We start from the raw sequence: 133,676 nt of genomic DNA, 5'->3' as shown, positions 1-133,676 counted from the left end.
TGCACCCAACGTCCCAAATCAATATCTCCCAACTGAGCACAAGCGGCTAAAACACATACACAGGTTGTTGAATCTGGATTTACACCCAAATCTCTCATCAACTTAAACAACCCAATTGCTTCCTTAGCAAACCCATTTTGCTCGTACCCTGAGATCATCGAATTCCAAGCAACAACAGATTTCTCAGGCATTCTATCGAACACTTTCCTTGCAACATCCACATTATTAGATTTTCCATAAAAATTAACAAGCGCAGCCTGAACATGCAAATCCGAATCATAACCAGACACAAAAACATGACAATGAACCGCCCTGCCGAGATTCAAAATCGATAAATGAGCACAAGATTTTATCACGGCCGAAAAAGTATAGTTTGATGGCGAAATATTTGATACAATCATACGGCGATAAAATAAAAGAGAATCAGTGGAGAAGTTTGATTTGGAATTTCGTATGATGAGGGTATTGAAGAGGAAGGAGTCCGGACTGGGAATGCAAAAGAAGATACGCTGCGCGTAGGTAATGAAGCCGGCATCGCAAACCAGAGAGAGGAGCTTTGTGAGTATGGAACGGCTGCGACCGTAGCCTGAGACGATGAGGTGGGCATGGACTTTTTGCAAGGGTTTGAGGCGTGGGCCTGCTTTGAGAATTGCTTCGTAAGCTGGCGAGTGGGGTTGTTTGTTTTTCATGAAGATATCAATTGGTGTTCAAATTAGTTGCATTTTACGGTGTTCATACTTTGTAGTCAAAATGCAAATTGCAACAAGTACTCCACACTATAGTCGCGCAGCTAGCGCCTGACCGGTGAAAATTTTTTTAAATCAATTGTGAATGATGAAGAAATGTTTGAATTGAGACAAGAAATCATATATGGAAAGTCAGCAACAAACTATCAACTAATGGGTTCCTCTTATCATACTGTTTGAAGTTACCAATGTTCTGTATTAGTATCAAGCAAGTTTACAGTGCAGCTTTCCGGAAAGAGCATACATAAGCTTAATGATTCAACCAGATCTGCTCATGATCAACATAAGACCAGCTTTTCGGAACAAATTCATGTTTGCAGCAATACATGGAAGTGTTACTATATATTACAAAATAAATTTGGACCAAAATTACACAGCAGAAGTTAAACCCTATGAGAGAAAGAAAAAGGTTGCAGAGTCTTCGCTCCGTCTCATTCTGCTCCACAAATGTTGAAAGCTGTCTCTGGAATTTGGGTGGAGACTGTAGGCTACAATCTCACCATTCAGCGAAATGTATCAAGAAGTTTCAGTAGACATACATGTAATCACTGTACATATGTGCTGTCATATTCAAAGATTGGAGCATTGCTTCTCCATTTTGGTTGAAAATAAATACAGTTATGCCACCGTTATTGACATCTATTGCACGGAACCTGAAGCATCAAGAATGTCGTTAGTGCTGACTGCCAAAAGAACATCAGGAATGTGTTCTTGTCATTCTAAGATGATATTTCATGGGAATTTGCTTTTGAGCCAGAGGTGACAATTATCTTAGCAAGCAAATGCCAATTATGAGCTAAAACCATTTCAGATAATTATAACCATAAACCGAGAAGGTGATTCACCATATACAAATAAGCGACAATAGCTCAGCACACAGAGAAGGGCCATAGTACAAACTTCCTCTTTATGTTAGATTACACATATCACGTGAAATATCACATAGCTTACAATCATAAATCTTATGAACTTTCTAGATGCAACAAGAATTCAAGAAATCTTTCTTCAACCAGAAAATTTTTCAAAGGAAATCAGAGTAAGAATCAAAATTAAGTATTATGCAAGAATCACCCAGGATCGCTTGTTGATTAATGAAGAAAATTTTGATGGGCAATTACGTACCTTTCTGGGCCTAGCCCTAAAGCAGTACAGATCAGTGCCCTTAAAATTGATTTGTGAGTAACAACCAAAAAATTCTCTCCCTGATGAATTAGACAGAACATATCAAACAAATATATTTGAAAACAAGAGATGTAAATATAGCAAGGAACAGATCATACAGGTGTCAACAGGATCTCCTTCCAAGCCTCCCTAGCTGTTCCCCATAGATTTCTAACAGGGTAAACACCATTTACATTAAAATTAGCTGGATCTTCTCTCCATGTTGTATACTCCTTTGGATATTTCTGCCTAGCATCCACTGCCTCCAAATTCTGAATGCGATTTAGTCAAATGGATACAGAGCTAAATGCAATGTATATATCAAAAGAATGATTTGAAGTTCAACTAATTAACGCAACCAAGTTCCAAGCCAGCTACTAAATATACAATATATAGAATGAAAACATGATAAACTTCATGAGAAATAGGCACATCATCCATAGTCATACTAAAACTTTAATATGCATATCATTGTATATGTGATGCAACACTGTATCAAGTAAATTTAATTAAAGAGTTTGAATTAACTTTTTTAACAAATAAAAATAAACAGAGACAGACCATTTTTCATGCCCTCAAGGAAAAACAGATGGGCCTCCTTCAGTGAATCAATGAAAACCAGTGGCTCATCCCTTCCTTGCCATAAAATTTCAGCAGTAGACTGCATTAAACACCGATTAATAAAACAATAATTGAGCCATTGCAGGCTGAACAGTGGTATCTATATTCTATAGAATCTATACCTTAGCACGACATATTGGACTTGAGAAGCACTGATCAAAGTATATATTTCTTAAGGCTTCACGACACCTTTCCGCTTGCCTCACTCCAGCTTCTGTTAGCACAGACAAGTTTGAGCTTCCCTGCAGATATAACAGATCAAGTTAGCAGATATAACAGATCAAGTCAGCATATGAAAACTTGTATAATTCTACAAAACATAGAGAAGAAATAGATATGAATCCCGTGTTCATAAATAGTAAACAAATGCACTGAACACTGAGAGAAAAGCTTGATATTAAATTCACACATGACACATCCCATGTCACAAAATTGTAATTGCCTCTGCCAAGCAGAGACATAATAAAAAATTTGGGTTATAATAAAAAGAAGGTGACAAACCTGGACTCTACCCTCGTCATTCCAAGAGCTAAGACCATGCCTTACGAGAGTGACTTTCTTTGGATATGATATCAACTTCTGAGTAAGAGATTTTGTTGCTCTTCCAAAATCATATGCACCACCAGTCACAGAAGCATCATTCTGAAGTTTCTCTGTCACTAACAAATTATTAGAAGTAACTTCATGTAGGGATAACAATGCGCAAGAACTTGTTGAACTTCACAAAATTATGTTGACTCTATTGATAAGCATTCACATATGCACACACACATCCACACAGAGGGGTTAAGAGAGATTCTTGAGTACAGGTTTCAAGGCGGATATGGCAACTTCTCATTAATACTCCCTATCAACAGATCTCTAAAAACTCATTACTCCCCTCCCCCAAAAAAAAAAAAAAAATTGCATTCCATCCGAAACATTTCTTTCTCCAAATGTTATTATTTATAGATAAAGAAAAGGACTATAAAGTGAAGAATCTATGCATCTGTTTCTCAAAATGGAAAGGCAATTCACCTTAGGCAGGGTGTAGCCAGCCAATGGATATTCCTTGGAATGTACCATCAGTGATGGGTTAGAAGTTAGTTTACCTCAACAGCAACCTTAAGACCTCTAGTCCACATTTCTAACTGAGAATGTAAAATCACCCATTGTAGCACAAGCCAACTATAACTACCCATATAAAGGTTTCAGGACATAAAATTGTATCTGAAGATAGCAAATGACATACATTAATAGGTTTGTAAATGTCAGACACTGATAAATGATCATTTGGTTTAACAACACATTCCATTTTAGAGTAAGCAAACAAGCAAAGATAGCTAGAATTATTTCAAAAGTTTGGCAGGCCATTAATTATCAGAAGAAAAAGTAGAATAGTCAAAAGGAAGAGTATTAACTGGCTTAAACCAAAATAATCTGTATTGTATATAATTCACCACAAAATACAAAATAATGACAGCCAATTATGTCATAAAGGCCCATAAAGTTCACAAACAGACCCTCACATTCACGGTTCACCCCTTTGCTGCAATTTCTAATACATAATCCAAGTCAAATCCTCCCAAATGAAAATTTTCAGATGGGTTCTTGTAATTTTTCCCAAAAAAAACATCTTATCTAATCACACATAACAGATATACTCACAAATCTAAACCCATCGTGGGCTTAATTCCACTTCGAAATTCAAATTTTGTACACACAAAAATAAACTTTCCGTTTGTAACCAATTCATCACCCACATCCAAGAAGGTTTCATTCTACATAATTCCAGAAAATTAAAAAAAATGAAATAAGAAGCAGTTACCAGTTGTAGCAGGCAAGTCCGGACTAGAATTTGAACATGCAATTCCGAGTGTCGCATGTTGATGTTTAAAGGCTCGTTCTCTTTTAGAATCAAATTTGGAGGTTAAATGTGACCACAAAGGAATGGTCAATGACAGAGCTCCACAAGCCATCTTATCATGAACTGGGTTTCAAAAGCTATGTGTTTGTGTTCATCGTAGTTAAAGAGTAAAGAAGCTTACAGTTAAATATTATTTAGAAGTTGGTGATTTTTGCATGCAAAGCATTTAGAATTTTAGAGGGAAGATTCTACATTCTGGTGTGTGGTTAATAATACGTGTCTTAAGACGTGGAGAGGAACTTGTTTGAGCGATCTGCGACCCTGCTGGTGGTGGGGACCCCTGTAATCTCATTGGACGATATTTTCATTTTTATTTTTATTTTATTTTGGGAGGTGAACCTTGTCCTCGTGGATATGCTGGTACTGGACCTGGAATAGTGGATTCGTTGATGGGCTTAATGGCCCTTTTTTATTATTATTCGTTAAGGTTGAGAGACAAAATTGATCTTTTTATTTGCTTAAAAGGTTGGGAAATTTTATAATATATCGGAGATATTATGATAATTATATAATAAGTAAATGATATTTATAATATATGTATATTTATTTTAAAATATCATTATGTAAATAATGGTTATATTAAATTTCATTATATATGTCATACCTACATTAATTAATTGTAATACATCAGAAATATTTTAAAATTTCTCCAAAAGATCAATCTCTCTCTCAATATACAGCTGCTAGTTACTACTTGCATGATGTACTAATATAATAACTATGTAATTGATCATTAGCAGATGTATATACAATATATAAGTACACTGATTAGCTTATACAGAGGGAACAAGGGTGGGTAGAAATATTATAGGAGCAAAATCAAAGCATTTAAAACATGAACAAAATCTGCATATGCTAAGGTAAGGAACCGTCTTAAGGTTTTACACCAAATACAGGACCGAGGGCAGAATAGAGAGAAAAAACAAGAAGCAATGCGTAGACAATTGCGGCGACAAAACCACAAACAAGAGCTCCAGTGACATGGTCACAAAACTTTGGAACTTGTCCACAGATAGGTAGCCAACCAGCATGACTGTTGCCTTTCTTCCCTACACGAGCTATTGCCAATGCGGCCGATATGCTTGAAGTTAGCACCGCTGTCATAACCTGATAAACCAATACATCATGACACAATAAGTAAACCCAGAAAATTAAAATCAAATTGTTGAAATTTCTCTATTACCGCATCCAGTATGACTATTAATCGCCAAAGCAGGCTTCTGGAAGACAGAATGAGAACTACGAGGGTGTAGCCACAAGCAATTGCTTCTGCGACAACAAAGTACCTGTATATGTATATAGACACCAAACATTAGTCTAGTAACAAAAAAAAAAAAATGAAGATTGTGTAAATAAGAATGCCTAGCTAAGAAATTTTGATAAGAAGATGAGGCGATGGTGAAGACTGAATGCTTACTTGAATACGGGTTCAATGCTGAATTTAGCTGTGAATGTTAAGTTAAAAACTTCAGCTGACTGATGGCTTGTAACCATAACAACAATGGCAGCAACTGTCGCTCCCAAGGCTATAAGCCTCAGAAGATTGGTGATGATCCTCTTGGTCATGGTCATTTTAGTTGAGCTTGGGCTTGCTTTCTAGAGAGCCGAGTTAATTAAAAGGGAAATGGGGCTCTTGGAAGAAATTTAAATGCCAAAAACCGATGAGTATAGTGAGAAATATGTGTGTAGTGTGTTAGGAAGACAGATAGGAGGTGGTGCACTTGTTTTCTTTGTGTTCCTCGAACGAGAATCAAATTTGGTAACCTGTCTGTGAGTGCTTGAAATTTTCGTCCTTGCAACGACAAATTCTTGCATGTAGAACACCCATTAAGCAGCTAATCTGAAATTACCCAGTTTGATTAAGTCTCTCTTCGTACACATTGGTTGCACCAATAATGCGTGGATTCAAGCCTTAAAAATGCAATAATTTTGCTGAAAATTATTTTCTGTGTTTCTGTTCACCTAACAAGGTATATGAACCTGTACGGCGATTCCAATTTTTGGGCACGTGGACACCGAGTTGCTTCTTATTCCTTTCTAAACAATTGTTTTACATGGCAGATACACTTGGTTTGCAGTGGAAAGAGAGAGAGACAAGCGGATGGGTGGGTAGTTAAATGTCGCTAACTCAATTTCCACGATAAATTGTATAAACTTTGGTAAAATCTAATTAATTAGGCACAAAATTAACTTCTTTTTTAATGATCTTTGGCAGGTTACAAGATTGGAAAAATATAGTCTATGCCATACAAAGAAGAAAAAATGGAAAAATATCGAAGTAAAAGCTATGTGATATTATTATGGTTTGCGCACAAATCATTTGCAACTAATGACTTGTGCTTTTGGATAGTAACTTCCACATGAGTTATTTGCTAATATCTTTTATGTTTCTTCTAATTTAGTGTCATATAGGTATCATGCCATCATTTCTCTCGCATGAGATCAGATGGGACATATAAAATAACTAGTTTTAATTTTGCCGATAATGCTATTTTTTATGATACAAGTCAACGATGAATTAGGAATGTAAATTTTTTAAACAATTTTATTATCTACGCATAGAATTTAGGAGCATAAACTAATCAAACTATAATGACAAAGCCTTTTACTATAACCATCTTGCGATTATATAATTGATTTTAGTCGTATAATTAACCGTGAATAATCTTCCATTTCCAAGATGAATTCATAAGTCTAAACAGTACACACTCAAGACCTCTTGTGTATGTACAACATATAAACACAACATGGCAGCTTAACAAATAAAAAGGAAAAAAAGGAAACTTAAGCGAAAGGAATTTTGAGTTGTAACAATGGAGCCTTTGGGAGACTCTTGGATAACTTGAAACCAATTGATTTTTCGATTCGCTATAATCCCAAAATTTCTTGTCTATCCCGTAAGGTTGACACCTGTCGTTGACCGTATTCTTCGATTTGTACATGAGACATAATCTTTTCTAGCACTTGTTGCATTAGCAGAAACTCCACCGGTAAGCAAAAGAAGAGCCGAACTTGAACGTCACCTTCTAAAGAGGGCATCAAGTTTATTGTTAACTTCTCCAGATGAGGCGAACTTCGTAGCAAATATTTGCGATGCCAGTACCAGTAACATCCAATTCTTTATCAATAATCTGTGCGTTTAGTACTAAACTTTTACGATTGGACATTACAGAACAAATGAGAATGCACCTCAAAATTCTCTGTTCCCCATTCTTCTGAAAATTCCAAAATTGGATATGCTGCTGATCCAATTGTTATGTACACCATCAATGCGAGATTCTTTACCAAACCACAAGCCTGAACTGACAAGAAAAATGCACACATAAACACCATTTTAAAACAAAGGGGTTATGGAAACAACATACACACAGACGCAGAAGTTCAATGATTTTGCAAACTACTCACTTGCCCTTCAGGTGTTTCAGCTGGGCACATCATTCCCCACTGTGAATTGTGCAACTGCCTAGGTTTGGCCAATTTCCCTGGTACAGGCACACTCCATGAGTGAAAATAGGACAAGACAAATAATAAGTGCTAAAAAATAAAATAAAATAAAAAAAGAAGATGCCAAGGAGGGAAAATTCATCCCCAAACTGAAACAAAGATCATGTCAACAAATTCATACACAAGTGATTTCACCTTCGCGGCCTATGGGGGAATTTAAACTTCGTAAATGTGACAAAGTGGAGGCGCATGTTAGATGATTTAACACCCATAGAAGAAAGAATGTAATATAATTATTCTACCGGAAAAGAAAATGTTTCAGTCAGGGAACAAAGAAACTATTCTAGTATTCACACGGAAAAACTAATATTGTCTCAAACCTGTGAAACTCCAGCTCTTGTACCACCTGCATTTGCTTGACCCCAGTTTCCAGTAGCAAGCGAGTACTTGAGACCACTGGTAATGGTTTTGGCTTTGATAGCAAATTGCAAGTTAACATCCTTCCCATTATCAACACACTATAAAATGATTGAGCAATTTAAGCAAAAACCATTTAAAAGAAAAGGAGAGAGAGACATAAACTAAAACTAATTTATGGCAAATAACCTTTTGCACGTAACTTCTTACATCCCCGGTTAACTTTCTAAAGAGCTGCATTAATACAAGCACCATGAACGATTAAGAAAACTGAAAGATTAATTCATATTCATATTATAGTGTGTGTGTGCATATATATTTATATCAACAAACAAACCATTCTAAACAAGCCTCCAAGCAAAGGACCAGTAAGGTGCAGACTCTTGTTGCCATAATGATCCCTATCATCTTCAGCCCTCCGGCCAAGTGCACATAGAAGAAGCCGATGAATGATATATCTGGTGGAGATAGGAACAATGAAAGCTTTAGCCATGAAAACAACTCAGAAGTGATCCCAATGCTAAAGCATATAGAAGCATCAAACTTACCCAAAATAATAAGCTTACTTTGTTTCACAGAAGTCTCCTGTACCAACATGAGGAGGCATTTCCTTTTGAAGGATCTCTTTGGCGCATCTGAAAGGAGAATCACCTAAACATGATAGAACTTCACATATAGAATTTGAAACCCAAATAATATTGCTGAGCTAGCACATACTTGATCCTCTTTTCCCTAGTCACACCAACAGTTGCTCCTCTTTTTCCAATGTAGTCTAGTGCAACCTGCAGTACACAAGAGAGGAACAATACAGTTTCAAAGAGGTTCAAGCGCTGAAACCACACACTAGAGAATATTTTCCATATATAGTGGGGTTTAAGGTGAGAAGAGGGTGGAGGAGGAATAAAGGAAGGAGGAAGGTTGACTGAGAAAGGCATATACATAGGATAGAATATCAGATGGTTATCCATGTCACTAGAAAGTAAGCATATAACTTCTCTCGCACAAATTAGCATCTCAAAAATATGTAACAGCAGCCAAATCATTCTAAAGAAATAATTCATGGCAGTAGATACCTATTGATTTTGAATGACAAATGCTTCCTCCAGGGAAGGCCGAAGCAATTCCATCATTTGAGTATCTTGGAAGTCATAGAAAATGTGCTCTAATATATCTTTGTCAGCTGTAAACCCCAAAGCCCGAAACACAATGATAATAGGAATTTCAGTTCGAATGTATGGAAGGGTAGCACAAATTTACTGCCCCGAAGAGCCCTGCAACAAATTAAATAGAATGGAAACAAAGTCAAGTCTTAGATGCAGTAAATGAGAGGGACTAATAGCTGCTTTGATAGCTGGAAAATAGAATAAAGATAACTGGTAAAAGAAAATTAAAAGCCATCTTCGAACACTAAAAGGGTTATCATTACCCCTTTGGCACTAGTCCGAGAAAGCATCCGCACAAACATTGTGTTGGGTGGCCTGTTTTGGGACTCTGCCATAGAACGAACTACTGCCACATAGGCATACTTGTTTGGCTCCCTCTTCTTGAAGACATAGACATGATTGGTGCTCATCTTCTCCTGAGCAATCAGAACTTTTTCACTTCCATTGATAATAAAATATCCACCTTGATCATATGGGCATTCCCCAAGCTCCGTTAAATCCTTCTCTGAGTTTTAATATAGTGTGCAATAACTTGATCGAAGCATTATAGGAACCTAAAAATGCATTAACCGGTGAGTTTTCAGAGATAAAACCAATCCCTTCATTAAATAATAATAATAAATAAATAAACTACATACTTTTCCAATAAGAACTTTAGTGGAATCTTGGGTTTGGTGACTTCTTCACCATCGTCCCCTTTCTTTACAGCTCTCTTCGTAACATCCACGTACAAAGGAGCAGAGTATGTTAAATTCCTCAATCTTGCAGCCTTTGGGAATAATGTGGCAATCTCTGCATCTGCAGATGGTCTGCACATAATCCAATGTCAGTAAGTTTCAATTTCCATCTGTAATTCATTAAAATAATCATTGGCCGCAGTTATATTTTTCTGTAATAATTAACTTTTTAATTTTATAGCTTCTTCAGGTGGAAACTCGAGTAATTTTTATCACTTGTAATATGTAGAGAATGCTTTGTACAAAATGTTTGTACATATTATAGCTTCTTCAGGTAGACGCTCAAGTCATTTATCAACTTCTTCATAATGTATGATTGTAAAACCTCAGCAAAATCAGATTGTTGACCGGGATTGTGTTGGGATTAGGGGCGAATCTCGATATCTGCGGATTCACCAACGATTTCTTGCATAGTGTTCTGTATGAATTCATCAAAGGAATCTAATTGCTGCCTAACCAAACTCTTTTCTTCAAAATAAGCTGAAATAACCGCCCACGCATCCTCCTGTGTAATCTCCTCCTCTTCATCCTCCTCCTCAAGCTGTTGCTGTTCGGAATCACTTTCTTCTTCCATCATCATCGTGTAATATTCAAAAACCTAGGAGAAGAGCTCCATAAGAGAGTTTTGATGTAGCGAGAAGAGCTCTTGAAAGGATTCTGGGACTGCTCGCCGGGAGAGGGCGGTGCAAGTGAAGCCCCTTCTATTTTAAAATTTTGGTTGCTAATTTACAATCAAGTCCTTACTGTTGCCTAAAACTCAAGCTAATTATAAGTTCGTCAAATCAATCAACTAAATCCTTTATTACTAATTTGTTAATTTCATAATTATCGATCTATTTATAAAATTGGGATACAAATTAAGTTTGTAACCTAAATTATTATTACGTGTTAAGTAATAGGTGGCCAAACTATTAATAATAACATAATTTCGCAATACTAATAAATTAATGACATGTTAAATGCTACATTATTTAAAAAATTTTATACGAGTAATGCTACACATTGCAAATAATATGTCATTCACCAATTAAATAGTAACATATTACAATTAATTTACTTAAAGTTATTAAAAATTATCAATCACTAAATAAATAACATATCAGATGTCACATAAGTTAGGATGAAATTTTAAAATATCTTTCATCACTCAATAGTTCATTTAAATCATAGTTTCATTTACTTTATAAAATCTAATATGGGGCACCAATCGCATCTTCAAAATTAAGTAGACATTTATCTTTGGGGTGATGATTTATGAGTCCATTGTACCGTACTATTGTAGACTTAAAATCCATGAACTTTAATTGTTTTTTTTTTCATATTTGCTGTATATGAATTGAAATAGATGAATAGCATAAGTTAGACAATCATATAAAGATGTTTGGTCTTGATAAAGATGAAGATAGTGAATGAAAATAAGGAGCGTAATAATATGATGGAGAAGATGATGAAGATAGAGAATATAAAGAACCTTCAAAAATGGAGAAATGGGTGATAATCTAAAAGATGGAGAGAAAGAGAGAGAGTGTATATGTGAGAGAGAAGAGAAAAATAGGCAAGGAGATGAAAGAAAAAAAGAGCACACCTTTGTATGGGTGAATGAGACATGTATATGATAAGGGGAGTGCATAAAAATTAGGATTAGATATCATTCTTAGGTTAAAAAGAGAAAATATTTTTAGGTTTATGTGTTATATTTTTTTTAAAAATAAGCATATTCTATTTGTACTAATTTTATTATCTCTCATAAATATTTTGAAGCATACAACCTTAACTATTGATTTCTATATTAATTCAATGTAGTTAAATCTTTCAAATGATATTTTTATATTACTCCAAGTATTGTATTTATTTTACCCTTATAATTATTCACGTGTCATTTATTTATTAGTTGAAAAATATCATTCCAAATTTAGCCCAAACACATACATATGGTGATTAATTCGGTTTCACATGAAATAATTGAGATATTTTAATTGATTTATATATGATTGTTTGCATGTTAACATTCCTTGTGCCTGGGAGCTGACTTTTCAAGAGTTCATATTCAATGGTCATTGCCCAAGAATGCCGACTGAGTAGGAACCCCCGGCAGAAACAGGGGGAAAAACAAAAAAAGAAAAATGGCCATGGCTGTTTATTTGGTCAACCCGGTTAAGGATTAAATCTAACGGTTGGGTGGTAGTAGATGACTTTTTGGAGTTGTGGGGATTATGCAATAAATGTCAGTACATTTGGGTGTCCGATAAAATTAACGCTTATAAGAGAGCCTTATAACGGTGCGGTCTATTTAGTTGTTATTTTTATTTCATCATCATTCAGAGTTACTATCGAAGTCAGATTCAAATGGAAAACAGAGAAAAGGAATCTATGGAAAATCAAGAAGAAAATGAAGAAGCTGGGCCACCGCCAGGGTGGCAACCCATTCCTCCGCCGTTACCGGTGCCTTCACCTTCCGGTCAGTTACCATACCCATTATGTAGTTCTGTTTATGTCCGTATTTATGTGAACTGGTGAGATTTATATATATCATTTGTATTTTATTTTTAAATACCCCGAAGAAAAATGTTTTTATTGAATCATCAGTCGGAAGCCGTTAACATTTAGGTATAGTGTTGTTTAGTTTCATTTGAGATTCTGGCGTGTTTAAAGGTTTTTGGCTTTTGTTTCTGAGTAATTATCAAATTAATTATTTCATATATTATTATCAAATTGTCAACTGAAGAAAAGGAAAAAATGAACTTATGGTTAAATATTGCAAAACATATTCTCATGGAAATGTTAATCAACTAATTTATGCAATGATACATAGGTTGTCAATACAGGTGTGAATAAGATATGTGTTTTAAGTCGAACTTTGATTTGCTTTTCTATTGCAAGAATTCAAGGTATTTGGTGCATATTTTCATGTTTGCCCTGTGTGGTACAACTTGAGGGTTCAATTGGCATGCCAACATTCCTTTGTCTGTGACTTCAATTATATCTCCTATCACATTGACTATGATCACCAGTGAAAGTTTTAATCCTTACATGCATTTTAAGTGCCGATTTGTGTCACATTGGTGTAGTAGTTGCCAAATGATGACAACATGGATTGGTGTAGCTAGAGTGAATTCTCTGTCTCAAGAGTCATTTTGGCTGACCTTAACCTGTTACCATCAAGGTTTTACTGGATCTATAGGATTTGTTATTGATTTATCTTCCATTCAGTTATGATTTTTCCTATTATTTGTCGTGCTTGCAAGCATAATCTCACAGCATTAATTGGTTTGCTAAACTTCCGACAACTTTGCATGTTCCGTAATTTTGGACAGAAATGGCTCAAATGGTTTGTGGTTCCTGCCGCCAACTGCTTGCGTATCCACGAGGTGCCAGACATGTTAAATGTTCATGTTGTCAGACTGTCAACTTTGTGCTAGAAGGTTCTTTCCTCTTTTCCTCATTTGATTGAACTGAAAATGGTTTCCATCATAAGTACTATTATTCTCTTACTATTATACGTTGTTTTGCTAACCATACCTAACAGCCCCAAAACCTCCACTTTTACTCTCTTTTGTATGAATAAATAAATAAATAGAGTAGAAAGATTTCATTGTTTGGAATCATCCCTGTATCTCTTTCCTCTTGCTACTCTACCACGCCCTTCAATCTTTTGATCTTTCTAACTATGTAGCATATGAAGGGGGATTGCAATACATTTATTTCGAAGGCAAAGGTTACATACCTCTGAAATTCTGGGTTATAGCTATGACTTTGTTAAAACTAATTCAATGCCTATTTTGGCTTAACCCATTAACATCATTGCAGATACACCTTAGTGGAGTAAAAGATCCTTGCGATTCTTTTCCCTCTATTTATTTTATTGAAAGAGGCACTGAAGTCATCTAGTGTATTCAAATGATTTTATGTCACGTTGTTGATTATTACTCGTACCTCCCCTCGACCACCCCTCTTCTTCTTGTTCTTTTGCAATTTCAATTTTGTACCAGTACCTTTTGAAGATGAAACAATTTGTTTTGACACATCAGTGTTGAAGGACCTCTACCTCAGGTGAAATACCCTTGTGTTAGCAAATTCTATGACCTCGCATATAAGGGCACAGCGTAAACACCAGTGATCATTCTTGCACGCATAGATGCAGCAATGTTTCAACCATACATAATGATAACTAAATATTTGATTTTTAAATGTGAAGAGAAATCCTCCCGCCTTCACAAATTATATACTTTCTTTGGTTTATTTATTATTTTTTTTAATGGTGAAAATATTGTCAATTTAGCAAAATTTGTTTTACAATCTTCAATGTGATAGTGTGGTTAAATTTTTTTAACTGTGTCCTTTATTTCAGCTCATCAGGTGGGCCAAGTTAAGTGTGCCAGTTGTGCGGTGTTGCTGATGTATCCATATGGAGCTTCATCAGTCAGGTGTTCCTCTTGTCGTTTTGTGACAGAAATTGGGGTATGTGAACTATCTCTCTTTCTCTGTGTGTGTGATCTAGCAAACCTGATTTGAGTATTAGACCAACTAGGGTTGGATGTCTTAAGTAGGAAGGCAGAGCTGGTGGCATTTAAGTGGAAAACCATTACCCACCAGCTAAGTCACGAGTGCCACAATAAATTGTATCCGAGATGGGCCCTGGGTCCATATCATAAATTTGTTCAATGAGAACTCAAGGGTGAGTAAACTTATGATGAATAGTTGTTCAGAGCTTGGGGGAATGATCCTTTCAATAATTTTTCAAGAAACTATAATTCTGCATTTAATATCCACATAAATACTTGGGACAGTAGTGAACTCAGTACCTAAAAGTTGTTTTCGAGGTATAACTATAGAGGCAAAAACTCTAGTTATTATCAACTTCGTGTTAAATAGTTCTCAAGAGCTATTATTATGGTAAAGCATGCTCTAGAGGTTTTAAATTTGATCTGCTGATGTGCATAGACAAATTACTTATCCGGAACGCTCTTTTATCAGTACACATGGGCTTGATTATTATTCTTAGTGTTCGTGGTGAATTACTGACTCCTTGTAATTGCATTATATTCAGGACCACAACAGGCGCGCCCCATGGTCTGTTCAACAGGGCCAATCCGCCCCTCCCTCCAATACAGTCCGCTGAGCTTGCAAATTTTTCTTTTTTCTTTTTAAATTCATTTGGGTCTATCCTTGATGATATGATTGACTCCATTTTCATCCCTGCATGTTGAGTTGCTAGTCAATTGTACATAAATAGTGAATCATTTTCCCATATTTAATATTCCAAGTTTTGGGATGTTTCCAGAGTTTCATTTTGTTTTTAATCCTCTTTCGAATTTTCCTTGTTGCTGAGACTTCTGTATCGGAGAATTTCTTGGGAAAGATCTTTCTGGTGTGTATGATTTAGACAGTCGTGACCTAATTAAAGTACAAAAATAAACAGGAAAATTATTAGAGCCGAACAGAACATGAAATTAGTTTTTAGCACAACAAGTAGTTCAACACATTTGCTACAAGACTGATTAGAATGTAATGCACAGACTGATTAGAGAAACCGATACCGAAACCGAAACCAAAAAAAGTCGGCCAACAATAAGCATCCAAACGGCTTGGGCGGACAACTAGAAACAGGACCTCACTGAATAACATTGTGATAGATGATCTATTTTAAATTACAAATGATTCTTTTAGTTGCGGTTTACATGTACTTGGAATACATATAATCACCGCTAGGTTCATCTATGAAAATGAATTTTTTTTGCCCCCCACTTGATACCACAAACAATATAATCACTACTAGCTTCATCGATTTCAGTATTTCACTTGAAACTTTTGGGAGGTGGTTCAGGTGTGGCCAAGGATGTATCTTCCGGGCCAGTTCAAAGGGCATTCGTATGATTTAATTTACTATTATTTAGATATTTTCGTGAAAAATAGACATGGAATGATTTGCATACAATCCCTCTCTCTCTCTCTCTCTCTCTCTCTATATATATATATATATGAATACTAATTTAGTTCAAAATTTTAAACTTTATTAAAATTTGAGAAAATTATTAAGTAAATATTACCCGTACAAATTTACACTGTAGGTGATATGGAATAAAATCATTAGCTACCGAGTGGAAGCGCGTGAATGATTTTAACTATTAGCTTCAAAGAAAATGCGGGCGTTTGTTTACAGAATATTCTAGATGTGCTTTCAGAAATTAAGCAGGAGAACAACAGTTACAAGCATTCCCTGAAGCTATTTTTTGCTTCTTAAGCTTTGAAAGTCGTGGTCGACATTCCCGTTTGTTAACAGGTTGTTTGGCACACTTGTGAAATGGCATTCATCAATCATCACCACTTGCATTTTCATATCAAGAAATTCTTCCGATGCAGAGTATATTTATGATAATGAAGAGTTTTTTCTTTTTTCTTTTTCTTTTTTTCTTTTTAAATTAAACCCGCAGCATCTGTTCGCCCAGGGATTGTGTACAAATTGGACAAAGGCACCAGTGGATTGCTTGTTCCGCCCTGATAACCACTTTTAAGGAGCAAAACTTAGTAAACTTCCTAAGGTGACTTCTTTGTTTTTCCTGATGGCTGAATTAGCAATTAGGCTAACATGCATTTTCTTTTATCTTGATAATATTTTGTACATGTCAATGGCAGAACTAGCATTCTCATGTTTATTTATCAGAACATTTCACGCTGCATGCTATCCACAGAGTGTACATCCATCACTCTTACTTCTGGAGCGCCCTCTCAATCTTCTGGCTGTATTGAAGTTCCAATTGGCCGTGATCAAAACAACAGGATTCGTGTGGCTGCCATACCTGGGTACTGGGACGTCGTGCCACTATAGCTGGTGACTCATGGTCCTTCTCCTTCTCTGTTTGGCATTAAGTAGCATAGTCTTAACAGTTGAATCTATCTATAGCTAGTTAGGGAGGTATAGACAACTTCAATATATGAGCATGAGGTTTTCTTTCTTCCTGTTCCAGTTGATTTTGCCTTAATGGCGATTATGGATTTCAGCCCCTTGGAATTATATGTTTGTAATTACTATCTTATGCTAGAGTTGATGAAAATTTCAGATGGTCCCCCAATTATGATGCACGTTTGTCGAAGTTGGTCGAACCATTATCAGGTCACTCCTCCATTAGGTTCTGAGATGTATGGAGGGACAAAGAACATGGCCACGTCGCTGCTTCAGCCCGGAACCTCACCTAGCTGAGCTCTCACGGAAAACTTTGTGTATGCCTCATCTGTTTTCTCCTTTGTGTATGCCTATATCTAGCTGCTAGCATTGTATACAAAAGTTTTGTTACCTAGGTTCGCACATCCACACACGGGTGGAAAAAGATACCATGATTATGTTCGCTACCTTCAGATTTCTGCTGAGATTTTAAGCCAGCAACAGGGAAATTGGCACAGAGACTCTATTCCAGCCGAAACGATATTAATGGCCTGATGATTATTTTGAGTATATCCACATTGAATGCAAGATTGTCTTAGCAACAAGGACTCCGTGGACAATGCTTCTCATGGAAAGTGTGCGCTCGAAAAATGAGTTATTTTTGTTACCTCCCCAACGAGGGTAAGTTATTTATATTTTTGAATTGTAATCAATACAATAACTAAAAAACCGGGTAAAAAATAGTAATTAAAAGAAGTATTTAACAATAAAAAAAATTAAAAAAAATCTTGACAGCACACGCACTTTCACACGTAGCACGAGCAAAGTATCTGTATATATCTTGAATTTCAGAATTTACCGTTAGTTTACATATGTATATCAAGACACCACCCCAAATCCCCACCTTCCTATTTATTAGTGAAAGTACAAATACCAGATCACTTATCTGAACCTCACTCTATTTATCAAATGGCGGCCAAACAAAAAACTTTCTACCCAAGGCTCCGTTTGTTTCAAACTGCCCTGTCCTGCAGCTGGGCTGCCGGCTATTTTTCTTTTTTTTTTCTTTTTTCTTTTTTAAATATAATGATCGCGTTCTACTCCATCATTAATTTGGCCTAGCTATAATTTACTTGACGGTGTTTCCCAAACACCCATCAACTTTTTTCTTGACAGCTATAGCCTTTATCCTACAAACTTGAGTTTAAAAACCAAATCAACTCACTACAAAACAGACCATAAATGGCTGTGAAAAGGATTCAAGATATCGACATCTTAAGGTCCTGCAAGGAAGAAATAGAATGTCAGAAAGTTGAATCAATGAAAACTCAACACATGTCTAAACTCTGTAAGCCTCCAAAGCTATCTTATTCTAAAAACAGGACAAGCTTTTGTATTCTTAATTTTCAGTGCCTACAAGCACATCTAATTTATCATTGTCATTGATTTCAAAAACACCTAGCTGGGTCTTTTTGGCTATCCATAAAATGGTGATTTGGCCATAGCAATTCCATTTTGGCAAAGCACCGGCCAAGAACATGAAGTCCTTGCCTGCATTAGGAACTTATTTAGGAAGAGAAGCAGGCCACAAACTCATGAATCCGAAATTTTAACAGGTAAATGTGCCGTATACCATTGTATCAAGATGCATACCAACACATATTAAATTTCATAAGCATAATACATTATGCATGTTTCACAAAGTTCTCAAAAAAGATGCATGCCAACGCATATTAAATTTCATAAGCATAATGCCTTATGCATGTTTCACAAAGTTCAACTATTTTTTTCACCAATTACCTCTTTATGTTATTGCTTAGGCTTTGTACTCGTGAACATGCATCCATTTTGTAGCTGACCATTTGTTCCCTCTAATCACAGGGCAACCGCCTAGCATCAAACATAAATTGAATTTATCTAATTTAGTACACCATGCTAAAAGACTGAAACCCGTTTGTTAAAACTTTCAGTAAAAAATAAATAAATAAATATATAAATAACAAATAAAGGCCAATTTTTTCATTCTAAAATGGAAGACAAATTGCTGCATCACTTTTGAATTACAGTTAAAGCTATGGACAAACAGAAAAAATGCACAATTACCGACCATGCAAACTTGAAGGATCTAGTGTGGCATCAGGTCTCATGCTCCAAAATAGTAATGCATCACCCCTTTTTGGTTTTACGGAGAGACCTTGTTTGCCGCATTCAGACAACTCGTTCCACCACCGCACGGAAGTAAAATTTGCATTGGCAGCAGGAAACACTGTCTCGCCCCCTTCTTCAACATCAGACCTGAAACAACCATAGGAAAAAAAAAAGTGCCAGAAAGGCAAACATCATATATCCATGGAAAATGCAGCTAAACAAAAGTTTAGGTGCATGTTGAGCATATCCTGAGATGTTGGCGGAGGCAATTAGTTCTTACAAATACATAAGAAGAGTAGCCATTCGTTGGCCTCCATTCTTTGTGTTGAACTCATCAAGGAAGTAATCATAGTGAGCATCATATTTCTGTCCAACTTCATAATGGAGGACTTGAATTCCTTCTCCATGCTCTGTAGATTGTAAGGTTAGATTGAATAGATCTCGATTTCTTGAATTGATAAGCAACTAATTACAGTAAAAAAGAAATTTACACATTTTTCTCTCATAATGATGAGCAACGAAAATAATAAAGAGGCAGGCAGCAGCAACAAAGAAACCTAAAATAAAATAGAATAAGTTATACTTAAGCAAGTGAGCACACTTTAGCAAAAAGTATTGTGTTAGAAGTAAGTAAAACAATGTATTATTGCATTTAGATGAGCATGCAAGATTTCTGGAAAAGGCTTTTTTGAGATGAGACGTGCATTGTACAAACAAACTGATTGAAAGGAAAGCCAGAAAAATCATGAACATAAATAGGAACTCTGTTAAATCTATGCAAACAGAATACAAGGCAAAAAGTTCAAAATAAGCACATGCAAGCAGGCATCTGAGTTTCATATTTATTAAGAAATAAACAAGAGAATATGTTTTGAAAAGAATGAGCATAAGGTACATCAATTTTTCTTGAGAAAGATTAAGCACCTTTCACTATCAAACAAAGAAAAGCTAGTCAGGACATAATTCAGAAACCCTTCATCTAAGAAATTCAACTGGAGCTTTTAGAGCTTCAGATACTCACCCATGGGAATAAAAGTGAAGTCTGCTATCCTCTTCTCAATTCCCCTAATAATTCTATCTTGTCCTCTTTTCAGAAATGTGCCAGAGCTTGTACGCACCCTATAGACAAGACATAGCAAGTTCCTCAATAAATATGTTAAACCAAAACGTAAGTTTAATTCTCTTTTTTTCTTTTCCTCCCAACTTAATCCAATGTGCCAAAAACAAAAAAATGGAGATAGCAACAAGGAAATGCAAACCTGCTATCTTTGCTTTGACCAGTTTTGCTATCAACAACTGTTGACTTTACCATATAAGGTTTAGCAAGATCTATTAAGTATTCACATTCTGCCTTGGACTGTATAAAATCAAATTCTCAAGTCAGTATTATTTCTGAAAAATTACCAATCTAGGTTTCTTGTTTAATTAAATAAACAGAGCAGCAACAATTAAAATTAAAAAATAAAAGAAACTAACCAGAAAATTATGGTAAACGAAAGCTCTAGGCTCCCAAGCAACAATTTCCGTCCACTGCTCTCCTTTCTCCTCCGCAATACTACTACGTCTGCGACAGAATTTGCAAAGATATTAAAATTAATAAAAAAATTAAGAAAACGTAGCAAAAACAAAATGTTCGAGATCATCCACAAGCGCTGTGTTTACTTTAATCAATAATTTAAGAAAAAAAGGAGTCGCAATGTTCGATCACATACTTTTCAAATGCGCGGCGGCGAAAGGAGGTGAGATCATTTGGCGGAGAATCATCGTCGCCGATTGGAATATAGAAAATTCCCATAGCAAGAAGCATCAACAAAACAATCGTTAGCATGAATAGCATTGACAGAACCAGCGTTAATGTGGACCATTTCTTCGCTTGTAATCGAGAATGCCTCAATTTCACCATTATTCTCCAACCAACTCACTCAAAACCCTAAATTGAAATCGATACCTATTTCTTGAATACTGTAACTCTACCTCAAAGGATCAGTTTTTTTTTTCTTTTCTTTTTATCTTGAATTTGCTGTTTTACTGTTTCACTTTCTTTGACTCTCTGTTCATTGTTTGTTGAGATGCGAAGCTATTACCGTCTTTTCAACTCCGATTTGCACTCTGGTTTTACCATCTGAACCCCCCTTCATAAACAACTATATAAGCATAAATTTTCGAACGGTAACGTGCCAGGAATGGAATTTGAATGACGAAGTTACCCTCGATTGTTGGAGACTACTCTTCGTATCCTTTAAAATTGCAGGAAAAATAACAATTGGATCCGTATTGTTTCATGAACTCTCGAAGCAAACATAAACTCTCCGATTTGCGCAAAATAAGTCCCTAACTAAACTTGAATTCCCAAAATACCCTTATAGAACTAAATTTTGGTCATTGCGAGCTCGCAATATAGGGAGATGTTAGGTACAGTCATTTCGGTGTTAGGGTGGTACTTGATACAAACGAATAATTATGTCTTTTTTTTAGAATTGGTAAATAACTAGGGAAGCAGATGTTATTAACCAAAATACCAGGAGAACGGAGGTAGTTCTGTCATTATGTCTGCCGAGTTAGGTTTATACATTTTCATTTCAGCATTTTGGCGCTGTGGGCGGCACAAGGTATTGGAACGGAGCTGGACTGGAAACGGGAAATTAAGAAACTTTTTTTTCATCCTAAAAATCTTGACCTTAAATCATAATTGTCTTAATAATGACGCGTGTGTGTGTGTGTGTATATATTGAAAATAACACAAAATTTAAGTTAAAAAATTACAGAAAATAAAAAAAAAATCTTTATTTTATAATGAAATTTTTTTGTATAATTTTTTATGCACATATATTAATATTTCTTTTTATTGAATAGTTACTGTAGACACAGCAGTGAAGATTTATTTATTTAAAGTTACGGGAATCAAGATGCCTCCCGTTCCGTGGCCTATGTGCAAACCGTATGCCAACTCTAATCCGATTTTTCTCAGTGGCTAATGTAACTGCTGCTTCTGCATGTGATTATATATTTAAAGATGGCTAAATAATCCATCTCGCCCACTGCAAACTCTCTCTCTCTCGCCAACAATTGATTTTAGGAATATGATCTTCTCCTTATATGATCTTATTGCTGCTTCTGCATGTGATTATATATTTAAAGATGGCTAAATAATCCATCTCGCCCACTCTAAACTCTCTCTCTCGCCGACAATTGATTTTAGGATCATGATCCTCTCTCGATCTGATCTTCATCTGAGTAAATTCTGTTAATATGATTAATGATTAATAAATTAAAAATACAGGTGGCACAAAATCTGTAAAAGATCATAAGTGCTCAGATCAAGAAAGAATTATGATCATTGATTTTAATGTCGATTTGAAATTCTATGCTGGCATTTGATATCTATAGTGAATGGATGCATTTATACATATTATTCATTATCCAATTATCAAGTGCAATTGTGCAAATTTCATCTGCATTCCATTTTAAAATACAATGCTAAATTGCAATCAGCATCATTTTCCCATGAGCCGAGAACACAATCACAAATCTTATCAATGGAACCTAAAGGGCCTCTAATATCAATTGGGCGGATTTTAGTTATAACCAGATAAAAAATAAGAAATAAAAATTGCAATATAATAAAACTCCTCTATCCCCAGTGATGATACTCTATATAGAAAAAAATTTCATATAGTTCTAAAAAAAATTTAGTCACAATTTGAACCAACTACAAATAAAAATAAATTCTACATTCTAATAAGTTATAATTTTTTATATCCCATCTTAACAAAATTACCTCCCTCTACATGATAATAATTATATGTATATTACAAAAATATATGCTATGTTCCATCACAAGTTTAAGATAGAATAAAATGTTTTTTTTTCTAAAATTATTTGGGACAATGGTTCATTTTGTAGAATTTTAAGATAACTTTGCATATTCCTAACACTATATAGATATAATATCTCATTTTTTGAAACTATGTCTATCTTTTTTTATCAAAGTCCATACATTAGATTTGACATGCTTCATTAATTAATTATCAACGTAACTTATAAATATACTTTACCTCTATATCACTAGAATTAAAAATAACTAAGTCAAGACAATAAATATAATCTTTGCAACTACATCTCGAATAAATTATAATGAACTACGTTGTACTATATATGATCTATCAGTCATAATGATAATGCAGTTGCACAGCTGCTGCATTCACCAAATTTCGGTAAGCCACAGATTTGTCCAAGCAGCCTATTGAACCGCCGTCTGATTGATTTAACAATATAAGTATCAACTAACTCAAATAATCCTACATATGGGATTAGTAAATCTTTTTCTTCTTCTTCTTCTTCTTCTTATGCGTCTCTGAACAACGGCTCCTTCAACTTATTGCTTTGACTGCTGCATTTGATGCTATTATAGCTATTGGCAAATAGCATGATCGCAACGGCATCAAATCGTTCAATGGCGTTAAGAGGTGTTGGGGTCACAGATCATGCTCTTTTAGCTCGCCAGAGATGATTTAATTAATTTATTTACGAGGAAGCTTAAGTTTGCAATAACCCTATCACATGTATAGAAATTCTTATGTGCTGCTTAAATGCAAATTTCGTGTGGATTCAAGTTAATAGATATGGTGTTAATATGAATCCGCATGAAATCTGCATTTAGTGTCCACACACACACACACACACACACACACACACACACACATGCCTGAATGCTATATTTAAAGATAAAGTAAATCTATACCAATCTCAACATTAGAAAATAGAATTCGAGTTTTACTTAACTCTATATATTCTTTTGTTATACATGCATTTATAGTAGTTTAATATTGAAAAACATATTATTTCTTATTCATCCATAACATTCTTATTCATCAATAACATTCAATCACAATATTATTAAAAACTTAGCTCAACATTGAATACAAATCATAAAATATTATTATTAAACTAAAAACTAATAGTTTAATTACTGCCACTGAATTTTTATTTTTTTGTGTTATAGCTATATATACGTGTGTAAGAACAATCAATACATTTTCTTTGTAGATCCTTGCTGAGGCGTCAAGCATCTTCATCGCAAACCAAAATTTCTTGCCAATAAACCCTAATTCCGTCTTTAAACAATGGCTTCTTAACCTTCACGTATCGCGTCTTCATGTTGCCCGGATACGGTGGAGTTGCACTTTTCTGCGGAGGAAGTGATGCCAGATCCTTTAATGAGATGTATTTTGAACGTTTAGCCTCATCCATGCTTACTTGTAGTGTTGTACATGCGAAGTAAAACTTACGTATTCAATGCAATCAACAGTGTCACGCGGGCTAGGGCTACTCTTTGAAACAAAGGAATTGGCTTGATTGATGGACAAAGTTGGTGGTATTAAATTAAAACCCAGAAAAGGAAAACTTATGGGAATTGACTTTCTATTGAGATCAGGGAAAGAAAGATGAATGAGGAAAAAGAAAAGGGTTTAAAAGAAGCCATTGACGATGAACATGAACCAAACACACTCCATTATCACCTGATGAGTCTCAAACAGCGATAAATTTCACAGCTTTAATAAACCAACCATTCACGTGTACTTGCTCAGAAAAAATGAAAACTTGTAAATCAGATTAGGAGATATGATGGCCCTATAACGTGTTCTACAGATTCCACTTTAAATTAACAGCAGTCTTCAATGAAAGCAAAATTACCGGAAATGCCACGTTTAAATGACGTCGATAATTTGATTTCAAAATCGAACTTAAAAGGAAACAAATATATTTTGCATTATTATAAACAACCTAAATTCAAGTGTATCACGAACATAAAGAATATCCAGTATAAAAAACTTTATTGCGTTTTTTTTTTTTCCACAAAGATAATACCAGCTCTCTTCAGTATTAATTTGTTTCATATGTGTTATGGTTTAATATGGAATTTATTGGAAACGAGCATTCAGTGATTTGGAATGCCAAATTTTATCATTCATTCCCTAACTTCGGGTTGCTCAAAATTTGTAAATATACTGTCTATACATAGCCAGTGTGTTGCAGCAAAACAATGGTTAGTTGCTCAAAATTAATTATATTGCTCAAAAGTCAAATCAGTTTTTCATATTATATAAATCATGCAAGTAATTTTACGCTAGTGTTAAATGGTTCCTTTCAATTTATAGGAAAATTAAATCTAATTTATTTGAAGACTTATAAGTACATAATAAGGTAGATATGTGTGTGTGCACGCGCGCGTGTGTGCGTGTTGGGATGGGAGGGAGGAGCATGAGATCTTCGCAAATTTTATGGTAGTTCAAAAGTATCTATGGATTGTTTTTTCCCAAATAGCCATTCTCATTTATCTGTTGATTCAAAACTTAAAAGTAATGAGATAAATATTGTAGAAAATTCTTCATCCGAAAAAGAAAATCAGTACAATAGAGGGTAAATTTATCTGGAACATCTACTGCCTCGTTATATTCTCTTAAGATATGACAAATCCAAAAATCTTACTTTAGTTGAATAATTCGTTGAATCTCAAAAACAATACAAATATGACAAAACCAGAAATATTGCTTTGGTTGAATAAGTCACTGAATCTCAGGAATAATACAAAATACGCTAACCTGAAGCCAATTGAGTTATGCACAACGAATCCGACTCAACTAACAATGGAGATAAACCACTCTTATTAATGAATTATAAACCAAACCCTAAGGCTTTCGCCTCAGCAACATCAACATCATCGGAATAAAACCATTAAAAAAATTAAAATCCATCCCACAGACACCGAAGAAAAATCTTCACTCCAGCAGGAACTCGTAACTCCCAAATACATCGCCTTGAGACCCCTGTAGAAGCTTCAGCACAAGACATATTCTTTATCTGCATGGCCAAATAATACCCAGATTTAACAGCTAGAATACTCGCCGCTACGGTCAAGATGCTAACAAACTCGAGCCCGGCAAGCCTGAGATGGCAATATTCTTCTAATGCTTTGAATATTTTCTTGTGTCATTGTCTTCTTCACGAATTCGAACTTCTTGCCAATATATTTTATTTCCATCTTTAAAGAAAGGCTCTTTAATCTTGACATATCGAGTCTTAAAGTTGCCTGGATATGGTGGAGTTAGTGTTCCCACTTTATGTAGTGGTATCAGATCCTTCAGTGAGACATACTTTGAAGGCTTATTGACGTCAGCCATTGACACACAATACAAGTGATTAATTAATTATGAATAGAAATATTCACGGATAGAATATGGAGGAAACTCGTTCCTTTTATATATGATTATTAATAAGATTCTGTGAAGGATTAGAATATTAAATTTTAGCAGTAATACGAATTGTATTATGAGAAGTACTATGTATTAGTTGTTGTTGTAAAGGAAAGGTATATATTTGTAGCGATCAAGATGGAGTAGTTTATCTTTTATCATAAGGATTGAATTAGATTGGCCGATCAATTAAAGGATAAGTCATATCATAATTAAGTGCATTTGATGGACTATCTTTAAAAATAAACTAACATATACAACTTTTAGAGTTTTTATGAATTATCCTTTACTGAAGCATTACGGCAAATTAATCCACACAAATATTTTCGTCCTTTGACACATTGGCACCTTATTTTATTTTATTTATTTTATAATATATTTATCCTTATTGACTTGTATTTCTATACTACACAGAACACGGATTCCATTTATACTGTTACAAAGTTTACCAGTTGCTTTTGTATTTGACAGTCATGGCCCTCGTACAATAATTTTTGCTCACTATAAAAGAACAATGCAACTCCATAGATGATGGCACTAAGGTGATGTTTGGTTGGGAGGAGAGAGTGGGAGAGAGGAAAGTAATTCAAATTTTACTTTTATTTTTATTGTTTGGTTACACAAAATATATAAGAATTTAATTTCCATTAGAATTTAATATCCCTTATAATGTAGAATTTAAATTCCACACCAAAAAGTAAAAAATTCAAATTCCTCTTATGTTGAAAACCTAAGCTTCCAAAATTGCCCTGCAACATTTTTACTTGTTTAATGTTATTAATAATTATTATTTATAATTTTATTTTATCAATTTAATATTATAAATAATTTATATTAATTATATTTAATGAATGATTTAAGCAATTTAATAAAATAAATAAACTTATTTGTTTATTTAATATGAAAATTTATAAATATAAATTAACAATCGCCGAACCTCCACCGAAACTTCGCTAGACCGTCGCCAAAGCTCCACTTGATCATCGATGGAGCCTTAGACATCGCTGAAAGCTACCGAAATTCACTGGGAAGTCACCGGCCACTGTTGACCGATGTTGACTTTTGTTAACCGGCGTTGACTTGTGTTGACCGCTACTATTGACCGGCTTGTAATTATATTAAATTATATTAATGAGTTTAGTATATTAAATTATTTTATATTTTATATTAAATATAAATCATGAATTGTTTTAGAACTTTTTGAATAAAAAGTTTGGTATTAATATTAAATTATATTTTATTATTAATATAGATAATTTAGTATTTAAAGTAAAGGATAAATTTGTCCAAAGAAAAAAATTATAATTCCTTTCCTTATCAAATTTTATGTCAAACCAAACAATGAAATTTAATTTCATTATTTTCTTCCACTCTTTTCCTCTTCTCCCTTTTCTTAAAACCAAACACCACCTAAAGGGATACACTTCAAAGTTGGATCAACTGATCAAGGGAGAGGGCAATTACAACTAACGGACCACCTATAGAACTAGCATTAATTCCTAAATGTTACTTGATATCTATCAATTACAGAAGACAGAAACAGGCACTGATGTTTTAAAAGCTTAGGAAGGGGCCAAAAGCAGAAACAACATGCTAAATGAATAAATTGAAATTTTGATGAATATTAAGAGCACGGTCAGTATTAGCTCATAAAACCTAAAGCAGCATTTCATAATTCGCAATGTTGAACCATATTAGAACAGAAGGGAAATGCGTGCGTTGGAATAAACCAGTGTGGGTTCACCAGTGCAGACATACGAAAGCAAAGAATTTCTCTGCCTACTAATTACCATTTAGACAACAAATGTTGATATTATTTTCTTGAGTTCCTGCATCCAAGATGAAATACTAGCATATATGCTAGTATATATTGGTTTCTCAGAGATGGTATATCATAAGCTTCTTTCTTAAGGAAGAAAACATTACTAGTTATACGTCTGCAGAACTCCTTTGAAGCAAATCTTTAATCATCAGGCAAGAAGTCCTCATCCGAGGCATTGCCAAGAAATGAACCGATAGTTTTCCTCAAAATGCTGAAAGTTTTGTCATCCTGTTTTCCAAAAAGTAAAGTCTAATTTATGGCTATTAACATGAGTGCAAACAAACCAGCAATCTAGCAACTTGATGCATATAATTTGTTTACCTGCTTCTTCTTTTTCAAGGACGACTCCAAGTCAGCAATTTTATCAGCACAGTATTTCTCTTGTTCAGATATCAAACTCTTTTCTTTCTTCCCTGATTTCAAAGAGCCACCAGATTAGTGGAATTAAGTTTCTAACAAGGGGGCAATAGAATATTGTTGCTTACTTAGTTGTTCATAGCGCATGAACAGTCTTTCCTTGTCCTCTTCAAACTTGGAAATAGTATCTGTCAGTGCAAAAGATAAAGTTATTTACCTGTATCACTTCAAACAGAATCATGTCGCTAAGCAAGAATTATTTCTGAGTTGGCAACTCTAGTGTTGACTGGTTGCAGGACATTGACCAATGGTTTAGGCCCTATTTTTTTCACTTTCCATATTGCTTCAGGAAAAATGCAGCCAACAACTCAATTTGGTATGTATTTCAGGGTAACATAATAACATTACAACAATGCTACCAGCCTAGACACAATGGGATGGTGCTTTGTTGCATGTACAGGGTACTTAGAGAGAAGCAATCCTTAAAGCTGACAAACCAAATTACTTTTAAAAACAATGAATCTAGTTTGAAAGACGCAGTTTAAATATGATAATGAAAAATAAATAAATTAGTTGATGACGAATCCACACATAACTGTACAACATTGTTCTGAATTTAAATCCTTCTGGACCACAAGCCAAAAGACCGAAAGACCAAAAGAAACAAACAGCAGCAGGGCATACCTTTTAAGACTTGAAGATGAGCGGCTCTCTCCTTGCAGAATTTCTCATAAACATCTTGGAACTTGGCAGTCTCATTCTTCAAGCAACTTTCACACTGAAAATATTTAACCACATATCTTATCCAAACAATCTATTGGATAACTCTAAAAACAAAAAGCATAGCTAAACCTAAAATTCATCTCCAGCAATCTTAAGGCAAGTTCCTTTGTTCACGTCAAACCTCTTTTGAGCTCTTCGATAGTGCCTTAGCAAAACTCTGTCTGCAAAGAAAATGCAAAAAGGTATAAAATAGTATAGTTTGTGCACAAATTAAAGTTAGATGTTCGATCTGGTTACTGAAGTGTACTAAGAGATTTAAATTTTACCTATCCTTCTCGATTTTGGACCTCAGCTCATCAATCTTAGACCGGATTTCAGTAGCAACACTGTATCGAAACATAAATTATTCACTATAATTGCAGAATTGGTACATAAAGAGCAAATTAAGGAAGCACAAACATAACAATATAACTTGAGCACATTTAACAAAACACCATACTGTTTCTCAAAGCTGAAAAATGGAGCTTAGGTATCTTATATTTATAGCAGCACTTACAAGCAAATATGCTTTTGCAGGAATATTTATCATTATTTTTATGCGATCCATGGTTATAAATTTTAGCTAGGAGTATCAAATGTTTCTCAACATAAACACTTCGAGTACATTTCAGATCTAAAAGATACTCTCAAGAAAACACTCATCAAATTCTTTTCTAAAAATCATTTCAGTATTTTTCTAGCTTTCAGTAACAAAAAGGCTTCGATCGTTCTTAGCTGATGTAAGTGTGAAACTAATTGTTTGCATTGTTGATATATGGTAAATGAAAAGGAATATAAAAAAATGAAGTGACTCAAGCTGAAGGTACTATCGAAATTACAGAAGTTTAAATGAAAAAGCAAATAGAAAAAATTCAAATGAATCAGATACATCATCATTTCATTTGGTAGCTATGACAAATTCTTTACGCATCATGCACAAGCAATTAAGAATCATGAATCATAAAAAATTGAATTAAAAAAACAGAAGCTAATAAGTCACCAAAAATACGAAATAAATCATCTAACCAAACAATAACTACATTTGATATTTTTTAAAGAAATTATTATAAGCAAATTATAGGCAAATAAATCTTCAATGTCCAAGCTAAAATCAATTAGCGAGAAAAATTTACCTAGAGATCGTCTCTTCGTTCTTCTTTTGACCGTCCCTCTGTGCTTTCTCTCTGATCTGTTGCAGCGCCGACATAATACCTGTCAAGTCACTGCAATTTCATCTCAAAAATCAGAACAACAAATCTTCATCAACAAACGCAAAATCAAATGTTGTTTTGGAAGCGGACCTTGAGAAATGGGGATCAAAATCGTCCACGACTCGGTGTTTCGAGTCCGATACGGTGTCGGAGCCTCGTTTTCTGGAGATCGATTTTACGGCGGACATTTTGAAATTCAAATGAGATGTGAGAGATAGAAAGGATTTTTTCGGATTTGAAAAAATATACAAGAATGAAGGTGGTTTCAGGTTTTATATGCGTGGCTGAGGCTCAACAAAGGCATTTTGTTTATGGCGCGAACTCTAATATGTTTTCAGTTCAAATTTTCAAACTTCATATTCTATTTATTTCGTTAATTCGTTCTTTTCTTTAAATAAATTTAAAATATTTTCTATATCAAAAAAATAATAGTTTGAAGTATATACTTTCTTTTAATTATTTTGTTATTTATTATTATTATTTTTAAAATGAATTTGACTACTTTATTTGAACTTGGTTTTTGGTAATGTCAAAATTAAAAACTTATATAAAATTCACTTTTGCTATTTATAGTTATTTTGAATCTTTCCCAACAACTTAAAAAAAATTGAAAAGTTAAAAGTAATTAGATCTTCTAACTAAGCTATTAGTAAAAAATAAATAATTATTTTATACTTTATACTATTTAAAATTTTTAGGAAGACAGAGCAAATTCAAACTTTACTTAAAACAAAATTTTAATAGTAATTTTTTCAATATGATATTAAAATATATTAATTTCATTTTACAGAAACAATTGTCAATATTTTATTTTTTATTTTATGTTGATGAAAAATAAATAAAAATCATATTCTTTTAAAAAAATCCACAAAAGACCACCAGTTAAGATATTTGGCCTCAAGATTTAAAACAATATTATTATTTAAACAGTTTAAAGTGGATGTTTGCGCATTTTAAATTTTATACACGTCGTGGAAGTTCTTTTTTTTTTAAATATTACGAAAATTAAAATTCCAAATATAATTTGCAGGCAGCCATGTTTGAAATAAATGAGAAGAGATATTTGACCAAAAAAGTAGAAAAAAAACAGAAGATGCAGGAGAGAAAACAAAGTTTGAAATAAAAAGGGAGCTTGAAACACGGGCGTTACCCTATTAAGTCAAAGAATTTGAAGTTGAACACATAAATAATTTATTGAAAGTTCATATTATTTTTTTATGTTGATTTTTCAGAAATTTTGGTAACGTAAGACAAAGTCAATGTAACTCTATCGTAATGGATGGGTGGGATCATTTCCAGTATAAATTTAAGATGTGTTCACTTTGTCGCTTGAAAGCCCTAGCATAAAGTATACGAAACAAATTGCCCTGTTCTGTCACTGCCTTATTTAATTGGAAAAAACTAATTTATGAAGCTTTTACAAATTGAGGGCGAAACTCATAAGTGGCACATGAGTTGTGCTTAGTGTCGCTGCCTTATGTCGTTGTTCTATCGAAATTCTGTTTTGTCGCTGCCTTATTTTCGTGGTGAGTTGTGCTTAGTGTAGAGAAAGATGAAAGAAATTTAGGGTGTGGATATTTCCACCTCACTATTTTTATAAACCCACCCCACTTTCATAAAATAATTACAATAAGTTCACATTATTTTATAGAATTACAAATTAATAATAAGTTTGAATAATTAATTAATTAAATCATTCTTATAATATCTTTTTTCTTACTTTGTCTTTTAACAATCTTTGATAATTTAAGGTTGCTTTAAGATAAGTTTAATTTAACTAATTTATCCTTATAATATAAAATAACCAAATTACCCTAAGAAATATATTATTGTAACTAATTGTTTAGGCATTTAGTTTTATGTTTTATAATCTAGTGTGTTTTATATAAAATTTAATAATTTTCAATACTCCAGGTGTCCTAATTACATCTCGTTAATTTAGTAGAATATTAATAATCATACTAAAAAAGTACTACCTATACATCATTAAAATATTTAAAAAATTTTGTATATAAATTTATTAAAATTAAAGTAAATTTTTAGATATTTTTGGGACTTTTACCTTATGAGGTTAGAATAATTATATTAATTTATGTTAAAACAACCTTATTGATCAAATATAATAAAAAATAGTCTCATAAAAAATAATTAATGAATATGGATTTAATTGGTTAAATTTTTAAATTTCTTCTTAATTTAAATTTTTTAAAAATAATGTACACGTGTTGTAACAATTTTTTTTAAAATTAGGGTGGGTTAATAAAATTTATGGGGTGGAAATATCACCACCCGAAATTTATTCACTTTTTTTTTTCCTTTTCTTCTTTTTTTCTTTTATCTTTCTCTATACCAAGTATCTTTCGTGGCATATTAATGCAGTGAGTTCGTTTCTCAATTTAAATACCAACATCAATAATGGCATTAACACAGTTAACACTAACCTGCCCATGATTCAACTCCTTGCATGCAAACTTAGCGGTGTGTTGCACGCAACATTGATAACTTGTGTGTTTAATTTTCAGAATCCAAACAAAATAAAGATTCTAATTTAAATTCAACTCAAATTTGTTGAAATTTTAAACTAAAAAATTAAAGGAAAACAAATCAAAGAAAGAAGTAATAAAAATTTTATTTTCGGAATTAATAAAGATGGCTGACAATATAATATTACATTTTACTGGTATAATAATAATAATAATAATAATAATAACAACGACAGCGGCGGCGGCGGCGGCGGCGGCACCAACAACAATTGTGCTTGGGGATGGCAAAATAACTCGGACCCGGCCTAGACCCGGACGAACCCGGATAATCCGGGCCGGGTTGAACCCGTACCGGAATGTAAAAAAATCCGGGTCCGGAATAAATTTTAATAACCCGGATATATTCGGGTTCGGATTTAGGTTAACCCGGATATCTGGAACCCGGACCCGGATATCTAATTTTAATATTGTTTTTTAATTAATTTTATTGATTAATCTAGATGTGTTATCGCTTGGAAATATATTAATTTTTTATTTTTAGAATTTTAGAAATTGATATTTGATTCATTGATCCAGGTTCAAAACCCGGAATCCGAAAACCCAGATTTTTTCGGGTTGAACTAGGACCCGGACCCGGGTGAAAAAATTCAAATTAAAATCCGGGTCCGAAAAAAGAAAATAATATCTAAGTCCAAATCCAAAAAGACTAAACTCAAATTCAGACCCGGACCTAAATTTTGCCATCCCTAATTGTGCTAGTAGTATTAGTGGGCGCATAAATAAATAGACGGAGGAGTTTCTCATAATTGATATTTACGACAGTGTCTGATTTATTTATATTTTTTTTTTTTGAGTGCCTTGTCGTTACTCGTTAGCACTGAAAGGCTTAATTAATAATCAACAATAGCAAAGTTAGGCACACATCTTATCTTGTCGATTGTGGTCACCGCCTCACCGGCCTTGTATTTGGCGTTATTCTTTTATATGTAATCTGTCTTTTATTTGGCGTTCTTCTTTTATATTAGCACTGCAGTATTTTTTTTCCCAGCGGAGACAACAGGGCATGAATAGTAAGGCCAATTATTTGTGGTACAATCTTGTTAACGGATTAAAATTGTTTAAAATGACGTATTATTGATCAAATCAAATTTATATTATTTATTTTTTACTAATTATATCAAGTTGTTTTAGAATTTCTGACATGTAAATCAATTTATAATATAGTACTGTAATATTTTCAAAAAAATAATTAAATTTTGTTTTTAGGGAAAAAAATTATATTAAACAAACCAGCACTGAAATTTGTTACTATAGAAGGGCATGATGTGCCCTAGAGAAACTTGTGTAGTTCAAATTGAGAACACAACTCTACCACTTATGACTTAACTTCTGTTATATCAAAATGGCGGACGCCCCAGTATCACTTTTTTCTCCTGGGACTCTTTTTGGTGGCCAACGCTTGATGGAGAAAAAGAAATCAAGAAATGGGACATAAAAACGGCAGCAGCAGAATTTTCGTTCCCATGGTACAAACTCGTATGTGCTATTCATGGGCAAACATAATTTTCTTCAACAAATAACTAAATGAATTAGCGTTTAAAACTCTTGACGGGGGTTATATTATATTATATATAACATAACATATAATAAAACTTACGAGTTGCCACGTAAAACAATTTAACTTTTTTATATACTGTATTTTTTAAATTTTTGACTGATAGCTTAAAAATTATCAGATATTATATATGATGTAATATAGCATATTATTTTATGTGATTATCAAAAGGATCAAATTCATATCTGTCTTAACTTTCTCATAACACAACCAGTCAAACACGATCCGCCAACCTAAAAAATATTAAAAAAATGATAAATGAATTTAGAAATGAAATTAAAAAAAAAAGAATAACGTAATGTGATTGCTAAATTATATATTTTACACACGCACATGGGCTGCATAAATAGTTGAATACTGAATCGTTGACCAAACATCTGCCCGTATTCCATGGGACTGCACTTTTTATAATCGGGTTAGTTGTTCCTCTGCATCCGTGGTTCGCGGTAGAGAGTTGATTGGTGCAAGGAGTAAATTAATAAAATAATAGACGTATGTATTTGAGTTAGAGACGGTAGAAAACTAGAAATCCGCGCGGGATGAGTTTATGACATTTTTACTATTCCAAAAAGCATGAGAATAATTTTATATCTAATTTTTTATTTAAAAAAAATAAAAATATTTTTTATTCAATTTTTTATTTGACGAAGAGAAGATGATGAGATAGAATTATAATCTTTTTTTAATTTTTTAATTTTTAAAATTATGAGTGAATAATAATAAATTTGTAAAATATTAATATTAGTGTAAATAATAAATATCAAAATATTTATACAAATAATATAAATATTAATTAATATAAAAATATTAATGTAATTTAAATTTAACCACTGCCCAAACCCCATAACCCCTCAAATGCATAATCTATAAATTAAATCTTAAGCCACTCTCTCACAATTTTACTTATCATTTCCAAATTATTTGCACCGCAGCCAGCACCAACTTGTCATCATCTCATCATAGCCTAATATTACGCCGCGTCCTCATTTCATTAGTTTAAGTATCTATATTTATTTCATCTATTTAATTATTCATATAAAAGTAGTTTATTTTTCTTTTTATTGTAAGATTATGAAGATTAATGGAAATAATTATTCTGATGATTCGTATTTTGTAGTGAGACTCTTATAATGAATTACTATTAATGTAAGATATATTATCAAAAAATAATTTAAATTTTATCATGTTAATATAATTAAATTAAATTTTGAAATTAAAAATATATTAATTATTATAGAATCGGAGCTTTCGAGATCTCTTGTTATTATTCGAGAACCACCGTCTTCTCTGACGGAGAGAAAGAGAGTGGATGGTGATATATGCAACACATTGGGAATAAATACAGTAATCTCTCTCCTCCCGTCGCCGTCCCTACCAATTGCAGCAAAATTGGTATATTAACATTTAGCACAATTATGGGACATAAAATAAAAATCAGATATTATTGGCGGATACAATTAATATATTAATTTTTCGATCAATATATTCATTTTTGGAGGCCAATAACGTATGAGGGGGAGAAAGCAAAAAATATTTTTTTCATTGTTGCTAATTAGGAGAAAATTATGGTGCAACGGTGGTACCGTACTACCGTTGCACTCAGTCATTGAATCTCAATAAATTGATCCATTTAAATGGATCCAACGACTAAATGTAACAATGACACGATATTACTGTTACACCGTAGCCGGACTCAATTACTACTAATTAACTGGTTTGACATGACAACACTCACGTGGCAAGTGCACGTATGACGATACAGAACGCGGTCGAATAAGGAGAGAGCACGCGCGTGGAGCACGGAGTGGATGAAGCCATGTCAGCAACAGGGCTGATCCACGCAGTTCGATTTATTTTGCAAATTCGCACTAGTCATTAAAATATCTCTCCTCGACCATTCGCTTTTCATCGACATCCTAACCTCACTCCCTTCTGTCTTCTCTTTACTCTCTCTCTCCTCTCTCTCTCTCTCTCTCTTCAAATCGCTGAAACTCTTCTCAGAGCAGAAGCCTCGGGACGCGCCGTTTTTGTCTGCCTTCGGTATGTTATGCATCTATTCTTGTTCGTCTGGTTACGATTCTCTCATGTTTTATTTTGGTTTCTGTTTTTTTCAATTGTTTGTTTTTGAAATGCAGGCCTTGTTTTGATTGCCTTGAAATATTACAAACTTTTTAGCGGTTGCTTTCCTTATGAAAGGCTTCCTGTTTAGGCTTGACTAATAACTTTCATATTATTTTTTTTTTGCGAAATTTTTCTGGAGAAATATATCTATTTGTAGTTTATAGTCAATTTTGGGACGTTGCTAAGAGAATTAGACGATATATATGGTAAAAATTTGCGCCAAAATCAGTCGATAGATCTCGTTTTTGAAATGGTATCATAATTCCAATTGGAATGATGTTTCGTGTTTGAGGGATAAAGCATTAGATCTGCATCATTATATTCCTTTTCTTTTTGTCAGCAATGTATATTATCTAATGATGTAAATTGGGTACTTTCCAAAGAGATTGAACAGGTTTACGAGAAAGCAGAATCCTTTTGCTTTATTCCTGTTTTATTTTTTATTTGGCACCCAGTGGATAGACTATATTGGCCTATTTGTTGCTGAATATATAAATTTTAAACTTGAGGTTTTTTATTCTTTGATTAATAGCTTTAATCAAACTTGAGCTTAGGCTCTTTTTGGTATTGTAGCTTAAAAGCCACTGTTAATGTGGAAAAAAAAAACTGTAATTATAGAATAAAAGCTAATAGTGTATAGAAAATATAACTTTTAAATAATAATTTTATAGGTTTTTTATCGTGCAGTTAGTGGATCAAACCACCTTAGCTTTCAAATCATAGTAGCTAAAGTTTACCAAATACTTTAGTGGAAGCTATAGCTGCTCAACCTCAATAATAAATAGAACCTTAATTTTAGAAAAGTTTTTGCCGTGTATTGAGCTCCTTCATAAAATCATGTGTATTTTGCGTATTGGTTGAGTTGTTGTAATATGTTTATTGCAAATGTGTGGAACTTTGAAACATGTGGTTGGTTGTTCAATTCTTAGGTTTTGGAAGCCTTTTTCTTTGAAGTCCTGATGGCAGAGTTCATTTTGTTTTCTTTGAGCTGAATTGACATTAGAAGTTAGGTGTTATGTAGGTCTAGATTCTAGAAGTACGTGCAAATGAGATGCTGAATATTCAGGATTTTTGTTTTTTATTTATTTTGGTCTTTGTTCCTATTCCTATTCAATAAAAGCTGGAGGACTTTGCAGCTGGTTATTGCTTGGAAATTTTTTATCTTGTTTGGTATTAAAATTATATGATATTCTAGGTACCAAATCTCAAGCTTCCCCTACTTCTTCTTCTTTTTTTTATTTTATCTTTTTATTCATTATTTACTTCTAATGAAATTAACTTGGTACTGTTTTATCATGCTTTGTCTTAGGTGATTTGACTATCACATTCTGAGCTTATTTATGCTTATGTTACTCAACCTAAATAAATCAACTTGGCCTAAATAAATCAAAGTGGAAACTGATGTTGGGTTGAGGAGAATTTGTGAGAAACATCATTTTACTGGTGTAGAGAAAGTCAGTAGTTATCTTCAGAAAAAATAACTGCTTAAATTTGTAATTGTGTGTCTGAAAATTATTTATCCTTATTGGACTTCTCTCATGAATTTTTGGATTTCTTTCTTTATATGATTTTACATATACCTAGTATGTGATTCAATAATGTCCTCAACTTGCAAGAAAACTTAATTTTTGAAAAGAAAAAAAAAATTGGTGCTCGTTATTGTATGCCTTTCAAACTTCTCTTTTGCAAAGCACATCATAAAGCTGTTCCTCTGATTTTTCAGACGCTGTATGTAGGAAAATGAAAATTTCCAAACAGAACTTAGAATAGAAATTATAGAGGAAGGTAGAAAAAGAGAAGGGGGAAAATGTTGACAGGGCATGTATCATATGGTGTTTGTACATGATATATTCTTAAGTCGTGGGTCCTCTCAGTTTCCTGTGTTGCTTATCCATTTCATAGCTAAGCTGCCTCAGCTCTTAGCGTTTGAGCGCACATTAAGTCATCCTCTCAGTGGGCCCATTCTTGTTTATTGTTTTCTTAATCTGCGTTCCACCAAGACTGATTTTGATATTAGTACTGTTATATATATATATCTTCTGCACATTTAGTTGCTTGAGATGCTCTTTTGCACATTTTGTCCACCAGTGTCTTGTTGTAATGCAACCTTTTTGTTTTTACTTTCATCTCCTGCCTATTTGTTTGGTTGCAAGGTGAGTGTACAGTTTTTGAGATAAGGATATTAGTCAATCTTGGAACCAAGTGCTAATAGAGTTTCACTTTTTTTGAGGTCTTTCAGAGTCAAAAGGCATACTGGTAGCAGTTGCAAACTTGTGCAAATAAATTGATGGCCTTTGAGCAATACTTTGCCCGCGAATGGAAGTCCATTGCTAGTGCAGCCACGGGCTCAGAAAATTACAATGGTTGCTTCGATTGTAACATCTGCTTGGACTTTGCCTACGAACCAGTGGTCACCTTGTGTGGCCATCTCTACTGCTGGCCCTGCATCTACAAGTGGCTCCATGTTCAAAGTGCCTCTCTTGCCTCTGATGAGCATCCACAATGTCCGGTATGCAAGGCTGATATTTCACATACAACAATGGTACCCCTCTATGGTCGGGGTCAAACTCCAACTGAATCTGAGCCAGAAGGCAAGGTTTCTCACCGAGGTACGGTCATACCTCCAAGGCCTCCAGCCTTTGGCAACCAAGCTCTTCTATATCCTACATCCAATACCGGCCAACAGCGTCCTTATCGTAATCCTTATCAGAGTCAAAACTATGATCCTCATGGACAACATTCATATGGCGGTTTTGAAGGGAATTCTCCATCTCCACTGCTCAATCTTGGAGGCACTGCATTGTCTGGATTTCAGCATCCGGTAGTTGGTATGTTCGGAGAGATGGTCTATGCGAGTGTGTTTGGAAATTCGGAAAGCTTGTACACATACCCCAACTCATATCATAGTAACCCCAGGTTAAGAAGGCATGAAATGCAAGCAGTCAAATCACTGAACAGAATTTCAATTTTCCTTTTCTGTTGCTTTCTTCTGTGCCTTATTGTATTTTAAATATAGGTAATCCGCCTTCTATTCCTTTTTGTATAATTTGTAAAGAAAACAAACGTAAGCTTATCAACATTGTAGATTAGAATATATTATATATATAGAGGATATATATATATGAGATAATGGTAGAGAATTTGCTACAGCTTGTGTACCACCTTCTTCCTGTGAAATTAATGTTACGGATCATTTGAACAATTTTGACGTTGAAGACCCAAAGTTTAGAAGCAAGAGATGTGGGTGCCAACGCCAATGCCGTATGAAGTTAGGCTCTTACAAAAAAATATCTCCACTTTCAGTAGTGGTTCCTGTGCTTTTTGGAAGCACTGAAAAAAGAAAAAAGCAAGGTATATGATTCTATGGAATTTATCTTAACTTTGGTAGGGCAAGATTTGTTGGCATGAGAACAAAAGGTCAATGCCGCTAATTAAGAGAAATAAATTAAAAAATAAATAAATAACAGAGGTGGGTTCCAACTGCCACGTTGAGGCTAAGGCTTTTGTCATTAACGAAGACGAAAATTAGCGCACTTGTTCGTTCCTCCATCATCATCGATTCCTAATTCCTAATTAATTGGTGTGAGTGGTTTAATATTTTTATTTTTTAACAAAAGTTAGGGGTTTAAGTCTCGTTCTCATATGAAGTCACTATTTTGGTTAGTATTTTGTCTTTTACGCACCGACTCAGTGTGAGCGGAGATTAGTCTGAATTGTACTACGAGTTTAAAGGTGCCTCCCACAGTTGGGACATACTCAGGACCACCTCGTGGTTCATACCAAAATAAAAAAATCATCATCGATTCCTAAATTGGTAAGCATTGAAGGATTGAGAGGGTGCTTTTTCTTTTTATTACATGATATTATAATTAATATTTATAAATCGAATTATTATTGGAACTAATTTATATCAATTTTTATTAAGTACTGTCAGATTTTTACCCTCTTTAATATTCTAGGAACATGTACTCCACTCACATTTCGAAATATTAAACTATTACTGAGATTAATTTACATAAATTCTTATGAAATACCGTTTAGATTTTTATCCTCTTTAATATTTGAGGGACGTCTACTATACTTATATTTCGAAAGAAAAAATAATATCTTCATTCAAATTAAAAAAAAAAATTAAACCCACATAATATATTATAGGGACTCAAATTTATAACCTTACAATTATGAGGTTTGCGTTCTAAGCACCCGTTGATTGGGAGAGTACTTTTAATTTAATAAAGAAGAAACCAATTTGATCCTTGACAGATTTTGTTTGGGCATGCCATGCAATAATAGGACTTACTGCCATGACAAAGAACTGCGAGATGTGAGCAGGGTCGGTAGTGGGGCTCATTATTAAATTAAGGAATGGGGAACATTAATTATTGCTATAGGCGCTAATCCAATCAACTTCATTACCTAACTTTAATCTAACAGATGATTGATTCAGCCAAGCTAATCTTAATTGCCACTTCGTCACGCTTCTTATCTTTACTCAATTGGAAATTGCCATCACCCCCTCACTCTGTCTCATACTCATCCCCCACACAATGCCCCAGTTGCCAAGCAACGTGTCCAAATCCTCTTCAGACTCTCCCTCTCTCTCATGCCCTGGTGCCCAAGGAACTGAGTTTAATTTCAATCCAATTTATATTTTATACACACACACAAACACACGACTACACGTTAAATGATTAATAACAATGTTCTCTCTCCTATTTTTGCATCAATTAGTTTATTGTTTTATATTCTATTCTCTCTTCCTTTTGAAACTTCTCTCTCGTCTAGCACCACCTCTCTCTTATTAGCAACTTGTAAACTTCAACCTAGTTGCTGGAGAGATTTATCTCTCTTTTCGGTGAAGATTTTGGACTTATTTATCTTTTTTTTTTCCTTGATCATTTTTTATTTCACCCAGGTCTGAATTTGTAATGAATTGACAATTTTTAATTGTATTTGGTGAGGTATAACATCACTTTCTTTTAGTTCCAAGGACTTCCAACTTCATATCTAAAAGATTTCAAACTTTTTTTTTTTTTTGTGTATAAAATTTATCACTATATTAGTCAGAACGATTGAATCCAAATAATGACGAATGATGATTTAAAAGGGCTTATACAACATACTAGAAAGATAAATTTATACAAAGTAAATAAACACCAAGCATGTGTTATAGCGAATGTCTAATTGGTAAAAAAATTTGTCTGATTGAATGAAAGTCCTACTTGATAAACTAACCATTTCTTTCTTTGTTTTCTTTTTATACAAGTGGGCAGTTTTTAATTTGAAAGACCCTAAATATGTTTAATGGAATATTTAGTTTGGAGAAAAAAGAAGAAAAGAGAAGAAGAGAAAGGAGGAGATAAAAAAAGTGAATAAATAAAAAAAGTGAATAAAAATAAATTTTATGTTGAATCAAATACTGTAATAAAATTGAGATTAACGCTTAATTTCTCTCATCTTCTCTCTCTAATTCTTCATTTCCTTCCCTCTTATCTCTGAACTTGAATAAACAGATTAATGTTAATAAAGTTGGTTGCTTTCAATTTGTATAAGTAAAATCTAAACACAGGATGATTGAAAAATAAAAACTCTCATGGGCCATGTAAAGCAGACTTGCATTACTTTTAAGCCCTCTTTTCAATCATCTATTTTAAATTAATCAAATTATAATTTAATGTAACGGTGGACCGACGCTCGCACATAACTCGATAACTCAGAAGAAGACAATTTGGTGGCCAAAAAATAAATAATACTAAAGTAAAAAAATTACGGAACATTGAATCGCGGATGTTGCGGTGGGGAGAAAAAGAAAAGTGCTTCTAATCCATTATGGTGTCCAATTAGACAGAGATGACAAGAGCCGAAAATTTATTTAATCAATCATTTCATTATCTAGAGACTAGAGGTAGGCCTGTAAATATTTGATTCACTGGTGTCCATTATTTGTGGTAAAATTGTTTACTAAATGTGGTTGGAATTCAATTTTCTTGTTTTGGTGATGTGATTGTGATTTGTCTACTTTTGTGGTTGGGTTAATTTTGTCCTGCCCCCAATTGTTTCAACATTTTTCGCCACGCACCCATATGTTTCGAAAATACTCATTCCACATCTAATTCCGTTAATTTGACCGTTATGTTTAACGGAGCTACTTGAAATTTAAGTAAATGTCCGAAATACCTCTTATCTTGAATTAGAGAAAAATAAAATGAGATAAAATGTTAATTTAATAATTAATGTTTACATTACAAAATTTTATTTAAAGGTAATTAATAATAATTTCATCAATTAAATTATCAAATAAATTTAATTTATCATAATCAAATAATATTTAGGATATGAATTTCTAAATTTGCCCTTTGCCCGTTATAATAAACGGTCAAATTAACGGAATTGGGTGTGGAGTGAGTATTTTCGAAACATATAGGTGTGTGGCGAAAAATGTTGAAATAGTTGGGTGCAGGACAAAATTAACCCTTTGTGGTTTGAAATAGCCTATCAAGTGGGGTCCAACTATTAATTAATTTAATATATAACTAAACTGAACATTGTCTATTATTTATTAATTATAATTGACGATAAATAAATAAATATATATATACACACACATATTTTTTTAAATTTAATATAATGGCAATCAATTTTCTCTCATTTACGTGAGCAGAATCAGACATTATATATTTTTTTTTAATACAAGCGATTTTACTATATTAAATAGATGAAATGTACAAAATATGAAAATTAATTTAATTTCATATTCTATCTAATTAATGTTTTATTATTTTCTTGTAACATAATATTTATTTAACATACTATCAATTATTCGATTATGTAAAAAATATATATTAATTTACTAATAATAATAAAGTGTTAGTTTATCAATTCGTGAAATCATTTCTGTTCATTTGAACAAGGATTTTGTATTTTTGGTTTAGTTTTTGTCTTTAAATAAAAAGAATAAATTTAATTACACACTTAAATAAATCGACTTTTGTTATTCCACCCCAACATTTTAAATAGTCATTAGCACACATCCATACGGTTAAGATATTTCATTAACTTAATTAAAGAAGGGTAAAAAAACAAATCTAAACAATTACTCTATTTGAAAATAATTTAAATATCTCTTTATTATTTTTTTGTAATTAAAAATAAGAGTAATAATTTTGTTTCTATATTGAAAATAATTTTAATTACATTTTAATATTAATCATTTTAGAAAATAAATAAAAACTAAGAATTTTTTTTAATGTAAAACACATTAATTAGTTTTTTTATCATAAAATGCATAGTGATTTATAATTAAAAAATAAATATTCATGTTTACCCTTGGATATCCATATTCATATTGGATAATTATGTATTTACACATGGATGGCTAATAATTATAGCTACCTATATTTTGCCATCCGTAATTGACAATGATATGCTAATTAAATAATTGTGTCAAACTTACCACTCAAATATATATATATAATGGCTAAGTGCTGGAAAACAACATTATGGTCATGATTTTTTATTTTTTAGTTTGGTAGTGAAATGGATTTCTTTTTTTTTCCCCCTTCAATTCTAACAAATTATGCATTTTCTTCTCTTCGTATATTGCAATAAAAAAAACTAATATTGTCCAAATTGATAAGTTTGCGATGTCGGAGTATTGTGTTCATGTCGTCATCTTCGAACGGTACTTCTAAAATAGATTGTGGCTTTCAGAAGTATCACTGCAACTGAAAATTTTTAAGTACAGGACTAATGTGTGAAAATATAAAAAAAAATTGCCTTTTTTTTATTTTTTTGACATATAAATTGACTCTATTATAATTGACCTAGAAAAAAACAAAAAAAAGGGTGCGAAACCCATGTGCCAACATAGTTTTACCCTATCAAGTATTCAGGTTTACTAGAAAAGAAAAGTAAAATGGGGAGCTGGCTAAGTTACAGTGTTACAGATGCTGCCTAGTACCTATGCCTGCACTTGACTGCCATTAACCAATTAATCATTGAAATTACTGTTTTCATTTCTTAAAGGAAAATTATCATTCGTATAACCTATAGATATTCTGTTATAAAAAATACTACAATATTTTAAGGGTGTATCAATCATCCACCTTAAGTTGATAAAATATTTCTACCGTCCACCAAACCGTCACTTGCCGTTTAAATAGAATGACGCTAGAGGGGTAATTTGGTCTTTTCATATGATACAAGTGATAATTTAAGGGTATACAAGTGATAGTAAAATAATTTAAGGGTATACGAGTGATAATTTTCAAGGGTAAAATCATCAATTCGTTATAATTCCGTTAACTTTCAAACGCTAGCTAATGGTTTGGTGGTCGGCAGAAAGTTTTTATCAATTTAGGGTGGACGATTGATACACCCTCAAAGTATTGTAATATTTTTTATAACAGAGTATGTATAGAGTATACAAATGATAATATCCCTTTCTTAAATTTTATATATTGTGAGAAACAAAGCATGCACGGTTGAATTTCAAACAACTTTGACGCAAGAAAGTATGGTTTCATTAGTTGGAAAATGGAATAGAAATTGTAGGAAGAAAGACATGAAAAAGAAAATGAAAAGTAATCATCAGTGCTCCCAATCACCCTAATATACTAAAATATTTTCATTCATTCTTTAGATGACATAAAGGAACATACTAACAATACAAGTTTCATCTTTTCAAAAAATAATAATAATAAAGTAAAAAAAATGCAATCAATACTTAACGATTATTGCTTGCATAAGATGGGCCTTTGCACTAATAATTCAATCAGAGCCCATATCCGATAGTTTTTCATATATTTTGAAGACACTGTACGTTTGGAAGTAACATAAACATTCTCGTCATCATCTCCGGCGCCCGAGGCAGATAAGATCAAACTTCGACTCCAAAAAACGATCTAAAAAGGGCAGCAAGCACATGCAAAATGAAACGATATATAAAAATTTGAAGCACAAAATTCTACATATAAAATTCAGAATCAAGTATGACGTTTGAGCCTATACATCTAGCTACATGCGTGCGTGCGTGCGTGCGTGCGGCCTATTGTGCATCCGGCCTCCCTTCATCTTTCGGTCCTACTTTGAATTGCCAAGAACAACGAGCTGGTTGTGCTCATTGCACTTTTAGCTGCTGAATGCAACTCGAAGACATGCTGAATGTTTCACAAAGAAGTTCAAAGTGCTGCTCAAGGTTGAACTTTCTTTTTTTATTTTTATTTTTTCCTGTGGAAAATATGTTGACAAAGCTGAGGAGGCGTTATATGGATGAGTAGTGCTGTACGTATTTATCAGCTTGCCATAATTGAAGATTTCAAGAGATTACATGAATAAAATTTGCTAAAATAAGAAGACTTTTTTGGTTATTATTTTAGAATGTTTCGTTAATTGGCTGTAAAATAGTTAAAATTTGTTCAAGGATTTTGATTTTACTTCCTTCAGAAGCAAAGAAAATCTGATGCTTTTGGTTTTCATTGATTAGCCCTTTTACTGCCTAAAAAGCAAATGGTGTAAATAACTTCCAAACTTAATTTTTGATAGTCATTTATCACATCAATTGAAATACACGTTTATATCTTAATTTTGTAAAATAAAATATAATAATTGGCTATGACTACACCCATAACGCGTGCACTGTTAAATTATTAGATTTTTTTTTTGTTTTTATTAACTTCGGGGTTATCTAGCACTGCCTAGACAATGGGGTAGAGGCACCAAGTCGGGGACCCCTAATTTCTCTAAACAATTCAAATCAATACTGTTGATTTTCTAAATCAATCATGCAGTTTTGTTTTATTACCTAAGGTCATACTTTGTTGGTTGATGCGGAAACCAAATCATCATGAATTTGGAGGAATAAAGATAATGGAGTGGAAAAAACTAAAATTAATTTTTTAGCCCCTGTTTTCCAATATTATTTTTGTATCATAGAGATAACAATTCCAAAGCAAAATGCTTTTTTTTTTCTTTTTTTCTTTTTTAAGATATATTAGCATTTACAATTTTCCTTTTAACTATCATTGACACGTGAATTTCTACATAGAAAAAACTCATACCAAGAAAAGATCTTAATCCTTGTACATTAGGTAGCTCATTTTAACATAACAAACTCCAGAAGTTGATGTCAGATCAAACCCCACTTGACGATCACAGCTCCATGGAAGAAGAAGGTTTAAATGAAAACCAGCCCACGCTTTCCGGAGGACTCGTACATGGCTCATCAACCAATCACAAAGTGAATAATGTAATGCACACATTCACTCGTAACACTTCTCCGCTGTAAGCCAAGCTATCCAGGGATTCCGCCAAGTCATATAGGCTTCGATTATTTCATTTCATTTTCACTCGAATCAATTCGACTAGCCCATATGACCTTCTTCAGGATTTACTGGAGTTATACAGGGGCTCGAATGCCTGGACAGGGGCGTTTCCACCTCTTTGAATTGCCAAGAACAACGATCTTCTTGTTATCCCCCCGCACATTGAGCGGTGGAATGCAACTTGATGAACGCATGCTGGCCGGGTTGGAGAAAGAAATTATGAACGCTGTATATAAAAAAGTGTAGTTTCTGCATTGCTGTTTGGTTTATATATGTTCAAATGGGGATACTCCAGTTATTGGGTTGTTATACAATAGCAGAATTGTTTCAGATTACGTTTTAAAACATTGCTAAAATGAGAAGATTTCTTTATTATTACAGAATCCAAATATCAGATTCTTAATCATATATTTGGTGATAGTTGTGTGGTGTAAGTCAAGCTCAATTTAAAATTGGCAAAGGGATTCTGTAACACTTTATTTACTTTTTAGATTGGAAAATCCAAATTCAAAATTATAATTGTTGACGGTATTTACTTTATAAAATAAAAGTGGAAGTGAAAATTACTTAAGTGGGACCCATGGTAATATGGGACTAGTGAATGGGAGTTTAATTCTTGGGGTGGAAATGAGACGTCATCCCAGAACTATCCATTTTGTCCCCGTCAAATTTTTATAATTTCCAGAATGCCCTTAATTAAGTTTTGTCACTTTTGCATTGTGGTTCCCACGAAATTTATGAAAACACCTAAAAGTAGGTGTAATATTTACAAATAGGTCATTCGTTATTTATTGTTCTTAAAATAATAATAATAATAAAAGGGCAATATAATGTTATGCCAAATACAAATAATACTAAGTATAACAATTATAAAATGGTATTTTAATAACTTATGACAATTCATTCTAATTTCAAGATAAAATAATAATATCAATAGTAAAATAAATAATTTATTTTGATTCTCATTTCTTATTGAGATTATTAATTAGTAAATGCATCATAATTACAAAGGAATCTTATTGAGATTGTTAATTAGTAAAGATTTTTCCTTTTTCATTATCACATAATAAGAAATTAGATTCTCAATTGCATACAAGTCGGTAAAATGGTTAATAATTGCAAGGCTTTTGATTTTCTTTCCTCAGAAAGAAGGTTTGCTGCTTTCGGCTTTTCCGTAGTTACTAATTAGCACCTCAAATTTTCTAAATTCAAACTGCCAAGCACACCCCCGTGAGTTGAAGGGATAATTAGAAAAAAATAAAAGAACAAGAAATAAGTTGTAATGGGGGCTTTTGCACATTTTTTAAATGTAAATGGTACCCCTTTGTTTGTACATTGGAAAATTAGGATAACACATAAAGTAAATGAATGATGGGTAGGTGAGGAGTAATGAGGGAATATCATAGAATTGAACTTCTCTCTTGCAATTGAGCATCCATAAAAACTAAATTTGGAATTAATTTTGCGGGGAAAAAAATAAATTATATGCCACTATATACCATACACAACAAAGGTAAGTATATGAATAAGGTGTAATTTAAAAATAAGAGAATCCCTTACTTTAATAAAATAAATAACAAGTTAAAAGATAAAACAATGCACACTCTAATACAATGTAATTTTATCTTATAGTAAATAATTATCTGTATTCTTTTCTCACTTGTTTATTTTTATATTAAAATAAATAATTTCCTTATTGTAAAACTACTCTATGAATGAGACTATAGGTTTCTCAATTTATCAATTGTCATTCGCCCTGTCCTGGCTTTTGGATCCCTTGCATTTCCACTTTACCCATTTGTGTGGACTAGAGTGCAATGACTCCAAAACTTGAAGCCCTAAAACGGCTGTGTTTTGAGTAAGTGAGTTCACGTGCTGCACGCGTGTTACTCCTTTCACCAAGCTTAACGAAAAACGGCATTGCTTTCAGCTGTTTCGAGCAAGCTTTAGTGCAGCACGTGAGAATGCATGTGAGAAGGGAATCAAATCTGTTATGAAGCTGTTATACGCGCGTCAAAAATCTGTGCAATCTGGGTTTCAATATCAGGGCTATAAAGAGGCTGATCGTTGAAGCAAATTGCATGGGATTTTGAGAGTTTTCCAGAGAGATCTAAGAAAGCGAGAAAGAGTCTTCTTGTTTCTTGTAATCTCCTCTGTATTAGCTCTGTAAAATTCATCTTGAATCATCAATAAAGCTTTTTCTGTGGCTTCTCCCGTGGATGTAGATTGAGCATTTATGCAGAATCGAACCACATTAAATCCTGTTCTTTGTGTGAGTGTGTTTGATTCCAGTTCAAGTTAATCTTCTGTTTTCAATCTCCATTAACCTAGAACTAAGGTTTGAATCGGCATTGAAGCTTCAGATTGGTGTTGGTTTAATTGCAACTTGAACAGATCTTGACAAGGTTCTTGGGCAGTGGTTTATTGCTAATAAGAGAACAAAGCAATCAAATCACTACAATTTGGCAATCCCCAACTCAAGTAGTCAGTTCCAATTAATTATAAGATTTTCCATTTCTCACCCTTTGTATAATTCATCATCTGTCGTGAGCAGCCCAGAAATAATACCTTCATCCGTCAATAACTTTAAGAACCTACCAGCACCTTCCACGTCTCCCCTTCCTTCCATATATTCCACACAGGTACCCAGAGTTTCTTTCCGGGCGTCCATCCAGGTGAACAACCAGAGATTGCTTCTTCATTGCTTCCACTGCCTTAGGGATCTGATTATACTCAACACACCCTCTTGCCAAACAATACCAGGCATCAACTTAAGTTACGCCTTTTTTTGTTTCTGCATGATTTATAAGGGATTGAGCTTTTTCTAAAAGACCATTTTTGCAATGTGCATCAATCAATGAACTGGGAAGCCCGAAATCATAAGGCAGATTCTTGGATGTCCAATTTCTAAGTGTCTTCTCAGCACCTTTGACATCATCAAGCTTCAAAAGCAAGCCCATCATGGTCATATAACCTTTGTTGAATACTTTCCTTGTTTGCCCATAATGCTTCCAGATGCGGTACAACTGATATTTCTTGCCAGCTTCTGCATAAAGTTTTGAGGACCAGCTCAAATGCATTGCTGCTATTCCTCTTGGTTGCTATCAGTCCTTCCGACTTTTTCAGCATTGGCATTGCTTTGTCTACTCGGCCCACTCTTAGGTACCCATGTACAGAAAAACAGCAAGAAGATTGAAATCAAGCCCCATCTGAGGATTGGACTCCGTCATATTAATGATTTTATCCATTCCATGAATATCAGAAGCAGCAGCATATGCACTGGGCCGGATGCCTAAAGTAAATTGGTCCCCATTGATGCTCTTTTCTTCCATTTCAAGCATCAGAGCATCTATTTTTTCACGATTTCCCGTAAGATAATTGAGAATCATCATAATATAGCAATAAATAGTCCTCCTTGCAAACCCCATGTCCTTCATCTCCTGCATGACCATCTCTGCTTTCTCCACAAGACATTTCATGGGCATAGCAGTGGAGCATGGACTTTTAAAAGTTTTGAAATGTCATCAAAATAAATCTCTGCTTGTTCTACGCCGTGGACTTTAAAGATTAAATTCAAACGAGAAGGAATGTACAATTTGTCGGTCATCCACCGAGACAGCTAAGAAGCAAATGATAAGGCAGGGCAAGCACAAATTACAAACTGACTGGAAAAGTTGGCATCATTGAAGATACTTAGTGCGTTTGGGGCAGCGCACCGAGCAGCTGCCCCAAACGCACTAACTAAAGGGTCATGCACCATCACATCGCGCGGCGTGTATATTAGAAGTAAAATTCCTCAATACAACAAAAGGCCTGGACAATTACATCCCAAAAAGGAAACAAAAACATTTATCTATTGCTTACAATCGCAAAAATGCACTATGCAGTATTCACCAAAAAAAAGAACACAATAACTCCTCCAAATGAATCAAGTTGGCGATTTTGACTAACCCATTTGCGTTAATTACGCAAAAAGTAGTACAACCATATAAAGGATGTAAAACAAAAATATAAAATTTTAAAGCGTTCCACAAAATGATAACCAAACCTCAAGAGCATGTTTAAACCAAATCCTATACAGTACGTAGGAGCTGTCACTGTCCACAGGGTTGCCTCCTTTGAGCCATTGATCAAGAACAAGTACTACTACCCCAGTGGTAAAACCTTCTGTACAGAGGCGCTCGCGTCACTCGCGCTGACGCTGCAGGGGAATAGAAACGGCTTTTGATTGCTTGAGAAACAAATAAAGAACGCACATTGAGCTTGCTGCAGAATGAAAAGGTTCCTTTCTTCTGTTATTGCGGAGAAATTGGTGCAGAGATACGAATTCAGGTTTTAAGGGTTAGAATACAAAAATAAAATAAAACTGAGCAATGCTAAAGAAAGAGAAAAATGATAGAGGCGAAAGAAAATGAGAGAGGCGAAAGAAAATGAGAGAATTTGATATAAAATTTTTAAGTCATCAATTGCCATGTATACATATTACAATATTAAATATACATGATTCCATGCATATTGAAGTAAATTTTACTTGAAATTATGTTTATTTTAATTATTTATATTCTGAAAATAATTTACTAATAAAATTAATTAAATACATATAATTAATTTTAAAATTTATTAATAATTAACTAATTTTCTTCGCACCTTATTATTTTCACAGCATAACTAATAACTCACTGCTCTTACTAACAAAATAATATTAACAAATCTCAACCCCTCAGTCCCCACAAGTCCTTGTCCACCGTACCACCGCCACACGACTTGGTTGGAAATGTTTCACTTTACTTTTCTTTTCTTTTGTTTTTTCATTTTATAAACAAACAATTAATTTATTTATATGTTTTTCTTTATTTTCTACCAGCCCAAATTCCAAAGTGTCGAATAATAACTAAAGGAGGAAAGGGATACGTATTTTTTTGAAATTATAAAAAAATAGAGGATATAAATATATGATAAGGGTGGATAGGTGGAGTCGTGGAGATATCTCAAGGGGTGGGCATCAACTCGCCCAACCCGTGTGATTTTTTATGAGTTGGGTTGGGTTGTTAAATTCCCAACTTGCACTATTTACAGGTTGGGTTGGGTTAAAAAATTTTAACCCAACCCAACTCGTTAACTCGTATATCTATATATAAATTATTATATAATTTTTTTATTTTATATAAATATAAAAACTTTGAAATGTTGGATTTGTTCTAAGGATTTTAATATTTGCATTTTTTTAGTTTATATAATTAATTAATTTATTTTTGTTCACTAATTAATTAGACTATAATAATAGATTTTTTTTCAAAAGCCTAATCCAATCAACCTAACTCAACCGGTCAAGCCGTATGTGTGTACAAATTATTATATAAATTTTGATATTTCATATAAAAATTAAAAAATATAAATATAAAAATTTTGAAATGTTGGGTTTGTTCTAAAGATTTAAATATTTATATTTTTTAGTTTTTTAATTAATTTATTTATTTTTATTCACTATTTAATTAAACTATAAATATGAATTTTTTAAAAATCCAACCCAACCCGCAAAACTGCGGTTTGGGTCGGATTAGGTTGAGATATGTAATGGGTTGGGTCAAGTTGAAAATTTTCAACCCGACCTATGCCCACCCCTAATCTCAACCTTCATTATTATTATAAATTCACCTTATGTTTAAAAATAATTGTAATGAGTTCACATTATTTTTAAAATATGTAAACTAATACAAAAATTTGATATTAAATTCTTCTTATAATATTTTTCATTTAGGTATCATTAACCATTAAAGTTATTTTAAAATAAGCTTTATTTGACTGTTTTATCTTAATAATATAAAACAAATAAGTTATCTTAAAAAATATGAGCTCTTATATTTAATAATTATTTCAGTATTTAATTATATATCCAAAATTCTTTTTTATTTATATTTTATTAAGATAATATGAACTTAATATAAATATTTCTTGAAAGTGAAATGAATTAACTATAATTAGGGAGGGAAATATCATCACCCATATGAAAAATACCATCTCAAAACGTTCCTTTCACTGAATATTAAACGACATGCAGTCTTTAAAGAGCCGCCACTTGAATATAACTGGATACCACCAAGAATTCTTCTTGTAGAAAACTTCTCGAAACCATTTTTGTTTTTTACACCATTCTTATTCAAACGTGATTGATGGTAGTTTCCCATTTGAGACTAATGCTAATTCTTTACGTTTTCTAAGGAATTATTAATAATTGTATTTTTGGGTTTTATTAATCTGGGTGAAAAACAAAAACGTGTAAATTCTACAAGAAGATTAATGTACACTTCATGTCTCGTGACAATGGATGCTTTCTGGAAAAAAAAAAAAAAAGTGTTCAAATTGATAATTAACAAAAGCACGTTGCTGAAATGCTATTGGAAACACCTAACAGGCTTTTAACATTCGCTAGCAACCAATTCTAGGCAGTTATCGCTTCTTACCTTAGTTTTGAGATTGGAGTATACTTAATCAAAGTTCTTTTTTCTTTTTTTATTTTCGGAAATTAAAAAAAAAAAAAAGTAAGATTGGTGGGGGGCGGGCAAATATTAATCGAAGTTAAATAATATTTGTATACTTTGTCAAAACCCTTAGTAATGATCTTTTGGGCGACAACATACATTTTTATATAGCGGACGACGCTTAGTATGATCAAATCACATTAATACAAAAAAAAAAAAAAAAAGAGGAAAAGAAAAAATGGTTACTACAGCCCTGGCCATTACATCACGTGCGAAGAAATCTATCACGGTCTTTCAAAATTTGGTCAGAATTATCGGCTCTTTTTAGTATTCAGAACAAGGGTGAAGGGTCTCATGGATGACTAATGAATCATCTGATGGTCACATTTATTCAATGCGCATCAAAAAGATTGGATACAATTTTCCGTGGCTTTTGCACGATCTCCAATAAAATCAATTGAATTGAACATATCTTATGCGATTATGTTTCAATAAACAGACGTATCATATAATATAATGAAGTTTTTGATGGTGAGCCCATCAAATCAATTCTCTAATAATGTTATATATATATATCAGTGAATTGGATTAGAATTCTCTCTTTGTTTTTTTTTTTTTGGACAGAGTATATTCTCTTTTTATTTTTTAAATATAATTAAAAATTTGATCTAATTATAAATTAAGTGAAAAAAACAACTTAATTTTAAATATTAAAATGTAAAACTCAAGACTACTTATTTTAATTTTAATGATTAATCTAATAATTAAAAAAAAAGGGGTGAGAATACTTGTCCCAATAAAGTAATTGGTCTTAAATGAACATGAATGAGTCGCGAAACTTCCAACACTTTTTTCAAAAATCCTCTTATATACGACAGTTTTTTATACATCAGATTCAACGATTCAGGATCTACTTGTTTCCTTTGTAGGAATATATAAATATTTTAGCCCTAAAAGTTGCATGTGCACTAAGCAAAAAATTTCAAAAGGTGACGCGAAAGTATAACAACAAATTGATTGTAAAAAAAAAAAATCAAGAAACTTCAGTCCACCTTCCACGGCGCTACCAGTAGCAGCTATAGCTTACCAGAGCCAGCATTATAAGTAGAAGGCTGCTGTGGAACAAAGAAAAGTTTAGAGCTCTTGCCTCTTGCATATGGCAAAGAAATTTCTAGAGCTCAACAATGAAGGCACGAGCACGAATTCGTCGACAAGCCAGTCGTCTCCAAGAACAAAGAATCCCGCTCCGTTTTTGTGCAAGACGTATGATTTGTTACAAGAAAGAGATGATGACGGCAACAAGAAAATTGTTTCCTGGAACGCACAAGGAGATGGGTTTGTAGTATGGTCACCGGCTGAGTTCTCGGAGCTCATGTTGCCTAAATACTTCAAGCACAACAATTTCTCTAGCTTCATTCGCCAGCTTAATACCTATGTCAGCGTTAGCCTTAAATACTACATACATATATTTATATATAATATCCTTATTTACATCAATTTTGGCTTGGTTTTGTTTTTGATCAACAATATTAGTATGTAATTTGTAGCAGGGATTCAAGAAGACATCACCGAAGCAATGGGAATTTAGGCACGACAAGTTTCGGAGGGGCTGCAGGCATTTGTTAGTGGAGATTGTTAGAAAGAAAAGTGATCCCAGCGTGTTTCCAGCTTACTTGAAGGCAGCTTCTAATGAAGGGAGTATTGCATCAGCTGCCGGGAAGCAACATAATAATCACTTGTTACTCATGGAGGAGAATGAGAGTCTAAAGAGAGAGAGGCTGCAGCTGCAGATGCAAATTGCTGAATTTAAAGCACTAGAAATTAAGTTGTTGGATTCTCTTTCTCAGTACATGGGGAATTTTAATCATCAGAATAAAGTTAGGAGATTGTGTTAACCACAAACTTGCAACAATTAAATGTGTCTAGCTCCTTGTTAATTAATGGATTTTGTCAATTCTCCCACTTTGAATTCCTACTTTGATTTCATCCCTTTGAAATTCTTTATTTCCATTCCCAGTAAAATTTTTTAAGTTTGAAAACTTGAGTAATTAGAACATTGAAATTCTGCATAAGGCACCTTCTGTCTGTGCTACAAGGCACATCTTTGACCAGATAATCATGCATCTAAGTTATAGAACATTGATCCATGGAGTTTAATTAATAAATTATAATAGCATTGATACTACTCATTAGTTAAATATGGTTTTATGGACTCAATGATATGTTTGATTTGGAAAAGATTATTGATGACATTTTTTGATTATTTCTAAAATCCTTCATTACTTTTCACGTGACCCAATTATATTTGTATCATATACAGTAAAAGTTTTTTTTTTATAATAATACTTTATGCAAGAATAACCTTCATATTGTAATAGGGTTGCAATTTTTCTAAATCTTGTCTCAAAAATTTTACTTTCACAAAATATATAAGATACATTATATTAAATTTTAAAATAGAATAAATATTTTTCTAAAATTGTTTGGGACAATGATCTATTTTTTAGAGTTATTATCACATCTTTGAACCTGTAGGTACACAATCACTTGCTAAAAATTGACGTTAAAAAATTTATAACTTATCCATTGATTAATTATTAATATAGTGTATAATTTACTTATGTATCACTTGCATTAATTTAGTTAAATCAAACAATAATTATTGAAACTACACCTTGATTAAATTATAACATTCTGATAATAATAAAATTAGTTTGGTACAAATATTCTAACTATTGACAAGTTTTACCGATACTTATTTTTTTTAATTAAGAGAACAACACATTTATATAACGAAAAATGATTTCAATGATGCCAAATGCTAGTAGCCGAGGATGATGTGGGGATAAACGACATTCCGTTAGTTGAGTCATTCAATAAACGACTTAACGTCGTTATTTTTATTGGAGTACCGACACGAATAACAGTTTTATTTGATTTTAGGACGACAAGACAAAATGTTCAATGAGATGTCGGTTACATTTTTCTACAGAATTGACATGCCATTCGCTTAGTTTTCAAAAGAACGACTTGTCATTGTTTTCCGAATGAAACGAGTTGCTCACCTGTGACCTGTATGCTGCTGTGCCAATAAACCTGTCTCTGTCTGCGAAGTATGAAGTCTGAACCCAAAAACCCTACTCGAGTTGAAAAACCCTAAAAAGCATGATACCAAAATTGAAGCTGTCAACAAACACCCAGATCCACAATGCAGTTTTTAGCAGATTTTACTATACAAATAGGATCAATAAAACAACCTTATACTCAATAATTAGCCCATTAGGTAACCCTGGCACAAGAATTGAGCCGGAGCTTGATAATTGGGTCAAAAATGGAAACAAGGTTCGGGTTGGGGAGCTTCAACGCATTATTCGCGATCTTCGCAAGCGAAAGCGGTTCTCTCAAGCCCTTGAGGTTTGGATTCTTTTGTAATTGAAAATTTCTCATTTCTGGGTGCTTAGAAATTTTTTATTTTATTTTTCGAAAAAAAATCAATCAGTTAAGCTTGAACCAAGCTAAAAAATAGTTTTTCCAAATGTCGATTTGCCTACTGGCCATTTTATTGGAAATTGATGGTTTAACCTCTTATGTTGTTAAATGTTATGTAATGCATCTTCTAGGCAGAAGATAGAGATAATAGTATAAAGATGTGAGGTTTTAGTTTTTCAACCAATTGTGCCTCAGTTACAATTTAAAGCTATTGTGAAACTGAAGACACAACAGGACACTTTGTTGATGATGCAGTGAGATTTAGAGTCTGTAGTTTTTTTTTTTTTTTTTTTTTTTGTGTTGGTGAGTATGCCTGTGGGTCAAAGTTGATAACAAGAAAGTATGATACTTCAATCTGAATCTAAGGTTTGTGGAAATCTTAAGCCTTAGCCTAGTAGTCGTGGAAGCAAAATAATTGTTGATTTTGTTTCAGAAATAGGCAGGAGGGTATTGGAATAAGGAAGTTTACTGCAGAAAAAGGCACTTCTCTGTTTTCTTTCTTCTTCTGGCACTCAAATCAGGCATTGTTATTTATATCAGCTAATTTGTATCAATATTTGAATCATGCATCTTAGCTCTAGGTTTCATGGAGAATGTAATGATGCAACCATGAAAATGTTTATTTGTACCTAGTTAGGCAACCAATGAGCAACACGTAGTTGGTTATGTATTTTGGACTATTTAGTCTTCAAGAGAGCTGTTTAACAAACACAGAAAAATGTCCTAGAAAGAGAATAGTTGTTCAAATATGTTGTCTTTTTGGTTGCAGGTTTCTGATTGGATGAACAGGAAAGGTATTTGTGTTTTTGCACCATGTGACCATGCTGTGCAGTTGGATTTGATTGGTAGGGTCCATGGATTTCTTTCTGCAGAAAGCTATTTCAGTAACTTGAAGGACGATGAGAAAACTTATCAGACTTATGGAGCTCTTCTAAATTGTTATGTGCGACAGCGCCAAACTGACAAGGCTCTCTCCCATTTCCGGAAAATGAAGGAGATGGGGATTGCATTATCAACTCTAACTTACAATGACATCATGTGCCTCTACTCAAAAACTGGTCAGTATGAGAAGGTTCCCGATGTGCTAACCGAGATGAAGGCAAAAAATATCTTCCCTGACAACTTCAGCTACAGAATCTGCATCAATTCCTATGGTGCAAGATCTGATCTTGAGGGGATGGAAATTATCTTAAGAGAAATGGAGAGCCAACCTCACATTGTTTTGGACTGGAGCACATATGCCTCTGCTGCCCATTTTTACATAAAAGCTAACCTTATTGATAAAGCATCAGATGTTTTGAAGAAAGCAGAAGAGAGACTTGAGCAGAAAGATGGGATTGGCTATAACTTTTTGATATCACTCTATGCTAGTTTAGGGAATAAGTCTGAGGTCCTGAGATTGTGGGATTTAGAGAAAACAGCTTGTAAGAGGTATATCAACAGGGACTACATCACCATGCTGGAAGCTTTGATGAAGCTTGGTGAACATGAAGAAGCTGAGAAAGTGCTAAAGGAGTGGGAATTATCTGGCAATTCCTATGATACCCGCATACCCAATGCTGTCATTATTGGATACTGTAATAATGGATTGGTCCAGAAAGCAGAAGCCATTCTTGAAGACTTGGTGGAGAAAGGAAAGGCTACCACCCCTAACAGTTGGGCAGTTGTTGCAGCCGGTTACTTTGATGCAGGTAAGACAGAGAGAGGTTTTCAGTGCATGAAGGCTGCCCTCTCTGTATATGTGGAGGGAAAGGGATGGAAACCTGACCCGAAGGTGATTACAAGTATTTTGAGTAAGCTGGGTGATGAAGGTAGCGTTCAAGACGTGGAAGCTTTTGTGGCTGCGCTGAGGACTGTCATCCCTATGAACAGGCAAATGTATCATGCGTTCATAAAGGCAAATATAAGAAATGGGAAGGGAGTGGATGAGCTTTTGGACAGCATGAAAGCTGACGGAATAGACGAGGATGAGGAAACAAAGGAAATACTTGTGTGTACGATGGAAAAGTAAATTTAATTACAAGTTTATTCTTTTCCTCCCAGCAAACAATGCGGCCGATTTTGGCTGTCCAAACATGTGTTCTCTCACGTAGGATCTGAATATTATTTAAGTTGTAGACGATTTTCCCAATGCAAAATTTTGTTATTGTTTGCAAATATATAATAATTTTAAAATAGTACTGTTGTCTGTTTAGAAAATTATTATATCCAGAAAACCTTCCAAGAAGAAACGCTGATACAACACATGAACTGCTCCTTCACTCATCCTGAACAACAATTGGTAAAAGCAATTTATAACATTCAGCAAGGAACTAGCTAAAACACAAAATAGAATATCCCAATAATGCAGAGTGCTCATACAATCAATAATCCAGGAAACCATATGATGTCATGTCATCAGAACACTAATCAGAACGCACGTAAAGAAAACTTTTGGGTCATGTAAAACGTCAAAGATACTACTGTCATTTATGGCTCAAACTTCACCCAAGGTTTATCCGGTATTTTTGTTGATGAAAACCAAATAAGACCCTACTCAGATAGGGTGGATTTCAGCTCTCCATTGTCTTTCAGCTCCATTACAATATCACAACCTCCTATCAACTCACCTTTGTAGTATAATTGGGGAAAGGTCGGCCAGTTCGAGTAAACTTTTAACCCCTGCCTCACTTCCTCATCGGTTAAAATATCAAAGGACCCAAAATTGACTCCCTCCTCCTTCAGGGCATTAACAACTTTGGAACTGAAACCGCATCTTGGAGAATCTGGGTTACCCTTCATGAAGAGCATCACTGGTGAAGATCTAATCAAATTCTTCAGACGATCTTCGAGGTTTTCTTTCTCAATAGTAATTCCTTTCTCAGCCAAAACCTTTTTAAGTTCCCCACTCTTCTGCATCTCCAACACAATGTCTGATCCACCAATATGCTCACCCTTAATATATAGCTGTGGGTAACTAGACCAATTTGAATAAACTTTAAGACCTTGACGAACTTCTTCGTCAGTAAGTATGTCAAAACTACCAAAATCAACCTTTCCTTGTTTGAGGATTTCAACTACCTTCCCACTGAAACCGCACTTGGGTTCCTCTGGCTTTCCCTTCATAAACAGCATCACAGGGCTTGAATTAATCAGGCTTTCCAGTCGAGAGGTAAGGGTTGCACTCAAGCCAGTTGATTCTGAGATGCCACTCTTTCCACTTCCACCAACAGTTTCAATTCCATGATCTCGGAAAACATCTTTCAGTTCACCACTCTTGTGCATTGCAATTACTATGTCGCACCCACCCAGAAGCTCTCCTTTGCAATAGAGCTGAGGAAATGTAGGCCAGTTAGAGAACTTCTTCAATCCCTCACGAACCTCATTGTCCGAAAGAATGTTGAAACTTCCAAACTCGACCTTTTCATCTTTCAAAATGTCAACAACTTGCCTACTGAACCCACACTTGGGCTCTTCAGGAGTTCCCTTCATAAATAGCATGACAGGGTGAGAGTCAAGCAGCTGCTGCAGCCGCTTTTTAAGAGCATCACTGAGACCAGGCTCCACTTCCTTGTTCACTTGGGAAGAGCCATTTTGTTTTGCCAACTCTTTTACAGCTTCAAGTATAGCGGGTCCAGCAGCCATCCCAAGGCTGGCAGGGGCAGCAGGTTCTCCTGAGTTAACTGATCCAGCAACCTTAGCAACCTTGTTGGCCAAACTGGATGGATCAGCACCCTCCAATGAATCAATAGCCTTACCATCCTATCAAGCAAATTCATTTGAGATATTCAGTTAAAAAGCAATAGGTGAGTGAAGCAACTACATTAAACAATTATTCAATTACTAAGCGAACACATATAAACACAAATAGAATACCTAAAAGATTGTCATCGGTGAAAGAAACCAAAACCTAGACAGAGAAGAAAGCTTATCGACTACAAAAAGTATTTGCACATACAATTGACTGGTTGGCTGTTTTCCTTGAGATGCATAAACACAGAGATATCCTCTAGACCCAATTCGAAAGAATCAGTGGCTTGTAATAATTGCTAATGTATCTAAGGAAGGATTACAAAATGATCCACACCTAGTTCAAGTAGAATATCTAACTATAAACCCAACCCAAAAAAAGAAAAAAAAGCCTAACAAAATTTAATCAAACACTACAGACCACAACAGGAGACTATATGCCACAATCAACAAAGATAAAGTGAAAAGCCTAAAAGTAAAACCAACAACACTAATTTCTACCCTTTGCTAAACTGCTAATGAGCATTAGTTTCAAACAACCACAAAAACCCTCCCACTTGAACGATTCAAGCCGTATCTGTAAAACCAAACAGAGAATAATACCTTAGAGATTCAAGTAAACAAGATATAATTATACTTCATCTCATATACCCTATAAAACATAAACAAGAATAACAACCAAGCAAACCAATACCTCAATTAAGCTAAAAAATAAACAATAAAATTTAGAAAAAGAACCTTGAAGAAGACAAAGAAAGGCACAGCTGAAACAGAGTAAGCTTCAGAAATTTCGGGGTGCTCTTCAGCTTCAACCTAAAAAACGATTTCGATCACTTAAAATTAAAACACAAAACCACCCAAAAAAGCAAAAGCTAAAAACCCAACAAAAAAAAAAGGAAAAAAAAAAGATACCCTGAAGAAATGGGCATGTGGAAAATCGGTAGAAAGGTGAGAAAAAACTTGGTCCATGTGCTTAGAGGCTTCACACCATGATGCCCAGAAGTGCAGGATAACCGGTGCGCCACTCTGGCGCACGTGATCAAGCTCCTCCTTCGTCTTCAACTCCTTCACTGACCCACCAACACTCATTCTTCACCAATTCGTTAATATCACTCACAGACACAAGAAGAGAGAAAAAAGAGAGACTCAACTCTTATTTTTGTGATGATCGGAGACCACCAAATATGGTTTCAGAAACCTAAATCGAACATTTTTTTTTTAAGTACAAAGAGGAGTGCTAGCGACAGTCGCTAGCCTCATCTGCTGACACGTGTCCAATATTTTTATTTCTGTGTAATTTTAAATTAATATTAAAATATTAATACTTTTTAGTTTTATTTTAATACTTTTATATTTATGTATCGTTCATTTACCATAATATCCTTATCCCCCTCCCCCTTGCCAAGCTCTCTCCCCCTTCTTGTTATTATATATACTGCCACTGCAGCTTCCTTCTCTTCTTCGTCAATTTCTTTTCTTTCTTTTCTCCTTCAATGAAAGTTTGGAAAAAAGAGACAGGCGAAAAAAAGTTTAAAAACAAAATCTCCTTAAAAAAAAAAAATAAATAATAAAATATTCTCCTTACTTGAAAGACGACCGTCTCTCCACTTTTCCGACTTCAGATTTAATATGATATTTTTTTTAGTTGTTTAGTCGGATCTACATGGTTTGAATTATTTTTGTTATTTCTTTTCTGAAATAAAATGCTTTATAAAATTTTATTTTAGCTAAAAAAGAGACTCTACTTTTAATTTTCTTTCCCCTATCTCTCTTTTTCCCAAGCTTTCACTGGAGAAGGAAAGAAAGAAAAGAAGTTGAAGAAGAAGAGAAGGAAGTCACTGCAACAGGAACAACAGGGAGAAGAAAAAGCCTGGGGAGAGGGAGACAAGGATATTGTGGTAAATTCGTTATACATAAAAATAATAATATTAAAACAAAACTAAAAAATATAAATATTTTAACATTAAGTTAAAATTACACATAAACCAAAATATCGGACGTGTGTCAACAAAAGAAACTGGCGAGTGAGTTATGGGCGACTGTCGCTAGCACTCCTCATATTTTCGTGACTGTAGGATGCCATCATCAAATTAATCACCGTTGATTTCCGAAGATGCTTACGATCTTCCGTTCTATGGGTCCCACTTAGGAACTGCAATTATTCCTATTGGATCCTTCAGGATTTTGTCCCATTATTTTTTTTATTCCACTTACAAAAAAAGAACTGGACTGAAATTGTCATGTCTAATTCTGTTTTATTGCCAGCCCTTTATATTAATTTGATTTATTATTATATTGTTAAGTTATTAAATATTTTAACATGACTGAAAATTGATAACTGTCTAAATCTATACAGTTTTTGAAGTGCAAGTCTTAATATTAATGTACAACTAAAACAATAAGTAATTAAAAAATGTTAGCATAAAATTATGTTCCAACATGCATATAGTCAAAATAAAACTATTATTTGATTATTCTACTTTGTATTTATTCAATATTTTTGCTATTGAATTATGATGATCTTAAAAGGAAAAAAATGTTGAAATTTATTTATTTACATTTGAGACTATTTAAAATAATGGGATGGGACGAGATATTTAACCGGACGAGAGTAGGACCAATTTTGTCCAAAAAAAGAAAAGAACATAAATGAAACTTTTTTTTATCCTACTTGCATATGCGGAACATTATTGGAATTGACAAATCTAATCTCATTGCCAACCATAGTCCCACCTTATGTTAACCCATTGTACAAAAGTAATTAGTTGGTAAGACAACTCAATAGTATTATTTCGCAGAATAATAAATTTTACAGTAGAATTTATCAAATTTTAAAAAATTCAATTTAATGAATTTCACCAAAAGTTTACGGTTCGTCCAACAGATAAGACTTATTATTCTATCATAAAATAAAACACTATTAAGTTGCTTCACCAACCCATGCAGGTCCTCTAATTTTAGACAATGATGATGCATTTTACTAATTAATAATCAAACTAAATTGGAATTGAAATTGATTGAAATTAGAATGGAAAATAAAAATAAGAATAAATTATTTATTTTGGTTGTTTTAATCAAAATTAGAATAAATTGTATTACTATTGATGTGTTTACTTTGTCTTAGAATCAAAATTGAAAAGGAGTTAGATTAGATTAGTAGGAGAGATGAATCTACGTTTTCAATAGATTTTCATTATCTTTTGTAAAATGAAAATTTAAAATTTTTTTTATAAGGAAAATTAAGAAATTTAGTTGAGGGCAAAATCCAAGGAATAAGATTTTGATTTCTGACTCTGTGGGAATCAAAACTCGAAGAATGATTCCCAAATTTATGAGCCTACACAATTTTGATTTTGATTCCAAACATTAATCTTACAAGTAAACGTGCTATTGATTCAAATTTCAAAATTCGCATTCTAAATGCCAGTAACCGAACACATTCATAATCAGTTGTGTGGGCCTTAAGGTTTTGGGCCGTGTTAAAATGGAAAAAGATTCTGATTGGATAATTGATGATCCAAAAGCCTAAAGCTAAAGGACAAAGCAAGGGAGTTATAAGCTTTCATTCCAATAACCGATTAATACTGTAAGCTTGGACTAAGAGCTAGCTTTTTTGTGAGATGAGATATAGAACATAATTTGTATGGTCATTCTCATTCAAGCCTAAAAACTCCTTTAACACTATTAAATTGTCGATAACAACTTGAAATTAAATGTGATAATAACTATGATCATTGAGATAGTATTCCAAAAAATGATATGAAAATGGAGAACGTACTCTGAGCTATCATAATGTAACAAAGTTATTATAATTTATTTATAATATCCACTGACAAAAAATTGAGTCCAAATAAACTCTTGGATGCTTCAAACTGAGGCAATCCTTTCCAAAATGCTTTTCCACTGTTTCAACAATCAACCTTTCTGATAATTTTTAGTTTATACAACAAACAACATAATCGTTCCAGAAAATACCATCTTACTTGTCAAGAAACCAACTTGATTCAATGTTGGATTCTATTTTTTGGTGAAACTTAATGTTTTTGGGTTGACCTTATCTAGAGGAATTAGTATTGTTCCGGCATTTCCTTCTTCAGTCCACTCAATAGATTCTTCCTCTAGTAGCTTCATCACCTGAAAAGAAATACACAAATCTTTCTCTTCAACATAGATCTCTTGTACAAGCTTTCATAAGAAATCAATAGACTCAATGGGGTTTTCAAGTGACAAAAAGAAAGGGAAGCTCATGCTCAATTCAGATCTCTTTCATTTAGAATACTTAAGTAGACACAAGAGTTATAAAAGTTAGCAAGTTCGCAGTTCTTTTCCAATAAAGGCAAACTAATTTAGCAGACTTACTCGTCGTCGTCGACCCCCCTTGGTAGTATCTTCATCATTCATCTCTAGGATGACCTTGAGGTACTTGATTGCTGGTGGGGAACATAAATTTCATGAATTCATATAATATGAGGTAAATGATGAGCAAATTAGAGGTATAGAAATTGTACTTGGGATGCCTGAAAGTGAGGAAAGATGACATTTCAAAAGACGAATTGCCTCCTTTGCTCCATGGTCATGCAAGTCCAGCAGCAGGTCATTTTTTGTATCCCTATTTCTGCCACTGAACATGATGAATGAAATAAAATAAAATACTACTACAGCCCATCCCCCTTCTCTACATTATTAAAAGAGAAAATTGCATAAAGGCGCACATGCTTCAAAGAAAGGGATACTAACCTCGTTTCAAAAATCTTCTTATTTGATTCCTCGTCAGCTTCACGAGCCTTTTCATAAAAGAATTTTCCCTGCCATATCCACAGGATTCACATTAAATTGTTGAATTTGTCTAGTGCAGACATTCTAACATGCGGAAGTTCATCTATGACGTCCAACTTAAACTCAAATTCAGAAATATCTGCTATTTATAATTTTACAGCTTCAGTGAGCTAGGAACAACTAAGTTAACATAATCAATAGCACAACTTGGCTTTGAAATACAGGTTATACACTTTGCTACTAAACAAACTAATAAGGATCAAGTGAATCTGCCAGCATCTTGAATGCAGAAAGTATTTGCTGAATGAAAATATATATGTTGTCAATAGATTACTGTAGATGGAAATCTTACCTGTCCTAGAAGTTTTTCTGCTTGAACATGATCCCCCTGGGCGAATGCATCAATAGCCTGACAAGGAACTGTATTCTTACTTTGTGGTTCTCAAAACTTAATTGACACATACAAAATTGCATGTTTGAGGCATATAAAAAAAGTGTGAGAAAACATAAATGAGAGGAGAAAAAGAACCTACAGCTTTACAATATTCCTTCATGATGCCCCTATATTCCATCACAGCTGTACGAAGATGCTGGAAGCTGTCCTCTTCGACATTATCTGCAACTGTTAACATACTTCATGAGAATGAAAGCTGAAAAAAAAAGGAGAAAAAAAAAAGACCAAACCCATAAATTAAAGGAAAATTTAACTAGATTCTCTCCATATATATATATATATATATATTTCTGCAGAACCCCTCACAGGTTCATACTGTTGCCCAGACCAGCATTTACGGCAAGTGAACCTAATTACATATAATAATTTATTGCTGTTTTTCTTTAACATTGATGTTACCTTAATGCATGAATTAGTATATATGGATAATTCCCTTTCACGAAATATGCAAAATGTTTCAGTCTTTCAGATTCAGAAAACTTTACTTTTCTATAATGTAACTAAAAGATATTGGATCTAACTGAAGCAGACAAAATTCTTTAGACATTCCAGAGCCACAAAGTGTATCTGTTACAAAGTTCTCCAGGTAGGAGAAAATATTCATATCATAGTTTCCATTAGTTATTGCAGATTCTGTAGTATTCCAGAGCCACAAATTGTATCTGTTACAAAGTTCTCCAGATGAGAGAAAATAATGATATCATATCCATTAGTTATTGGAGATATATCACTCTAAAGCTTTCCACTAGTTCTCCAGAAAGTGGCAGAAATCAAGAATCCTACACACATTAATATGCATAAATACAAAAGCAAATATATGCACAAAAATGCACACATACTCACACACACACAAAAATCCAGTCAATATAGTTAATATAAGAGCACATACTGTTCTGGTTATCTTGCTGCAAGTGCACCACGTTAGCCTTGTATTCTGGTACCAAGTCCTCCGGCGGTCCACTCACCACTTTTCCTAATGCTTTGGACCTCCTCTCGGTCTTCACCATAATTTCAGGAAATTCATCAGATTTCTTAGGAGCACTAAATAAAGCAGCAAAAACTTCCTTCTGTAGTTCATTTCTGTCTTTTGGGTGTCTAAGCAATTCTCCTTTGTTTGTATTTGGATCTTCCTTTGCACGACTGAGGCAATACAGTCAAAAGCTAATCAAGTAACCATATATGGATGAGAAACCCCTCCACCCCCCTCCCAAAACAAAGTCTAAGAAATAGCAGAATTCTTTCAGTAAAACCCTTCCCCCCATGCCGTGCCTACTGAAGGAAAATATATTAGTCGTACAAGAAGTTGAGAAAATACATCAAATACCATACCCTCCGGAAGAATTCAATTGTTGCAATTTTCTTTCACGTTGAGACCCTCCAAAAGTAGAACATATATCCATACACTGTTTATGAAATCATACTAGGTGTTAATAACAAATCTTACACTTCAAATTCAACTGTGATGGAAAAGGAGGAACACACACACACACACACACACACACGAACTTGTTATCTTGGAAGAAGCCAATCTAAGATATAGCAAACTTGGGACATTCATGCATGAACAGAAGGAATTGCAGATTTTTTAAAGCCATAATTGTTTAATAACCATGAATCAAGCAATAATATATCATTATTTTTTTTTTCTTCTAAACTACACATACTTGCGCATTAGAATAAAGTGATATACAATGGTTGTGTGCAGACACAAACACATGATCAACAGGAAAAATGATCTGAACATGTGTATGACTAATTTGGCGTATAAAGGATTCTCATAATAGTTCAAAATACAAATAAATGAACATTTACATGAAGACACTGGCAACCACCCACTCCTCATTTCTCAAAGATTCATTGTTTAAAGATAAAGCAAATAATCTCCTTGTTAGTTAAATAAGAATATCCAAATTCTCCACAACGGCACAATATACAAATTGCATATTCATTTTCCTGCTCAATACCGGTGTTAAGAAAAATTAGTTCAGGCCACTGGCATGCATAAATAATTTTAGCATCTATCTTGGATGAATTTTCAACAGAGTTTCTCTTGTATTCGTTAAACCGACAATTATACGAAAGGTTATTGTCAGTGCATAATAGACTATTACACCATTGTTTTTCATATTACCAAAAACAGATTTCCTTATTTTGCCCCAAAAATCTTGCTTAGCCGCAGAAAAGAAAATGAATTGGTGATCCCTCTATGATATTTCAGCATGGATCATCAACCACTTTTAACAATCTCCACAAAAAAAAAAAAAAGATTCGTGTACAAAAATCATGACCACTGGTTATTTAATACTCGGGAATTATGCATACCTTTTCAGAGGATTTACCAAGAAATTTTGTCTTCTCTCCCAAAGTCTCTGCCGAGTGATCAATTAGTTTCGACATGCTCTGAAGAGTGAAGAAGAAACGTATTAGTTAAGAACATGACTATGGAATGGGCATATTTTCTTTGACGAATTACTTTATTGATTAAATTAACTTGAGAAGGAAAATTGATGTTATTAAGCTAACAAAAACGCACACCAATTATTATTTCAAGTTACAATATAGAAATAAAAAATCATGGCCTGAACTTTTCCTGATTGAAAGGAACATGCATAATGTAAAGCATCGCAATCAGGTTAAATGAAAATGGTTCAAGTCTTTAATCGAAACAAACATTTTTAGCTGAAACAAAACAGAGTCTTCAACTATCTGAAATTTTCTTGACCAATGGTTATGCGAATTTTTATCACTTAAATAATAAGTCTCTTCATAGTTATCAATCCAGGCTTTTCCAAAGCTATACTTCCTCTAGTGCATTAAAACCACAGAATGTCATTTTACAGTTACGGGCAAGTTTTTTCAGGCATTTGAACCATGAAGATCGAAATAAATAAAGTACTCTACTGGGTTCAACTACTGAAATTAACCAAAGTATCTCATTCTCACTTTTGGAAGCAGCAGCAAATGGATGTTAATCAAAATTCAAGTTGAACCTTAAGATAGGACAGCAGTATTTAAGACTTGAATTTTATATGATGTAACAATCACAGAGGAAGATGCAATTAACTAAATTACATAAAAGGGAAAAAGCAGAGGCCTCCATCAGGAAGATACTGTCATCCTTACCTTTTGCATATCATATCCACAACTATCTGCAAGTTAAGTATAATATCAAATTAGTGATCACATGCACACGAAAAGAAAAAAGAAAAGAAGAGAAAGAGAGAAAGAAAATTGAAAAGGACAATATGTATTAAACTGGCATCAATGTATTTAAGACATTACCGAGAACCTCCCGAATCACATCCCTGCTCAGCTGGAACCCTTCTCCTAGCATTTTAAACAGAAAATCTTCCATTTCCTTCTGCAAATCGTCACCCTTTGATTGTTTTGGTTTAGTTTCTTCTCCCCAAAGTGCAGACATGGGAAACTCCTTTGGATCCAACTTCAATGGCTTTGATGCTAGACCAGTGCCATTAGTTGGCTGTGCAGGTTTAACATAATCTTTACCAAGAAAATTTGAAACGGTACCTCCGGATACCGGATGCCATTTTGTCTTAGGAGGTTTCGATTTTCCATTTGCATAAAATGATTTCTCAGAGATGTTACTATTTGATGATTTTGAAGACTCTTCACCCCTTGCCTCACCAGTGGAAGCATGGATAGAAGAGGTTGAGGTGTTTGCCTGTTTGTCACATAGAGATTCACCAGCCAAATCGGGATTTCGCCCTGCATTGCGACAAGCAAGAGCTATTTCTTGCATAGTAAACACAGAACCATTCAGTGCCTTCTCCTCAATGTCATAATTTAATCCTTTAGACCCAGATACTTCCATTCCAAATAAACTTCACAGATTACTACAAAAAAAAAAAAAAAAATTAGTACACGCTTCTGGATTTAGATTTGACATAAAAATTGTGGAAAAGAGAAAATTGAAGCAAAGTGTGGATCAAAAATTGAATCACTGTAACACGTAATCTACCCAATTAATTCCAATAAAACAGAAGCCACTAACTTATAGCGCAGAAATTCCCTCACAAAGCCTTGGTTCTAACAGAAATTTTCTCTACAATCACCCAACATACATGGTGTGTAATTGTACAATTGGGGAATAAAAGACAAAATCAGAGAAGATATGCTAAACCCACAAAAGATTGTCCATCATGTACGTATCCAAATTGCAGCCTAGAAAAGGACGAATCCCAAAAAGGAACCTTCATCAGTTGAACTGGGGAACTTTTCAAAATCGCAAGCTTATGAACAAAGCTCCCAATTTCACTAGTATTTTGACGGTAACTTGAATATTCACTAAACTTAAAATCCCCAGCTACAATCACATAGTTACCTAGAGGATGATAAATATCGAATGAGACGCAATCGTACATAACAAAAAAAAAAAGAAAAAAAAATGAAACGTACATAATTTCAAATAGAAATACTAATAAATAAATAAATCAAATTCCGTCAAACCGAAAATCGATTGCTTGTTCCATCAATTATAACAGCATTCCGGATAAGATAATACCCAAATACGAGACTCAAAAATGCAGCACGCAAAGAAGTGATTCAATAAAAAACGAGATCATAAGAAATATTGAGAGACAATCTGAGAAGCTTACAAGAGAGGTTTTGGTGAGGTTTTGGGGGAACGGAAGGGGCCCGGCTCTTCAATACTCACTGCTTCCACCAGCAATTGTTTTTGAAGAATGCGTTTGTTTATATAGAAAAAAAAAAATTAAAATGGATTTATTTTATTATGATTATTTTTAACGTAGAGTGTGGCTATTGCTTTTATTATTAGGGTCCTATTATGATTATTATTATTATTATTATTATTATTAATTGATGTATTTTGTCACAACTATTGGCACGACACAAATGTCACAATTTTATTATTGATAAATAAAATAATGATTTTTTTTTAAAAAACAAGTTCAGATTAATAATAAATAAAAATTAAAAAAAAATTGTCGGGAAATATTTGAAGTGGTTGGTAACTTGGTATATAGAAAGAAAAAGGGCAAAAAAAATGAATAAATGAATGCAACAGTGGTGAGAGGGAAGATGCCTTTTTTTTTTGGCGCCCGATTGATTAAAATAAGGTGTCCGGTATGCAATTGAATTTGAAAAAGTAAACGCGTGATCTTCTTTTATCGCCTTCTTTCCGAAGGAGTTGAAGAATCTTTTATGCTTCGGGGCAGAAGGAGTCGGATGTGATTTGCCCGAGTATCTCTTTCTTCACCAATACGACGCCACATACATGATTAGTGCGAAAGTGATGTGAACCATACCATATGATAAAAGAAGTGCCATTATTTGATATTTTTATGTAAGCCGATAACATGACACTGGAGTCCGGAGATACAAATTGGAGAGGCCAATGGGCAGAGCATGGCCAAGCTCAGGCCCAGTCCAGCCTGTGTTGGGTCAAGCCCAGGGTGAATAGCTTGGAAGACGAATGGCTTGCTCCCGCTCCCCAGCTTGCGGCAGCCAGTTAACTAGAGAAGTAATATATGGACTAGCATAAGTTTTTCTATATTCGTATACATATATGTGAACGATCTTCAATCTTGACACATATCGTGGGCAGATTTATGCCATTTAATAAACAATATCACCTCAAAACAATCATCTCAGAACGAATAATAATAATAACAATAATAATACAAGAAGATTGGGTGAGTAAAGAATCAAGACAAATGGAGGCGGTGCCTTCAATGATAAATTGATAAGAACCTCTTCTGTCAAGTAAGGAATCTCCCTTTTTTTTTGTTTTGGAAATAGATATAGAGTTTGAATGTTCACATGCAATCTTTTATGTGTGTATGTGCCTTCTTTCTTTCTTTCTTTCTTCTGCTTTCAAATATTCATTTATGCATGTGAATCAACAGCCTTTCAAGAGAATCATCATAATTCATTTCTAATTTGAAGGATTTCATATAATACCATTTGCTTTAAACAAAATATATGTGCAGCAGGGCACACGTATGATGTTGCAGGCTAGCAGCTAGGCCGGCCATGTAGATCACATTGAGTACACGTAACGTTTTTGTTCATACCGCATCCATATGAGTCCAGTTTACAAGAACAAAATGTATGGATAATCGAATGTCTTCCAATTTTACGCCTAGTTTTAATCCTCATCTCTAACGGAACCAATAAAAAAATGAACTATACATACGTAATAAAGCCTTGATGCTTATTATATATATACATGCAGCCTCGCAAAGCATTAGATAAATTGCTTTCATAATAGCGGCAACCGCACCAAAATGGATTTTCGTAGCCTTTCAGGTGTCATTAAGCTTTCACTTGTGTGCTTCTCAATTTAGATTTAATGATGCCCCCGATGCCGATCATGCTATGAATAAAGATGCTAAAGTAGAAGGACGCAACAATGACAGTAATATGAGCAAGAAGATCGAGAAAGCTCGGGATGTTATTGGCAAAGAATTATGTGCGACTAATAATAATAATAATAATTGCGGCGACAACCAGAATAACAACCATGGATGTATTATCCCACCACATGACCGTGGACCGTACAATTATGTGCCTTTGCCTGCCCCCCGTTGCGGAGAGGTGACTCCACCGATAGATAATGAGTCGTGCCTGCCCCCCGTTCCAGAACCTATTGTTATTCCTCCTCCATTCAACTGCCCGCTGGTGGAGCCATCCCCGCGTTGTGACGTATGCATAGATTTGCAGAGTAAAGGGTACGGTGAGAGTGCCATGTCGCCGTCGCCGTCGCCGTCGCCGCCACCGAAGCAGGGTTCAAGGGCTGTGCCTTAAGCTTACCGTTCAATTATATATTTTATCAAATATATATGAATACGAATCGCGCGAATGCTTTGTAATAATAAAAAGACCTACAGACTTCAGCGTCGGTTTAATTAATAAAAGTCGGAGTGTATTGTTTATCAACTCATAGAGCTCGCTGCTTGCTAAATTCCCTATATTGTTGCGGCAAATAATAAGCAATTAAAAGCATGATAAATACAGTTTTAAAATTCAATCAACAATATTCTGCCATGCAATGCAGCTCTCTTCCTTCAAAGGAATATATATATCACATTAGATTGCATCGGTAAAGTTGGGATTCTCCGTATGTTTCATAATATATAATACCACATAGCTCCAAATTAACTATCATTACATAAGCTGCTTCTTATGGGAATTTGATTCGATGGGGTCATAGTAGAGAAATGAAGAATTACGGGGTCATGACAAAAAAAAAAGGGTAAATGATACGGTGAATTAAACGTAAATCTTCACGGAAATACACTGAATTTCAATTGAAACACTTTGCTTGGAACTCTTTGATTTCCCTATAATTCTTTTGAAAGGGTCAGTGCAAAATTGAATGATATTTGCATATTGCTAGCTAGAGACGTGTAGTAAATCAATAGGAATATATATATATATGAGTAATGATACAGCCACAAACTCTTGTACAAACTTATTTTGTACAAACTGACGTGGCATTAATTCATTGGTTGAATGAAAATATAAATTAATAAAAACAAATCATGTGGGTCAAGTGATATTTAATGCAACCAATCTTATCATGCCACATTAATTTGTACAAAAAAAGTTTGTACAAGAGTTTGTGGCTGTATCATTACTCTATATATATATATATATATAGTAATTTTCTGGTCATAGATTTTAAAGTGCGGAAAGTCTGAAAAAACTTTAAAACCATGCGATTTTAAAAGTTTCGTGCACTTTAAAATTTCTAACTAGAACATTTCTATATATATATTTATGAAAGATTGTATACATATATGTTGAAACCGAATGTGGGGGAAAAAATTGTACAATGCAAATTGCAAGATCACATTGGTTCATTGATTGCACGTAATGTTCTGATCACGCTACCTCCATGGAAGTTTTTTAACTGATCTTACAAGAACAAAATGTATGAAATGTTTCTTTAACAGTTTTACGCCGCGTTTTAATGCACGAATCCAACGAAGCTCAGGGAAAACTTCACTATATAAGACGGCTTCTGGGGCCATTAAGCAGCCATGCATGCAAATTAACTAAAGCATATCAAACGTTTGATACGAAAAAAGGAGGGGAAAAAATGTTCGCACAGAAATGGATTTTCGCAGCGTTTCTGGTGATCGCATTTAGGTTAGAATTGTGCACTTCTCACAGACCTCTTAACATTGATGGTGTCACTAATGACGAGACGACCAGAGATGACACAGCAAGCAAGAACGCCAAAGATGGTATTATTGGCATAGAATGTGATGCTAATAATAATAACTGCGGCAACTGCAATCACCCTGCAGGATGTGTTGTGGTCCCTCCAAACCCCGTCCCCATCCCCATTCCACCTATTGTTGTACCGCCGATTTATAACGAGCCATGTCTGCCACCTGTTCCACCTATTGTTGTAGTTCCGCCTATCGATCACAATGAGCCATGTTCGCCCCCTGTTCCGCCACCTATTGTTATTCAGCCTCCGTTCAATTGCCCAGTGGTGAAGCCATGCCCACGCTGTGACGTATGCGTAGACTATAGCAAGATGGATGCTGCCATGGCACCAGCATATTAATTACATTATCAAATATGATTTGAAATGAAAGCGTGCTTCTATATGTACGTAACTGTTAACTCTACATACTTCAATAAGACATTTCAAAGTAAGTTTAATAAACGGATTTCTCAAATTCAGTCGGTACTTGTTTACCATTTTAGACAGCTTAGTGCCCCATGTCCTACAATATTTCACCATAAAGTCCCAAGTATTTATACATGTGCGTGTTTTTGTGCGCGCGCGCTTCAATAAAATGCAGTGCAGCATGCTCATCACCTTTAACAAAAATGAAAAATGATTTGCCCAAATTGGATTATAATAGTGTTTATTGGAAATTACACATTCGAATTGGCTTAGTAGCTAAAACTACGTAATAATGAGGAGAATCTCAAATTAATGAAGTATAAGATCAATCATAATTAATGGAACTAAAGTGTTGATAATAAAAATAGTCTGGCGTAGGCTTAGTAGTATCACTGTGAAAAATTGATAATTAAAACACTGTTGTTACTTGGATCATTATCATCACCTGAGCTCCTGACTTCCTGATATTGTAAATGGGTTCAAGAAGCAAGATTGTAGTAGCTGCTATCAACATGTCTTCAAGATTTGTTTAGACTGAAGTGGATTCTTCTCCATCACAATTTAGTCGCAAACTTATTATCACCGGTGTAGTGCGCATAGAATGGTTAGTAAACTGATTCTGATTATTGATTCAACAAGTTTTCAGCGACAATAGAGGTTATAAGCTTAGTTTTTTCAATATTTGAAGCTAAATCTTTGCCCAACTGAAAGAAGAGGATCTATTTTTCTTTTTTTCTTTAAGCATAAACATACTTTCCAGTAAAATGATCGCAACAAAAATAAAAGATTACAGTGACAGATTTGGCATTGTGCAATCAACATACAAATTAGGATCAATCAAATGCAAAAATATATTACGGTCCACAGTTAAGAAATCTATCACTATCCATAGTTTAAGTATACCATTTCAATTCTACTGTTGATCAAAGAGAAAAAGTTCATCATCTTATCAATGAAGTATAAAGAAAAATGATTCCTTGTTGGAGAAATTTTGCCCCATTTTTTTTGCTAGGCAAGCCATACACCAGCCCAGATGAAACTGGTCGTTAGCATTGTTGAAGTATAATATAGATTAGAATATCTCATCAGCTTTGAACATCGCTTGACATGTCACTGTAAAATCATTGTCAAAACAACTGTTTAATAGTGATATTACATATCTTTACGGAGAAATTTTTTGTTAACCAAGATCAGGAAGACAAGTATAAGGAAAATCTTAGCACCAGATAAGAACTGTCCAAAATTTATGATTGATATTAGTTGTAAGAGAATAACTGTATTCTGTATGGTTATAGGCACTGAATGTTTATATTAGTATGAGCGGATTATAATATCCCACACTTTGTATTAAGTAAAAATCACATGCTCGATTTGTGCTTAAACAAAAGGTTCATAGCATTTAACAGCCACCGGCAATCTGCTAATTCTTGGTTCATAAAACGATCATGACCCCGAAACCCTTCTCTTTTGCATGCAATCTGTTCTCAACCAATTCCAAAAAAAACCCGCCTTTTTCATTCAGCTTTAACGTATATACAAATTCAAACACCCATGCGCGGCGCCGGGGGGGGGGGGGGGGTGGTGTGGGCGTAGGAGGGCAATGGGCTGGTTTCCTGGGATTGGCGGTGGTATTGGTGGGTCAATTGGGAGTGGTTTTGGTCCCGGTGGTGTTGGCGGGTCCATAGAAGGCAGCATTCCGGGACTCGGTATTGGCGGCAGTGGTATTAGTGGGGGGTTTGACGGGGGCGGGCGGCTTAGCTGGGATCATTGGTGGTGGCAGCGGTGGAGCTGGAAGTAACAAAGCAAACTGTGAGCACGGTGGTAGTGGCGGTGGGAGTGGGTCAGGTGCTGGCGGCGTGTGTATTGGGAATGGGCATGAAGGTGGATCAGGTCTGGAGGTGGTGCGATTGGAACCGGGTTTGGATCAGGCAGTGTAGCTGGTAGTGGCTCTGGCAATTGTGGCGAATATGTAAATGGAGGTGGGTACAGCGGACGAGGCGGAGGTGGCGGCTGGCTGCTTGTTCCCGAGTGGCTACGCCAGCCCTTGTATTGCACACCAATTCGTTGCCGAAGTAACTACGATGGGGATTGCGGCGGCATTGAGCTACAGTTGGGATTTGGGCTCATTTCATCTAATTTGTCCGCCAATCAATCTAACATAGCGGCCCAAGAAAGCAACGTCCATGCCAATCATCATCAACCAGAGCAAGTCCCAGGTGCTGCAACACCAAAATCTGGCTAGGCCATTATGCATAAAATCGAATAGAATTATTTGTTGATTGTAACATTTACCATGTATCATGTTTACTACTAAATAAGTCTTTAGGCAGACCTCCATTAAGTTTCACTTTAAAAGTTCTTTCAATTGATTGTGCTTGTTGTCTCACCGCATTATCAACCAACCAACTTTTGATTACTAGAGTCTTGCTTCCCACCTGAATGCTTCTTTCTCAAGAAAAAGGAAAAGAAATAATGAAAGCACAAATGAAAAATATTGAACATAAAGGGTGATGTAAATATCAATCTGACAACATAAAAAAAAAAAAAATGTATGTATGTATGTATGTATGTATGTATGTACGTACGTGTGTGTATATATGTATGTATGTATATATGTTTAGTGCTTATCTTGTAAGAATCTTGTAATTTATTAAAATGCGAAAAAATTAATAAACCATATTGTGTAAGAGTGTAATATATATAACAACTTTATTAGCTTCACATGCTTTACTTCTCTCTCCCGTTGATGTTGCTTGCAGACTTGTAAGATCTCTTTACTTGTTGTTTCGTAATTCGTATTAAAGGCAATGATCGATGACGTCCATAATTTTTATTTTTCTGATTCTTTTTCTATTCTTGCATTGGGGATAGCCTAATGAAAGTTCATCTTTTTAAGTGTAATTCTTTGATATCTTATATGCTTTGTGTGGGCTATTTACATATCAAGAGCCATCCTTGCCGATATTATTGTGAAAATAAAATCTATGAATTTTCAACTTTCGAATCATCTATATGGATACTATACGTCATCTTATTTTTGAAAAATAGATGACAAGTTGTATGTTTGTTTAAGAAGAAAATGATCTCAGTTTACCGCGGAATTAAAATTAGACGACAGATTGTTTACATAGTACATCTGATATTTAAACATACAGACGACAAACCGTCTACCCTTTTTAAAAACAACCGACCGACATACAAAGTTACACTGGTAAACTCAGGATTCAAGACTAGCTAAAAGGGAGATCTGGATAACTGAAGATGAATTTAATGGGAAACTGCCCACTTCCACAAGCACAAACGCTACAGAAGAAGAAAGAGGGGGTGTTGATGATATGACTCATACGAGCTTACTAAAGGAAGACCCATCAAATGATGATGGGACTACGCACTCTTCAGTCCTCAGGCCTCGCGTACCTTTCCCGAGGTCTCCTTTAGTTATGTTCTTTTTATGAAAGATAATCATTTATTAACACTTTGCTCTTAACAAATTCTTTAGTTTTCTGGATGACACGAGAAAGAGAGCTACTAGCTGGCTAACCATTCATTTTTACCCACCATTTCTAATGATTGATTGATTGGCCTTATAATCTATCTCCTCTGCTACTATTTGATGCCTACCACTATGCCAGATTTTAATATATCCACTACTCACTTTCCTGGAGTAATTACCAACTTCTAATAAGACATGCAATATCCAGAATTTGACAATTTGGAGGAGAATGACGTAACCACGAGTTTATCAGCCATGAATGATAAATCCATAGTGACACATTCCCACACAACTTCCTTTCGATGGTTTTTAAACACTAGATTACACACAAGAGACCATTTTTCAACATCTGATGCCTCATTACTCTGCTTCAACGGCAGTGGCATCTGCCCAATTCGCAGCACTGCCAGAGCGAGGAATGCTGGGGAGTCGGGTGTACAAGTCCACCTGGAAACTAACTCCACGAATTTGCCTACCATCATCTTCATGCACAATGGCTCTAACCTTGTGAAGTGGATGCACAAAACTCATCAGGCCAGTCCCATTCATAAACATACAGCCTGTTTAATAAAGTAATTAAAAGCCATTTTCAGCATCACATTTCTTCTATATATGCCTATTCTTTCCGAAACTAAAAAAAAAAAGGGAAAATGTGCCCTTGCTTTAATGATTAACCTGGAGGAAAAGACGCACAAGATATTCCACAAGCTTCTTTCATTAGATTGGAATCATTGGAGCATATCAAGGACCCATCTCCAGCAATTCCCCAGTTGAGATCAACGCCACCATCGCAGTCCTAACAGTGTACAATATCAAAGAAATGCTTAACAAAACTAATTTTCTTTCACTCTGACGAAGATGATTATAAGAGAGGAAGTGGCACAGCATGATCTAACAAGGGTTAGTGAAATTTAAACCTATCATTAGAAGATTAAACTTACCCTTGCTGCAAACAAGGTGTGAGATTTAGCATCAAAGAGAATGAATGCAAATTTTCCTTGGAGATCTTTGACGACTTGATCAGGCGGGTATGGTGCTCGATCCCTTAAAACTTTGTAAGCTTCTATCAAAACCATTGCTTCTGTCGCTTGTCTTGAAAGGCCATAATGTCGCTTAAGTTCACAAATGTTCTCTAAAGTCCCGATAAACATGCAGAAGATGTCATCCATTACAACTAGAGACCTGATACATTTCAAATCAAACCAATTTCAAGTATTTCACTTGTGTTTGTTTCAATTGATCGAGCATGCTTGCTGATCAATACTAGATCTTGATTAGGACAATTGAATGATTCCTTTAACTTTTTAATTCGTGAGATTAAGTGCTGTGAAGTGAATTTGCATAAGGCCGGAGGTCCCGTAGCTTTAAAGAGTGTTAGTGTGATATAAAAATATAAATATGATTTGTAACTAATATTTTTTTAAAAAATGATAAAGGCATTATAAATTTTTCATCAAACAATTATAACATAACTTCAGTTTAGTTAAAAAGCCACAGCCATAAGTACGGAAAGGGCTCATAATAAGTCTAATCAACAGAAAAGAAGTCATGACACCTAAAGAAAAAAAAAAGAAATTTAATACCTCGGATGCAATGGACTTTCATTTTCATGAGACAAACCCATGAAATTCCCATTTGAAATGTTACACAGTATTGTCTCCGGCCACAAAATCTGAAAAATCTCGGCAATTTCTTGCCGGCTTTTGGACTTTTTTGACCCAGTGGAAGGAAGATTCAGTTCCGCTGGTGGTTTCCCAATTGATTTCTCAAAAACTGCCAACATTTTTCCTGAAAAGATCTCAACAATGCTCAAGGCTAGTTCTAAGCCTATACTAAAGAGCTGATTTTTATCCTTGGCTCGAAAAAGAACAAAATTCGAAATATTGTGAGCTTATCTTTAATTGTTTTGTAACTGAAAGTGCAGTGAAGTTAGCTAGCCTGCAAGATCTTGCATAGTATGCATGTGGCAGCTCTGTCGGTTTGTCTTTGTTGTACGTGTACGGCATGGAGCTAACTAAGACAGGCATATACTGACGAGGCAAAATGCCAATAAGATTAACTAATCCTTTTCAGGTGCTGGTGGGCTGACAAGCCATTTTGAGTTTTCCAATGATATTTTTAGATGATAAGCTATTCGGGCGGCGGGGGGGGGGGGGGGGGGGGGGGGGGGGGGGGGGGCGGGGGTTTAAAAAAAAAAACCCGAGGAACCTGGGTTTAAAAAAAAAAATTTTTTTCCCCCCCCTCCTTTTTTTGGCGGGCCCCCCCGTCCCCCACAACAATTTTTTGAAAATTTTTCCATCTTTCAACCCACAATTATGAACTGTAAATTCGGAGGTCATTTGTTAAAGTAATTTAGAGAACAAGGTGACCAGCTAATTTGCTATGATGCTACAAGCTAAATTTTTCATTTGATATACGCAACTGTACAACCATAATTCATTGGACTTTCCTGTTCATACTTGGCTACACGGGGATGATTTCTCAATATCTCCAGTACACGCTCCTTAACTACTCCAGTGCCCATCCCATGAATAACAAAGAGAACCGAACGCGACTCCCAACAAGCTAAGGCTATATCAAGCTGGTGAGAAGCTTCTTCAACTCGCATTCCCCGTAGATCCAAAGAGTTCTTGGACATTTGGACCCGTGGACCATAAGAAGCCTCTTCATTGCTGCTTCCCGCGGAACCACTCTGGCGGTCTTCTTGCTGGTGTCAATTAAATATGTGTCAATGCAAATCAGATTCAATTAACAATGCTAGTTAAAACTTATGACAGGGTATGTCAAGTAAAAGAGACTCCAGCATCCACTAAATCCATGGAAGTTTAATAATGCCTTAAAGTTGTGTATGAACTTAAAGAGAAGTACAAGTACATACCTGCTTTCTCAAACGCGGAGCAGGATTTGCTGCATTCTTTCTTTTGCTATTTGGAATCGGCCTAATATTGTTTTTCTTAACACGAACCCTCATTTTACCATATTGGACTAAGACACTATCATCATCTCCAGGTACTTCCACTACAGTAGCCAACTTATCTCCCAAGCTCTTCACGTGGACTTGCTCCCCAGATTGAGGAGTAAATGAACTGGTATTAGTTTCACCGACAGAAAAATCATCATCAGGACGGTGAGCTTCAACAATTGCTGCAATTGCAGATTCAGATTCCTTAATCAGAGAATTAATCTCATCAGCACTGGCAGTTCTGAGTCTGTTTTCAAACTCCTGTACAACTGTATCAATCTGAGCCTTCGCAGAATTTAATTCTTGTTGAACCTGTTGTGTCTCCTTTGCCTTGAGATGTGTCGCGCGTCTATCTAGATCTTTTGCCTCATCATCAATCTTCAATCGTGAAGTTAGAGAAAAAGGAAACCGGATAAATGTCATTAAACATCCATAATTCTAATCCACAAAATGAATTTCATGTCAGATCTGAAACTGCAGAATTTATGCCAACAAAATTAACAGACTTTATAGATTATATGGCCCAGCTTTCTTAACTTCCATCTAGTTTCCAATGAAATCTCCCACAAAAGTAGGCCGAATGTATATCCTTATCTTTGCACTGATCTAAGTTTGGAATCATATCCAAATCAACTTTTGGCTAAGTGGAAGTTACAGCAAATTGACAACGGTAAACAGAAATAGAAACAGAAGTTGAATCCTGGGTACAAGCACTAAAGCCCAACATAAATTTGTGGTGTGCACGCTCTAGCAGAGCTGAGCCCAAAAACCCCCCATGAGGCATCAAGTAATCACTATAAATTGACAATTTTGGAATCTTGTACTTGGCTCATTTCATAAAAGTTCAGATACTATTGCCAAAGTCCAGAACTTAATGAGACCAATTTGAGGTTTTAGACCTTGACCATAATGGAAGCAGTTTTAGAAAAATGGTACCAGTGAAACAAAAAGCACGTTTTGCATGACTTTTCATAATACAGAAAATATATACCTCCCGGTAAAGATCCGTAATTTCTGCATGAAGAGATGCAGCTGTCCTGGCCTGACTTTCCAATTTTCTTCTTTCCTCCATTAACGACTGATACAACTCACTTTTCCGATGCTGCTGCCTTTCTGGTCTTAACCTCTCCACCAACTTTTGTGCACGTTGAATAATTTTTCTATCAAAACCAATTGATTTAGCAATATTCAATGCATTTGAATCGCCAGTACTTCCCCAAAGAATTCGGTAGGTAGGTCGTAAAGTGTCCAGAGAAAATTCCATGGCTGCATTCTCAAACCGAGTATCCTTATCTTTCAGACAACTTAAATCAGCATAATGAGTAGTAACAATAGCTAAACCAACGCGATCTCTGAGATACTGCAAGATGCTAGTAGCAAGAGCCACACCTTCTGAAGGATCAGTACCACTACCAATTTCATCAATTAGGACCAATGATTCTCTCGAAACAACTTCCAAGATGTCAACAATCCTTGATATGTGCCCACTGAAAGTTGAGAGATTTTGTTCAAGAGACTTCAACAGAAAATGAGTCAGAAGAAAATAAAACTAAAAGATCTCAGAAATAAAATGTCAAAACGAGGAAAACTACTACCTGACGATCCCCAATATCAGCTAGGATAAGATCAAACCAGGGTAATCTTGGGTGGTTTTTAGCAGGTAAATACAAACCAGCTTTCGACATAAGAGATGCCAGGCCCAGAGTTTTCATGGAAGCAGTTTTCCCTCCAGTATTAGGTCCAGTGATCACAACCACTCTCTTTTCGCATTCAACTTTTATGTCTATTGGTACAGGGAAATCAGAAATTCCTTTTGACAAACTTCCAACAGTCATTTCACTATTTTCCACATCCGATTTTAATGGATTAGAGTTGGATGAAGCAGCCGACAAACTTCTTAAAGAGGACCCAAGAAGCAATGGTTGTTGGATGCCTTCAATGTTTATACTGGAATCAAAGCTGACATGGCTCTTTGAACTTAAAATTGGACAAACCCCATCCATCCATTGAGCAAAACCAGCTCTTGCAAAAGCAAGATCAATTTCTAGAATTCTATCCATCAGATACTTTATCTCTCTTTCTGATTTCGCTATTTCTGCAGTAAGCAAGCTCAAAATGGCTGTTTCCTCAGCTATCTCAGAGTTTGAAAGCCTCACTTCCATATTGTTGAACTCAACTGCCTCTTTAGGTTCCATGAAATATGTTGCACCAGAACTGCTAACATTCAGGACTATACCATCTGGAAGTAAATATTTGTGAGAAGCCTTAATACCCACACACATTCTAGACCGGCGCTTGGTTATCAAGGGTTTGTCAATGCCCCCAGCCTGGAAAATTTGAGCTGCTACCTTCTTCAATAGAGAATCCAGATTTTCCATGTTCCTCTTCCTTTCTGCCCTAATAAGCTCCAAATCCTCACTAGCTCTATCAAGGATAATTAAAAGCTTGCAATCTAAGCAAAATTCAATTTTTTCCTCTAACTCTGTCACGAAATTGCAATTCTTGAGTAGTTCAAGCAAGGGAGAGTTCCTGTTCAAAATACAATAAAAATAGATGAGACTGTATACGATGGATCTTCATTACTTGATTGAAATTTCATGCAGCCATGTTATATCTAAGTCAAGGAAAAGAAGATCTCAGCATTGCACTCCTTGTGCATCAGTACCTTCAAAATCATAAATCTTTTAATAGCCTTATTGAAACATGAGAACTGATCATTACCAAATGACCTATGCCTCTCTCAATTTTGTATCGAGCTAAAAAGAATACCCATCCAGAGATGCATCAAATGGAATTACTTGCAAATAAATCATCTCAAGACCCTTAAAATCCGATATGCCTCTTAACAGAAAAATGAATTGCTATGACATTGAAAAGGGATGAAAGAAAAAGCAACTAACTGTTGGAGTGTTCGCATTACCAAGATAAACAGAGTATACAATTCTTTACCTATGAAATATGTTGCCACACTTCTGCTCCAGCATTGCTTTACCCAAAGTAGATTATCTATAAATGGCTAATGATTTTACAAAGCACACAAATCTTAGATCAACAAATGATATCTAACCAATAACGAGCATCAATAATTGCCATGTGTAATCGGCAATTTGCTGACTTCATTATTCCATTATTAATGTATAATGAAGTAACACCTATGCTAAATGTCCCACCAGCTGCCAAATTATCATCACTCAATCTCTAACTCAGAATTAAAGCTATAAACTCTATGTTGAATAACTATCAATGGATACAATAGATTTCACGCGTAGAATACTGAAAAATGCAAACAAAGCCTATAATAATAAATTAATTATAGTACCTCTGCAAAGAATCTCCATCCAGTTCAGCCGCTTCCGTTAGCTTCTTCCACACGTTATTAACAGCTCTAAGCGTCCTTCGAACGGCACAAATCTCACTCGGCGAAAGCAACTGACCAGAGACGGCAGAATTTAGGATGCCGGCGATATCTTCAATTGTTGACAAATCCAACGGCTGAGATTGCATCATCGCCAGAGCGGCGGATGTTTGATTGAGAAGCTTCTGGCTCTCCTCTAGGGACTTGCCGAATGGGATTTGGGCCTTTTGGACGACGGCATGGCCCATGGAGGTTTGCGTGAAGGAGGAGAGCTGCTGACAGAGTGTGGGCCATTCTAAACTCAAAAGGGTTTCTTGTTGGAGAGATTCTGAGAGACCGAGTTTTGGCGAGTTTGCGACGGAGAGCACGGTGGGCTTGCAGTTGCGAATTAGTTTGCGATGGTGGCAGTAGATGATTGGAGAGTTTTGGGGGTAGAGAAAATGATTGCCATTGCAGAGTTGCATTTGAGAGAACTGAGAAGCTATGGAATTGGAGATGGCCTCTGTGCGTGTGTTTTTGAATTTCTCTTTATACATACATACTCACAGACTGTGCCCCTTTAGCTTATCCAATTCAAATGCAGATTTTAACTAAATGCGTGAAAGCCCGTCTGCTGACGTGCTATCATCACCCGAATCCGAGTATGTCAGTGATTTTAAGAATAATTTATATGTCATTTATTTTAAGAATAATTTTGTTCTTCATATATATATATATATATATATACTATAAAATAGAACCGCGCTTCACGCAGCTTTAGAAATAAAAATTAGTATTATTATTTTTTTCTTACTCTACACTTGATGAAATTGATAAAAAATATGAATTGATTTTTTTTAAAATGAGACAGCCTTATAAAAAATAATAAAAGTTATTAGTCAGAAATACAAATAAAGAAACAACGCAAGATAAAGAATAAAATGAGGTAATATATTATAGAGTGATTTTATTCATTATAATTGTATGTGTACAAAACAAAAAGATGAGCTCTCATTTTATAGTCAAATAATCACTCCATGAAATTAATAAAAAATTATGGATCATAATTCCTTATGAGATAGTAGGAGTTATAGAGAAGTTAAAAGTTGTTAATATGAGATAATGGAGAGACTAAGAGATATATGTTATGAACATTTATATTTATTTTAATAAATTCATAACACTCGCTCTTGGATGTTCATTACAAAGAATACGCCTTATTAAAACCTTTACATAATTGTTATTGTGTAACAACAGTCAAATTAATTATGAGAAGATGAAAAGTCAAATTTAAAAAAAAAATTCTCTATTTATTAGATAATAGAGAATATACAAAGATAAGAAATAATAATACTACACCACCTCCTCAAGTCTCAATTTTATATATATATATATATATATTTTAAAAAAACCAACGCACACGCACAGCATACTTGGCTTTGAGGATAAACCCAAAGAAAATAAAGGCACGCTATTTTCGATGTCAATTTGTTTGACAATATCTACAATTTACAACTTAAACTAATTTATAACGCCATTGAACCCCATCAGCTCCTGGGGCGGTGGAAACTCTACCTCCTTCACAGAGATGGTGTTTTTGATGAAGCAAGTGAGATTAATCCTCTACCTATGAGAAATCTGGAGAGAACAACAGTGTGAAGAGATGAGGTAATTCGAAGTCGATAATTGAAGAAACACACAACAAGGGGAAAAGAAAATCTAATTAGAGAGATTAAAATAACTTTTCGAGGTTAGTTATGGGAAATTACATATTAATTCTAATTCGTATGTTCATGTTGCCAGGATTGGAGAACCACAAGCTGCAGGAGCATGATTTCCCTCTTTGTATACGAGGTTTCCCCTTGAAATTGTGGCCAGTACTTTCCCAGAGAGTCTTCTTCCCAAATAGGCGGAGATGCTCTGCATATAATATATATTACAGAAATCAGAAAACAAGGGCAATTGCTGTTTTCACGACTGTCGGCTGTCGCTGTAAGAAGAAGAATATATACGATTACATACAGGATGCTTCATGTGTACAGGATGGTCATTGTCAAGTTCAAACTCCGCTTCAGGTTCCCATACAACTAGGTCTGCATGATTTCCAATTGCAATGGCACCCTGCAAAAGGTATTTCAGATTAACGTGGAGTGAAAAATATGGTATCATCTAATACGTACCCTGGCTGTTACTTTAGCGGAATTATTGACTTGATACATTAATTTGTACCTTTGAAACTTGTCCAGCAAGCTTGGCAGGTCTCTCACTCCACCATGAAGCTAACTGTTCTAAAGTTACTCCATATTTCCGCCCATAAGACCACGTGACAGGAAGAACAAACTGCAGAAAATCTCAAGAAAATACACATTGCTTCCCATATCAATAAGAGAAATATAACATTACGAATTTACGATCAATTATAAATTTTTGTTAGATAGTAATATGGTTTCGTTAGCAGGGTAGCTAATTTTTAATCAAATATGTCCAACCTGCAAAGATGATATGCCACCCCAAGCTTTCAAAAAGTTGCCTTCATCAAGGAGTTTAAGTTCTGGCACGGTTGGTGAATGATCAGAACTTAGCATATCAATGTGTCCATCCTGGAGGAAGCATTAGAATCAAGTGTCAAGTCAGTCACAAAAATAAAGAGGAACCAAGGACTTGCAAGTGGCCTGGAAAATCTAAGTACCATCAGAGCCTCCCATAATTTTTCTTTATTTGCTGCATCACGTATGGGCGGGGCACATTTGAACCGAGTATCTCCATCTGGAATCTCCTCTGCTGAGAAAGCCAAGTAGTGGGGGCATGTCTCAACAGTTATGCTGTCACCATTAGTTTTTGCTTCCTGTATTGTATACACATGGAATCAGGAAAAATCATGGACTGGATTTCCTTTTTGTCCCCTTTATTTTATTTGTACACATTGAAATAGATTTTAGATACCATTAATAGATCCAAGGAAGAACTAGCATCAGATAAATGAACGATGTGAAGATGAGCTCCTTCTGCAGGGCCACCTGTCCTCGTGTCCTTTGCTACTGTCAAGAGTTCTCTGATAGCCGCTTCCTCCCTGTTTGGGGATCCAAAAAGGCAGTAATTATGTCAAATGAAACAAAAAATATCATATATTATAAGACAAATTTTACCATAAAAGTATTAACAAATGTCCGCTATTTGAACTTCCTTGTGTTTTTATGAAACATATTTTACCATGTTAAGATTTTTCAGCTAAGACAAAGAAAGTACCATGAAGGTGGCCTTGTCTTCAGATATGTTGAATAAGATCGAGTGTCAAGTGTATCATCTTCGAGTTTTACATGCCTTTCTGAATCTTGTTCCATCTCAGCATGTACAAGTAAAGGTTTTTTGTATCTTGCCAACACAGATAGTCCTTCCTAGAGAAACCAAGTTTGAAAAATTAAGAGAACAAACTCAATTATACCAGAAACTCAAAGGAAAATTATTTGTATCTGAGTAATTTAATTTGTGAATGCACATCATTAGAGATAGACGAAGAAAAATAACTGAAACGTGAAATGTTATCGATCATTAACGACTAACTTTACCGTTTTTCAATTGACTAGAAAGTGTTGAAATTAAACGTCATGTAACAAACCTTTATATGGCTGGCATTTGTCATAGGAAAGTCGTTGATCCCTGAAGGACACATAAAAGACTACAGAATGAAAACAGAACAGTTGTGAGATGATAATTCAATATTAAATAACACAAGTAAAATTTACCTCAGAAAACTGAAGATTATTATCAGTCAAAAATCACTCCTCTGATGGTTACCTTTAATCCAAGAACACCAGCATTCAAGAGAGCTTCCAGAGCACTTGCATTATATGCATTTTCAGGAACTAGACCTCCCCAAAAACCTGTTGATCTATAGCTTGGTTAACACAGAAATCTTTGACAAATCATTTCACTAGCGAAAGTTTCAAGATCATACCAACATCAACATAGATTCTCTTCTCTGCTGCATCAACCTATGGAACACAAAAATAGAAACGTTATCAGAAAGACCAGTCAAAAAGAAGGACACAGATAGCGCTTTAATTGCAACATTATCAAGATAGTACTTAAATTCCTCAAATAAAACAAGTGATCAATACCTTTAATTTCAGAGTTTCCGTTGAGATAGTTGAGGGATCACTATTGAGGGGCATGTCAATTAATGTTGTTATACCACCTGTAGAAAAATATTAACACTGTAAAGTTAGAGCCTGCTCATGATCTGATCACATTTTCCAGGGCCCAAAAGAAGATATATTTGTCATCCAATGGTATACAAAATCATAAAAAGCAGCAAATCGTTGGAAAAGAAATGCAACTTTTTACATGAGGCAACTAGGTTAGTGGAAAATTTCTCACCTGCAGCAGCTGCTTTGGTGCCCGAAGGAAATCCTTCCCACTCAGTTCTTCCTGGATCATCGAGATGTGCATGCCTATTATGTCATGATCACATATTGCAGAAAAGAATTAATTACACTCAATCACAAGTAAGAATGTGAATCCAAAACATCCAAAATTTAGGCATCATTGTGTCATTCCCACTCAGTTTCCTCTATAAAATCCCACCAGAACTACTTTCAGCAGAACGTTTTACAACGCATGCATAATCTTTTAAATGAGTGCATAGTCAAATCAAGAAGATGGTTCGCATTTCTTACACATCAATCAAACCAGGCATGATAACAGCCTCTCCATAATCAACTACTTGTTCTGTCTTGGAGTTCCGAGGCCATTCCTCTTCTGAAACAATGGATATGATATTCCCTTCCTTGATCTCAACTGCTCGTTTACACATTTGAAAAGAATATCAATTCATTAGATGGTGTATCGAAGGAAACATCTTGTTCGAGTAAAAGAACCAGGCACAGCACTAAAAACAGTAATCATTCTAACAGCGATTGATTTCACAATGAACGGCTAATGACCTCCAATTGAAGGATTATAAACAGTAACATAAATGAAATGCAAAATCAAAATACACATCGATTTCAACTTGCAGGACTTGAAAAGAAAAATCAAGTTTCAAAATAAAAAATACCTGCACCAGAAATAACTCCTTTTGGTGTCACAATCCGCTTGCTGGTTAACCAGTAATGGTTGTAAGGAAGGAGACTGCACTCACTGTGAGATAACTGCAACACATAAATCAACAAAGAAGCGATCACCTTCCAGTGGCTAAAATCATATTTGATAGCAGAACAGACCAATTATGTTCTGTTTTGTGCCGAGAAGATTAGTTCGAAAGGGGGATGAAACTTAAAAAGTGCTTGTTGCAAAAGAACATTTTATGTGCTTTCCCCTTTCGAAAAAAAAAAAACATTTTTACACCATCTCTTTGAAATACTTCTCCAGAAATCTCTTCAGAGATTTTCTTTTAAAAAAAAAAAAAAAAAAACTGTTTTATATACTAATTCAAAACATGCTATAATCTATTTGTCATCTCCTTTTTTTTTTCTTTTTTTTCAATATAAAAATCATTCCGATTTTCACTTCCTTGCCTCTTTTGTTTCCTCTGTATTTTCTCGTCAACCAAACAAAACATTCAAAAGAGCAAAATAAAAAAACACGCATGCACAGACACACATAAACACAGACGTAATCAAGACAATCAGACCTTGGCAGAATCCTTAAAAACAAGAAAGAAAAGAGAAGCAGCCAGCAGTGTTAGCGTAGGCAACAGCCTCCACTGCAGATTGAGATTCTCCATACCTCTGTTTTCTGAATTATGTGAGCTAATCTTTCTCTCTTATTATGTGGAAAATTAACGGATCTCATTGGTTCATTTTCGTCCAGCCAGCAAGATTCTTGAATCGTGGTGGAGCCACGGCTGCATGGAATCTTTGATTGGTCAGCGCCTCAGTGCCTATATTTCTTTTACAAATGCGGACATGAAAAAAGTAATGCCCACTTGCAGTTGTTGGATCAATGTCCCATCACACTGCGGACAAAATGCCAATCCATCAACTTGGTTCGTGTTTGTTTGTATTATTTTTTTTCTTAGCGTTGTCTTGTTATTAGTGCGTGAATCAGATACGAATCGGTGGAATCGTGGAGAAGATTCGTTCAGATTCGGTAAAGAAGCCAAATATAGGATGGCCCAGCTCACATTTAATATCATCACTAGCGTAGTCAGATAATCAAATCAACAGGATGATGAATATATACATAGAGAGAGAGATTATAAAACCTCTTGTTTTAAAAATAATAGCTCTAGAGTTTGAATCTCTCACATGCGAGTTTTAATTGAGTTAGAAAGAAAATATCTTCTAAAATTTTGGATAAATTAATGGCTCTGCCATTGTATATTATGTGAATAAAAATTGAGAGTCGGATTAACATACGAATTGCTACAATGAAAAATGATCGGGTTATGATGGATTTTTTTAACTCTTATATTTATTTAATTAATTAATATTCCTTTAAATCAATAAAAGAAATAAATTTACAATAAATAGATAATTTATGAAACTTAACTTATTGGGAGATGGTCATGGTGGATATTATAGATAGATAAAAAGTTGCTAATAAGATTAAGAATTACATTGATGAACATCTATATTTAATTATTTTTGGTAAATTCATAATATTTACATTATTAAAATTATTATTATTATTATTGGATATAAAATTTCTTCAGTGGACTTGAAAATCCTAGTCACTTCTATTGATCAAAAGATTTTACCAAATAAATTAACTAGCACATCAATAACATATCATATTTAAATGCTTTATATATCACTATTGAAAATCCCAACCACTTCTATTAATAAAATTTTTTTACCAATTAAACTTAACTAGCACATCAATAATATATTATTTTGAATGCATTATATATCACTATTGTCAGACATCAGCACAATCCTTGTTACTTGAATCTTCATCAATTTAATGCACATCCCATATTTATGTTTTATCCATCACTTATTCACTTTGTTGGTTTCAAATGAAATAATATATTGTTGAAAAAATGATTTTTTTTTTAAGCGCATGCAGCGGCGAAGTTGTCGGAAACTAGGTTTCATATTAAAATGGGCTAAACTAAAAAAGGACTTGTGTCTGTTGTATTATTTTTAAATTTTTGAAATGATTGAGATTATTTGAACACATAAAATTTTTCGGCACACTCATTTAAAAAATTTAAAATTTTAAAATTACCCTTCACTAATTTTCTTCTTTCTATTTTACAATTACATATTTTCTCTACTCTCACATTTTATAAACTAAACACTTAATTTCACTCTCTTTTCAATTATTTTTTTTTTACTTTTCTTAATTGATCTATATTTCATGCCTTCTATATGTAAGAATTTTTTTTTCTTGATATCAGCTTTTTTGTCTGGTAAAAATTAATTTCTTCATATTCATTAACTTTCATGATTGATAAAAAATTGTTGATGTTTTATTTTAAATAGTGGGTTTTGTTTCTCTTAGTTTGTTATATTGATTATTTGCAACTAAAAAGAAAATATGTGAATAAATTTATGAGAATTTGTGAAATCAAGAAAATAAATAGAAGAGAGGGTTGGTTAAGTAATTTTTTCAAAAATTATTTAGATAATAAAATTTTAAATTGAAAAATAGTGTAGTAAATTCACAGAGGGCTTTATCAGGACTATTAATGATGTTAAAAGCACTATTCATAAGAGAATTTGTTAATTAAATTAACCAGCACAAACAAACTATATCAATTTGCTTCAATTACCTTGTTGGAAGAAATTAAACTAGGGATGGCAATAGGGAGGGGAGGAGAGGGGATCGACGTCCTTGTATCCATTTTCGATATTCTGCATACGTCCTTGTCCCCATCATAATTGCTTGAGGGAATCCTTGTTCCCTCCCTGAATAATAATAAAGATCCCCAATTCTTGAATAACTGATATATATTTTTAGTTTTCGATTTTAATGTAGTCATATTAGAATAAAAAATTTAAATAAAAGTAAAGTTTGACAATATATCTTACATTAACATTAATACATTACAAAAGTCACACCACAAAATACAAATTATCATAATAATTATCTTCGTCAATCTTCATAATCATACAATAAAAAGAAAAAGAAATTATTTTTATATCAATAATGAATATTACTATTAAAACAAAACTTTTGAACTAACGGTATCTTGTCCTATCTTTTTAATGTCTTGAATAAATATTTAAGACTACAACTAGTTAATTAGACCAAAAAAATTAATAATATAAATATTTTGATATTTGCCATTTATATCAATATTCAATATTTTACAACTCAAGTTGTATTATTTTATTCACTAATAATGTAAAAACTAAAAAATAAAAATGAGGAAATGGGGAGGGGACAGGGATTCCGCATCATCTTGTTCCTTCTCCAAATAAGAAACTGATTAAATAATCATCTGTATCCTTCATTCGAATAAGAAATTGCGTATAAAATTAATCTCATGCTCTCTCTAAATAGAAAAAATCATCGAGGGTCCCTATCTTTATGGGCAGTTGCGATCCCTAAAGAAAACATCAAATTATTATTTTCAACCATTATAAAGAAATGGCCGGTGGGCTTAGGCCCACTGATTTAAAACTCTTGAATTAAATTTGAGAACTTGGGTTAAGAGTGTTGAGATTTTTTTTTTTTTTTCATTTACAATTATATATAGTTAGGCGACAGTTGATTTCTCTTCGGTTAGTTTGTGGGTAAAATTGTTATAACCCTCTATATTTGTGAGGATTGAATTATGAGATGTACTATAGTCATATTGACATAAAGTGAGTCCACAATTGAACTCTAATCGCAAATATATTAGTTGAATTGTATAAGCATATTAAAAAAACAAGGCATTATTAAAATACAAACTTTGAAAGTATAATAAAAGATAAAAACAAAAAACAAATTTCAGAAATCACCTTTAAAATACATTTATCAAATATTGAAAATCTCATGTGAAAAAAGATGTCTGAAAAAATATCAGAAAAAAAAATACCAAAAGCGACCTCAAGAGTGGTCCGAATCCGACTCAACGCGGGCGGCAAATAATTCATGATATAACAGTAACAGCAACCAAATGACAAAAATGTCCCTACACAAAGAATCATCCTGTGTCCGTTCCAGTTTTCCCCTCCTTTAATTGTGAAAGAAACCGGCTGCAAAGCGAAAAATTTGAGAGAAATGAATCAGATGATACCGCAACAATGGGCTTCTCCTTGCGGAAATCAATGCACTCAAAAATTCGCAGCCCTCACGCAAATTCCATGTACCATTTATCTTGCACTTCTTTTAGCTTTAATGATCGAAACACATTCATTATTATTTTTATTGTTATTCAGAAATTTCATTGTTGTCTCTGGCTTAATCTGCTAACTTAAGTTTAGTAGATCTAAAATGTTGTAGCATACCCGTTGATTAAATTCGGATTCAATTGGTTTTGATTGGTTTCATAGTCATTTCTATTGGTTTTGGTTGTCTCAAATCTAAAAGCAAATTGGCATGGTTTCATCATGTAGGGAGAGTATTTTGCAAAAAGGGATGTGATGCTGACGGTGAGACGTGGGAAGAATGTAAGCATTTCTCTGCTTTTTTCTATATTTCAGCCTACTTTGCCCGTATAGATGAAGAATTGTGTTTTTTCTTGGTGGAACTGAGAATTATGTTTTTGATTGTATGTTTGGATCCAATGAGCATCGAAATCGTCTCAAAGTTCCGAAAGAAGCAATTCTCTTATGGCTTTATTTGAATTAAGGATCTAGAAGTTTCAGTTATATGTAACCTGTTTCTTTGAAGAATATGAATTATTAGGATTTAGTGGTGATTATATGCTGCTGCTATATGAGGCATTTTACTTGAATTGATGACCTAGTTAATTGCTGTAATGCCCTGATCTTATAGTCCGAGGACAACTTTTTAAGAGCCCATTCTTGATTGAGGGCTGGGTAATTTGCATGATTTTAGAGATCTGCTCATGCACTGAATCTTGGCATGAAGGGAAATATTTTATTTTAGGAGTTCTCTTTATAGTCCTAATATATTATTTTATAATTCAGTGTAAGCTTCATTTGATATAATTACTTATATTTCTAGGCTTGGCAGAGTGCAATGAGATATGCTATAAGGACCCTGTACTAAAGGACCGCCAATGGAGTGCTTACATTGATCGCTCTCCTGGAGCTGCTAATTATTCTGAGGTATTCTCGCCCAATATGCATTGCAGTGACTTTGGATTTGGTTTGTTTACTTTCTGAACTTAAAGTTGTGGAGATGTAAAGCATTCAATGGTTCCAAATAATTTATGACCTTGATTTGGAAGAAAACTGTACTTTGAAACTAGCTGATTAGCTCTAGAAAGTAAGGAGGAGCTGGGAAATAATAATGGGAGACATTTTAGATGAACTTCTGAAATGAAAGTTCATGCATGGAGCTCCGAGGTGCAAACACTATCCTAGTGCTCATTTCCATCACCTTAGTAGCTTAAAAGTTGTTTGTACTTGGTAAATCAGAATATACTCAAGTCTGTTGGAACTTATTATCTATTTTCATTCTAACTTTGCACTCTTAAGGACATTATCGGTGCTTTCTAAATGCAGATTTTGCACTATTCCAATATTGATATGTCACATTTTATGGAGCTTAGCATTTGTTTCAAATCTAATATCCTCAAATAAAGAAGACACACACACACGTAGTGAGATAGTGGGGGGGGGGGGGGGGGGGGGGGGGAAAAAGAGAGAGAGAGTAATTCTCTATTAACATTACCGGTGGGATAATCACCGATCCCTTTCTTTTTACAGGAATGTTTCCATGCTTGTGTAGCTGGCTGTGGTTATAAGGTTAGTTTTTTGTCATCTGTTAAGGCCATGGTTGCTATATTATTTGGTTTCACATTCACTACTGACCTGTTGATGTGCATATTGCAGTTTGAGATTGACACAGAGGAGTTGATAAAGTTCGACCAAACAGGCCACCTCCACCTCCCCCTGTTGCGAAGCCACCCCCATGTGTTGTCAGACCTGGTGAACTTACTCAGGACTTGCCTGGCACTTCAGCATAGTCAAAGAGAAAATGCAAATTTAGGAAGAAACTTGTACCCCAAAATTTTGTTAGCTAGTCAATTAGCAGGAAGGTTATTAATGCCACTAACAGCCTGATACAGGTCAGTACAGTTTTAGGGGCAGAAGCTATTTTCGCTTTATTGCATCCCTGCTTAGGTTTTATAAGCTTCAATGTCACCTAATATCTGGTTTTCCAGATTTTGATAGCATACCTTGGATAACTGAGATGTAAATCCAATACAGTTTACTGCACGGACTTGGTTGACATTGGTGATGATTCAGAAAATTTGAATACTATAAGAAGCCTTAGAATTTTTTCTTATAGAGCTTGGTAATAACTACATTATGCACTGAATCTTTGATTGACATTTATAAAATTCTTAATGTATCGAAAGTTTCAGTTTTTGAACTCTTGAATTTCAATGTAATCGTGACGGTAAATGATTAAACTCTGTTTCCTCGCCTCCTCGGAGAACCACTGTTTCTTACATCCAACCATTTTTTGAGGACAAATATCAAGCTCACCCTGATGTTTGTTTAAATCATCTAAGAGAAAACATTTGTATTTTTTCATCTAGACAGTCCTTCGGTTGAGTGGCCGTAAATAGGACGGAGAGATTTTATGGATTTCTCTCTTTTGACCAATATTATCAGTGTCTCAATCATCGAATTATATACTCTTAAATGAATAAGTCTCGTAAATATATTACACGCTTTGATATTTTTTAATACTTGTTATTGGTTATTAATATTTGAAGGTTTATATATATTTCAAAAGAAAAACAAAGACGTGAAGGTTAATTTTGGCCTTTGGGATGCTATTGATAATTTAGAAATTTTATTTTTTTAATGTGGATATTACAATCAGACAACCATTAATAATTATTAATATTTATAATTATATAATTATTGGGACTATCCAAATTTCCACTCGCATTCCGTAAGGCCCTCACTAATATGCTCATATTTTCTCTCACATCTCGTAACGTCCTCACTAATATTTAAGAAATGGAAAACTATATTGATAAGTCTACTCTAGAAGGACTTCTATTATTGGAATGAAAGAAAATTGTACCTAAATGAATTTAAGTCAAACTATAGGTGATTCGTGATATTTAGTTATTTACATCTACTTTTTATGAACGTGCTCGCTCCATGATACGTTACTCTTAACACGAATCAGACTCGGGGTGCTCGGAGTATAAGAACGCCGGAAAAAGGATAGATTCCAAATTCTCATTCATAATAAAATTCACTTGATTTTGTTAAAGCCCTTACAAAAGATTGAATTTATTAAATCCCATAAAAAAAAGGAATTTGGCAGTAACAATGCCGCTGGTGAAGATCATAGCGAAAAATTTCATGGACATGGTGGCGTCACTGACCGCTAGAGACCTCGATAGGCTCTACGAGAATCCCTTCATTTGCGAAGCCATTCTCAGGTAATAAACATTTATTATTTTCTAATTTCATTTTTTTTTTGTTTTTGTCAATTTAATTACTAACTAAAGTAATTGTTTGTTAAATTGCTACTAGATTATTCGTTGAGGCAACAGCTTGCTGAACTCAAACTTGCAAAAAGAAAAAAAGAGAAATGAAAATTATGTTTTCATCAATAACTTGAAACAGATTCTTTTATAGGGGAATGCAAAAACTTTGTGTATTTCGTTTGCAAATTTTCATCGTATTTTTGGATGAGCATACTTGTAATCAAAACGTCAGATTGTTTGTATTTTAAGTGCCGATTTTTTCTTTCGAGAGTTATGATACAGTGATGTTTTCGGTGTTTTTTTTCTTTTCTTTTTTGGGTTCTCAGGTCACTGCCACCACTAGCAAAGAAGTATGTAATGCAAATGTTGTACATTGATGGTGCAATACTGGCTAAGATGATGGAGGAGTGGGTGCTTCCAGATGGGTTCACTAAGCACAGGGTAGCCATTGATCGGTTGGTTCAGTTGAGATTATTTTCAGAGGAAAAGTATGTAATTTCACTGAAATATTTTTACTTTTTTTTTTATTTCCCAATATTGACTGCTAGAAAATGAGAAGAACGCTAAATCAGTGAAAATTTCAAGCGACTATAAGCATTTTTTCTATTGACTGCCCGAACCAAAGGTGCCTAAATGATATGAGATATTTTAAGCTTAATTTACTCTAACTTAGTTGCTACGACATCTTGATTTGTCGTCATGAGTTTCTCTTGTTAGGATGTGAAATACAAAGCTTACTTAGGAATTGGGTTATATCTGTTGACAGCTTCACACATAAGTTGTCTACTGCTGGTTAATATGCTATCAATTGTTTGGCAAATTATTTAAAAAATATTAAGTTTTGCAGCATTATCTGTCTATAGTCTGATGTATCCCTATATGCTTGAATGTTTGTCTTCCAATATAATCAATAGTACTCTCTTTTTTTAATTTATAAAAGATTTTAAATTTAATTTTGCACTGTTTGCCCTATCCTGATGTTCTTCACATTTTAATGACAGGAAGAAGGAAACCACTTATAGATTAAATTCAACATTCCAGTCTAACCTCCGGAAGCATTTAATATATGGGTGAGTTTTAGTGCAAGGAGATTTTGATGATTCCCTTCTTTATGTATTCTGTAGGGTTATGCAATTAAGAATTTTGATGATCATAATTCATTGATTGATTGTCCTCCTTCAAAATTTTCAAATCTGAATTATACATTTCCTTATCTTAAACTTGAAGATATGAGATTGCATTGGCTTTTGCAGTTACTTCCCAAGTTTGTTTTTGAGCACCTGTCATCACATATTATGTTTTAAAATAATGATTCTAAATTTGCAGTGGAGCTTTGCCAAGGGAACCAATGCCTTCTGGTATTACTGCAAGGCTCCCAACCTTGGAGGACCTTGAGGCCTATGCCATTGGACAATGGGAGGTGCGAAATGCTATTCCGTTCTTTCATGCTTAAGGATTTTTCATGCCAGATGCAATGACATAATTAATTACAATTGTGGTATTGCTTAAGCCATTATCTTAAATCGTCCAATTGTGTTAAACCAGTGTTTCTTGCTGCAACTTATTAGTTCAACCCAAGCTGAGAGGCCAACAAATTTCAGCTCTTCCATGATGAAGGTTTTCCAGCGTGGTCTTTTGAGTCGAAGGTAATATTTTCTGTCACATTTGTAATCCTCTGTTTCTTGTTGCAAACAGTTGAGAATCCTGCTTCTTGCATTTGGTATCATGTTATTTATGTGCTTTGTTTACAGGGATAAAGAAGCCCCGAGATTAACAGAGAGTGGTTTTCAATTTTTGGTATGAGTGTTGATCACAAGACTTTGGATTCCCTCTTGTTTGAGCTAGTGGAACTTATTTTTCATGTGTTTAAATTTGCAGCTGATGGATACTAATGCACAGCTGTGGTACATCGTTAGAGAATATATCTCCAATTCCCAGGTGTGGCTTCTGATATTCTTTTCAGTGATTTCTCTGCATCAAAATTCTGCACGTCCCTGTCTTTGATTCACGGGTATAGAATCTCTTTGTAAAAACTGAACTGAGTGAAGTATGAGGAGGACAAAAGAATGGATTGGCTTATCTTTAAATTTCACTAGGATACCCAATTGTTCATTTTAGAACTTTGATTTTTATATTATGTACATGGTTATGTGATTAAAGAGTTCATATTTAGAAGTATGTATATCTTTTTTCTTTTAGAATATTAACTGCCTTCTTTGATTTGTGTTCTGTTTCTCAATAGATCTCTATAGTAACTGCTAATACAAAGTAGAACTAAAAAAATTTTTTCTTCAGTATTTCATTAGTCTATGTAATAGAGATAAAAGTTCACTGGTGTTCTAAGTATATGTGGGACAGCACGACTCTATGCTTGCTTATGGTCTATAATACCAATAATATATTACATAACTTTTCTCATTTTCTTGCAGGAACGAGGCATAAATCAAGCAGATCTGATTTCTTTTCTTCTGGAGCTTAGTTTCCACGTCGCTGGTGAGGTAGCACATATACGTTCTATGGCTTGGCACATTATTCAGTTATTCCATTTATTCAAGAAGTATGATAGATTTCTGTTTGGCTAATACTTCTGGTTTTTAACAGAAATTCAGACATTTTTTGGTATCGTTGTTGCATTAAATATTGTCTTTTGTTCTCTTATCCATTTTAGTAGCTGCTTATATCTGTCTTAGGAGAAATTCTAGAATACATCTGTTGTATTACAACCAATTAATGCATGCATGACATGTGTAATTGAGTTTAATACAACCACCACTTACATGATAGTTCAAAAAATAAATGCACACATGTCATGACATTATTTGCTTGTTGTATGGGTGATATGGTACAACAGATGTATTCTAGAATTTCTCCTGTCTTAGTATTGCTTTTAACTTCTCACTATCTTGAGGTCCTTAATATTTTAATGTCAAGGAATTCTCAGTGGTTTGAGAGCTCACTTTATTTCTGCACTCTTTGCTCTGTCATGTTATAGGCATATAATTTAAACACACTGAGTGAAATACAAAAAAGTATGATCAAAGACTTTGCAGACTTGGGATTGGTCAAACTTCAGCAGGTTGTACTAGTCTGTGCTACAGAAAACGCTTGTTATCTGTGTTAATTTAGTATTACTCTGCTGGAGTTCTCATATGTTTTCCATGACAATTCAGGGCAGGAAAGAGAATTGGTTTATACCTACTAAATTAGCTACCAATCTTTCAATGAGCTTAACTGATTCATCAGCACGGAAAGAGGTATGCTGTTTGAGAAATCATCGACTCTTATTCTGAATAAAGAATATGAAAGAATAAGTAAAATCATTGTAATCTCCGTAAATGTTGAATGTTGCAGACAATTGTGTGATTGAATTGTTTAAAAATTATAATTTTATTTTGTAAACTGCGTTAATTTTCTATTAGTTTAGGTCAATCTTGTCAAATTATTTTTGCTGGAAACCAAAATGAGGTCTCATTTTTATGTTCTCTAATTTCATAGCTCATTCTACATTTTCTTCTCTTCAGGGATTTATTGTAGTGGAAACAAACTTCAGGATGTATGCTTATTCAACATCTAAGCTACACTGTGAAATTTTGCGTCTTTTCTCAAAGTAAGTCAGCCATCTGCTTGATAAATTGTTATAGTCTCTTCTAGGTTAAAATTCTGAATTACATTTTGTTATTGAACTACATTGGTCAGTCAGAAAACCTTTTGTTTAATATTTTGCTAATGTGCAGGGTAGAGTATCAACTTCCAAACCTTATAGTTGGAGCAATAACCAAAGAAAGCTTGTATAATGCTTTTGAGAATGGGATTACTGCTGAGCAGGTGATTTCAGTATTTAGTTGATCTGGTGATCTGTTTTATCAATAAAAAATTGACTAATGTGGTCAATTAACCTGCATGCATATGCAAGTAACTTCTGACATTCTTAATAATTTGCTCCCTTACACCTCTTTTTGGGTCCCAGCCACCCACTACTTCTGAAATTCTTTCTACCTGAAATCACGGACTTTTTTTTTTCTTTTGGGTGGAGATTTTTTTTTTTTTTTGGGGGTGAAGCTTACATACTGTTTCTGATATTCTTGTGGCCTAAATAGTTTTTTCTTTCAAAGTTGCTTTTTTTTTTTTCAATTACTTTTGCAGTCATTCTGACTCATCTAACTTCTTGATTGTCTGTTTTGCAGATAATTAGTTTTCTTCAGCAAAATGCACATCCTCGGGTTGCTGACAGAATGCCATCCGTACCAGAAAATGTCTGTGATCAGGTCATAGTTCTTTCCTGCGTTCAGATGTATCGCATGTATCAATGCTTCCTGACCTCCCTGACCTAAATGTTTCAAATTCTGCTGTTACTTTGACAGATAAGATTGTGGGAATCAGATCTGAATAGGGTTGAGATGACCCCTGCTCATTATTATGATGAGTTTCCCTCAAGGGTAATCTGACATTTCAATTGGATTGATTTCTCTCGTTTCACATCTCTCAGTGATCACATTTTAAAGTTATGTCATAAATCTTGTAGGATGTCTTTGAAGCTGCTTGTGACTATGCAAGAGATCGAAGTGGTTTGCTATGGGAGGATCCAAAGAAAATGCGTCTAGTCGTTAAGGCAGAAATTCACATGCACATGAGAGAGTTCCTTCGGGGTCAAAACAAGTAGAATGATATGTTTTCTTGACCATGCAGAACTTACTGAACAAAAAAGATGACAAGCCATGTCTTGCTTGGGAGTGTTGCATGGTAGCATTGTTATAATTTGGGAATTATTATTTTTTTTTTGGCCCAGTTTGTATCTGCATTGAAGCTACCAGAGGCATTTTCCAGATTCATTGCAAACCAGATGGGAAAATAAGAAACCGAAAATTCTTTCTACCTGAAATAAACAGAGGTGGGGTTGAAGTCCAGGAAAACTCATCTAATCCCTACATTGAGGGATGATGTACGCTAGAAAATGGGAAAAGAGGAAAGTGTTGTGTTATCTTCTCTGTAATCTTTAACTTTAATTTAACTTAATATTACTGAAAATGTAAATGATGGAAGTTCATAGAACTTTGATGGCAAGTTTCCTGTAAAAATTTGTATCGATTTGACTAAAATTCATTTTCGTTAGTCCGTCTTTGTTTTTCTGACTTGGACAGCTTTATGGAGTTTTAATGAGCAAACTGACAAGTGGATCCACGTCTGGACATTTGCTAGTATTGGAAAATGCATTCGAAAATGTGGAGTAGAGCAATCGAGAATTTAAAAATGTTACTGCCCAGGATCGAACTGGGGACCTTTAGTGTGTAAGACTAACGTGATAACCACTACACCACAGCAACTTGTACGTCGGTTTGCTAACTAATAATTTAAATATTTTAAAATGATTGACCGAAAAATGTCACAAATCTCTACAGTGGAAACAATCTGATTGCTTTGCGAGAACGGAAAGAGTGCCGAGCCAAAAAACGAGAAAACACATTGATGGTCATGGTTTCCAAGAAATTTCTTAAGCTAACTATCATACATGTAAACCTAATCGTGCTGTTCTGTCGTAGCACCAAAATACTCCAATTTCTCAGAAACCACGTAAAAACTTATCTCAATTTGCTCCTAGATATTTTTGGATATTGAGACAAGACCAAAATGTGTACCTTTGTTCCATGCTACTTTGGTTCCTCAAAAAGTGTAAGAAAACCGAACCCCATATGTTGATACAGCTACGTTCAGTTTACAATAACATTTACACTGTGTATGTATCCATAGTAATCCTAAGCATGTTTACGTGAAGTTGGTCGTTTTCGAATTTTGCTTACACCTAAAGATACAGGGAAGTTGTAAATAATGGAAAGAATAGCAATAATTTGCCTGCAGTCATTCCTAAAAGCTTTGAATTTGATCATGGGAATTGTTGGTATATCTATGATCCTATATGGGATTTGGATGATCAGAGTTTGGCAGAGAGACATGGAAGGGCAATCATTTGATGATTTTTGTTCAATAAATCCATGGTAAGCTCAAAGTTCTCACTTCCCACTTAGCTTATGCTATGTTTCCATCAGCAATAATCATGTACTCACTCTATTATTGCAGGTTTATATGCAGTTTCATTGGCATTGGTGTGACCTTTTGTCTTATAACATGCCTGGGTCATATTGCCGCCGCTAGTGCTAATGGCTTTTGCCTATCTTTCGTATCCTTAGCTATTGTCCACTTCCTCTTCGAGCTATTGTTATAGTTTAGGAATAGGATAATCTTTCTTTCAACACAACTTATTATGCATTTCAAGTATAATTAATGTGTTTTCTGTTCAAGTATTTGTTGATCTTGAATGAACAAAGTATATGCTGATTACCTGTTTGCTTCTTCTGTTGGAGACTGCAATAGCTGCCGATATTCAGCTAAACTCTGAATGGGAGAAGGTACCGATTTGTTCTTCACAAATTCTCTCTTCCATGACCATAATGAGAAAATAATAATAATTGGGCTTCACGTCATTGATTTGCTTTATCAGGATTTACCTGATGACCCAACAGGGAGGTTCCATGATTTCAAGAAATTTGTGAAATCGAACTTTGATATCTTCAAATGGATAGGCATTTGGATCATCTCGGCACAGGTAATTTTATTTGTATTATCTAACACTGTGATTTGTAATCACAAAATAAATAACACTCTGATTTTTAATCACAAACTAAAGTATATATCACTCAGTACTAGTTCCTAGCACTACAAAGAAGGAATGATTATTTCTCAACTGCAGGTTTCTTCTGCTTTATTGGCAATGGCTTTAAGAGCTCTTGTGTCAAACCAAGGCTACAGCTACGACAATGATGGTGAATTCCTTTCAGACAGGCTTCCACTTATAAATCACCAAGTTCAAGCACCGGCATATGTCATCGGAGATCCACACTTTGCCGCAAAATATGACCCTGTCAAACCGACTGCATATGCATGGAATGTAAAGATCCATTTCAACCCTTCCCAGCTTTTTCTTGCATCTTTCTTGAGTTGATTCTCATACTTAGCTTTTGACTTCTCTGTACGTTTGCAGACGAACAAGTGACGAGAGACGAGTGTACGCCATCATAGCCACATATTGACAATCAGTTGTTGATTTCAGCGGGAGGATAAAACCTAAAGCATACTATTAGTCGTAGCGTTCTTATGTTTCTTTTGTGATTTTCTGCAATCACGCTTAATGCCTGAGATGTTTAGATTGTTCTTAAGAATTGTTTATTCGAATAAGATCGAAAGTATCTTTCGGAACCCTGATATGAAAGAAGAAAGATGCAGATAAACACTGCCTGCCATCATGGAAACTCAAAATGTATACTACTAAGGCTAAATCACATAATTTTCTTCACAAAGTCTTAACTTTAAGAGATGATTTGTATGCCAAATACTAAGAAATCTCAAGAATCAGAAATCGTGAAGATCGTCTTCACGATACAAACGGCAACACGAAGCCAAAATTCTGCTACATAACATATAGAAAGAACAGTTTAAAAGTAATGAAAACTGACTCATCCCTTCAGTCTAAAACTAGAGTACGTAATTTCTAATTCCTCAAAGAATGTTACATATAATAGGAACCAAAAAATAAAAATGATAATTACTGTGGCAACTCATTTTGAACTAAAGGTTGGAGGAGAAGGAATTGAACCAAAAAGTAGAGATGGGAGCATCTATTCGGATTTCTTTGTTGCAGAAGGCTTTCTCTTCATTCGGCTAAAGGGGCCGACTGTCCCATCCATAATATACATGTATATAACCTGGCTCCAAGATTTATAAGATGCTAAACCCTGATAATACTCAGGTGCAACCTCCCTGACCTTGTGGAGCTTGTTTCCAGGAATTCTTGGGAAATCATGGTGCTCATTGTGGTATCCCACATGCCACGTTAGAAAATTGAGGGGGCCATAGTAAGAATATGTCTCCTGGTCAGGGTTGAAGACATAATGTTCTGAAATGAAGTGACCAGCCATGGGGTGCATCCCACCCCCAACAAATGTGGAAAGGATCAAATAAGCAAAAGATTTCCATCCCCAAAAGTAAACAATGGTTATGTCAAGAGCTATCTGAATAGAGAAGTTAATGAACTCCCAATAACCAGGTGGCTTCGGTTTGAGAAATACAGGTCGGAAAGCATAGAAGAGGAGTTGGAAGATGACCCATATGGATTTTGCAACAACATTTGTGACCATTCGGGTTTCAGTTAGGCTTGGTATGTCCATGTCAATACCATCTACTCCTTGAAAGCGATGGTGCTCAAGGTGATACTTCTGGAAAGTGACAGACATGGGCACACCAACAGGAAGGTTAGCAAGAATACCAAGCCAACGGTTGTAGGCTGGAGTGGAGAAGGCGAGATTGTGGCTGAGCTCATGAATGGCCAAGAAGAGATTGTGGTTGAGAAAAGAGCCAAAGAAGTAGGCTGTTGCCAGTATCTTCAGCCAGCCTGCATCGTGAAGTAAAGTAGCAGTGTAAAGCTGAAGAAGAACAACCACAGTAACCTGCAGATCCACAATACCGAGGACGTGAATATAAATCTAAACCAACTACATCTCGTAATATTGTTTAAATTTCCCAACAATTCTACGGCAGAAAGATCACCAGCAAACCATATAGCGGCAAAATATTTGTGCATGCCTACATATTCAATGCTCAGGATATGAAAGTGGAGCCAAAAAAATCAACGTTCAGGAACAACCAAAATACAAGGTCAAAACAACACCAGGTTGACACCAATATGCAAACTTGCATAAAAGTGACAAAGAATTACTTAAGACACCAATTCTGTTTAACCAATCACAAGAGTCTTCGTTTAAAGACAAACATGAATAAATCAGAATACTTATGGTTCAACCCCAATTCTTAATTTCAAAATGCAGCAAAACTGAAAATGTCTGAAGGAAGCTAGCTGCCTTTAGAGAATTCATATTAGAAAGCCAAATTATGATCAATGTGATGCATACAACGACCCAAAAAAGGTTACCCAGAGACACATTAACCGAAAAGGCAATAATGCAACAATTAGAAAACAACACCACAAGAAGAAATAAGTAAACATCAATCCAGTCATATAATCATCCCAGATGGGTGGAAAAGGAGAACCGAGAAGCAAGTAATACAGCGGCATTGGGTAGGAGATGCAAAATCAAATCACCTTAGGAAAAGCCCAAGGGTCAGGACCAAAAAGCTCTTTAATTTGAGGGTACTGAGAGAGGATTTGCCGCCTCCTACTAGCGTGAGGCTCATCCGTGTATGACCAGAAGAAATCTGCAGCCATTACTCCTTCCTCTCTCTCTTCCCCTCTCCTCCACCCCATCTCTATTTTTCTTTGCCTCTGCCTCTGCCTCGGCTTCCTCCCCCTCCCCTCTTGGTTTATAAGAAGGAAAAATAACAACTTCAATTAATAAATGGCTACCAGGCTGAGATAGATAGATAGATTAAAAACTAAAAATAACTAAAATTAGTAATTTCGGCATTAGTGAGTAAATACTGCTGATTGTTTTGTTCGTGAATGGACCGCGTTCGTGCTCCCTCGTGTCGTGGCGTGCCCAAGTTTACGTTACAATTACAGCTGAGTTTGAACTGTTGCCAACTCTGCAGTTCTTTTTTTATGCCTCTTTTTTTTCCCCTTTTCGGTTTTATAATAATATACTGCATAATCTGAGTAGTAGCATCAATGACACTATCATGAGGCCGTACGTTACCCCACAATTTCTGCTCTATTTCACATGGCTAATTTTGGACTAATGTGATTTGTTCATGATGCATGTGCACGCGGCACTTTTTTTCTTCTTCTTCTTCTGTTTTTTTTTTTTTTCTTCTCTTTCCTTTTTTGCAAAAGGAAAATAGTACCCAACAAAAGTAAGAGTTGCAATTTACAGATGAGGGTTTCACATTTCTAAAATGCTACCACCCTAGATGGGGCAGATGACTAGATCCAGATCTATCCCCAAATCGACGACTTTAGCTCTTATCTAAAATCATCTTTGCTATTTACATTTTATCGACAGAATTTTTAACTTCTCCAATTAGCATACAGCTGAATTACAGGAGACCGTACTACAATTTGTTAAAAGCCAGTCAAAAACCATGTAAGACACCTTCTTTTTTGAAAGAGTACCCAAAAAAATAAATAAAAGTTTGTCCTTAGGGCCAAGGTAAAACCTAAATTTAAATACATATTCGTATTTTATTGGACTAGTTAAAAAATTGAAGATTTATCCCAAAAAGAAGAAAAAAAATCAAACTTACTGAGGTTAGAGATGTATAGAAAAGAATTTTATAAGCGTAACATTTTGAAAAATCCAACAGCTTCCACCTCTCCTTTCATCAGTATACAGTTATAATTACCTTGTTACTGAAACTATGAGCAGCTGCAAACACTCACTTTGGAGCTCTGGGATGAAACAAAACAACAGAGGAAGCTGGAGTTGACAGATAACGGGAAGCATCTTATAAGCAAACAGAAAGCTATACATGCATGTACAAAATGTGCTACATACAATTCATGAAGAGCCCCTTCTAGTTAAAACTATCTCAACTTCACCAACCAGCCCACAATACCTCTGGCTGGATTCTTCTTAACAGAAGCGGGAAGAAAGCCACTTGCAGATCAGTTCTCAAGTTACCTAATTTTGCCGAAAAAGAATTTCGGTCTTTATGTAACTTAAAAAAAAAAAGGAAAAGAAAATCAGAGGGAATCATTCATTCAGGGACCATAGAAATATATTGACTTTAGAATGTACTTCCATCTCAAGCCTATCTTAGGTGGGAATCATAAGGGTCAAAAAGGTTATCAGGAATGATCAGCGGCAACTTGTCTATATACAGGAAGAGCCGTCTTAGATTCTCCCTTGTCACTGTTGCTGAGTCGATTATGTCTCTGCTGTCCATATATACCCAGAGATCACCTGAGTTCACTCTCTTTAGACTGTCGCGGCAAAAGGGGCATGACTGAGATCTTGTTCGCCTGCAATTAGTTGCAAAAGATCATTATTACCATTTACAGGAACTGAAAAACATAGCAACTCATGAGACAAAAGCTATAATAATTGCCTGATTAAAGACCAAGGGAGAAAAAAGGAGAGAACACAGGAGGCATTTGAAAAACAAAGGATGCAAGTAATAGTAAAAAATTCTCTCTACAACCAAAACAATTGTATGTCAGTCCACAGATTGTCCAACTTCCTGAAAATTTAAACAAAAAGAAGATCATCATATTTGGAGAGTATCATCTGTATTGCCATCAATACCATCAGACTACTTGGGTCTTGTAACAACTACAAATGGTTAACACTATTGTTGACAAATTATTCACAATCAAATCACCAAGGACTAGCTTGGATACCCAACCAAAAATAATGTTATAGAATTTCCAAGCAATTGGCTTTACGACACAAGGCCAAATCACAACAGTCATTTTCTTTTTCACGTCCTGGAAAATGCAAGTTTTTAGCACCATCTTGAACCAGAGCCAAAAATGCACCAGATAGATATGGATAGAATTAATCCAAGAATAGTGAATACAGTGGATCAGAAATTGGGTAATTGGTATGTTCACATGTGGTGAATCCAATGTTAAATTTAAAACGTATTAAAAAGAAAAAAGAAAGAAGAAGAAGAAAGGTGGGCACAGAGAGGGAGACCAACAGTACCAATTCACAGACAAGATGTATGCATCCAGCATCCAATATGAAATTAGAATAACAAAGCTCCATGATGCACAAATAGCATCTGCAGCTATGAAGTTGCTAATCAATGCAATAAAATCACAGACTTGGAAGCATAATATAAAGCTCAGAAATTCATGACATGCTACCATTTCAGTTCCCTACCTCAGAAGTTTTTTTTTTTGGGTGATAGGAAACAAAAAAACTAGTATATTAAATACAAGTTTTAACAGTTATAACAAACCAGTCATAATGCTTTCAGTGCATATATATGGACTCGCAAACACGCAACTACCAATGGTCCTAAATTTAAATGGTTTTGTAGAACTGCAATCCAAGTCAGTAATGAAGGGGTAAAGTAATTCATAGAATCACATGAAAAAGCCATAGGATAATTTCAGATTGTCAGGAAGTCACACAGACAAGGAGGAGGGAGGGAGAGAGGAAATACCATTCACGGTAACATTTCAAGCACATGGCGTGGTTGCAGTTCGGCAAGACAATCTTACTATTTGTCTCCATGCATATTCCGCATTCTTCTTCTCTTTCAATATCGGCATCTGTATATTGCCTTTGTTCCTCATCATCTCTTCTTCGATACCTTTCCATGTATACTGCCTTCTGCTTCTTATCTTCTGTGTCTGTAACACCTCTTTGGAGTTGCAACAAAGAGGGATAAATAATCGCTGGCAAAAATTAGGAATTTTGCTTCAGTAAGATCAAAGAAGCTAAAGGCTACTTGAATTAGTCACAACATCAAATAACCAGGATACATATATGTACCATAGAACTCTCTAATACTTGCTTTTCTTTCATGGGTAGACATGGTGGTTGTACCATCCACATAAACCTGCAAAGTTGCTAAGGTCAGCTGATTTGTTTAATATACCCAGAGATCCCTCAACCCTTCTACGTTCACCGAATTCTAAGGTCAGCTGACAGATTTCATTGAGAAAATATCCCACAAAGAAGGTTTCACAGATAAACAACAACAGGAAACAACCTTGTAAATGAGTATTCGCAGAAGTCCAAGGGCTCCTGCAAGGTGGCAGTCTGTCCATTGTACTAAAAAAAGGAACAGGTGTGCAGCTGGACTGTATGACATTCTCATCTGAAGGCAGGCACCATCATACTCCCTTGGAAAATCCGATGCCCTGAAAACCATATAGTGGTGGGATTAGAAATTAAACAGAATCACATCAAATATAGCAAACAATTCACTAAGTGAACAAGCTACAACTCAGACATTCAAAGAATAATTACAGTATCCAGCACTGCAGGTTTTGGATAAAAACCCACCTATCAAAAAATAATTTTAAATATTTCAAGGATGATAAGCTCTTCTAAGTTGGCAAAACCAAATACCAAACTTACAGCTAAAATTTAACTTCCAAAAACAAAGTAAATAGTACTAAAAAAATACTATGAATTGGATATTTTAGGAGCTGGGACCAGAAAAGCATAATCATCTGACCCTCACTATGCCCTTATCACAATATAAATACAAATACAATGTGACAGCAGCGCCATAATCAAGTGGAACCCATTTGGCCATGTGAACAATGGTGAACACAATTTATCTAGATATCAAAAAAGATTCCCCACCACCCTACACACTCAGACAAAGCTACAGCAAAAGTGAAGCTGTGCAGTAGAACAACCCCTTTCACATTTGAGTTTTATATTTAGATACACACACGCACATCACTTCTCAAGTAAAGATAACTGTGAAGACCCAGAGCGGTAACACCCAGAAATCCAACCGCAAAATTACAAACAACTCCCTACCTTATCCCCTATGGAAAACATATACATGTGTGTATCTCGATTACTAAAGAAAAAAAAAAATCATATACCAATCGAGGAAACAATGAGTAAATGCTAAGACAAACACACAAAAACAGCAACTTTTCACTAAAAACAAATTATTTCAAGACAAAATTTCAAACTTGCAGGAATAACAATCAAATGCAAACGACTGAGAGCAGCTCATGAAGAAACGAAGCTGAATTTCACAATAAAATTCAAAATTGAAACCAAAATCATAATCTTTTTTTTTTCACCAAAAAAATCGTAATCTAAGAAAACAAAATTTCATAGCAAGCACCAAATTTAAAAGAAAAAAAAAAGAAAATACACACTTACAGAGTGTTGGCATGCTGAATATCGGCTTCAAGAACTTTCAAAGAGTCCTTAAACGATTTTCGCATGGAACCCACGTACATCTCCAATTTAAAAAATGGAAAAGTGGAAGAAAGCCCCAAAAAATTAAATAAAAAATGAAATTAAAAAAAAAAAAGGAAACCGAAAACCTAAACTTTAGAATCTCTTTAGAAAAGAGTCATAGAGAAGTGAGGTAAGGTCGTTTGAGGGTTTTTAATGGCGTTTGTTTGGGTATTGTGTGTAAATGTATGTAATGGGGTGGGTGTTGGTGGAGCTTCTATTCGGTTCTTGAAAGCGAAGCCGAAGACGCGAGAGAGACACAAACTGACACGTGGACAAAGTGAGTTGTCCTGTAGTGTCTCAATTAATGAATTAATTAAATAATTAATAGATTATAACACGAATGCGAGTGTGCGTGACAACAACCTTATCCACTCCGCCTATTTATTGTCGTTTTTGTCCCCCACCTTTAACCTTTACTTTCGGTAGCTTTTGTTCCACGCAATTTTGATCGTCCCATATTTTTTCTCTCTGTTTTTAACCTCCAATCTTTCAATTATTTTCAATATTGCCCTTCTTTGATTTTTTTTCTTTCCTTGGTTAACAAATTTATGAAAATAGCATAAAATTATGTCTAATTTACAAGATCGGGCGATTGATATATGAATTGGTGTTATCCTAGCACAATATATTATTTACCCTTTTGAAAATTTATTTTAGAGATGTCATTTTTATCTACTAAAGTAAAAAAAAAATTAAGTATATTACTTCTATAAATTAATTATAAGTTTATGTTATTCCTGTGAATTTTTCATATTTTCTTTACCCTTGTATATATATAAAGTTATATGTTAATGGTTGAATATGTGATTAGTTATATTATATAATAATATGTCCTAAATTTTGATAACAATTCCAATTAGTTCATTATTGATACATTTTATGAAACCTATAAAATACATATTCCACACTCTTGCGCTTGCTGCTCACCAACAAACACACTACTCATACGTGTCTTGGCGCTTATTGCCTTATGCGCCCTCGCACGTTGCCCATCAGTGTGCACTAGTTGCTGTTGCGGCACGCTAAATTTGTAATGCTTGTTACCTTGAGCTTACTCGCTGCCATAACTCTCGCAGCAACTTGCCTTGCTTTAGCGTGTGTCCTACGCATGCCCATATTGCCGCCCTTAACTTGTTATTACAAGGCGTTAAACCAAGCCTGGGCATCGCCCTACATGGCCTAAGGGGAAGATGGATGGCATGCCCATTCAGTTATGTATTTATAAATTGGGACTTATTTTTTAATTGCAAAACTAAAAGAAAAAAGAAAGGTTAATTTGGTCAAACTAACTTTGATATTATATCTTCACATCCAAACTAGATATATAGTGAGAATTTCACAATAGGTGACAATAATTTTTATTAGAAAATTATTGCATAATATTTGTATAGAAATAGTATGTGAACATAAAAAATAAATCTTATTTTTACCTCGTAGTGAAGTAATTTTTTATTGTGATTTTTTTGTCTTGAAATAAAATAAATAAATGAAAATGAAGAAAAATCTTGACAATTTTATAGTAGTACCACATGAATAGAGTTATATGGAAACAATGAAATATTATTTAAACACTTGTTGTGATAAATGATTGTATATGTACATGAGTAGGATCTGGAAATTTTCAATCTTGAGATGTACAATTTTTTACTTTTTTTTAGGAGATTATTGTTCATAATACTTACAATCATACAATTATTGAGATATGTTCACGTCAACTCTAATTTTTTGCTTTTAAATGTATTTGAAATATAGTTTTACAGAGTTGGTAATATGCAAAAGCAGGAAGGGCATTTAGGTCAACCTGATAAGATACGAATCTATGGGGAGGGAGAGGAGATTCAGTTACATCATAATTCACGCACACTCGCATATCTGAAGGCTCGAGAAATTGAGGAATGGCAATAAAGGGGCCGTACCTGTACGTGTTGGGTCAGTATAAGGCAGTCTGGCAGATATGTGCTAACTGCTAACAGTGCTGTCTTCAATTTTCAATAATATCTTTTTATCCCTCTTCATCCCTTTCAGCCGCATGTATATCCATATTTAAGATGTTTGGTATTAGGAATTAATTCTTACATGGATTTCTAATTTATAAATTTTTCTTTTTGAAAAAAATGAAATGGATTTAAGCTCAACTCTGTGAAAAAATTAGGGTTACTTACGTAACCAGAGGAAAGGGAAGGTTCAGCCACTAGACTAAACTACTGCACTAATTTAATAAGAATTTTGGTAAATTAAAATTTGAAGACAATAACCTTTCAAATAATCACATTTACATATGCGATAAACTAATGATAAAAAAAAGGTTGTGGGGACGTGTAATGACTACACTGTGTGTGTGTCTATATATATATATAATAGAGTATAAATATTTGATGTAAATCTTATTAAATATATAACTATTAAGTTGGTTATTAGGTAATCTATTTATTTTTTGTGTTAAATTAGAGTCTTAATATTTTGACACGACTATTAAATGGATCGTATTTAAGTCAACATAAATTTAATACGACGCGAACACATCCAAATGACTCATTTCCAGCTGTAGTTAGGAAGGGAGCTTTTGACACCCCTCTATAATCCTCAATATATATATTTTTTAAAATACCCCTTTTATTTATAAAATATTAATTTATGTGATGAAATTAATCATCTTTTTTTATACAAAATTTTACTTATAAAATATATTTAAATTCTAAAATCTTAAATTATTTTCCTCTTACTTTATAGTTCACAACTATAAACTCTTATAATTTTTTAAAGAAAATTATTTTTATTAGAATATAAATATAAATTATGAAATGGGGTGGATGTAAAGTATTTATAAAAAAAATAATTAACTTAAGTATTTAATTTAATTTCCATTCAAAAAATTGGAAACGAATCAAATCATATTTGGTTATTAAGATAATTTCAATAAGATATGCGGTTTATGTGGAGTATTGAGGGGGTGTCAAATGGCGTAGCCTCGATCCAATAGTGTAAGAAAAATTATATTTAGGCTTTAGTTGGGTCCAGTCGTCTGGAGCGCGAGAAGACGTGAATCTCCAAGCATCAATAGAGATGACTAGGGGTGGGCGCTCGAATCGGGTTAACCTGAACCGACGGGTTCACCGGTGAAACCCGAACGGATTCGGGTTGAAGCTTTTTTTTTTTTTTTTAAAATTCAGCTTTTAAAAATTAAAAATATATATACATTAAACAAAAAAATCCCTATGGTGGTGGTTAATTATTGCTAATTTGGAGATGTTGTATTGAGTATTGATAGTGTTGGAGATGTATTATTTACCTTATTTGTCATGTGGAGATGTTTAATCATGCTTGCCATTTGCCATTTTAATTTTTAGATTTGTAATTTTTGTAGCTTTATTGTACTTGACTACATGTTTTATGTTTTGTTAACTTTAAAAAGACTTGTTGAAATGTTATTAAGGATGATTTGTAGTTGATATTTGTTGTTAAGGATGTTTGGAATTGAGATTTTTGGATTTTAAGTGGTTATTGTTAGAATTTTTAGATTAAATTGTTCCTTAAGGATGTTTGGAATATTTGGAATTGAGAGTTTTAAATTGTTGAAATGTTATTAATGATGATTTGTAGTTGATATTTGTTATTAAGGATGTTTGGAATTGAGAGTTTTGGATTTTAAGTGGTTGTTATAATTTTTGGATTAAATTGTTCCTTAAGGATGTTTGGAATGTTTGAAATGTTTGGAATTGAGATTTTTAAATTGTTGAAATGTTATTAAGGATGATTTGTAGTTGATATTTGTTGTTAAGGATGTTTGGAATTGAGATTTTTGGATTTTAAGTGGTTGTTGTTAGAATTTTTAGATTAAATTGTTCCAACACATTCTAACCCGAACTAACCCGAATTATTCTAACCCAAACTAACCCGAATTAGCCCGAACAAAAATTTTAACCCGAATTATCAACTCAATCCGATTCGAATTACCAACCCAAACTGAATTCAGTTCGGTTTGATTCGGTTTGGATTGGCATTTTCAACCCGATTGGATTCAATTCTCCAACCTGAACAGTTGAAACCCAAACCGAAAACCGATTTGCCCACCCCAGAGATGACTATACCAGGACAATCATACGAATTGACGAAAATGTCCTTGTGGTTCAAAGTTACTGTTTCAGAGAACAAACGTAACACCTGAGAAACCCCTGTTGGCTGTTGCACTTGCTATGTAACTGAACAAACAAACCGACCTTCCGATCACGTTTCACTTCCAAATGAAAACCTTAGTTTTTGTAAACTCAATTGGTAATTACTCGAATCCATTGATTATTTCACCTCCAAATTTTCTCACCCATTTTCCATTACTTTCTCAAAATAATAAAACATTCCTTCCCTTTTCCCGCTCAAAATGGTTTCGCGATCCCAAAACCCTAAATTTATCTCCCATCAAAGCTGTTACATCGCCCGAATCATTGAGTTATGGCGGGTGGGAGGATTTGAGGCTCAGTGACTCGGTTGAGTCAACTCCGCTGCGTGATTTTTTAGTTTCCATTGGAATTGATGATCGAAAGTATGTCTTTATGTTTATTTTAGGGCTTCTATGTGCCTTTTCCATTTCTAGGGTCAGGGTGTCGTCTATAATTGTGTTTCCAGCTACAGTTTTGGTTTTTGTAATTGGGTTTTCATTTGGGTTTGTTCGGGGTAGCAGCTTCAGTAAAGTAGGTGCAAGTAAAAGAAGATCGAAAGAGGAAATTTTTAGGCCTAATAGTGAGAACTTGAGGAATCTATTGGATTTTTTTGAACGGTTTGAAGGTAAAGTTATTAACTTGAAAAGTGATATACGAAGAGCTATTGATTGTAATAAAGTTACAGTTAGTGATTTAGAAAATTTTTTAAGTGTAGTAGAATCAATAAATGTATCAGCTTCAAATGCTAGAAATGCCGTCGAGGCTTGTGTTGTTAACCTGGGGAATTCTAATAATGTGTTACACGGGAACCAAAAATCAAGTAAAAAGAGGAAAGAAATTGGGGATGTTGGGTTTGATTGGTTGCAATTTATTGGGGGTTTGTCTGGAGTAAAAGTTGTTAATTCAAACCCTAACAGAATTAAAGATAATATAAAGCATGAGAATGATCAAAGTCAAGGAAATAATTCAAGTCCTGGGGATGAGCAAAGGTTTCTTTCTGATGATGAGGGCATTGGCAATTCGCATTTTTCTCGGGATTCTCTAAATAATTTTTCTTTGAATCAAAACAGGGATAGAAGAATAAAGGTGGATTTGCTGGATGAAAGAATGACTTTGAGGGAGATGGGTGCAGGTGCCAAAGAATTTATGGAGACCGATGATTATACTTACCAGAATAAAAGATTGCAATTCACAAATAATCACCGTGACTCTGTAAATATGAGTCATACAAATGAAAGGGAAACACGGGAATCTGGTGATAATTTGCTTGACTCAGGAGGTTTTAGAGTTAGTTGGAACCATATGGAAAGTGAAGCTTCCTTTGTACAAGAGCACATACTCAGAAAATCGAGTGGAGCTTTTAGGTCTTCTCACTACAGAGAGAAGGATGAGAATCGGATTTACAGTTCCACCTTAAGAGAAAACAAGGTGAATCCTGAGGATGATTCCCATCTGACTGATCACTTGCGTGCTCATGAGGGTGAGATCAGTTCCTCTTCGTCTTCTAAATTTACTGATGATGTGATATTTGATAGGTATCTCATGGAAGCTAATGATCTTCTGAAACAAGCAAGAGAGTGTATGAGGAGTGGTTGGGATGGAGAGCGTGCAGAGATGATATTGCATAAGTCTGCCAGGTTACTCACCCAAGCCATAGCCATGAAGCCCATGAGTTTGTTAGCTGTGGGCCAATTGGGCAACACATATCTTGTTCATGGAGAACTAAAGCTACATTTTAGTCGCAAGTTGAGAAGACTCCTTTTGGAAGGCGATGTCATATCTGTTGAGAAACAGAAAAGAATACTCAAGGGGCTAGATTATCAGTTTGTGAATAAAGATAAAATTGCATCTCTTCTTGTTGATGCTTGTGAACAGTGTGAAGAACTCCTTGTGAAGGCTGGTAGAAAATATAGGTCAGCTCTGTCAATTGATGGGAATGATGTGAGAGCCCTGTATAACTGGGGTCTTGCACTCTCCTTCCGTGCGCAACTAGTTGCAGATATTGGACCAGTAAGCATCCCGACCCAATGTACTCAGATTGTTTATATCATCTCTATAGAAGTTTCTTCCATTCAGTGCACTCAGTTTAGCCCACATAATTTTCATTTGCTTTTAGCGTCTGTCAAGTGAGCTTCTAGCAAATCTGGACTCAGCGGCTTAAAGCCTTAAAGATTGCAGGGTCTATTTTTGTCATTTATTTGAAAAGATAATTTAACATCTATCTCACAATTTGGTTGATATAAAGTTGCTTTGAGTGGATTGGAAAGTATTAAGAGACATTTGACCTCAATTCTAATCTTTCAAATTTCAGGAAATGGCTTTTGATGCTGACAAAATATTCTTGGCTGCAATTGATAAGTTTGATGCTATGATGTCGAAAGGCAATATTTATGCACCCGATGGTATGCTTAATTTCTCTCTATCTATCAGAAACAAGTACTAAAGTTTCTAGATGATGAGTATAATTGTTGTGCAATCAGTTTCTTTCGAGATCTTATTCCTGTTTACATCTTGAATGAATATAACTGTTGAGGTATGAAATTCCAGTTGACATTAAAACATTTATGGGTTACAGCTCTGTTCAGATGGGCTGTGGTGTTGCAGCAAAGATCTCGCTTAAGGCCAAGTAATAGTAAAGAGAAGGTGAAATTGCTGCAGCAGGCTAGAAGACTATATGAAGATGCACTTCACATGAATTCTGACAATCTCCAAGTAAGAGAAGCGTTGTCGTCTTGCATGTCAGAACTTAGCTATGGTGACTTCTTTTAGTGGTTCCTGACAATACAGTATCTGGTCTGGTGGTTAATTGTCGTGTTATTTCCCTCTTGTATTCTGTTACAGTTATACTACCCATGTTTTCTGTTCATTCTTTATTGTTCTTGTTTACCCTGTGCACTCCAATAAATGTGGCGGAACTATGGTGGATGTTTTCCTGCCATCTATTGTGTCTTTTACTTGAAAATTTTATAAATTCATAATAAATGAAAGAAGATGAGTAATCATTTTCTTTGGCACATGAAACGTGTTTTACTTCATTTGATCTACCCATGGCACATTGCTTCCTCCCTTTAGGCTTATTTGAATCAAGGTGTTTCCTTGCCAGAAACTGTAGATTGTTCTGGTCTTTTACTTGCTGCTCTATGATTACCACAATTTGCTCATTTTAACATTGGCATCAACAAATTTTTGGCCTTTTGTGATGTATGTTGTATGAAATATAAACTATGTTGTGTTTTCCCCGTTAACATCGTCATTCATTGATCAATGTACATCTTATTTAGGTTAATGGTATTGCTACTTCCATTTATTCAGATCTGAAACAGTCTGGGTTCAAATCCACACCCCAAATTTGAACAGCAATTGTTCACTTTATCATAGTGTACAAACTTTTACCGAGCAATTAATCAACGTATGCAATACTCCTATGTTTTTTTAACACTTTGGTTTTCAATGTGTTTAACAAATAGAACTGTCAAACTGACCAGGGTGACCGCACCGCCCTAGACAATTTTTGCTTTTAAGCTTGAATCCATACAGGACAGAAATTCGGATTCTCAGCTTTTGCCATGGACCTCAAACGATCCCGGATAACCCTCAACATTCCAGTAAAGGTAACAATCCCGACCAAGGTGCAGTCCTCTTCAACAACCCAGACATAACTCACACGGCGTGCTAGTGCCTGCATAATCACAGCCATCAACGAGCTCCATGGATGGCATATAATTGCTTCTGACCTGTGCACGACTCTTGCGGAGTATCCTCCGGACCTAACACTTCGTGCCGAGCCTGTGCTGGACTCATCGTCTGATGAAGATGAATTGGAACACGAGCCTGAAGAAATTTCCAAGTCATCTTCCATCAACTCCAGGAAACCCACCATGCTTTTCTCTTCCAGCCTCTGCTTTACCAACCTTACTAGGTCTTTAGGTGGCCTACCACAGTCCATATAAGCCATCAGATCACCAGCCGAGAGAGTCACCATGGCAGCTGCTACCTTCTCATCGCAAGAATTAAATGAGAAAGGTGATATATCACCTACTAATCTGCCCTCCTCATCAACAAGGGCTACCGAAGTTTGGCTAATGTGGGATTGAGCAATTAGGGGAATTGCAGAGGCCGCCGGTTCATCATACTGGATGGCAAAAATACCGGCATCGTCAACAATGTTGAGAGAGTTGATTGGTTGATTTGGTGTAGGGCTTAGCAGTCCAATGCAGTTGAGAAAGTAACGAATAAGGTCTTCTTGGGTTAGCCAGCAGTACTCACTGTCGTTGTGAAAGGTCGATTTTAAGGAAGGTTTCGGCTGTAACTTTGTTCCTGCGGGAAGTGGAATCACAAGGTTCTGTACGCCTCCCAGTAACAAGTCTACGGCCTCCAATAAGCTGAAAGTCAATCATGCAGTAAATGATTAGATTTACAGGCAGGAAACACAAGATATTATGGACAAGGAACAAAAGCTTTTGCTTTGCAAACGAAGTCTTCTAAATTACAAACCTCGCACTTGGTTCCAAATGCCTGACGACCCCAGAAGCCTCCGGCAAAAGAACAGAAACAGGAGCCTGAAGGGCAGATTCCGGGTTCCATAAATTCTCTTCTTTACACAAGAAGCTAATTATATCAACCATGCAAACTTTGCCAATACATCTACAAGCTGCTGAATCCTGATGATCATCATCAATATCGGCTGCGGCTGCTTTCCTTTTCCGGGCAGAATGATCACAGCTCCAAACGCTTAAATAACTCTCGTTAAGTCTCTTGAGAGCCGACAAAGCATCGGCAACGGTGGATGAACTCACCGAGAGCGATCTCAGCGCAGGCTTTCCAATGCATAGGTCTGACACTCCTACCGATAACAATCTTACTGCCATGCACAAAAGAAAAACCAAGAGACAGAAACCAAGAAATAGAAGATTTTAGCTTCAAGAATAGATTCGAAGGAGGAGAGCTTGAGCTTGTTTTGTGGAAGCAGTAAAGATTATCTACGATTCTCTTTAGAGTGGTACAGGGTGGCCAAAATTTTGATTCATTTAGAGTCACACAGGTTGGCGTATACAGCCATGCAATTTATGATCGTTTTGGGGTCCCAACATTTATGTGGGCAACATTCACTATATAGTTGTTTTTGCTGTTGTTGGTAGGCTGGCGGTTCTTGTCGGATTTATTTATTTTTGGTCGACTCTTATCGTAGTGATTCATTTTATGGGAGTTTTTAAGCATTTTCTACATTTGGCTAATTGGTTGTTTCTTGATTAAATTTTGGGGACATATTAGTGGGGTGATATAGTACAAATAACCGTCTAGTTTCCTTAATAAACTAGTATATCTATGTGATCACATGATAGGAATAAGAATAAAGGTAAAAATTAAATATGTGTCTTATAGACATTTTAACCCTTTGAAACAATTACAATTTTATTTCTTGAACGTTAAACTTGAGTTTCTCCTATTTTAGGCTAGTTAGTAGTTCCAAGCAAATGGCATAAGAGAAGAGTTTATAGCTTTAAAAAGCTCTTGTCAGATGGAGATATCTCACAAAATAATTCATTGAGTTTACTTTAAACCAAAAGATAGATTTTGCTTGAACGCGATTGTTCTTCAAAAGTGACCAACAATTTATTATAGTTAAGGAGAACTGAATAATAATCTTAATAAGTTATTTGTAATGTGATTTTAATCATTTTAGATTTTTTCAATATGATTGAAAATCTGATTTTTTTTCAATAATATCTATTTGATTTTTTCAATGCAATTTTATTTTCTTAATTTTCTTATTTTTCAAGAAATGAGTGACTTTGAAAATTTTGACTTTGAAAATTACTTTTATATTTAATATAATTCCCTATATATCCTTATGTATATTATAAAAAATCTAAAATTATACTTATTAATTAGAAAATAAAATTATTAAATTTAAGAAATTATTTTATTATCAATTATATTGAGATAACAAAATAAAAATAAAATTAATAATATAAAATATTTATTTTAATTGTCAATTATTATATGCACATAATAAAAATAATATTTCATATCCATATTTATAAATATTTCAATAAATAAAATTTTATTAAAGATTATATCAATTCAGTTATTTACATTCGGTTATCTAATTCAATTATTTATAAATTGTGTGTCTGTCAACCGCTGACATTATTTTTAATTTCTTCTCTCTTTTTTTCAATTTTAATGATTCTATTCAGTATTCAGTGGGCCATCTGATAATAAAGCACCTCTAATATGCGTCAGCGCTTCCGTAATCATATTGGTCCTTTTTAATTATTTTGTACTCGAATAGAAGAAATATCAAAGTGTAATGGACGGTGCAACCAAGGAGCCCATGCAGCCATGTTACCATCAGACGAAGGACACGTGTAGGTTCGCGATTTCGCTTCTCCGTCCGCCGCTGGTCTGCGTTTGGATTTATTAGATTGATAAAGGCCGCTCTAGTCTCTAATATGCGAGTATTTTATTCACGTCGAGACAAACAAGTGATTGTCAACTGTCATGTCTGTGTTCTCTCCGTACAAGAAACTGTCGTTACTAACGCCCGTACTTAGCGCTAGCAATTTGCAACCTATTCCGTTTGCGTTTATTGTTCTTGCTTTGCAATCGTCCAAGATTGGAGTTTTATCATCAATTAGTCACCAACACTTTTTTTTTCTTTTTCCCTGAGGGATATTATTAAATACTAAAAAAAAAAATTTCTATCAGTTCATCATTAAAATATTTTGAGAATTATATTTTATCATTTAACTTTTAATTATTAAAAAATTACTAAAGTAATAAGAGTATATGAACAATTTTAAGTCAAAGTTATTTTCTTAATTCTTTGCTGAATTTTTATGTTTGCCTTATTTTATTTTATTTATTTCTGTTATTTTAATTTTATAATACTGAAATATTCATATTATTTAATCAGTTGTCTAAAAAAATAATAAAAAATAAGAAAACAATTTTAGCTTGAAATTTTTTAAATACTCTTGTGATCTCAGTAATTTTTTAACTGTAGAGCGATTGGTACCCCTAATTGTCCTTAAAAAAATCTCGTCTTTTGTATTTATAATTTAATCTCTAAAAAAATTACATCTAAGGACATATATAAATCTAATTAAATCCCAATAAATTCTTTTAAAAAATTAAAATATCGTTCGACCAAACATTTAAACCTCTTTTTTTATTTTGAATTTTAACTAGTTTATTTTTGATAAATTCTAAATAATTTTAAACAACAAGTATATAGCAGCATGTATGCTTACGGTTATTATTATTATTTTTTTGTTATTATCATGTTTTATAGAATTTAACAAAAAAATTCTTTTATCATTGTTATTACAATAAGTATGGCGTACAAGGATAATAGCTGAGTTTTAGCGTACCTCTAATTGTCCATTTATGTAATTCTAAGTAAAGATATATTTATTAATGCAAAATTGGTGTTTGATGAGAATTTTAGAGGGGTGCTAATAACTTCACTACTTTTTAGCATATTAAGATTTTTCAATAGCCAACACATTAAATGATAAAAAGTAGTTATTAGAAAATTTTGATAATGAATTGATGTAAAAGAAAAATTGTTGGCATTTAATAATATCTCCTTTATTAATCAATAATAGACATGCATTGCTCGATCATGTCAGAGAAGTTATTAATTGTTTAACTCTAACTCTTATACAACTGTGCTTCTTAAGAGAGTCAATTCTTTTTTGTTTTTTTTGGGTGGTGGTGTTGGGGCCGGGCCGGGGGGGGGGTGGAACGGTTCACGATGTTGCTGTTTTCTAATTTTGTGGTGCCAGAAATTTTTTCAATACGGAATGATTTCTTTCGTAATTTTTTACAACGTATCAAATTTTGGGTCATTTTATGGATTTCTATTTTCTTAAAAAATTTCACGTAAAACATCTTACATCCATCCCATTGCATAATTTATATTTATATTTTTTTATTATTGTTAATTAAAAATAATTTTTAAAGAAAATTATAATATTTTTGAGTTATGGACATTTAAATGATACAATAAGAATAAAATAATTAAAACGTTTAGGATTTTTATATATTTTATAAAAAAATTAAAAGGGATATCAGAAATTTTTTAGCAATATGATTAATTTTTTTGTTTGAATTTGTATTTTATAAATTAAAATGGGAGGTATTTTAAGATATAAAATTCAAAACAAGTGCTATAAAAGATTTTGGGGGCTTGTTAACCAAAAGCAGCCCAAAACAAAAACTTTGTAAGTCCAAGTGTTCCAGACCACAGTGCAAGAGCTGTAGAGTGCTGCTAGTACTGCAAATTCAATTGCGAAAGCTCTAAATTTCTATTTCTATTTAGAAAAAAATTATGGATATTTAGGTAATTATGGTTTAAGTTGGCATATTTTTTTCAGAGTTTTGCAGCTTGGTACCCTGTTGTTAATTGTTGCCTCGTTGGTGTGTTTTGGCATACCAAATTACCAATTAGACGGAGGTCCCTCTTTTCTCAGCGAATTAAAGCATTTGTGACTGGGAACAGTGAGCACATATATTACTCTATTGGAGCTATTTTTGGCTCTGTTAAAAATTAGGGTTCGTAATTCAAGGTTGCAATGTCTGGCAGAGATATTAGATACGACGCTGTTGGCGAAGGGTCGCGTCACAAGGTTTCGCTTTCTTTGATTTTGTTAAGAGTTTTAAATTTGTTGTGATATAATTATAGTTGACCATTGAAGTGTTTTATTTACAAATTTTGAGATTTGTATTAATTGGTTAAGGTCTCCTTCATTATAACATATCTCTATGCTATTCTAGATTGAAGAATATGTCCTCAATAAAACTTCGATTTTGAATCAAATCACCGTATAGTTGAAAGCTCTAATTATTATAGTTGAGGAGGTGCTTCTTTTTTTTTCATAGATTATTTTACTCGTGAAACAAAATTGGAAAAATAGATGTGTAGGGGAGTTCAATTGAGCTTGTTTGGAGTAAGAAAAAGAATGTTTTTAATGAGTTACTTTTGTGGTTAAATCGAATATGGAATGTGATTAATAATAAGTGTGCTAGAGATATGTATAGAAATGAAATAATAACACGTAATTTGCGAAGTGGTTAACTTGTGTTGTGAAATTACGTGAGCAGAGTTCATGGGTGTCTGGAAGGTCCAGGACTGGAGAGCGAGGGCGAGATAGGCATCACAGAGACTTTAAAAGTGGGGGGGATGACAGAAGAAGGGACAAAAATTATAAATATGACCGCGAAGGGATTCGTGATCATGACAGGACAGACAGGTTATCATTTGCTCTGGCATTTATTCATGGAAGTCATTTGCTAATTTTATTTTTGCACCCTTCTTGATCTCCTGCTATTGTGGAAGTTTCTGCTGTGAATATACAGCTCCTGACCCATTCGGAGATGACAATGTGTGCTGCATAGTCTAAACATGTTTGAATATCTATTTTGATTTTTTTTTTTTTTGGGGGTAGGCACCGTGACTATAATCGAGACAAAGAAAGGAGGCATAGACATAGATCACGTTCCCATTCAAGTGACAGATTCAGGAACCGATCTAAATCACTCTCTCCTTCCCGTTCTCCCTCGAAAAGGTATAGAACAACTTAATGTAAACATGGTCATTGAGGTGGTGAAACTGTAAAAGTTGTTAATGTTATATGGGGAAAGGCTTTACATGTAAAAATTTTGAGATATATTTTTTCTCATTCCGTGAACAGATAACATTAGGATAAGTATGGCGTTTATGTCTTTGTTCATTATTTCTTTTTACCTTCTATATTTTATCTGCAGCAAGCGGAGAAGTGGCTTTGATATGGCGCCACCTGCTGCAGCCATGCTACCTGGTGCTGCTGTTCCAGGTTTGCCTCCAGCCTCTATTCCAAATATGAAACAATCTCCTATTGACTAGTCAATAACACTAGACTCTTTTCATCCAAGAGAAGAGTTATTTCATCACAGAACTTTTATCAAATTATTTTTGAATTTTACTTCACTCACCTTTAACTTTTAATATTGTTTGTGAAAGTTGTTCATTTTAATTTTTATCTAATGGATTTCTATGGAAACTGAGAACCATTGTTGTGTTGTTTGGCTGTTGTGTGTGGTTGTTTGTTTGTGTTTTGTGTCTATCGGTTGGGTAAGAAGGCAATGTTTGGGCTACATGTTCCACTGTGCTACCCATGGATGTGATTACCGTTGATTTAATGTCCAATGGAGAACTAGTGCTTCGATTGGCTGGATCTTGTTCGCCTTCAACCGGCAACAGTTGTCATTGGTAGACTTACACATATTTCCCTAGCATCTGCAGTGATGGAATTCATTTCTTTCTTTATTTATTGAGTATTTAGGTATGAATTAGGCTTCTCTCTATAGTCTTATCACATTGTAGTTCTAGGCTTTGAGAGTTGTTGCTCTTAAGATTTAGTAGCAACGTGTGTGTGTAAATTTATTAGCCATATAACTCATCCTTGTCCTTTTACTTGCTTCCTTTTGTTATTATAATACAGGGCAATTGCCTGGTGTACCTTCAGCAGTTCCAGAAATGGCACAAAACATGTTACCTTTTGGAGCGACACAGGTTTATATTTTTCACAAGTAGCTCCTCAGAAATTATTTCCTTTGAGTTATCATCTGTATATTTGTGCTGCTTATTAAATACTATTTCTGTATGTTTATTTGCTGTGTATTATTCAAAATTCCTTGTGGGGTAGCTAAAAGATGAGAAAGATTGTTGACTTTTTGTGGGAATGGTTCAATGATATTAATGGTGCTCACCTAAGTGGAACACTATTACTTTGGCAAAAAGAGAAGGTGGGGTTGGGGGTAGGGGTGGTTAGGAATTCGTAATTTGGAGAACAAAAATCGGGCTCTTTTGGTGAAATGGTTATGGAGATTTCCTCTTGAGAAAGATAACCTGTGGCATGAAGTGATAAGAAGCAAATATGGCCTTGATTCTAATGGTTCGGATGCAAAAAAGGTTAGTTGTGGAGCTTTAAAAGTCCTTGGAAAGCTATTTCTAAGGAATATGAATCTTAAATTAGCCATAGTGAGCCAGTCATGGGAAATGGTCAATTTATTATATTTTGGGAAGATAAATGGATAGGAGATGCTCCTTTGTGTGAGTGTGCACCTCGTCTTTATAGACTTTGCTCTTATAAAAATGGTGCAATCCACTCTTTTTAGCAATTTTCTTCTCCTTCAAATTGGAATTGGAACTTCAATTTTGAAAGAAGCTTTAGCGAGAGAAATTTAAGAGTTTGCTACTGTTATTGATTTGATTAATAGTGTTATTATTGACGGAGGGAAAGAAGATAAAAGAGTGTGGGAATTGAAATCTTCTGGAGTTTTCACTTGTTAATCCTATTTTGGATGGCCAATCGATGATGATTCGGTGGAAGATTTCAAAGCATTCAGAATGATAGGGAAAGCTAGAATTCCCTTCCCCCAACACCACCCCTAAAAAAAATAAAATTCAATTCTTTATTTGGGCTTTAGCTCTAATAAAAATTAACACATTCATGGCGTGTGATGGGTAGAAGAAGTGAAGAGAATACTAAGCATTTGTTTTTTCATTATGAAGTTGCTTCTAGATTGTGGGAAAACTATGCAAAGAAGCAAACTTATGGTGGTTAGTCTGTGTTCTTTTGAAGCTTTGTTAAGGGGGAACGTTGAAGCGTTTGGGAAAGGGAGTAAAGTAAGACTTTTTGGAGAAGTGCAGTTTCAACTATCTTTTGGGTGATTTGGCATAAAAAAACAGTAGAATTTTCGAAGAGTTAAAAGGGGACAATTATGATAGCTTGTGGTATAAAGTTTACATTTTAGCTTTGCTTTGGGTGTCGGTGATTGGACGCTTTTTCTCCACTCATCTTAATTGGAGGGGAATTTTAGGGATTAAGGGTGTGTCTAGCACACCACATTACATGGGATTGCATTGGAATTGCATTAGCTAATGCAATGCAATCCCATGTTTGTTAAGTCTTCGTGTCCAATACAGTAATACACCATAAAGCGAACCATGTCGCGTTAAATAAACCCGAGGCGAGGGGGTTGGATTTGTGTAATATGGAACTGTTAACATTATTTTTTTGAAATTTGCTTAATTAAAATAATTAAAAACTAAATATAAAATTTTTAATAAAATTAAAACCTCAAGTATGCTGATGTTGGTGCTGATGAACTACCAGCGATAGTTTGACAGCTGCCGGCCACTAATGGCCTCCGCTTAGCATCATGTTTTGCACTAAAATTTGGTATTATTAGAATCCTTATTGTTGGGAATACCTAGTGGTACAATTATTACTAGAAAAAGCTTCCGTTTTCCATAAACTTACTGTAAAAAATTTGAAAGCCAAAACTTTGACCGTAGATCTATGGCAAATGAAAAATTCTTTGCAAGAAATAGTTGCACAAACAATAATGATTCTAATGGATCAAAATATAGTTCAAATGACACTAAAATACGACGTTTGGTGGTGAAATTTTTTATTTTAATTATAAAAGTTTAAATTATTAATTAAATATAAATGAATCTTAGGTTATTAATTTAATCTAAATGTTAAAATAAAAAATATTATTCTAAATAACACAGTGAATACTAAATCAAATATAGTAATGCAATACAACTAATGCAATACAATGTGCCAAACTGACTCTTAGAGTGTATTCTACTCATTTTTGTATGGGTTTAGGTAGTCTCTTTTGGGTTAAATCAGACTTTTGGGGATTGATACTATTTTATATAGTGTTGATTGATTTTGGGTGGATACCTGGTCCACTACTAAAGTGTACTTTGTCCATTATTTATTAATACAAATACTCATAGTCCCTATCCAAAAAAAAAGAAAAAAAGGAAGAAGATATGTGTGACTAATATTTTCATGTGTCACAGTTGGGCGCTTTTCCATTGATGCCGGTACAAGTCATGACTCAACAGGTACATAAAGATTTACCCGATAGATAAAGATGTATTTGCCTTATTCTCCATTTTTTTTAATCTTTTTTTGGTGGTTACCATTTGTATTTAATTCTTTTTTTATGGTTGTTCATTTACAGTCGATTTTCTGTTTTTGGCTCTTTGATAGGCCACGAGGCATGCTCGCCGAGTATATGTTGGTGGGCTTCCTCCTTTGGCTAATGAACAGGTTCTGCACTCAATTCTCTTTTGCTGGTTCTTGTGCTCTCTTTCTCGAAAAGAATGATAAAGTTGCATGTTTATAGTGTTTATAGTTTTCTAAGTTGAACAGTGTTGATGTCGCACCTAGTCCTCTTTTATCTTCTGTTTGCTTCTATTTCTTCAATATAGAATATATTCATTCATTTTAATAATTGTAAGTCCTTTCCATTTAAATATCCTATAATCATATCGGCAGAAACATAGTGTGGTTGCTCTTATCAATTACCATATTATGCTTTATGCTTGTGTTGTGCTCCAATCCACCATTCTTTGTATATGATATTTTGCATGCTTTAAGGAGTATCGTACATACTTAGCACAATTTGATTTTACACCTAATTGGAAATTGGTGATGCATTCTTTTAGTATACACTCAGAATTTAAGGCACATATGCCATGTAAACTTTTACTCAAACTATCATCTCCATTCTCCAATATAAGAGAAAGGGACTGTTTGTTTTTCTTGCTTATGCGTGGAATAAGGGTTTTTCCCCTCGTCCTGAAAGTAGGCGTGGAATGAATTATTAAACCAAATTTTATTGAACTTGAATGTCAGTTATTCTGGTTTCCAGTAAGTTTAGTATTAATAAGATACCATGTGTACACTTTTCTATGACCTACTTGTTGAGTTGGGCTGAAAATTGTTTCAGTTATAACATCGGTTGACCTCTTATGTGTTTCACCAATCTGAGGATGGATAATTTCTTTTCATTTTGTGAAGCATGATGGTTGGTTTTCTATGTTTGAAACAGGCAATTGCTACATTCTTTAGCCAAGTTATGACTGCTATTGGAGGAAATTCTGCTGGTCCTGGTATTTCCAACATACTTATCTCCTGAACAAGTATATGTACATCCATCTCGCATGTTGCAGGTGGTCCATAATTTGGTATTTGAACTTGTAGGTGATGCAGTAGTGAATGTTTACATCAATCATGAGAAGAAATTTGCATTTGTGGAGATGAGAACTGTTGAAGAAGCGAGTAATGCAATGGCATTAGATGGGATTATATTTGAGGCATGTAAATTTCTTTCTATCTTTATTTTCATTCTGGTGAGCGAATCATGTGTATATATTAATACCTTTCCAATTGACTTCTCTACGTTTTTATGGCATATTTAACTTCATGTTGTTATTATCGAATAATATGTGACTTATGGAATCTTGCTAGTTTTCTATTTGACATGCACCCAGTGATGTTACCAGGGGGTTGCTGTGAGAGTAAGAAGACCTACGGATTACAACCCTACATTAGCTGCAGCACTTGGTCCAGGCCAACCAAGTCCGAATCTTAACTTGGCAGCTGTTGGACTTGCATCAGGGTAATTTAGCACCATTATTAGTTTGAAGATTGGTTACAAGGAATTTTTTTTTAAAATTATTGTGGCATCAGTATTTGTGCTAAGGTGAAATATGTTTATTGGTATAGTCCAGTGTTGCAGCCCTCAAAGGGAACATCATTAATTTTCTTTGTTTTCAGTTTCTTTTTCATCAATTTGCATAGGAATATGCATATTTTGTGATGACATATGTGTAATTGGTTGAAAAATCTTCTCATCTGCTGATTTGGTAATTTATTATTTGATTAACAGTGCAATTGGTGGAGCAGAGGGACCTGATCGTGTCTTTGTGGGTGGATTACCATACTACTTCACTGAAACTCAGATAAAAGAGTTGCTCGAGTCTTTTGGGTATGGACTCAAAATCTTAGCTATTCTCCAGTCTTTCTAAACTGCTTTTCTTCTTGAATTTTACTGCGCTAATGCTTCTGTTTTGTGCTTTACTGACCAATCTCTACTTGTTATTATACATGTGATCCATTGTGGTATCCCAATTTTTAATGGCACTCTTCATCTATTGTAGGACTCTTCATGGTTTTGACCTCGTTAAGGATAGAGACACGGGGAACTCTAAAGGATATGGTTTCTGTGTCTATCAGGTAAATGAAATCATGCTAAACAATGTGGTCTTCTACATAGTACTGTGCATTTGTGACAAAAACATTTATTTCTTTGCTGAAGAATGCTTTTCCTGCTGAATATTTGACAAGAGCCTTTCTTTCATTTCCTTTCAAATTAGTTGTTTACCACCTGGCCTTTTTCCTTTATTGTCAGTCACATATATAACTACATTCATATTTATTATAACCGTGGATTGCATATATTTCTGATTACTGTCAACTAATTGTCAAGCACTTCAGGATCCAGCGGTGACAGACATAGCATGTGCAGCTCTAAATGGCTTGAAAATGGGTGATAAAACTTTAACTGTTCGGCGAGCTACTGCCAGGTTAGTGTTCCTTAAGAATCTGGGTTGGGACTGAAGATAATTGCATTATCTTTTAGCTGCATTATGCTCTTGTTCCCGTTGATCTGATTGTTTGCTTGTATTCTTTTCCTTTGCGCATCCATTACCTTCCTCTTTTATGGTTGTCCAGTTGAAGGAACTATTTTGAGGAAAAGAATGTTTTACTAGAATTGATGTGAAACTATACCTTTACTGGGAAGAAATGTCTTTAGAAGATCCTCACGTATGTTTTGGAGCTGTTGTGCTTGTCTTGTTTCGATTCTTATAAAACATCTTAAAATGTACGTCCCTTTAGATTGCTTGTTTGTTCTATGTTCTTGAAGAGAATTTTTGGTGTCTGAAACATCTGGTTTCTATTTTTAATTTTCTTCTGAGTTCCCTTCATATTGGTATGGGCATATTTTGCTATCTTTTATTGAATTAATTGTCGATCTGCATTTATCTCTGAATATTCTATCACCATTTATCATGCCTGAATCTTCTGACAAACTCATTGGAATTTACAGCAGTGGGCAATCTAAAACTGAACAAGAAAGCATATTAGCCCAGGCTCAACAGCATATAGCTATCCAGGTAAATCAAACTTCTGGTGCTGTTTTGTATTTATATTTTGTTCGTTATTCTCATTAATCTATATTGACTTGTATAAACATCTTTCTCAGAAAATGGCCTTACAAACTAGTGGCATGAATACTCTCGGAGGAGGAATGTCTTTATTTGGAGAAACTCTAGCTAAAGTTTTATGCTTGACTGAGGTATATTTGCCTGTTCCTAGTGTAACACCCCCTTTTCTCTAGTCTTCCTACTTTCATTCTTCTACCAAAATATTGCCATTCTCTGATATGTATATATGAATAAGAGAATCCCTTACTTTTAATAAAGTTAGGGACAAGATAAAAGATTAAAAAAAACAAAAAGTACAAACTACAAAATTATTCTCTGATGAAGTGTATATATATGAATTATTCTCTGATAAATAAAGACATCCTCACTCTTAACGATGTCACTAATATACAAAAAAGCACAGCTTTTCAATACATTGGAGACTGTGTGATTTATCTGTTAGGATATTTAAATATGTAATTTTTTAAATTTTAGTGGCATCCTTACTTTGTTAAAATGAAGATGTCCTCACTAAAGAACTTATATATATTTGAAATAGGAGGAAAGGATATAATATTGTTGATTTATAGAGCAAAATCTCATAAATTGAATAACTTCTATTCCCTTGCCTGATCCAAATGCCAAATAGAGGCTTATAGATTATGAGAAAGGACACATGATTTGGTGGCAAAATTGAGTTAGACCATATGCTTCTGTCCTGATTTTGAATGAATTTGTTGTAACTGATAATTGTCTATTTCTGAATAATATAGGCAATTACTGCCGATGCACTTGCAGATGATGAAGAGTATGAAGAAATATTAGAAGACATGAGGGAAGAATGCGGTAAATATGGTATGTATAGATGCACATTATTCTACAGTTGATTGCTTCTAATAAGTGATGTTCTCTGTGTGCATTATTTCCCGTTTCGTGATATGAGATGGAACCATTTTAGGACTGATTTAGTTTGACAGCATCAAAAGATCTTATTGGTTTTGGGGATTTAATTTTTGGATCAAACAGTTCATCGACTATTAACTCTCTTATATTTACGGCGACTCATTATTATGGGAAACTCTGTTTGAAGGCTGTCATAGCTATTGCACAGTGTTGGTTTCACTAATAGTAGGGAATATTTTAGTTTGTGATTCTCTGCTTCACTTTCACATTCCTTTTCTCTTATGGACTTAGCGAAACAATGAGTAAACTTCATGTTTCACATATTATATGTGTAGTAATATTATTGAACATCGGTTTACTTGGGTGGGATAATTAGGAACTCTGGTGAATGTTGTTATTCCTCGGCCAGATCCAAATGGAGGAGAGACGCCTGGAGTTGGAAAGGTAAATTTCCCTCTCTGGGTAGAAATAGTAATTTTCAAGTTGTCTGTGCAATGCACATCCGATGGTTCTACTTGCAGGTGTTCTTGGAGTATTATGACGCTGTTGGTTGTGCCACTGCAAAAAACGCCCTAAGTGGCAGGAAATTTGGAGGCAATACGGTGAATGCCTTCTATTACCCAGAAGACAAATACTTCAACAAAGACTATAGTGCCTGAAGTAGGCTTCCCCGCGCCGGCCCCCCCTCCCAAAAAAAAATTATTTTTATAATAAAAGTTTACAATGTATAGTTTTCAGTCAGTTGTGTAACATGAAATGATTTACCTAATAATTATTTTTATAGGTGCTTTTAAGTCAATTGGATCGCATTCGATTGTATATGAATGCCATTTTCCCATTTCAGCTTTCACTCTTGTAATTTCTTTGGTTAAATTTCAGGTATGAAGTGTGAACCAACAAGTAAAATAGAAATTTGTGCCCTTGCGTTGGGACGTCGTCGCTAAGTGAATATGTGAGGGGTCCGTTGTAAACATAAAGTGAGGGTGCGTTTGGGTTTGAGATTGAACTAAAGTGTTCGGTAAACGCTAACTGTTATATCTTGTAAGTTATTTTGATATGATTTTTTATTTGTATAATAAAATATATATTATATTTTTAATAATTTTATTAAAATTATTATGTGAAATTTATATTTACTATATATTATTAATTTTTATTTGATAATTATATATTTTTTTTACAGTAGCTATAACTTAAATTTCAATCTCAAATGGGACCTTAAGTGATATAATTTAATTTTGAAATCTAGTAATTTATCATCTTCAAGTTCAATATTAAAAATAAAGAAATTATTTTAGAATGTTGATTGCATTAAATTAAACAAATATAAGATTTGCAATGAAATGTTTTCAACTATCCATATATATATATATATATATATATATAGGGAGTTTCTATGTTACAATTAATGTAACATACACACTCAACAACAACCACACAAATAATGGGCTCACATAATTTATGTGGTTGTTGTTGAGTGTGTATGTTACATTAATTGTAACATAGCATTTGTCATATATATATATATATATATATATAGTTATATGTCGAGAAAATTGGTAAGAGACGTTATTGTGTTACAACTATTAGAGATTCGTAAGGGCCTACCGGGCAGTTGACTCGG

The 133,676-nt window shown here is 34.4% G+C and overlaps 23 protein-coding genes, 1 non-coding gene and 1 pseudogene across 38 annotated transcripts in view; 9 read left to right on the top strand and 16 right to left on the bottom strand.

Annotated features, from left to right (window-relative positions):
* The window catches only part of LOC18053522 (pentatricopeptide repeat-containing protein At2g33760), a 2,256-nt gene extending 1,430 nt beyond the window's left edge, over window positions 1-826 (bottom strand). Inside the window, exon 1 of the mRNA XM_006449273.2 lies at window positions 6-826. Coding sequence (XP_006449336.2) covers window positions 6-689 — 684 coding nt within the window. The 5' untranslated portion in view covers window positions 690-826. The remainder of the gene's footprint in view (window positions 1-5) is intronic.
* Window positions 827-953: 127 nt separating this feature from the next.
* On the bottom strand, window positions 954-4,668 carry LOC18053521 (probable 2-carboxy-D-arabinitol-1-phosphatase). Of its 2 annotated transcripts, none has more exons than XM_024191896.1 (7): window positions 4,336-4,668; window positions 3,030-3,187; window positions 2,651-2,770; window positions 2,469-2,568; window positions 2,027-2,166; window positions 1,869-1,948; window positions 954-1,399 (listed from the first exon to the last, which is right to left on the bottom strand). In XM_024191896.1, exons 1-7 carry the CDS (start codon window positions 4,484-4,486, stop codon window positions 1,273-1,275), a joined length of 876 nt encoding a protein of 291 aa, XP_024047664.1. In that variant the 5' UTR covers window positions 4,487-4,668; the 3' UTR covers window positions 954-1,272. The 2 variants fall into 2 exon arrangements, with proteins under 2 accessions (XP_024047664.1, XP_024047665.1); XM_024191897.1 differs by having other exon boundaries at window positions 3,030-3,181.
* Window positions 4,669-5,307: 639 nt separating this feature from the next.
* On the bottom strand, window positions 5,308-6,006 carry LOC112101221 (CASP-like protein 1C3). Its single transcript, XM_024192096.1, has 3 exons — window positions 5,852-6,006; window positions 5,618-5,720; window positions 5,308-5,541 (listed from the first exon to the last, which is right to left on the bottom strand). The coding sequence occupies exons 1-3, from the start codon at window positions 6,004-6,006 to the stop codon at window positions 5,308-5,310; spliced, it is 492 nt and encodes a 163-aa protein (XP_024047864.1).
* Window positions 6,007-7,193: 1,187 nt separating this feature from the next.
* On the bottom strand, window positions 7,194-10,775 carry LOC112101064 (annotated as a pseudogene).
* Window positions 10,776-12,216: 1,441 nt separating this feature from the next.
* Window positions 12,217-15,472, top strand: LOC18053520 (protein LOL2). The gene is made up of 4 exons (XM_006449271.2): window positions 12,217-12,653; window positions 13,510-13,617; window positions 14,544-14,653; window positions 15,243-15,472. The coding sequence occupies exons 1-4, from the start codon at window positions 12,542-12,544 to the stop codon at window positions 15,312-15,314; spliced, it is 402 nt and encodes a 133-aa protein (XP_006449334.1). The 5' UTR covers window positions 12,217-12,541; the 3' UTR covers window positions 15,315-15,472.
* A 2,416-nt stretch (window positions 15,473-17,888) lies between these two features.
* On the bottom strand, window positions 17,889-21,324 carry LOC18053519 (probable prolyl 4-hydroxylase 3). Its single transcript, XM_006449270.2, has 8 exons — window positions 20,936-21,324; window positions 20,700-20,787; window positions 20,483-20,580; window positions 20,245-20,342; window positions 19,504-19,633; window positions 19,183-19,370; window positions 18,876-18,965; window positions 17,889-18,358 (listed from the first exon to the last, which is right to left on the bottom strand). The coding sequence occupies exons 1-7, from the start codon at window positions 21,124-21,126 to the stop codon at window positions 18,892-18,894; spliced, it is 867 nt and encodes a 288-aa protein (XP_006449333.1). The 5' UTR covers window positions 21,127-21,324; the 3' UTR covers window positions 17,889-18,358; window positions 18,876-18,891.
* Window positions 21,325-28,117: 6,793 nt separating this feature from the next.
* Window positions 28,118-30,866, bottom strand: LOC18053518. The gene is made up of 8 exons (XM_006449269.2): window positions 30,719-30,866; window positions 30,551-30,640; window positions 29,705-29,764; window positions 29,560-29,599; window positions 29,340-29,433; window positions 28,784-28,843; window positions 28,620-28,711; window positions 28,118-28,526 (listed from the first exon to the last, which is right to left on the bottom strand). Exons 1-8 carry the CDS (start codon window positions 30,814-30,816, stop codon window positions 28,440-28,442), a joined length of 621 nt encoding a protein of 206 aa, XP_006449332.2. The 5' UTR covers window positions 30,817-30,866; the 3' UTR covers window positions 28,118-28,439.
* A 5,757-nt stretch (window positions 30,867-36,623) lies between these two features.
* Window positions 36,624-40,023, top strand: LOC18053517 (E3 ubiquitin-protein ligase RMA1H1). Its single transcript, XM_006449268.2, has 2 exons — window positions 36,624-36,766; window positions 39,087-40,023. Exon 2 carries the CDS (start codon window positions 39,135-39,137, stop codon window positions 39,855-39,857), a length of 723 nt encoding a protein of 240 aa, XP_006449331.1. The 5' UTR covers window positions 36,624-36,766; window positions 39,087-39,134; the 3' UTR covers window positions 39,858-40,023.
* Window positions 40,024-49,940: 9,917 nt separating this feature from the next.
* On the bottom strand, window positions 49,941-50,648 carry LOC18053516 (pentatricopeptide repeat-containing protein At2g20710, mitochondrial). Its single transcript, XM_006449267.2, has 2 exons — window positions 50,336-50,648; window positions 49,941-50,215 (listed from the first exon to the last, which is right to left on the bottom strand). The coding sequence occupies exons 1-2, from the start codon at window positions 50,646-50,648 to the stop codon at window positions 49,941-49,943; spliced, it is 588 nt and encodes a 195-aa protein (XP_006449330.2).
* Window positions 50,649-54,604: 3,956 nt separating this feature from the next.
* LOC18053515 (heat stress transcription factor B-2a) lies at window positions 54,605-55,602 on the top strand. 2 transcript variants are annotated; one of them, XM_024191598.1, is made up of 2 exons: window positions 54,605-55,083; window positions 55,199-55,602. In XM_024191598.1, exons 1-2 carry the CDS (start codon window positions 54,805-54,807, stop codon window positions 55,541-55,543), a joined length of 624 nt encoding a protein of 207 aa, XP_024047366.1. In that variant the 5' UTR covers window positions 54,605-54,804; the 3' UTR covers window positions 55,544-55,602. The 2 variants fall into 2 exon arrangements, with proteins under 2 accessions (XP_024047366.1, XP_006449329.1); XM_006449266.2 differs by having other exon boundaries at window positions 55,196-55,602.
* Window positions 55,603-56,733: 1,131 nt separating this feature from the next.
* LOC18053514 (pentatricopeptide repeat-containing protein At4g21705, mitochondrial) lies at window positions 56,734-59,265 on the top strand. Its single transcript, XM_006449265.2, has 2 exons — window positions 56,734-57,062; window positions 57,907-59,265. The coding sequence occupies exons 1-2, from the start codon at window positions 56,814-56,816 to the stop codon at window positions 59,146-59,148; spliced, it is 1,491 nt and encodes a 496-aa protein (XP_006449328.1). The 5' UTR covers window positions 56,734-56,813; the 3' UTR covers window positions 59,149-59,265.
* Window positions 59,266-59,450: 185 nt separating this feature from the next.
* Window positions 59,451-62,087, bottom strand: LOC18053513 (monothiol glutaredoxin-S17). Its single transcript, XM_006449264.2, has 3 exons — window positions 61,779-62,087; window positions 61,605-61,679; window positions 59,451-60,878 (listed from the first exon to the last, which is right to left on the bottom strand). Exons 1-3 carry the CDS (start codon window positions 61,953-61,955, stop codon window positions 59,670-59,672), a joined length of 1,461 nt encoding a protein of 486 aa, XP_006449327.1. The 5' UTR covers window positions 61,956-62,087; the 3' UTR covers window positions 59,451-59,669.
* Window positions 62,088-64,621: 2,534 nt separating this feature from the next.
* LOC18053512 (putative nuclear RNA export factor SDE5) lies at window positions 64,622-70,821 on the bottom strand. The gene is made up of 12 exons (XM_006449263.2): window positions 70,713-70,821; window positions 69,379-69,950; window positions 69,220-69,245; window positions 68,419-68,496; window positions 67,426-67,499; window positions 66,986-67,236; window positions 66,176-66,264; window positions 65,995-66,051; window positions 65,604-65,671; window positions 65,375-65,487; window positions 65,226-65,296; window positions 64,622-65,000 (listed from the first exon to the last, which is right to left on the bottom strand). The coding sequence occupies exons 2-12, from the start codon at window positions 69,926-69,928 to the stop codon at window positions 64,884-64,886; spliced, it is 1,494 nt and encodes a 497-aa protein (XP_006449326.1). The 5' UTR covers window positions 69,929-69,950; window positions 70,713-70,821; the 3' UTR covers window positions 64,622-64,883.
* Window positions 70,822-78,491: 7,670 nt separating this feature from the next.
* LOC18053510 (stem-specific protein TSJT1) lies at window positions 78,492-80,227 on the bottom strand. 2 transcript variants are annotated; one of them, XM_006449261.2, is made up of 4 exons: window positions 79,802-80,227; window positions 79,160-79,400; window positions 78,894-79,014; window positions 78,492-78,778 (listed from the first exon to the last, which is right to left on the bottom strand). In XM_006449261.2, the coding sequence occupies exons 1-4, from the start codon at window positions 79,999-80,001 to the stop codon at window positions 78,579-78,581; spliced, it is 762 nt and encodes a 253-aa protein (XP_006449324.1). In that variant the 5' UTR covers window positions 80,002-80,227; the 3' UTR covers window positions 78,492-78,578. The 2 variants fall into 2 exon arrangements, with proteins under 2 accessions (XP_006449324.1, XP_024047378.1); XM_024191610.1 differs by having other exon boundaries at window positions 78,912-79,014.
* Window positions 80,228-80,553: 326 nt separating this feature from the next.
* On the bottom strand, window positions 80,554-85,196 carry LOC18053509 (endonuclease MutS2). Its single transcript, XM_006449260.2, has 5 exons — window positions 84,500-85,196; window positions 82,776-83,709; window positions 82,172-82,696; window positions 81,097-81,558; window positions 80,554-80,925 (listed from the first exon to the last, which is right to left on the bottom strand). The coding sequence occupies exons 1-5, from the start codon at window positions 85,069-85,071 to the stop codon at window positions 80,623-80,625; spliced, it is 2,796 nt and encodes a 931-aa protein (XP_006449323.2). The 5' UTR covers window positions 85,072-85,196; the 3' UTR covers window positions 80,554-80,622.
* A 684-nt stretch (window positions 85,197-85,880) lies between these two features.
* On the bottom strand, window positions 85,881-90,367 carry LOC18053552 (allantoinase). Of its 2 annotated transcripts, XM_006449259.2 has the most exons (16): window positions 90,147-90,295; window positions 89,571-89,664; window positions 89,191-89,311; window positions 88,892-88,965; window positions 88,633-88,709; window positions 88,470-88,506; window positions 88,310-88,395; window positions 88,131-88,190; window positions 87,761-87,909; window positions 87,458-87,584; window positions 87,204-87,359; window positions 87,004-87,114; window positions 86,744-86,854; window positions 86,537-86,635; window positions 86,284-86,434; window positions 85,881-86,152 (listed from the first exon to the last, which is right to left on the bottom strand). In XM_006449259.2, the coding sequence occupies exons 1-15, from the start codon at window positions 90,237-90,239 to the stop codon at window positions 86,306-86,308; spliced, it is 1,524 nt and encodes a 507-aa protein (XP_006449322.1). In that variant the 5' UTR covers window positions 90,240-90,295; the 3' UTR covers window positions 85,881-86,152; window positions 86,284-86,305. The 2 variants fall into 2 exon arrangements, with proteins under 2 accessions (XP_006449322.1, XP_024047554.1); XM_024191786.1 differs by lacking the exon at window positions 85,881-86,152 and having other exon boundaries at window positions 86,239-86,434; window positions 90,242-90,367.
* Window positions 90,368-93,597: 3,230 nt separating this feature from the next.
* LOC18053551 lies at window positions 93,598-95,923 on the top strand. The gene is given in 6 exon segments (XM_006449258.2): window positions 93,598-93,758; window positions 94,009-94,062; window positions 94,583-94,686; window positions 95,290-95,328; window positions 95,416-95,431; window positions 95,434-95,923. Coding segments are annotated over 6 exon segments (414 nt in total). The 5' UTR covers window positions 93,598-93,673; the 3' UTR covers window positions 95,550-95,923.
* A 789-nt stretch (window positions 95,924-96,712) lies between these two features.
* On the top strand, window positions 96,713-102,089 carry LOC112101197 (general transcription and DNA repair factor IIH subunit TFB2-like). 4 transcript variants are annotated; one of them, XM_024191943.1, is made up of 15 exons: window positions 96,713-96,992; window positions 97,367-97,528; window positions 98,042-98,110; window positions 98,367-98,460; window positions 98,586-98,686; window positions 98,792-98,837; window positions 98,919-98,978; window positions 99,470-99,538; window positions 100,033-100,116; window positions 100,211-100,294; window positions 100,562-100,647; window positions 100,775-100,865; window positions 101,225-101,293; window positions 101,402-101,476; window positions 101,563-102,089. In XM_024191943.1, exons 1-15 carry the CDS (start codon window positions 96,880-96,882, stop codon window positions 101,698-101,700), a joined length of 1,341 nt encoding a protein of 446 aa, XP_024047711.1. In that variant the 5' UTR covers window positions 96,713-96,879; the 3' UTR covers window positions 101,701-102,089. The 4 variants fall into 4 exon arrangements, with proteins under 4 accessions (XP_024047711.1, XP_024047710.1, XP_024047712.1 ...); XM_024191942.1 differs by having other exon boundaries at window positions 101,225-101,305; XM_024191944.1 differs by lacking the exon at window positions 100,033-100,116 and having other exon boundaries at window positions 101,225-101,305.
* Window positions 102,090-102,288: 199 nt separating this feature from the next.
* On the bottom strand, window positions 102,289-102,361 carry TRNAV-UAC. Its single transcript has one exon. It is a non-coding gene; the product is annotated as a tRNA-Val (tRNA).
* A 379-nt stretch (window positions 102,362-102,740) lies between these two features.
* LOC18053549 (tetraspanin-19) lies at window positions 102,741-104,342 on the top strand. 2 transcript variants are annotated; one of them, XM_006449257.2, is made up of 6 exons: window positions 102,742-103,030; window positions 103,113-103,212; window positions 103,361-103,441; window positions 103,534-103,638; window positions 103,783-103,980; window positions 104,074-104,342. In XM_006449257.2, exons 1-6 carry the CDS (start codon window positions 102,864-102,866, stop codon window positions 104,083-104,085), a joined length of 663 nt encoding a protein of 220 aa, XP_006449320.1. In that variant the 5' UTR covers window positions 102,742-102,863; the 3' UTR covers window positions 104,086-104,342. The 2 variants fall into 2 exon arrangements, with proteins under 2 accessions (XP_024046091.1, XP_006449320.1); XM_024190323.1 differs by having other exon boundaries at window positions 102,741-103,030; window positions 103,783-104,342.
* A 50-nt stretch (window positions 104,343-104,392) lies between these two features.
* Window positions 104,393-106,413, bottom strand: LOC18053548 (sphingolipid delta(4)-desaturase DES1-like). The gene is made up of 2 exons (XM_006449256.2): window positions 106,189-106,413; window positions 104,393-105,535 (listed from the first exon to the last, which is right to left on the bottom strand). Exons 1-2 carry the CDS (start codon window positions 106,348-106,350, stop codon window positions 104,708-104,710), a joined length of 990 nt encoding a protein of 329 aa, XP_006449319.1. The 5' UTR covers window positions 106,351-106,413; the 3' UTR covers window positions 104,393-104,707.
* Window positions 106,414-107,299: 886 nt separating this feature from the next.
* On the bottom strand, window positions 107,300-111,212 carry LOC18053546 (E3 ubiquitin-protein ligase CBL-C). Of its 2 annotated transcripts, none has more exons than XM_006449253.2 (5): window positions 110,849-111,212; window positions 109,707-109,857; window positions 109,487-109,553; window positions 109,155-109,389; window positions 107,300-108,003 (listed from the first exon to the last, which is right to left on the bottom strand). In XM_006449253.2, the coding sequence occupies exons 1-5, from the start codon at window positions 110,926-110,928 to the stop codon at window positions 107,793-107,795; spliced, it is 744 nt and encodes a 247-aa protein (XP_006449316.1). In that variant the 5' UTR covers window positions 110,929-111,212; the 3' UTR covers window positions 107,300-107,792. The 2 variants fall into 2 exon arrangements, with proteins under 2 accessions (XP_006449316.1, XP_024046090.1); XM_024190322.1 differs by lacking the exon at window positions 110,849-111,212 and adding an exon at window positions 109,967-109,985.
* Window positions 111,213-115,035: 3,823 nt separating this feature from the next.
* LOC18053545 lies at window positions 115,036-118,158 on the top strand. Of its 2 annotated transcripts, XM_024190454.1 has the most exons (4): window positions 115,036-115,466; window positions 116,154-117,093; window positions 117,395-117,485; window positions 117,659-118,151. In XM_024190454.1, the coding sequence occupies exons 1-4, from the start codon at window positions 115,171-115,173 to the stop codon at window positions 117,850-117,852; spliced, it is 1,521 nt and encodes a 506-aa protein (XP_024046222.1). In that variant the 5' UTR covers window positions 115,036-115,170; the 3' UTR covers window positions 117,853-118,151. The 2 variants fall into 2 exon arrangements, with proteins under 2 accessions (XP_024046222.1, XP_006449314.1); XM_006449251.2 differs by having other exon boundaries at window positions 115,036-117,093; window positions 117,659-118,158.
* A 161-nt stretch (window positions 118,159-118,319) lies between these two features.
* Window positions 118,320-120,252, bottom strand: LOC18053547 (CBS domain-containing protein CBSX5). The gene is made up of 2 exons (XM_006449250.2): window positions 119,578-120,252; window positions 118,320-119,465 (listed from the first exon to the last, which is right to left on the bottom strand). Exons 1-2 carry the CDS (start codon window positions 119,949-119,951, stop codon window positions 118,601-118,603), a joined length of 1,239 nt encoding a protein of 412 aa, XP_006449313.1. The 5' UTR covers window positions 119,952-120,252; the 3' UTR covers window positions 118,320-118,600.
* A 3,060-nt stretch (window positions 120,253-123,312) lies between these two features.
* LOC18053544 (splicing factor U2af large subunit A) lies at window positions 123,313-133,069 on the top strand. Of its 5 annotated transcripts, none has more exons than XM_006449246.2 (18): window positions 123,313-123,719; window positions 124,195-124,343; window positions 124,539-124,658; window positions 124,858-124,925; window positions 125,574-125,644; window positions 127,955-127,999; window positions 128,148-128,207; window positions 128,992-129,052; window positions 129,144-129,256; window positions 129,446-129,561; window positions 129,832-129,930; window positions 130,103-130,178; window positions 130,440-130,528; window positions 131,056-131,119; window positions 131,209-131,301; window positions 131,923-132,004; window positions 132,429-132,496; window positions 132,574-132,890. In XM_006449246.2, exons 1-18 carry the CDS (start codon window positions 123,666-123,668, stop codon window positions 132,709-132,711), a joined length of 1,566 nt encoding a protein of 521 aa, XP_006449309.1. In that variant the 5' UTR covers window positions 123,313-123,665; the 3' UTR covers window positions 132,712-132,890. The 5 variants fall into 5 exon arrangements, with proteins under 5 accessions (XP_006449309.1, XP_006449310.1, XP_024046256.1 ...); XM_006449247.2 differs by having other exon boundaries at window positions 131,053-131,119; XM_024190488.1 differs by lacking the exons at window positions 132,429-132,496; window positions 132,574-132,890 and adding an exon at window positions 132,932-133,069 and having other exon boundaries at window positions 131,053-131,119.
* The last annotated feature ends 607 nt before the right edge of the window (window positions 133,070-133,676 follow it).

This window comes from Citrus clementina, unplaced genomic scaffold (genome assembly GCF_000493195.1).
Source record: "Citrus clementina cultivar Clemenules unplaced genomic scaffold, Citrus_clementina_v1.0 scaffold_2, whole genome shotgun sequence".
Classification (NCBI taxonomy): domain Eukaryota; kingdom Viridiplantae; phylum Streptophyta; class Magnoliopsida; order Sapindales; family Rutaceae; genus Citrus; species Citrus x clementina.
This window is presented reverse-complemented; position numbering and strand designations above follow the sequence as displayed.

Excerpts from the sequence above, each read along its gene's own strand:
- LOC18053546 (XM_006449253.2), bottom strand. The coding sequence starts at position 110,928 with ATGTACGTGGGTTCCATGCGAAAATCGTTTAAGGACTCTTTGAAAGTT. Across the intron at positions 109,858-110,848 it reads ATTCAGCATGCCAACACTCT|GGCATCGGATTTTCCAAGGG; the intron begins GTAAGTGTGTAT and ends TATGGTTTTCAG. Across the intron at positions 109,390-109,486 it reads AAGTATTAGAGAGTTCTATG|CGATTATTTATCCCTCTTTG; the intron begins GTACATATATGT and ends AATTTTTGCCAG.
- LOC112101197 (XM_024191942.1), top strand. The coding sequence starts at position 96,880 with ATGCCGCTGGTGAAGATCATAGCGAAAAATTTCATGGACATGGTGGCG. Across the intron at positions 99,539-100,032 it reads GTTTCCACGTCGCTGGTGAG|GCATATAATTTAAACACACT; the intron begins GTAGCACATATA and ends GTCATGTTATAG. Across the intron at positions 100,648-100,774 it reads ATTTTGCGTCTTTTCTCAAA|GGTAGAGTATCAACTTCCAA; the intron begins GTAAGTCAGCCA and ends GCTAATGTGCAG.
- LOC18053512 (XM_006449263.2), bottom strand. The coding sequence starts at position 69,928 with ATGGAAGTATCTGGGTCTAAAGGATTAAATTATGACATTGAGGAGAAG. Across the intron at positions 67,500-68,418 it reads TTGGTAAATCCTCTGAAAAG|TGTATGGATATATGTTCTAC; the intron begins GTATGCATAATT and ends TTTCATAAACAG. Across the intron at positions 66,265-66,985 it reads GCAGCAAGATAACCAGAACA|TTGCAGATAATGTCGAAGAG; the intron begins GTATGTGCTCTT and ends GTATGTTAACAG.
- LOC18053513 (XM_006449264.2), bottom strand. The coding sequence starts at position 61,955 with ATGAGTGTTGGTGGGTCAGTGAAGGAGTTGAAGACGAAGGAGGAGCTT. Across the intron at positions 61,680-61,778 it reads CACATGCCCATTTCTTCAGG|GTTGAAGCTGAAGAGCACCC; the intron begins GTATCTTTTTTT and ends ATCGTTTTTTAG. Across the intron at positions 60,879-61,604 it reads CTTTCTTTGTCTTCTTCAAG|GATGGTAAGGCTATTGATTC; the intron begins GTTCTTTTTCTA and ends TTTGCTTGATAG.
- LOC18053544 (XM_006449247.2), top strand. The coding sequence starts at position 123,666 with ATGTCTGGCAGAGATATTAGATACGACGCTGTTGGCGAAGGGTCGCGT. Across the intron at positions 124,659-124,857 it reads TCCCGTTCTCCCTCGAAAAG|CAAGCGGAGAAGTGGCTTTG; the intron begins GTATAGAACAAC and ends TTTTATCTGCAG. Across the intron at positions 129,931-130,102 it reads GAGTTGCTCGAGTCTTTTGG|GACTCTTCATGGTTTTGACC; the intron begins GTATGGACTCAA and ends CATCTATTGTAG.
- LOC18053549 (XM_024190323.1), top strand. The coding sequence starts at position 102,864 with ATGGAAAGAATAGCAATAATTTGCCTGCAGTCATTCCTAAAAGCTTTG. Across the intron at positions 103,031-103,112 it reads TTTTGTTCAATAAATCCATG|GTTTATATGCAGTTTCATTG; the intron begins GTAAGCTCAAAG and ends CTATTATTGCAG. Across the intron at positions 103,213-103,360 it reads ATGGCTTTTGCCTATCTTTC|TATATGCTGATTACCTGTTT; the intron begins GTATCCTTAGCT and ends GAATGAACAAAG.
- LOC18053552 (XM_006449259.2), bottom strand. The coding sequence starts at position 90,239 with ATGGAGAATCTCAATCTGCAGTGGAGGCTGTTGCCTACGCTAACACTG. Across the intron at positions 88,710-88,891 it reads CACCAAAGCAGCTGCTGCAG|GTGGTATAACAACATTAATT; the intron begins GTGAGAAATTTT and ends ATTTTTCTACAG. Across the intron at positions 88,396-88,469 it reads GAGAATCTATGTTGATGTTG|GTTTTTGGGGAGGTCTAGTT; the intron begins GTATGATCTTGA and ends ATAGATCAACAG.
- LOC18053545 (XM_006449251.2), top strand. The coding sequence starts at position 115,171 with ATGAAAACCTTAGTTTTTGTAAACTCAATTGGTAATTACTCGAATCCA. Across the intron at positions 117,094-117,394 it reads TAGTTGCAGATATTGGACCA|GAAATGGCTTTTGATGCTGA; the intron begins GTAAGCATCCCG and ends TTCAAATTTCAG. Across the intron at positions 117,486-117,658 it reads CAATATTTATGCACCCGATG|CTCTGTTCAGATGGGCTGTG; the intron begins GTATGCTTAATT and ends TATGGGTTACAG.
- LOC18053520 (XM_006449271.2), top strand. The coding sequence starts at position 12,542 with ATGGAAAACAGAGAAAAGGAATCTATGGAAAATCAAGAAGAAAATGAA. Across the intron at positions 12,654-13,509 it reads ACCGGTGCCTTCACCTTCCG|AAATGGCTCAAATGGTTTGT; the intron begins GTCAGTTACCAT and ends AATTTTGGACAG. Across the intron at positions 14,654-15,242 it reads GTTTTGTGACAGAAATTGGG|GACCACAACAGGCGCGCCCC; the intron begins GTATGTGAACTA and ends CATTATATTCAG.
- LOC18053518 (XM_006449269.2), bottom strand. The coding sequence starts at position 30,816 with ATGTCCGCCGTAAAATCGATCTCCAGAAAACGAGGCTCCGACACCGTA. Across the intron at positions 29,434-29,559 it reads TATCGAAGAGCTCAAAAGAG|TGTGAAAGTTGCTTGAAGAA; the intron begins GTTTGACGTGAA and ends AAATATTTTCAG. Across the intron at positions 28,844-29,339 it reads TCATCTTCAAGTCTTAAAAG|ATACTATTTCCAAGTTTGAA; the intron begins GTATGCCCTGCT and ends TTGCACTGACAG.
- LOC18053547 (XM_006449250.2), bottom strand. The coding sequence starts at position 119,951 with ATGGCAGTAAGATTGTTATCGGTAGGAGTGTCAGACCTATGCATTGGA. Across the intron at positions 119,466-119,577 it reads CATTTGGAACCAAGTGCGAG|CTTATTGGAGGCCGTAGACT; the intron begins GTTTGTAATTTA and ends ATTGACTTTCAG.
- LOC18053519 (XM_006449270.2), bottom strand. The coding sequence starts at position 21,126 with ATGGTGAAATTGAGGCATTCTCGATTACAAGCGAAGAAATGGTCCACA. Across the intron at positions 20,581-20,699 it reads TCGTTTACCATAATTTTCTG|TCCAAGGCAGAATGTGAATA; the intron begins GTTAGTTTCTTT and ends GATTTTATACAG. Across the intron at positions 18,966-19,182 it reads AGATCCTTCAAGTTTGCATG|GCGGTTGCCCTGTGATTAGA; the intron begins GTCGGTAATTGT and ends GTTTGATGCTAG.
- LOC18053521 (XM_024191896.1), bottom strand. The coding sequence starts at position 4,486 with ATGGCTTGTGGAGCTCTGTCATTGACCATTCCTTTGTGGTCACATTTA. Across the intron at positions 2,167-2,468 it reads CCTTGAGGGCATGAAAAATG|TGGATGCTAGGCAGAAATAT; the intron begins GTCTGTCTCTGT and ends ATTTGGAGGCAG. Across the intron at positions 1,400-1,868 it reads TTAGGGCTAGGCCCAGAAAG|GTTCCGTGCAATAGATGTCA; the intron begins GTACGTAATTGC and ends TTGATGCTTCAG.
- LOC18053510 (XM_006449261.2), bottom strand. The coding sequence starts at position 80,001 with ATGTTGGCAGTTTTTGAGAAATCAATTGGGAAACCACCAGCGGAACTG. Across the intron at positions 79,401-79,801 it reads GAAAGTCCATTGCATCCGAG|GTCTCTAGTTGTAATGGATG; the intron begins GTATTAAATTTC and ends GAAATGTATCAG. Across the intron at positions 78,779-78,893 it reads TTGTGCGTCTTTTCCTCCAG|GCTGTATGTTTATGAATGGG; the intron begins GTTAATCATTAA and ends TTTATTAAACAG.
- LOC18053509 (XM_006449260.2), bottom strand. The coding sequence starts at position 85,071 with ATGTATAAAGAGAAATTCAAAAACACACGCACAGAGGCCATCTCCAAT. Across the intron at positions 82,697-82,775 it reads CTGATATTGGGGATCGTCAG|TCTCTTGAACAAAATCTCTC; the intron begins GTAGTAGTTTTC and ends TTTCTGTTGAAG. Across the intron at positions 80,926-81,096 it reads CTCCGCGTTTGAGAAAGCAG|CAAGAAGACCGCCAGAGTGG; the intron begins GTATGTACTTGT and ends AATTGACACCAG.
- LOC18053517 (XM_006449268.2), top strand. The coding sequence starts at position 39,135 with ATGGCCTTTGAGCAATACTTTGCCCGCGAATGGAAGTCCATTGCTAGT.
- LOC18053514 (XM_006449265.2), top strand. The coding sequence starts at position 56,814 with ATGATACCAAAATTGAAGCTGTCAACAAACACCCAGATCCACAATGCA. Across the intron at positions 57,063-57,906 it reads GGTTCTCTCAAGCCCTTGAG|GTTTCTGATTGGATGAACAG; the intron begins GTTTGGATTCTT and ends TTTTGGTTGCAG.
- LOC18053548 (XM_006449256.2), bottom strand. The coding sequence starts at position 106,350 with ATGGGGTGGAGGAGAGGGGAAGAGAGAGAGGAAGGAGTAATGGCTGCA. Across the intron at positions 105,536-106,188 it reads ACCCTTGGGCTTTTCCTAAG|GTTACTGTGGTTGTTCTTCT; the intron begins GTGATTTGATTT and ends GTGGATCTGCAG.
- LOC18053515 (XM_006449266.2), top strand. The coding sequence starts at position 54,805 with ATGGCAAAGAAATTTCTAGAGCTCAACAATGAAGGCACGAGCACGAAT. Across the intron at positions 55,084-55,195 it reads TTCGCCAGCTTAATACCTAT|CAGGGATTCAAGAAGACATC; the intron begins GTCAGCGTTAGC and ends TGTAATTTGTAG.
- LOC112101221 (XM_024192096.1), bottom strand. The coding sequence starts at position 6,006 with ATGACCATGACCAAGAGGATCATCACCAATCTTCTGAGGCTTATAGCC. Across the intron at positions 5,721-5,851 it reads AGCATTGAACCCGTATTCAA|GTACTTTGTTGTCGCAGAAG; the intron begins GTAAGCATTCAG and ends ATACATATACAG. Across the intron at positions 5,542-5,617 it reads TAATAGTCATACTGGATGCG|GTTATGACAGCGGTGCTAAC; the intron begins GTAATAGAGAAA and ends TTGGTTTATCAG.
- LOC18053516 (XM_006449267.2), bottom strand. The coding sequence starts at position 50,648 with ATGAAATGTCTTGTGGAGAAAGCAGAGATGGTCATGCAGGAGATGAAG. Across the intron at positions 50,216-50,335 it reads TGCTGTTTTTCTGTACATGG|AAGCTGGCAAGAAATATCAG; the intron begins GTACCTAAGAGT and ends AACTTTATGCAG.